The following is a 138776-nucleotide window of genomic DNA, read 5'->3' as shown; positions in this document are numbered from 1 at the left end:
TGCATTAAATGGATTCTCCCCTTTGTGAGTCTGCTGGTGTAATTTAAGGTCTCCTTTTTGACTGAAGCTCTTTCCACACTCCATACATTTATATGGTTTCTCCCCTGTGTGAGTCTGGTGATGTCTATTGAGGTGTCCACTCTGACTGAAGCTCTTTCCACACTCCATACATTTATATGGTTTCTCCCCTGTGTGAGTCTGGTGATGTTTATTGAGGTGTCCACTCCGACTGAAGCTCTTTCCACACTCCATACATTGAAATGGTTTTTCACCCGTGTGAGTCTGTTGATGTGAACTTAAGTGTCCACTCCGACAGAAGCTTTTTCCACACTCCATACACTGAAATGGTTTCTCCCCTGTGTGAATCCGTTGATGTTTTCTAAGGTCTCCACTCTGACTGAAGTTCTTTCCGCACTCTATACATTTATATGGTTTCTCCCCTGTGTGAGATCGTTGATGTTTTCTAAGGTCTCCACTATCACTGAAGCTCTTTCCGCACTCTATACATTTATATGGTTTCTCCCCTGTGTGAGTCCGTTGATGCATATTGCAGTGCCCACTCTGAATGAAGCTCTTTCCACACTCCATACATTTATATGGTTTTTCACCAGTGTGACTTCGCTGGTGTAATTTAAGTTCTGCATTCCGCCTGAAGCTCTTCCCACACTCCATGCATTTAAAAGGTTTTTCACCCGTGTGAATCAGTAGGTGTGAACTTAACTGTCCACTCCGACAGAAGCTTTTTCCACACTCCATACATTGAAATGGTTTCTCCCCTGTGTGAATACGTTGATGCTTTCTAAAGTCTCCACACCAACTAAAGCTCTTTCCGCACTCTATACATTTATATGGTTTCTCCCCTGTGTGAATCCGTTGATGTTTTCTAAGGTCTCTACTATCACTAAAGCTCTTTCCGCACTCTATACATTTATATGGTTTCTCCCCTGTGTGAGTCCGTAGATGTGAACTTAAGTGTCCACTCTGACGGAAGCTTTTCCCGCACTCCATGCATTTAAATGGTTTTTCCCCTGTGTGAGTCCGCTGATGTATATTGAGGAATCCTCTCTGACTGAAGTTCTTCCACACTCCCTGCATTGTAATCCTTTCTTGTAAATGTAAATCCGCTGATGTGTTCTAAGTTTTCCACTATCAGCGAAACTTTTCCGAAACACCATGCTTTTAAATGGTTTCTCCTCTCAGAGTCATTGATGTGAGCTATGTGTCCTCATTCAATGAAGCATATCCCACATTTCACACATTTTAATTTCTATTCCTAATGAAACGAAAGGTGCCCCATTCCTTGGAATTCTGAATGTCTTCTCCATCACCTTCTTCAGACTGGGAGGAAAGGAAATCCTGTTTGGGTTTCAAGGAAGAGAACAAAGGGAAAGAGAACACATCAAGCGCCATTAGCCCCTTCTCTTATATCAACATCTCCTACATTCCCCCGCCTCCTACCCATGTTCCCAATTTTTTGGAAATGAAAAAGCAATGTCATCAAATGATAGTAATGCATCACCACCTTTCATAATCCTCAATCATTGCTAATAAAGCAGCATGATCTTGGAATACAGCCTTTTCAAATCAATTGTTTCCTCACAGAAAGGCAGCTGCTCTCTGTCCGTGAACAGGCCCTCTCTTTCTCTGGTCCATCGTTCCTTTGGACATTCCCCATCCTCTGCATCATAATCCTGCATCCACCTCTAGATCTTTATGAATCACCTGCACAGTCCCATTGGCCACAAGAGGTCCATGTGGACCATTTTGGAAGGCCCAGGTCTACATCTTCTCCAGGGACTGTGGTCTGGGTCAGTCAGATAACTAGTGACAAGGCTTGGTGCTTGGGGTCAGCTGAATGGGTGCTCAGGGAAGCTCCTGTTCTTGGAGATGGACCTCCATCTACATGCCTCACATTGCATGGAGAGAGCAGGAGAAGCAGAAGAAAAGCAGCTGGCACATTGGAATCCCAGACCCCCACTGTTCCTTATAATAATGATGGGCTGCCTGATCTCGAGCCCATCCTAAAGTGACACTGAAAAAGCTGCATATTAAAGGCAAATGGATAAGTGTACTAGTGAAAACTTCAACCTTGAATATGTAGTGTTGAATTATTGATGGCCTGAAGTTGTGTTATTTCTAGAGACAGGAATTCATTCTGGTTCTGTCTCAAATATAGCTATTATATGATGTCATGAGGTGTCATGGGAGCGGTAGTACCTTTGGTGGTCCCCACCCTGCACTCAGCTCTCACCTGTGCCTTCCAGAAGCTGTCAGGATGAATCAGGGGCCACAATCCCAGGAATGGCTTCAACCGGCTGGCAAAACCAGGTGAGGATAGCTGATGGGTCTCAAATCCTTGGGGGGCTGGGCAATTCTGCTGCACCTGAAGTCAAGCCCTGGTGGATGGAAAGGATGAGAAGAACAGTGAATCCCACAGTCTAGAAGGCAGATTCTTCCCGTGAGGAAGAGGAAAGTGAAGGGCAGATGGGATCGTCAACCGGGGAAGGAAGCCCATCTAGAAGGAAAACTCTGGTCCTAAACCTTCACTGCCTCGTGAGTTGTCTTCAGAAGAAGAAAAGGCTATGGAGGGAAACCCACACAAATCCAGAGTGGAGTCTCTAAGACGGTTGGATGGTGTCATGCACACCTTCTTCATTCATCTCCTGCAGCCAAGCTGGTGCCAAACATACTGCTCTGCTTTCCTTGGGACCATATCAGCCCAGGACCCCCAAACCCACTGCCCAGGCTGGCAGTGCTACAAACACAGCAGTTTCAAGTGGGGAGATGGGCTCAGAGCTGTGTATCAAAGTCTCTCCGATGTGGAACAAGGGAAACAGAAACAAAATTTACATCATAAAGGTAAAGGTAAAGAGACCACTGACTATTAGGTCCAGTCGTGGCCGACTCTGGGGTTGCGTCGCTCATCTCGCTTTATTGGCCGAGGGAACCAGCGGCATACAGCTTCCGAGTCATGTGGCCAGCATGACTGAGCCGCTTCTGGCGAACCAGAGCAGCGCATGGAAACGCCGTTTACCTTCCTGCCAGAGTGGTACCTATTTATCTACCTGCACTTTGACGTGCTTTCGAACTGCTAGGTGCGCAGGAGCAGGGACCGAGCAATGGGAGCTCACCGCATCACGGGGATTCGCACCGCTGACCTTCTGATTGGCAAGTCCTACGCTCTGTGGTTTAACCCAAAGCACCACCCGGATCCCATATTTACATCATACGGCACTGTAAAAGTATTCAAAATATTTGTTTTTCGAAGAAAAGACCACAATGTATCATGTGGCCCCTTCAAAGCTAATGAAAGTCTTGTGGCTGGAGCTTTTGGGGGTGCAGGACCAGGAAATCTCCTGCCGCCATGATCCTTCCAATGGGGATTCAGGCCTCATCGTGGGACTGAAATTGCCCTGGTTGTGCTGGTTGATGATCTCCAACGGGCCAGAGGCTGAGGGGGAAGCTCTTTCCTGGTTCTGCTGGTTCTCTCAGCGGCTTTGGAGACCTTTGGCCATGGTGTCCTTCTGGACCCTCTAGGGGAGCTGTGGGCCCTGTTATGCAGTGGTTCCCCTCCTTCCTCCTGGGCCATGTCCAGAGAGTGGTGTTGGGGGATGAGTGTTCAGACCCCTGGATGCTTACTTGTGGGGTGCCTCAGGACTCCATTCTCTCCCCCATGCTTTTTACTATCTATATGCAGCCACTGGGAGAGATCATCAGGGGGTTTGGGCTGGGTGTTCACCAGTATGTGGATGATGCCCAGCTCTTCCTCTCTTTTAAATTGGAACTAGTGAAGATGGTGAATGCCCTGTGTGTCTGTTTGGAGGTGGTTGGAGGATGGATGGCGGCTAAGACATTGAGGTTGAATCCTGACAAGTCAGAAATACTGTCCCTGGGGGAGGGTTGGGGCACTCCTGGTCCTGATGGGGTAACTGTGCCCCTGAAGGACCAGGTGTGCAGCCTGGGGGTCACCGCCTTCTGGGATCCATTTGTGAACACAATGTGTGAGTCAACTCTTTTTATACTTTTATAGAAGACTGTTTCGTGTCTTATCTTTTTATGAGGGACTAAAGTGGAAATTACCAAGGAATCTTATTTTAGAGGCTTTAGCGAGCCTGAGCAAATGCATCCGCTGTAAGTTTAAAAGGGAGAATGTTACTCTGCTAAATTGTACAACTTGTTAACACAAGTTGGAAAGGATATAATCAAACAAAATATCCTCTCCTGCATTCCTGAACATTCCCAGTGTCATGGTTGCATTTCTCAGGCATAGAAAAGTACGGATCTAAGTACAGCGATAATTCCTAACCTATCGGTTCAAGAAGGTTCTGGTAGTTTTACTCTGTATGATTCAAAGCTGGTGTTTTCTCTAGATCATGGGGAGGCAAACTAAGGCCTGGGGGTATAAATGTGATGATGATGATGATGATCTTGTGGGGTTTTTAAAAGTTATTTTGGAATTCGTACTGCTATATCAGCTCACAAAATGTTATGGGTGGAGAAAATCACAGGGTTGTAAAAGGCGAAAGATTCATACGATCTGAAGAGAAACCAGAGACTGAAAAGACTCAGCTTAAGAACTACCGCCCAATATCATTACTCAATGTGGATTACAAATTTTTTGCAGATATTTTGGCAAAAAGACTGAAAAGAGTGTTGATGGAGAAGATTCATAAGGACCAAGCAGGCTTTCTCCCAAAAAGGCATTTATCAGATAATGTGAGGAACATAATAGACATTTTGGAACTATTGGAGGTGAATATAAACACTAAAGCAGTACTGATATTTGTGGACGCGGAGAAAGCCTTTGACAATATCTCTTGGAGTTTTATGAAAAAGAATCTTCATGGGATGGGGGTAGGCCAAGGATTTGAGAATGGTATGGGTGCGATATACTCTGAACAAAAAGCTAAGTTGATTGTAAATAATGTGATAACTGAAGAACTTAAGATAGAAAAAGGGACACGACAGGGGTGCCCAATTTCCCCACTACTTTTTATCTCGGTTCTGGAGGTGTTGCTAAATATGATTAGAGATGACCAGCAGATTAAAGGCGTACAGGTCGGAGCAAAACATTACAAGTTAAGAGCTTTTGCAGATGCTTTGGTACTTACTTTACAAGAGCCAGATATTAGTACAAAAAGAGTGTTGGAGATAATTCAAGAATTTGGTCAGGTGGCCGGATTTAAATTGAATAAACAAAAGACTAAAGTTTTGGGGGGGAAATTGACAGTTATGGAGAGGGAGAAATTCCAGAATGAAACAGGTTTGACAGTGGTTAAGAAGGTGAAATACCTAGGGGTTCATTTGACATCTAAAAATTTGAACTTGTATAAAGATAACTATGAAAAATGTTGGTCAGAAATCAAAAAAGATCTAGAAATATGGTCAAATTTTTAATTGTCAATGTTAGGCCGAATTGCAGTTATCAAGATGAATGTATTGCCTAGAATGTTATTTTTGTTTCAAACCTTGCAGATCCTTGACAAGATGGACTGTTTCAAGAGGTGGCAGAAAAACATTTCGAAATTTGTCTGGCAGGGCAAAAAGCCCAGAATAAAATTCAAAATACTGACAGATGCAAAAGAAAGAGGGGGATTTGCCCTGCCGGACTTAAAATTGTACTACGAAGCAGCAGCGTTTTGCTGGCTGAAAGAGTGGATGCTCCTCGAGAATACAGATATCTTGGATTTAGAAGGTTTCAATAATACATTTGGTTGGCATGCATATTTATGGTATGATAAAATCAAAGTGCATAGGGCTTTCAAAAATCATATTGTTAGAAAAGCATTATATAATGTCTGGATAAGATATAAAGACTTGTTGGAAAACAAAACCCCTAGATGGTTGTCACCCTTGGAGGCTAAGGCATTGAAAAAGCTCAATATGGAGGCCGAATGGCCAAAGTATTGGGAAATTTTGGAACAAGATGGAGACAAATTGAAGTTACAGAGTCATGAGAAATTGAAACCTAAAGTACGAGATTGGCTCCATTATTACCAAATAATGGAGGTGTACAAACAAGACAGGAAAATTGGCTTCCAGGTGGAGAAATCAAAATTAGAAACTGAATTGTTAGAACCCAATACTAAGAACTTGTCAAGAATGTATAATTTGCTGCTGAAATGGAATACACAAGATGAAACAGTTAAATCAGCAATGATTAAGTGGGCACAGGACATTGGTCATAACATTATGTTTGCTGACTGGGAATGGTTGTGGAACACCGGGATAAAATTTACGGCATGCAATGCCTTAAAGGAAAATATTATGAAAATGATCTATAGGTGGTACACGACCCCAGTCAAGCTAGCAAAGATCTATCACTTGCCTGATAACAAGTGCTGGAAATGTAAAGAATCTGAAGGTACTTTCTACCACCTTTGGTGGACGTGCTCAAAGATTAAGGCCTTCTGGGAGATGATATATAATGAAATGAAAAAAGTACTTAAATGTACCTTTCCTAAGAAACCAGAGGCCTTTCTCTTGGGCATTGTCGGCCAATTGGTGCTAAAGAAACATAGAACTTTCTTTATGTATGCAACGACAGCAGCAAGAAAACTTATTGCAAAGTATTGGAAGACACAAGATCTACCCACCCTGGAAGAATGGCAGATGAAAGTGATGGACTACATGACACTGGCTGAGATGACTGGCAGAATCCGTGATCAGAGGAAAGAGACGGTGGAAGAGGATTGGAAGAAATTTAAAGTTTATCTTAAGAACTATTATAAAATTGATGAATGCTAAAATGTCGAGGTGTTGAGAAAGAAAAAGGGATCACAGTGACATAAGATTAAGCTGAAGAAAAGACTAAGAGGACACATATTTGATAAAATTATTGGGAAGTTGCTGAAATAACTTTGGAAATTGGGATGCAGAAAGGGGAGGTATGGGGGAGTCCGAGAAATGAGGGTTATGAAAAAAAGGCTATGAAATTATACATGTTTGTTTGTCTTTTTATATGTTTGTACTGTTTAAAAAATGTTGTAAAACCAATAAAAAAATTTATATATAAAAAAAAGAGAAAATCACAGGGTTGTTGTAAAATATAATCCCACCCACGACTTCTCATTTATATACAGTCTGTAAATTTGGGGAGGTCACACACCTCACCTGTGCTAATACTGGCAGTCTTTGGCCTCCACACGCACACCCGGTGTGTAGAGCCTCCAGCCACAGGCACTGTCTATCATGAAAATGGGTCCTTTGACTGGGAAGATGACACGCAGCGTAAATTAATAATGCAGAGTTTTGAAGAATAAAAGCTTTACTGAATTAAAATAAGCTTCTTCATAAACAACATGGTTCCGACTTCCGGAGGCGGCGCGAAACAGCAATGGCGGTCCTCTTCGGTCTCTGAAGAGGGGCTCCGCGGAAAAGGGTCGTGCGCTGCGGCACAGTGACAACCCATCAAGAAAAACCACAGGCAGAGTGAGCCCGTGGCCGTGGGACTCGGCGGGCACCAGGAGCGACCCCAGAAGCGGGGAAGGAGCCTCGTAAGGGGCTCCGGAACGTGGAAGGGGAAGTGGTGCTGTGAGTTCATCGCTCTTTCTGCGGAAGCGAAGCCGCGCGGCTGCTGCTGATGAGCGCTGTCCTTTCTTCCTGGAACATTCGGCTACAGAATTGTATACTCGTGAGTAAGGATTTACAAATGCTTATTTGAGTCAAAATTTCTTTAAAAAAATTTGGCTGAAAATGGGAGGTGAAAAAAGGAAGTCCGCCTTCCGACTTTGCTAAGATCAAAGCAAAAAACCTTTGCAAGCTGAGAGCGCTGTGAGAAGGACTTTAAAAGGAAGCTGTCAGAATCGTGCAAGTTGGATCTTGTCTATTTAAAAGAGAGAAAAGGATTAAGAGGTCGGTGAATGATTTGATTTGAACGGAAACCTTCCCTCTCCTTTACTAAGTGGATTACAAAATAACCAAATGCCGGGACTGCCAGGACACTAGGAACTGTGAAATTGCAGAAACTGTAACTAAAAGTGGATGTGCTACTTTGGGCGCGATTAGACACAAATAAGAAGGAAACTGTTACTGCATCATTATTGAAACTTTGTTCTACTTTGGGAAAGCTCTTTAAGCATAAAGGGACATTGAAGGTACCTTTTTAAACTCTTTTTATCTGTGGGCTTCTGTATAATGGTGGGAAAAGTGTATATCTCCATTGAATTACAGGGAAGCTCCCTCTAGTGGATTTAAGACTAACAATCTCTGGGAACTGCTTATTTTTTGGACTATCTTCTTGGTGGTTGTTTATTTTTTTGGATTATTTTTCCCATGGGACTTACAATTTGACCTTGACGCATAGACAGCTGTGGAATGAGTGGCACAAGGAAAAGGGCAGCTAAAACAAAAGCAGAAGAGCTACTGCTACAAACAACATTGCCTGTGCAGCCTGTACAGTCACGTAGATCATCTGTTCCTACTGTTTTAACATTGAAAGAAGGACAAGGTGCGCAGCCAGCTCAAGAGCCAGTTTTAAAAGATATGGCTTCAGGAGGGATTGACCCAGTTTCTAAACAAATTTTGGATCAGCTGGCAGCTTTAAATACAAAGTTTGATCAAGTTACAACCACTATTAATAAGCTGACTGACCAAGTTTCTCAAAATACACAAGTAATTGGGAACCTCCAAACAACAAACTTAGAAAATCGGAAACTGGCTGAACAAGCAAATCAAAAAGCAGAAGAAGCCAATAAGAAGGTGGAGGAAGTAAGAAGGGAAGTAAGGCCACTCTGCAGGCAAGTAAGTGAACAGCAGGCCTATCTGTCTATGGTGGAATTGAAAAATCGGGAAAATAATCTGAGACTACGATCAATACCAGAACTTGAACAAGACAATTTGATTGGTTTTTTGACAACAGAATTATCAAGGTTCTGGGCCATAGAAGAAGATAAGGACTTTAAAATTGTCACCGCTTTCAGACTGGGAAGAGTGGTGAGGAAGGACAGAGCTAGAGATTGCCTGATCATTTTGAGATCTAGGCAAGAAAGTGACAAAATACTAGGCCTACACTTTAAAAAAGCATTGGTGATTCAAGGTAAAAAAGCAGAAATCTACAGAGATATTCCAAAACAACTTTTGGATTTAAGAACTACATATAAGGACCTAGCAGGATTACTGAGAAACAACACAATTCCTTATAGGTGGGAATTCCCCCAAGGACTATCCTTTACTATCAAAGGGAAGAAAATCAAAATCAAAACAGTAGAAGACCAAGAAAAATTTTTGAACGACTATGGCGAGGACCTTCGGAAGGGAGTAGCAGGAGCCGGGCCAGTATCTTTGCCTGAACCAACGACCTGTTCTACCTCCGGGTCTGGACGAGAAGGAAGATTCACCCCAAGAGGATTCTTAGATTGATCCAGGATGTCTCTGCAGCTTCTCAGTTGGAACATAAATGGCGGAAATTCTCCGGAAAAAAGAAGGAGGATCTTTCACATATTGAAAAAAGAAAAATTGGACATTATTTGTTTGCAGGAAACCCATGTGACTAGGCTCCATAGGAAAGTATTAATCAACAAAAGACTAGGCCAAGAATTTATTTCATCAGATAAAGTCAAGAAAAGAGGCGTTGTGATTTATGCAAAGGAGAACCTGTCACCGAAACTTCTATTTAAAGATGAGCATGGAAGAATTTTGGCAATTGAGATACAAGCACAAGGAGAAAAGTTTTTGATAGTAGGAATTTATGCACCAAATGAAGGGAAGTCAGAATTTTACAAGAAGCTGCATGAGATATTGCTGGACTATTTGGACTATTCTAACATCATTTTGATGGGAGATATGAATGGGGTGGTCTCTACCTATATGGATAAGTCACAGAACCAGAACCTGACCAAAGATGGAAGACTACCAAAGACTTTTTTTGAATTGACTGACAGTATGGATTTGATTGACATTTGGAGGACAAAGAACCCCCTAGGTAAAGAAGGAACATTTTTTTCTGAGGCTCATTTGTCATGGACAAGAATAGACCAAATTTGGACATCTAGAGGACTGGCACCTAAGACTTTAAAAGTGGAAATCTGCCCAAAAACCTGCTCCGACCATAACGCTTTGAAAGTGGAATTGAGACTTACTCCAACCGGCTCCTTCAGATGGAGAATGAATGACACCCTGCTAAGAGATCAAGAGATTGTGAAAAAGGCCCAAAAAACTTTAAATGATTATTTTGAAATAAATTTGAACACTTCGGTGGAAAAGAGAATAATCTGTGACGCAAGTAAAGCAGTAATGAGAGGGTTTCTGATACAACAGAACACGATCAAGAAAAAACTCTGGAATGGAAAAAAGGATAAGATATTAGAGAAGATAAGAGATGGAGAGAAAAAATTGAGACTAAAACCAAAATCTAAAGAGATTCTGAGAGAAATCAAGTTTTATCAAGCACAATATGCGAAATTAGTAAATCAAGAAGTGGAATGGAAAATTAAACAAATGAAACAGAGATCTTTTGAATCGGCGAATAAATGTGGAAAACTGCTAGCATGGCAGTTAAAAAGGAGACAAAAATTGAACTTTGTTACCAATCTGGAGGTTGAAGGGAAAAATATACAGAAACCGGAAGAAAGAAGAAAGTGTTTCCAGAAATATTTCAAAAAACTTTATACGCAAGGGCCTCAGGATGTGACTGAGATAGATCAATTTTTAAAAGCTAATGGATTACCAAAATTATCTCAAGAAAAGAGAACAATCTTAAATTATCGAATAACACAACAGGAAATTGAGAGTGCCATCCAGAATATGCAACTTGGCAAATCTCCAGGCCCAGATGGACTTACCTCCAAGTACTACAAGACTTTAAAAGACTATTTGATACGACCACTAATGGAGGTTTGTAACCAGATTATGGAGGGGAAGAAGGCACCGGAAACGTGGAAAGAAGCTTTCATCACATTGATTCCTAAGTTGGAAACTGAAAAGACTCAACTAAAGAACTACCGTCCCATCTCACTCCTAAATGTGGATTACAAAATTTTTGCAGACATTTTGGCAAGCAGGCTTAAAAGAGTCTTAAATGAAGTAATTCACAAGGACCAGGCAGGCTTTCTCCCAGGCAGACATTTGTTTGATAACACGAGGAACATTATTGATATTTTGGAACTTCTGCAAACAAATATCAATACAAAAGCAGTTTTAATTTTTATTGACGCGGAGAAGGCCTTTGACAACATTTCTTGGAAGTTTATGAAGAAAAATTTGGAAGGGATGGGAGTGGGACAGGGGTTTGAAAATGGCATAGAAGCAATCTATTCAGAACAAAAAGCTAAACTGATAGTGAACAATGTGGTGACAGAAGAGTTTAAAATTGAAAAAGGAACACGACAGGGGTGTCCCTTATCCCCTCTTTTATTTATTTCAGTCCTGGAGGTGCTTTTGAGTATGATAAGGGAGGACCGGTCGATACAAGGAATACAGGTCGAAGCGAAACAATATAAACTGAAAGCTTTTGCAGATGATTTGGTTTTAACATTACAGGAGCCAGAATCTAGTACAAAAAGAGTTTTAGAATTGATTCATGACTTTGGTCGGGTGGCGGGCTTCAAGTTGAATAAACAAAAAACCAAAGTTTTGGGAAAGAACTTCACACCTTTAGAAACAGATGAGTTCCAGAAGGAAACAGAATTAACTGTGGTTAAAAGAGTGAAATACCTGGGGGTCAATTTGTCTTCCAAAAACTTGAATTTATTTAAGGACAATTATGAAAAATGTTGGTCAGAAATTAAAAAGGATTTAGAAATTTGGTCAAGATTGAAACTCTCCTTGTTGGGTAGAATCGCAACAGTAAAAATGAATGTATTGCCAAAGATGTTGTTTTTGTTTCAAACCCTTCAGATCATGGACAGAGTGGAATGTTTTGGAAAGTGGCAGAAGGATATTTCAAAGTTTGTTTGGCAGGGCAAAAAGCCCCGTATAAAGTTTAAAATACTAACTGATGCAAAAGAAAGAGGGGGGTTTGCCCTGCCAGACTTAAGGTTATATTATGAAGCTGCAGCCTTCTGCTGGATGAAAGATTGGTTACTTTTAGAGAACACTGATGTCCTAGATCTGGAAGGGTTCAATAACTCTTTAGGATGGCATGCATATCTGTGGTACGACAAGGTAAAGACTCTCAAAATGTTCAAAAACCATATTGTCAGAAAAGCAATATTTATGGTCTGGACAAAATACAAAGACTTATTAGAAAGTAAGACCCCGAGGTGGCTATCACCAGTGGAGGCCAAGGCCCAAAAAAAACCCAATATGGAAGCCGGTTGGCTGAAATATGGGGAAATAATAGAAAAAATAGGTGACAATTGGAGGTTACAGAGCTATGAAAAATTAAAGCATAAGGTGCAAGACTGGTTTCATTATGCTCAAATACAAGAGGTTTTCAAGTTGGACAAAAAAACAGGATTCCAGGTGGAAAAATCGAAATTAGAGACAGAACTGTTAGAACCAAAGACTAAGGTACTTTCGAGAATGTATAACTTGCTGCTTAAATGGAACACTCAGGATGAGACAGTCAAATCAGCCATGATAAAATGGGCTCAAGACATTGGGTACAACATTATGTTTGAAGACTGGGAAAGGTTATGGACCACCGGTATGAAATTCACGGCATGTAGTGCCTTGAAAGAAAATATTATGAAAATGATATATAGGTGGTACATGACCCCAGTCAAGCTTGCTAAAATATACCATTTGTCTGATAATAAATGTTGGAAATGTAAGGAGGCTGAAGGGACATTCTTTCACCTCTGGTGGACCTGTCCAAAAGTGAAGGCCTTCTGGGAAATGATCTACAATGAGTTAAAAAAGGTATTTAAGTATACCTTTCCCAAGAAACCAGAGGCCTTCCTTTTGGGCATTGTTGGCCAGAAAGTGTTAAAGAAGGATAGAACATTTTTTATGTATGCAACAACAGCAGCAAGAATATTCATCGCAAAGCACTGGAAGACACAAGATTTGCCCACACTGGAAGAGTGGCATATGCAATTGATGGACTATATGGAACTGGCCGAAATGACTGGCAGAATCCGTGATTTGGGAGAAGAGACAATGGAGGAGGATTGGAAAAAATTTAAGGACTATTTACAAAAATATTATAAGCTATATGAATGTCAATAATTTGCATGAACTGGAAATCAAGCTCCAGCAATAAGATTTTGTATATTGGAAATTAAGATATAACTATGAAAGGACTAAAGTTTAAAATAATATTGTGTTTATTTTAGGGCAAAAGTAAATTGATAATAAGTATTTTGAACCCAAAAGAGAATTATTTGAAAGTATTAATAACACATGAAACAAGCTATTAATTTGCTGTTATTTTTATTGTAAAGAAAGCAGGGTGAGATAGACGTGGGGAAGTCCAGTCGGTTATGGAAAAATGTAATGGAAAGTTGGATTTCTTTTGTTTTTCTTTTCTTCTTTTCTCTTTTGTTATCTGACTTTATACTTATATCTGGAAAAAAGCAATAAAAATCTATAAAAAAAAAACATAAACAACATGGTTCCAAACAGTTTGACTGAGATTGCATGCAGACTCTGCTCACGGCTGAGACAGACAGACTCTTGCTGAAATCTTACAGACAGCACAAAGTGCAACTGGCTACTACGTCACATGTCAGAATGACTCCACAGTTAGCAGTTAAGCCTGAATAAATTGAGGAGGCCCAAATGACTGTGCAGTCCCTGCACTTCCCAGCCTGCTTGGCTGCTTCTGCTCTCATGTGTCTTTGTCACGTGACAAAAGATTCATGCAGTCGCTGTCATCAGATGCTGAAGGATTGTATCTCAGCTTGTCAGTCACTCTGACATTGGCTACAAAGAATAAGAGGAACAGAAATGCTTTTGAGGTGCAACTTCCGTATCAATCCTGAGAGCCATTCCATGGACTCTGCACCCCTGTTTCTGAGGACAGGTGTACATTATCCTCATCCTCAGTGGAAAAGACGCTTAAAGATGGAAGCCTGAGAGAGAGGAAAAGGTTTCTGGCTGCTTCCTGGGTGGGATTGCGGAAACCAAGAGCCGCTTCTGAGAAGGCCTCTCCCCTCCTCTCTTGTCACGGCTAAAAATTGGCCGCTGTTTCTTTAATGCTTAAAAAGCTGTGGTTTGTATATATAGAGTGAGAAATGTTAGTTTGGTGTTGGGTTGGTTGGTTGGTGAAAGCTGGCAGTGTTGATGTGTGTACAGTTGGTCAGTCGCTTTTGCAGAAAGACTTTTGAAAATACAGTGGTACCTCGGGTTAAGTACTTAATTCCTTCCAGAGTTCCATTCGTAACCTGAAACTGTTCTTAACCTGAAGCACCACTTTAGCTAATGGGGCCTCCTGCTGCCGCTGCACAACCACCACAATATTACTGTTCTCATCCTGAAGAAAAGTTCTTAACCTGAGGTATTATTTCTCAGTTATCAGAGTCTGTAACCTGAAGCGTCTGTAACCTGAAGCGTCTGTAACCTGAAGCGTCTGTAACCCGAGGTACCACTGTAAAAGCAGAAATTACTCTGCAAGGATGCTCTTCTCCTGGACTCTTTTATGCTGACAAGGGCCCAAGGACCAGGCTGAGGCGACAAATGGAGGCCAGAACCTTCTCTTTTCTTTTCACAAATACTGACATCTCTTCCTCTGGACTTCCTCTCCTCTCCAGGGGACCAATGGTTGGACTGGGCAGAATCGCTGTGTCTGGACAGGGCAGGGGCTTATGGGGCAGGAAGAGGATGGAGATTGCAGGAAGGAAGGGTGGGGGGCAGGACCCCCACTTTCCAGGGATCCCTCTCTGGTCGCCTTGAAGGGGGGGGGGGTCGATTACTGGGCGGGAGAGAGAGGCCAAGGCTGTTCCACCAGAGATCCCCCGCAGCTGCCACAATGGAGACGCGATATCTCCCCCCCCCCGCCGCCAATGCTGCCCTTCCCTGCCCCAGGGATGCTCCTCTCCCTCCCCCCCCAATTTCCTTGACCCCCTCCCTCTCTCCAGAGTCTCCCCTGCATCCAGAGGCTCCCTTGGCTCTGTTCACCCCACACCCTGCGCCCCCATCTCTCCAGCCGGAGGCGCCCCCCCAAGAGAACATGGGAGGGACAGGGGGGTCTCTATCCAGGCGTCTCTCGCGCCGCTTAACCCTTTCATGGGCCGCTTTTCTCCACGCAGAGCCAGGGGAGACGGGTGAGGGGTCCGCCCTGCGAGGAAAGCCCCCTGGGGGCGCTTGGGGGAGCTGGAGGGGGTCTCTGGGTCCTTCCCCCCCTCTCCGCCCCCCCCCCCGCGACCCCTTTACCTCTTTCTCCTCGCTCCCGATTCTCCTCTCCTGCAACATCCACGGGGGGGGGGTCCCCTGCCTCCTCCCTCCCCTTTCAGAAAGCGCCCCCCTCCCAGCTTTGGGGCAGAGCAGCAATCCGGAGTGGAAGCTCCACTTCCGGGAGAAGCAGAAAGGTTGGGAGGGGGGCTCCCCGCCCCACATTTCTGGAGCAGAAACCGGATTGGAGGAGGAGGAGGAGGAGCAATGTATTGGGGGAGGGATTTGGGATGATGGGGGCGGGGTGAGAGAAGGATGTGCCGGGAGGGGAGGGAAAGTATTGAGCGGGTGGGGGGGCGAGAAGGAGGAGTATAAATCTTCCCCCCCCCGTCTTCCTTCTGGGATCAGGAGAGGGGGGAGGGGCTGATCCCGACAATCCAAGAGCGAAGTCACAAAATGAGTTCTGCATTTAAATCAGATCAGACTCCGAGTTCGTGTTTTGGCAACATGACAAGTCTGTCTGTCCGTCGGGATGCCTGACGATTCCTGCTCGCTGCCTTTTCCTGGCCAGCCGGAGAGATCACTGGAAAGGGAGGATTTCTTGACTCCAGAATCCATCACCGCAGACCCGTTTCATTCAGGCATAGAGATCTGCTCTTTGGACCAGTCTGCTTGGATCATGTGGATCATCAATGGATCATATGAATCATCACTAGATCATCCATGATGCCATACCCGTCTCACGGAGGGGGGGGGGGCTCAGGAAGAATCTCCTGCCACGTGACTGGGGGAGTCTGGGGGCTGACGGGGGGCAGACAGGGCTGCTGTTTTGCTCTCCGTACTATTTCAGCTCAGGTTTTACTGAAATGGGTGGATTCATTGAGGAAACGGGGCTACGTTGCAAAGAGGCAAATGTGTCTACTTTGTTACCACCCAGTGAGTTGTGTTGCAAAGGCCATTTGCAGAAAGGCTCCTATTGTATCACCTGCGGCTACATGCCGGAGTTTGGGTGTTTTGTGGAAATGTGTCTCTATAACTGCACTTCTCCCCTTGAGTTTATAATGGCAAGACATTAAATCCCATGAGATGTGCAAACTGGAAGCACCACTCTGCAGCCCTGCCTGATGCACGCTTACTTAGGAGTAACCCCTACGCGGTTCAAAGGGATTTGCCGTTCCATCTGATGCACGCTTACTCAGAAGTAAGTCCCCATAGTCGCCTTTGGCTGGGCTTGACCAGCCAGGGGTCCTTTACCTTGGGTAACAGGGGCCAGCCCCCTGCTGCAGCCCCAGCCCCTGCTGGCTGGTCACATCTTCCACGCCAAGAAACTGGGCAGAGCCTTTAGGAGCCTCTGCCTGAACCTGCTGCTCTTCTCCCTGGCACCGCCATCTCCACGCAGGTGCCCCCGAGGCAGGTTGGCCTGCAGTTCCCCTCAGTGCCAGCCAGAACGATGCCTGCACTCAGAACACCTGGAGGGCACTGGCTGAAGTCTGGGAGCCCTCAGTGCCAATGCGCAGCTGCTTTGCTTTTCCTCCGCCTGGCGGACATCAACACAGCACCCTACAGGGGGGTGGTCTCTTGCTCAGATGCCCTCCCTGGGGAAGAGTCTTTGGCCACAGGAAAGTGTGCCAGGAGGGGCCATTGAGAGGTCAGTACAGCACAGCCAGTGGGGAGAGTGCCTCCCTTGGGTGGGGTGGGGGGAGCTTGGATGGTCCCCTGCCTGTGATGCTTAGCTGAGATTCCTGCAATGCTGGGGTTTCAACTAGATGACTCAGGAGGGCCCTCCCTACTTTACAGTTAGAAGCCCCAACACTGCCCACTCCACACCACCCAGATGGGACTCTCTTGTCCAACCCCACAAGGCCATTCCTCTGTCTGGACGGGGAGGGGGAGATAAGGTTCGCCAGCACTGCAGCCCCTAACTTTCAAGCTGGGGCAGAGATGCAGATGCTCCGGGGTCTGGGCTGGCCACAGGCACCCATGGGCGTGGATGTTGAGCCTTTCTTTGGGAGGGGGGTGTTACAGAAAAATCTAGGTGCGAGGCTGCTCAGTCCCCCAGCTCGTCGGGCTGAGCCCTGCGGGTCCCTGCGGAATAAAGGGAGGAGTCCAGCCAACCGGAGCAAATAAAGAGAGATTGCAAGGAGCTCCAAAGGGACTTCTCCAAATGGGCTGAATGGGCCGAAAATACAGTTCATTGTCAAGGAGATTAAAGTGATGCATGTTGGGACAAAAAAAACCCTACGCCCATTAATATAATGTACAGGCTCATGGGTCTGAACTGGATTTCTCTGTGTGCTCTGGGCCACCTCATGAGAAGAGAAGACTCCCTGGAAAAGACCCTGATGTTGGGAAAGATGGAGGGCACAAGGAGAAGGGGACGACAGAGAATGAGATGGTTGGATGGTGTTCTTGAGGCTAGCGGCATGTCCATGGGGTCACGAAGAGTCGGATACAACTAAACGACTAAACAACAACAACAAGTGTGCTCTGGGAGACCAGGGGAGAGGGGAGCTGGTCACAGCAGGAGGGGGAGTCTCCCTGGATGCTTCAGCAGCCGGCCTCCTCTGGGTCTCCTGGCCCCCTCCTCTCCCCTCCCTGAGCCTAAACTGCTCTCTGCCCCAGCCTCTTACTGCTCACCAAACCCTGTTTCCTCCTCAGCTTGCAACACCTCCCCTCCCGTTCTGCTCCCTTTCCTCCCTCTTTCTGCTCACTGCCATCCCACCACAAGTCCCCAGGATCTAAGCCTTCTTCCCTTGTAGGTCCCCCAACTGGTGCCTCCCCCACCCCTGCACCCAGCTGTTCCATGACAGCAAAAGCAGAAACAACAGTAAAATCAGTATGATAGCAATACGAACTGTGGGCCTCTGGTAGGAAAACTCCCTAGCAGCATGACTGAATAAAAACTTCTGGGACTATGGAAAAATACTACCTTCCCCAAACCCCAGAATAAGGAGGAGCTCTGGGGTTGCCCCATGGGGTTCAAGAGTGAAGATTGGCCCATCAGGAGACTTCCCTGGTCCCTGCAGCCCCTCCGTTCCCCTCTTGCAATTAGGCTTGGGGGAAAATCACCCATTAACTTACAGTATTATCAGTTTTCTTCAGAATGCTTAGGAGGCAGGGATGAAGTTTGGGTGAAGAATCAGTGCTTGGAGATCATGCGGTGGGGGGATGACAGAGTTTGGTGCAAAAACCGTCTTGCATGCTTGAGTAGAGCAACTCCAGGGCATGAGCCAAGTAGCAGCAGGGTAGGGGCCACATACAGAGCAAGTCCCACACTGAGGTCAGAAACACACAAAGAGAGGCAGCAGGACTTCTTCAGTAATAGTTTACTGAGCTTTCAAAGCATACAGTTCTCACTGGGTCCCCAGAGAGGCACAAAATTTAGCTCCTGAGAGCAAATCCAGTTTCAGCAGTAAAAAAAATACAGCATGCAGGATATCTAAGTCAGGCACACACACCGGCAGAAGGGAGCAAGGGAGGAAAGAGGGTGGAAGGACACAGGGCAATGGAAGTGCGACTTTCGCTTCCTGTCGTCTGGGAGGGAAGTCAGCAACTCAGCATCTGCAGGGACTTCATGAAGAAAAGCTTTCTGCCAGCTGCTTCCAGGCAAATGAGCATCCCAGAAATCCAGATTCACCAACTCCCCCTCACTATCAAAAGGTACCTGACATCTAAAATTATACTCACTAGAGTGAGACGTTACCTTCATTATTTCATTACTATACAGATTTACATATAAACAGCAGAACCTCAAATACATGACATGTTTTTAAGATGGATTTCCTGCTGAGTTCATTGCTGTGAACAAAAGAGTGGACTCTGAAAGGAACATGTCCCACACTCCATACATCTAAATGGGTTCTCCCCTCTGAGTCCTTAGATGTTCCTTAAACACTACATTATAACTAAAGCACTTTCTGCAATCTTTCCCTTTAAACAGCTTCTCCTCTTTGAGGGTTGATGGGTTTGTAGGGTGTCAACTGTTAAAGTTCTTCCTGTCCATGAGTCTGTTGATGTAGGACTTCCACTAGGTCTGAACCTCTGTCTACTTGACATTTATATGGTTTCTCTCATGTGGGAGTTTGTTGATGCAAATCAAGGGTTCCACTCGGACTGAAGCTCCTTCCAAACTCCATACATTTAAATGGTTTCTCCCCTGTGTGAGTCAGATGATGTCTTCTAAGGCTTGCATTGAAACTGAAGCTCTTTGTATTGATGGAAGAGATCATAAAGACCAAGCGGGCTTTCTCCCGGGAAGACACTTGTCTGATAATTTGAGGAACATAATTGATATTTTGGGAAAACTAGAAGTGAATATAAACACTAAAGCAGTTACAAGCCTAGAAGTGGATGGAAAAAATATATCTAAACCCAATGAAATTAGAAATTGCTTTTTGAGTTACTTTAAAAAACTTTATACTCAAGGCCCGCAAAACGAAGAAGATATAGACAAATTCCTTGATAAATATGGATTACAAAAAATCTCTCATCAAAGTAAGATGGATCTGAACCAGAGAATAACAGAACAAGAGATAGAGGCTGCCATTCAGAATATGCAACTGGGCAAATCTCCAGGACCAGATGGACTGACTTCCAGATACTACAAATCGCTGAAGGAATGGTTGATTCAACCACTAAAAGAAGTTTGTAATGAGATCCTTGAGGGAAAAAAGGCACCTGAATCGTGGAAAGAAGCATATATTTCACTCATACCAAAGACAGAGACTGAAAAGACCCAATTGAAGAACTACCGCCCAATATCACTACTTAATGTGGATTACAAAATTTTTGCAGACATTTTGGCAAAAAGATTTTAAAAAGTGTTGATGGAAAAGATTCATAAGAACCAAGCAGGCTTTCTTCCAAAAAGACACCTAGCAGACAACGTAAGGAATATAATAGACATTTTGGAAAAGCTAGAGGTGAATATAAATACTAAAGCAGTACTGATTTTCGTGGACGCGGAGAAAGCCTTTGACAATATTTCTTGGAGCTTTATGATAAAGAATCTTCATGGGATGGGGGTAGGCCAAGGTTTTGAGAATGGTATGGCTGCAATATATTCTGAACAAAAAGCTAAATTGATTGTAAATAATGTAATAACTGAGGAACTTAAAATAGAAAAAGGAACACGACAGGGGTGCCCAATTTCCCCATTACTCTTTATTTCAGTTCTGGAGGTGTTGCTGAATATGATTAGGAATGACCAGCAGGTTAAAGGAGTGCAGGTCGGAGCTAAACAGTATAAGTTAAGAGCATTTGCAGATGACCTAGTATTGACTTTGCAAGAGCCAAACACTAGTACGAAAAGGGTCTTAGAAATAATCCAACTGTTTGGCCAGGTAGCTGGATTTAAGTTGAATAAACAAAAAACCAAAGTTTTAGGAAAAAACTTAACAGAGATGGAAAAAGAGGAATTCCAAGAGGAGACAGGGTTGACGGTGGTCAAGAAGGTTAAATACCTAGGGGTTTATTTGACATCTAAAAATGTGAATTTGTACAAGGACAATTATGAAAAATGTTGGTCAGAGATTAAAAAAGATCTAGAAATATGGTCAAATTTGAAATTGTCAATGTTAGGCCAAATTGCAGTGATTAAAATGAATGTATTGCCTAGAATGTTATTTTTGTTCCAGACCTTGCAGATTCTGGATAAGATGGAATGTTTCAAGAGGTGGCAGAAAGATATCTCGAAATTTGTCTGGCAGGGCAAAAAGCCCAGAATCAAATTTAAAATATTGACAGATGCTAAAGAAAGAGGGGGTTTTGCCCTGCCGGACTTAAAATTGTACTATGAGGCAGCAGCATTTTGCTGGCTGAAAGAATGGATGCTCCTCGAGAACACAGACATTTTAGATCTGGAAGGTTTCAATAACGCTTTTGGTTGGCATGCATATCTATGGTATGACAGAATCAATAGTGCCTTTAAAAATCACATTGTTAGAAAAGCATTGTTCAATGTTTGGATAAGATATAAAGATCTGTTGGAAAACAAAACCCCTAGATGGGTGTCACCAGTGGAGGCCAAGGCAGTGAAGAAACTCAATATGGAGGTCGGATGGCCGAAGTATTGGGAAATTTTGGAACAGGATGGAGATAAGTTCAAATTACAAAGTCATGAGAAATTGAAACATAAAGTACAAAATTGGTTTCAATATCATCAGATAATGGAATTTTTCAAACAGGACAGGAAAATTGGCTTCCAAGTGGAAAAATCAAAACTAGAAACTGAATTGTTAGAACCCAGTACTAAGAATTTATCTAGAATGTATAACTTGTTGCTGAAATGGAATACACAGGACGAAACAGTCAAATCGGCTATGATTAAGTGGGCACAGGATGTTGGTCACAACATTATGTCAGCTGACTGGGAATGGTTATGGAACACCGGTATCAAATTTACGGCATGTAATGCCTTAAAGGAAAACATTATGAAAATGGTCTACAGGTGGTACATGACCCCAGTCAAGCTGGCAAAAATTTATCATTTGCCCGATAACAAATGCTGGAAATGTAATGAGACTGAAGGTACTTTCTACCACCTTTGGTGGACATGCCCGAAAATTAAGGCTTTCTGGGAAATGATCTATAATGAAATGAAAAAGGTACTTAAATGTACTTTTCCTAAAAAACCAGAGGCCTTTCTCCTGGGCATTGTCGGCCAATTGGTGTCAAAGAGGGATAGAACTTTTTTTATGTATGCTACAACAGCAGCAAGAATACTTATCGCGAAGTATTGGAAGACACAAGATCTACCCACTCTGGAAGAATGGCAGATGAAAGTGATGGACTATATGACATTGGCGGAGATGACAGGCAGAATCCACGACCAACGAATAGAGATGGTGGAAGAAGAATGGAGAAAATTTAAAAGTTATCTTAAGGACTATTATAAACTTAATGAATGTTAAAGTGTTGTGGTTCTCAGAAACAAAGGGATACAGTGATATAAGGTCAGAATATGGAGAGGACTAAGATGACAGAGGTTGGAAAGTAACAATTGGGAGTTGCTATAAAATTATGGACATTGGGATGCAGAAAGGGGGGGTATGGGGAAGTCCCAGAAAAGAGGTTTATGAAAATATGATATGAAATTATATATGTATGTTTGTCCTTTTAAGTGTTTGTTTGTTTTCTAAAATTTTGTAAAACCAATAAAAATTTTATAAAAAAAAAATAAACACTAAAGCAGTTCTGATATTTGTGGATGCGAAGAAAGCTTTTGACAATATCTCTTGGAGTTTCATGAAGAAGAACCTACAGGAGATGGGGGTAGGCCAAGGTTTTGAAAATGGTATAGGTGCAATATACTCTGAACAAAAGGCTAAATTAATTGTAAATAATGTGGTGATGGCAGAATTTAAGATAGAAAAAGGGACACGACAGGGGTGCCCAATCTCCCCACTGCTTTTCATATCGGTCCTGGAGGTTCTGCTGAATATGATTAGAAGGGACCGGTTGGTTAAAGGTATACAGGTCGGAGCCAAACAGTACAAACTGAGAGCATTTGCAGATGACTCAGTATTGACGTTACAGGAGCCAGAATCTAGTACTAAAAGGGTTTTAGAATTAATTCAAGAATTTGGTCAAGTGGCAGGATTTAAACTGAACAATCTAAAAACTAAGGTTTTAGAGAAAAATTGAACACCGATTGAAAGAGACAGGTTTCAGAATGAGACAGGCCTGACTGTGGTTAAGAAAATGAAATACTTAGGGATTAATATGACAGCCAAAAATGGGAACTTATTTAAAGATAATTATGAAACATGTTGGACAGAAGTGAAAAAAGATTTAGAAATTTGGTCAAATTTGAAGCTTTCACTGTTGCGTCGTATTGCTGTGATAAAAATGAATGTATTGCCTAGAATGTTGTTTTTGTTATAGACATTGAAAATTGTGGACTAGATGGACTGTTTCAAGAAGTGGCAGAGGGATATATCTAGATTTGTCTGGCAGGGCAAGAAGCCCAGAATAAAATTTAAGATATTAACTGATGCAAAGGAAAGGGGTGGATTTGCCCTGCCGGACTTTAAACTTTACTATGAATCAGCAGCTTTTTGCTGGTTGAAAGAATGGCTACTTCTTGAAAATACAGACATTTTGGATCTAGAAGGCTTTAACAACGTATTTGGATGACATGCATATTTATGGTATGATAAGGTCAATGGACATAAAGCATTCAAAAATCATATTGTCAGGAAAGCATTGTTTAACGTTTGGATAAGATACAAGGATTTATTGGCAAATAAAACCCCAAGGTGGTTGTCACCGATGGAAGCGAAAGCTCTGAAAAGGCTCAATATGGAGGCCAAATGGGCGAAATATTGGGAAATTTTGGAACAAGAAGGAGATAGACTGGAACTGCAGTGTTTTCAGAAATTAAAAAACAAAGTGTGAGACTGGCTTCATTATTATCAGATAATGGAGGCATATAATTTGGATAAGAAAATTGGCTTCTAGGTGGTAAAATCAAAATTAGAAACAGAACTGTTAGAACCCAAAACTAAGATTTTGTCAAAGATGTATAACTTGCTGTTGAAATGGAATACTCAGGATGAAATGGTGAAATCTGCTATGATTAAATGGGCACAAGATGTTGGACATAATATTATGTTTGCTGATTGGGAACAGTTATGGACTACAGGTATGACGTTTACGGCATGTAATGCCCTAAGAGAGAATATTATGAAAATGATATACAGGTGGTACATGACCCCAGTCAAGCTTGCAAAAATTTATCATTTGCCCAATAATAAATGCTGGAACTGTAAAGAAACTGAAGGTACATTCTTTCACCTTTGGTGGACGTGCCCAAGGATTAAGGGCTTCTGGGAAATGATATATAATGAACTGAAAAAGGTATTTAAATATACCTTCTTGAAGAAACCAGAGGCCTTTCTTCTGGGCATGGTCGGCCAATTGGTGTCAAAGAAGGACAGAACTTTTTTATGTATGCTACAACAGCAGCAAGAATACTCATTGCAAAGTATTGGAAGACACAAGAACTACCCACTTTGGAAGAATGGCAGATGAAGGTGATGGACTATATGGAACTGGCAGAAATGACTAGAAGAATCCGAGACCAGGGAGAAGAGTCGGTGGAAGAAGATTGGAAGAAATTTAAAGACTATCTACAGAAATATTGTAAAATTAATGAATGATAAAATGATGTTGGATAGCAATTAAGGGTTCCCAGCTGTAGTGCTTTAAGAGAATATGAAAAAAGGGTTATAAATGGGTTAAAATCTAATGGTAAGGATTTGTTGAACCAATGAATTGAAGCGGAATACAAAAAAGGGAGGTATGAGGAGGTCCGGGAAATAAGCTAAAGGAAAATAAGTAATAGAAAATAGGTGTGTTTTTAACTGTTTTTATTTTGTATTTTTCTTTTTCTTTTTCTTTTTTACTGTAATATTTCAAAAAATCTTAATAAATATTATATATATATATATATATATATATATTATATATATATATATATATATATATATATAAAGAAAAGAAACTGAAGCACTTTCCGCATTCCATGCATTCTTATGGTTTCTCCCCTGTGTGTGTCCGTTGATGTATATTGAGGTGTCCACTCTTACTGAAGCTCTTTCCACATTCTATACATTTAAATGGTTTCACCCTTTATGAGTCCGTTGATGTTTTCTAAGGTTTCCAATCTGAATGAAGCTCTTTCCACACTCCATACATTTATATGGTTTCTCCCCTGTGTGAGTCTGGTGATGTCTATTGAGGTGTTCACTCCGACTGAAGCTCTTTCCACACTCCATACATTTATATGGTTTCTCCCCTGTGTGAGTCTGGTGATGTTTATTGAGGTGTCCACTCCGTCTGAAGCTCTTTCCACACTCCATACATTGAAATGGTTTCTCCCCTGTGTGAGTCTGGTGATGTTTATTGAGGTGTCCACTTCGACTGAAGATCTTTCCACACTCCATACATTGAAATGGTTTCTCCCCTGTGTGAGTCCGTTGATGATTTCTAAGGTCTCCACTCAGCCTGAAGCTCTTTCCACACTCCACGCATTTATATGGTTTTTCACCAGTGTGACTTCGCTGGTGTAATTTAAGTTCTGCATTCTGCCTGAAGCTCTTCCCACACTCCATGCATTTAAAAGGTTTTTCACTCGTGTGAATCCGTAGGTGTGAACTTAACTGTCCACTCTGACTGAAGCTCTTTCCACACTCCATACATTGAAATGGTTTCTCCCCTGTGTGAATCCGTTGATGTTTTCTAAGGTCTCCACTCAGCCTGAAGCTCTTTCTGCATTCTATACATTTATATGGTTTCTCCCCTGTGTGAATCCGTTGATGTTTTCTAAGGCCTCCACTATCACTGAAGCTCTTTCCGCACTCTGTACATTTATATGGTTTCTCCCCTGTGTGAATCCGTTGATGTTTTCTAAGGTCTCCACTATCACTAAAGCTCTTTCCACACTCTATACATTTATATGGTTTCTCCCCTGTGTGAGTCCGTTGATGTATTCTAAGGCTTCCACTACCACTAAAGCTCTTTTCACACTCCATACATTTAAATGGTTTTTCCCCTGTGTGAGTCCGTTGATGTTTTCTAAGGTTTCCACTATCACTAAAGCTCTTTCCGCACTCCCTACATTTAAAAGGTTTCTCCCCTGTATGCGTCCGTTGATGCATATTGCGGTTTCCAATCTGACTGAAGCTCTTTCCACACTCCATACATTTATATGGTTTTTCACCAGTGTGACTTCGCTGGTGTAATTTAAGTTTTCCATTCTGTCTGAAGCTCTTCCCACACTCCATGCATTTAAAAAGTTTTTCACCCGTGTGAATCCGTAGATGTGAACTTAAGTGTCCACTCTGACGGAAGCTTTTCCCGCACTCCATGCATTTAAATGGTTTTTCCCCTGTGTGAGTCCACTGATGTATATTGAGGAATCCTCTCTGACTGAAGTTCTTCCACACTCCCTGCACTGTAATCCTTTCTTGTCCATGTAAATCCGCTGATGTGTTCTAAGTTTTCCACTATCAGTGAAACTTTTCCCACACTCCATACCTTTAAATGGTTTCTCCTCTCGGAGTCATTGATGTGAGCTATGTGTCCTCATTCAATGAAGCATATCCCACATTTCACACATTTTAATTTCTATTCCTCATGAAACGAAAGGTGCCCCATTCCTTGGAATTCTGAATGTCTTCTCCATCACCTTCTTCAGAGTGGGAGGAAAGGAAATCCTGTTTGGGTTTCAAGGAAGAGAACAAAGGGAAAGAGAGCACATCAAGCGCCATTAGCCCCTTCTCTTATATCAACATCTCCTACATTCCCCCGCCTCCTACCCATGTTCCCAATTTTTTGGAAATGAAAAAGCAATGTCATCAAATGATAGTAATGCATCACCACCTTTCATAATCCTCATCATTGTTAATAAAGCAGCATGATCTTGGAATACAGCCTTTTCAAATCAATTGTTTCCTCACAGTAAAGGCAGCTGCTCTCTGTCCGGGAACAGGCCCTCTCTTTCTCTGGTCCATCGTTCCTTTGCATATTTCCCATCCTCTGCATCATAATCCTGCATCCACCTCTAGATCTTTATGAATCACCTGCACAGTCTCATTGGCCACAAGAGGTCCATGTGGACCATTTTGGGAGGCCCAGGCCTACATCATCTACAGGGACTGTGGTCTGGGTCAGTCAGAGAACTAGTGACAAGGCTTGGTGCTTTGGGTCAGCTGAATGGGTGCTCAGGGAAGCTCCTGTTCTTGGAGATGGACCTCCATCTACATGCCTCACATTGCATGGAGAGAGCAGGAGAAGCAGAAGAAAAGCAGCTGGCACATCGGGATCCCAGACCCCCACTGCTCCTTATAATAATGATGGGCTGCCTGATCTCGAGCCCATCCTAAAGTGACACTGAAAAAGCTGCATATTAAAGGCAAATGGATAACTGTACTAGTGAAAACTTCAACCTTGAATATGTAGTGTTGAATTATCAATCAATTTCCTTTATTCGACCGATAGTCAGAAATAAAACATTACACAATAATTATAAACTATAACATCATAGGGGTACATAAATAAGGTAGGGCCACAGTACTAGACCTCTCACAGATAACCCACACCAGGGCTTTCAGTTAAACATTTCCGACGCTTGAGTGCCAGGAACAGAAATTTAGCCACTGACAAAGTTGTTTTCCCAGAAGACTTATTTAGCAGATATGCTGTCTGCTTTCCTCTTTGTCGGGAACTGAGCTGGGGTAAGTATGGAGTTATAAGATACTGTCTTAAATCGTTGTAGATGGGACAGCTCAGTGGATTCTACCTCACCCAATGCACAGTGGCATAATCTCTGGTCATATGGGACTCCTCCATATCTTCCCTTCAGAACCGCCGAGTCAAGAACATTCAGCCTAGCCGCAGTAAATAGTCTGCGGTATTCCACGTAGTGGATATCCGCCAGGTAGCGAGCTGGAGCAGCCCGATACAACTGCTCCCCCAGAAACAACCCATGTTTCACACGAGCTATGTCCTCCTGTCTGGCAATATCCCTTAATCTTTGAGCGATCACCGCCTTTGCGTGGCTATACGTCATGGACTCTATATAAAGGGAGGACAACCCGCACTTCTGCACTTCCTCCACTATCTCCCCTTCCCATTGAGATTTAAAGTTATCCCTCAGAATCAAGGGGGCCAAACACACCAGTCTGAAACAGAGCTTGAGCCATAGCCATAACTTCGCTTTCAGGGCCACATACCTAAAGGCTTGACAACCGGTTTCCAGTCTCATGATCGCACCTGCCACAGAGGGGGGGATCCTGAGTATGGCCCTGAGGAATTGGGTTTGGATAGATTCCAATTTTTCAAAATCCCTATGCGAGCCCAAGGCAATGCCCACCAGCAGAAGAGGGAGGACTTTCATTTTAAAGAGTTGTAAGGCAACTTTGACAGTTTGTGCCTGTCTTGGAGTACAGGGTTCTAATCACCAGGGCTGCTTTGGATGCGTTCGAGGCTATGTATTCTCTGTGCCCCAGGAAGGACCTATTTGATCTTACAACCTGACCCAGGTATTTGAAGCAACCGACCTGCTCTAAAGGAATACCATTAATTGACCATAAATTAGGTTTCAGTCGAGCAGCAAAGACCATTATTTTGGTCTTGGCATAGTTTAGTTGGAGCTCGTGTTGGGTCTCATATTCATGAAGAGCTCGAAGCATCCTCCTTAATCCGATGGGGGAGGTAGCTAATAGGGTGGCATCGTCCGCATACAGTAGGACATTCAAGGCTCGTCCTGCCAGTTTTGGTGGATGGAAATCAGCATTTGCCATATGCACCACTAGTGAATTAATATAGAAATTAAACAGAGCAGGGGCAAGCAAACAGCCCTGTCTTACCCCCCCTAGTGGTGGCAACCAGATTGGAGACTAGCCCCTTACTATCTATCCTAATCCTCAAGAGGGTATTTGTATGCAAATTAATAATCAGCAGGAGAAGGCGGTGGTCGATAGATGTCGCTGCCAATTTTGTCCATAGCTGGTTCCTGGGAATTAGATCAAAGGCCTGCTTAAAGTCTATAAAGGCGACGTGGAGGGCTTTTAGGCCATTGCCAGCGTAGTTGGTGGCCAAGTGATTTAGGATTAAGATTTGGTCTGTTGTTGATCTTCCGGGGAGGAAACCCGCCTGTTCCTCTGCAATGATATTGTTGCTTTCCATCCAGGTCGTTAATTTGTTAACTTGAATAGATCTTCCCGATAACATTTAAGAGGCTAATTGGTCTAAAATTGGCCGGGTCTGTGCGCGGCCCTTTCTTGTGAATTAACACAATCAGTGCAGAGTTCCAGCTTGGAGGAAATTGTGCTGTTTTGTTTATATAAGTAAAAAGAGCTGCTGGGGTGGACACCATCAATCCTTGTTGGCTTTAATAACATCTATGGAAATAAGATCGTCTCCGGGTGCCTTGCCCGCCTCAAATTGGCCTATAAGTGTTTCCACTTCAGAGCAGGTAACGGGATCCCACTCTGGCAAGGGGGCCAAATCTAACCTTCCTCCGCTGGCTGCGTGAGCTGCATATAAATCGGAGAAGAAGCTTTCCCAGGTGTCAGCTGAAATTTGGGGTTCTATCCTTGACAACGGTCTACCCAGGTATTGAGAAATTTGGTGCCAAAAGGAGGAGGGATTTCTATTTTCTGCAGCTTTTAGAAGGTTCTTCCAATCATTTCTTTCTGCCGCAAGCTTCTTTTCCTTTAATAGTGCTTTATACCTTCTCTTGAGGTTCATAAGGTGACTGCTAGGTACGGGGTCATTTGATGCCCTATATGCCAAGAATTCATTATATAGGTTGTTCTTGAAGTGCCTACATTCCTCATCAAACCACTTTTTATGGGAGAAATGGTTACTATTCATTACCGGGGTCTTAGCCACGAAGGTTTTAGCGGTTCTACTAAATTGTCATATAATGGCAGTGGCTCAACTGCCTGGTTAAGGGAGTCCCTTGTCTCTTGCAGTTGGTCAGACCAAAGGAGTTCATTTATCCGTTGAGCCATATTGTCGGTCCATTTTAAGGCAGTGGGCCTCATCTGAAGCTGGTTATTTGTAATAGGTACACAGGAATAGGTAGCCAATTCTCCATCCAGGGTCAGAGAGAGTTCTAATGGAAAATGGTCACTTTCCAGCCTCGTTACCACCCTAAAGTTGGAAATTTTGGGAATTAGGTCTACTGATGTCCAAATAAAGTCTATGGTATGGTAGAGGCTCGGGAGCCTGACCAGAAAGTAAATTTGGCAGGGTAATCAGAACTGAGAGCTCCATTTAGAAGGTGAAAATTAAGAGCCATCAAAGTTTGTCTACATTTAAAACCTGTGTATGTAGCAACACTGTCTTTAAAGTTCCTGGGTAAAAGGTCTGAGGTTAAAATGGGTAGTGAGGGATATTTATTATATTTAGCAAATAATGATTTATCAAAATAAAAAAATTCCTTCCAGTAGCACCTTAAAGACCAACTAAATTAGTTCTTGGTATGAGCTTTCGTGTGCATGCACACTTCTTAAGGTATCTGAAGAAGTGTGCATGCTCACGAAAGCTCATACCAAGAACTAACTTAGTTGGTCTTTAAGGTGCTACTGGAAGGAATTTTTTTATTTTGACTATGGCAGACCAACACGGCTACCTATCTTTAAATGATTTATCAGAGTGAGACAATCGGCCGTTGAAATCTCCTGCAACTAGGAAGGTGGCTTCAGGGTATTTCCCTAGGAGAGTTTCAAGAGTCAGTTGAATTCCCCTCCATCTTTGGTCCACCAGGTTTTTCTTATAGATTGGGTGCAAATAAACATTAATCACCACGAACACTTCCTCTGCTGTTTGTAGCTTTACACCCAGCATGGATGACGACTGGATGTCGATTTGTTCCACCTGCAGATTTAAGGCCAAAGAAACTAGGGTAGCCAACCCACCTTGTGGTCTGCCAGGTGATAGTAAATTCTGTTGTGCATTCAGGTAGAAGCCCTTATACCCTGATAGGGAGAAGCCCTCACAAGCCCAGGTCTCTTGCAGCAAAAGAATATGACTGCCTTTTATGTAGGCGACAAAGGATGGATCCATCAGCTTAGGTTTAATGCCAGCTACATTCCAGGATAAGAAAGTGAGTAATCTCCTGGTCACCCCTTCGAGTCATGCTGGGCCTTGCGGAACCAGCACGGCAGAATCCACCTGGGAATGCACGCGGCGAGGGGGGACAATAGGCTGGAAGAAGGAAGTAATTGTAGCTTGTTTACCAGGCAATTTCCGAGCACTACTTACCGCAGCAGCAGCCATGGATTGAGGCTTAATTATTGGTAGCTGCAGGGATGGATTCTGGTACACGGGAGTATCACTTAACGACAGGTCCATAGACTCTACATTTAAAGTATGCTCTAAGATTGAGGGGGGTGGGCCTTTTGGATCTGCGGTTGCTGTAGGGAACATGCAGTGTAAGGCAGGTGGAAGGCATCCTTTTCGGTTTGCCTCCAAAAGAGCATCCAGTCTTGCCACAGCTTCCGAGTTTGACCAGAGGGTTGTCGAATCTTCCACTGTATCCTGCCCGGGCTTGACATCCCGAGGCCGTGTACAGCCAGGTTGCAAATCAAAGGTCGTTAAAACAGGTACCACTTGGGCTTGTGTAGACTGATCTACAATTGGTGAGGAATTCATCTTATTTACATGAGCATGATCTTCTGAGTTACGGAGACAGAGTAGCAACTCGTCCAATCTGTCCGTTATCTCTGTTCGCTCCAGTTTTGGCAATTGGGAGAAGGATAGAAGTAACTCACGCTCCGTAGAATTCTCCAGATGTATAGCCTTTGTCAGTGGAGGCAGGGGGGCGTCAATCCAGCTGATTAGATCTGCGGCCAGGGGAGTTGGGGTCGTGGCAATTGGCGGACCCTCAGACTTATCTGCTTTCTTTTTGAACAAGCAGTTTGGTAAGAGGGGGCAGGTCTTGGTATTGGTAAAGACTCTTGTAGCAAGGATTCCATAGTTAATTAGAAGGCTTCTTGAGGACATAATAAGTGCAGGGAGCTTTTTGGTTTTAAAGGAGAGCAGCACTCTCTGCCTCTGAGGTCTGCTGCTAATATGATCAGTATACTTCAAGTCAACAGAGCTAGGGGTTACCCTCAGAAGCTCCGCTAGATATCTCCTTATATCACTCTTATAATGCCAGTTTATCACCTTGCCTCTAAAGGGGCAAACCGTTAGGCAGATTTTGGTAGCTTGCAGCAGCAGTTTGTGAGGAGGTGCAAAGTGTTGTTCCTTCTTATTTTGCTCACTTTGCTCACTTTTCTGATTATAATAATGATGGGCTGCCTGATCTCGAGCCCATCCTAAAGTGACACTGAAAAAGCTGCATATTAAAGGCAAATGGATAACTGTACTAGTGAAAACTTCAACCTTGAATATGTAGTGTTGAATTATTGATGGCCTGAAGTTGTGTTATTTCTAGAGACAGGAATTCATTCTGGTTCTGTCTCAAATATAGCTATTATATGATGTCATGAGGTGTCATGGGAGCGGTAGTACCTTTGGTGGTCCCCACCCTGCACTCAGCTCTCACCTGTGCCTTCCAGAAGCTGTCAGGATGAATCAGGGGCCACAATCCCAGGAATGGCTTCAACCGGCTGGCAAAACCAGGTGAGGATAGCTGATGGGTCTCAAATCCTTGGGGGGCTGGGCAATTCTGCTGCACCTGAAGTCAAGCCCTGGTGGATAGAGAGGATGAGAAGAACAGTGAATCCCACAGTCCAGAAGGCAGATTCTGCCCATCCTGCAGAGGAAAGTGAAGGGCAGAAGGGATCATCAACCGGGGAAGGAAGCCCATCGAGAAGGAAAACTCTGGTCCTAAACCTTCACTGCCTCGTGAGTTATGTTCAGGAGAAGAAAAGGCTATGGAGGGAAACCCACACAAATCCAGAGTGGAGTCTCTAAGACTCCTGCAGTCTTCATTCAACTCCTGCAGCCAAGCTGGTGCCAAACATACTGCTCTGCTTTCCTTGGGACCATATCAGCCGGGCTGAGAAGGGGGTCTGGTTGTCTAGGCAGCCCAGGACCCCCAAACACACTGCCCAGGCTGGCAGTGCTACAAACACAGCAGTTTCAAGGGGGGAGATGGGCTCAGAGCTGTGTATCAAAGTCTCTCCGATGTGGAACAAGGGAAACAGAAACAAAATTTACATTATAAAGGTAAAGGTAAAGAGACCCCTGACCATTAGGTCCAGTCGTGGCCGACTGTGGGGTTGCGGTGCTCATCTCGCTTTATTGGCCGAGGGAGCCAGCGGCATACAGCTTCCGAGTCATGTGGCCAGTATGACTGAGCCGCTTCTGGCGAACCAGAGCAGCGCATGGAAACGCCATTTACCTTCCTGCCGGAGTGGTACCTATTGATCTACCTGCACTTTGACGTGCTTTCAAACTGCTAGGTTGGCAGGAGCAGGGACCGAGCAATGGGAGCTCACCGCATCACGGGGATTCGAACCGCTGACCTTCTGATTGGCAAGTCCTACGCTCTGTGGTTTAACCCACAGCGCCACCCGGATCCTGTATTTACATCATACGGCACTGTAAAAGTATTCAAAATATTTGTTTTTCGAAGAAAAGACCACAATGTATCATGTGGCCCCTTGAAAGCTAATGAAAGTCTGTAGTTACACATTCCTCTTTTCGTATTGCCATTACACTTCCCTTCTCCCACTATTTCCATTTAACAATACTTCTCCGTTTTTACAGTGCCTCTTGAAATCCCACTAGCGTTGTGTTCACACCACATATGTTTTTCAGATAATCTACAAACTTTCCCCACTCTTTGATGAACTTTTGGTCTTTGGTATATCTGATTTTCCCAGTTACCGTATTTTTCACCCCATAAGACGCACTTTTTCCCCTCCAAAAATGAAGGGGAAATCGGGGTGCGTCTTATGGGGCGAATGCCTGCAAGCCTCGCGCGCCCGGCAGGAGGTCCCACCGGGTGCGTGAGGCTTGGGGCGGCAGCCTGTCGCCCGAAGCACGGGGAGCCCTCGGGAGGGCTCCCCCCTGCTTCGGGCAAGTGTCTGCAAGCCTCGCGCACCCGGCAGGAGGTCGAACCGGGTGCGCGAGGCTTGGGACGGCAGCGGACTGCTTGCGCGCACCTAGAAGCTTGGGGCCAGCTGAGCTCAGCCCGCCCCAAGCTTCTAGGTGCACGCAAGCAGTCCGCTGCCGCCCCAAGCCTCGCGCACCCGGTGGGACCTCCTGCCGGGTGCGCGAGGCTTGGGGCGGCAGCGGACTGCTTGCGCGCACCTAGAAGCTTGGGGCGCGCTGAGCTCAGCACGCCCCAAGCTCCTGGTATAGCGCAGCGATCCGCTAGCCCTGGGAGAGCCCCGCGGCTCTCCCAAGGCTAGCGGACTGCTTGCGCGCACGCAGAAGCTTGGGGCGCGCTGAGCTCAGCACGCCCCAAGCTCCTGGTGTAGCGCAGTGATCCGTTAGCCCTGGGAGAGCCCCGCGGCTCTCCCAGGGCTAGCGGACTGCTTGCCGGCACGCAGAAGCTTGGGGCGCGCTGAGCTCCGCACGCCCCAAGCTCCTGGTGTAGCGCAGCGATCCGCTAGCCCTGGGAGAGCCCCGCGGCTCTCCCAGGGCTAGCGGACTGCTTGCTGGCACGCAGAAGCTTGGGGCGCGCTGAGCTCAGCACGCCCCAAGCTCCTGGTGTAGCGCAGCGATCCGCTAGCCCTGGGAGAGCCCCGCGGCTCTCCCAGGGCTAGCGGACTGCTTGCCGGTACGCAGAAGCTTGGGGCGCGCTGACCTCAGCTTGCCCCAAGCTTCTGGATTAGCGCAGGGGTCCGCTAGCCCTGGGAGAGGCGCCCGGCTCTCCCACGCTAGCGGAGACCTTGCCGGCACGCAGAAGCTTGGGGCGCGCTGAGCTCCGCACGCCCCATGCTCCTGGTGTAGCGCAACGCACCTGGGGGGGAAATAAATTTTTTTCCCTTTATTTCCCCCCCCCCCAAAAAAATCTAGGTGCGTCTTATGGGGCGAAAAATACGATAATTTATCCAATTCCGCATAGTCTGTCATTTTCAATCTCATTTCTCTTCCTTTCTTTTAAATTGGAACTAGTGAAGATGGTGAATGCCCTGTGTGTCTGTTTGGAGGTGGTTGGAGGATGGATGGCGGCTAACACATTGAGGTTGAATCCTGACAAGTCAGAAATACTGTCCCTGGGGGAGGGTGGGGGCACTCCTGGTCCTGATGGGGTAACTGTGCCCCTGAAGGACCAGGTGTGCAGCCTGGGGGTCACCGCCTTCTGGGATCCATTTGTGAACAGAATGCGTGAGTAAACTCTTTTTATACTTTTATAGAAGATTGTGTCGCGTCTGTCTTTTTATGAGGGACTAAAGTGGAAATTACCAAGGAATCTTATTTTAGAGGCTTTAGCAAGCCTGAGCAAATGCATCCGCTGTAAGTTTAAAAGGGAGAATGTTACTCTGCTAAATTGTACAGACATAGAAAAGTACGGATCTAAGTACAGCAATAATTCCTAACCTATCGGTTCAAGAAAGTTCTGGTAGTTTTACTCTGCATGATTCAAAGCTGGTGTTTTCTCTAGATCATGGGGAGACAAACTAAGGCCTGGGGGTATAAATGTGATGATGATGATGATGATGATCTTGTGGGGTTTTTAAAAGTTATTTTGGAATTCGTACTGCTATATCAGCTCACAAAATGTTATAGCTGGAGAAAATCACAGGGTTGCTGTAATCCCACCCACGACTTCTCATTCATATACAATCTGTAAATTTGGGGAGGTCACACACCTCACCTGTGCTAATACTGGCAGTCTTTGGCCTCCACAGGCACACCCGGTGTGTAGAGCCTCCAGCCACAGGCACTGTCTATCCTGAAAAGGGGTCCTTTGACTGGGAAGATGACACGCAGCGTAAATTAATAATGCAGAGTTTTAAAGAATAAAAGCTTTACTGAATTAAAAGAAGCTTCTTCATAAACAACATGGTTCCAAACAGTTTGACTGAGATTGCATACAGACTCTGCTCACGGCTGAGACAGACAGACTCTTGCTGAAATCTTACAGAGAGCACAAAGTGCAACTGGCTACTACGTCACATGTCAGAATGACTCCACAGTTAGCAGTTAAGCCTGAATAAATTGAGGAGGCCCAAATGACTGTGCAGTCCCTGCACTTCCCAGCCTGCTTGGCTGCTTCTGCTCTCATGTGTCTTTGTCACGTGACAAAAGATTCATGCAGTCGCTGTCATCGGATTGTATCTCAGCTTGTCAGTCACTCTGACATTGCCTACAAAGAATAAGAGGAACAGAAATGCTTTTGAGGTGCAACTTCCGTATCAATCCTGAGAGCCATTCCATGGACTCTGCACCCCTGTTTCTGAGGACAGGTGTACATTATCCTCATCCTCAGCGGAAAAGTAGTAGATAGGTAGCCGTGTTGGTCTGCCATAGTCAAAATAAAAAAATTCCTTCCAGTAGCACCTTAAAGACCAACTCAGCGGAAAAGACGCTTAAAGATGGAAGCCTGAGAGAGAGGAAAAGGCTTCTGGCTGCTTCCTGGGTGGGATTGCGGAAACCAAGAGCCGCTTCTGAGAAGGCCTCCCCCCTCCTCTCTTGTCATGGCTAAAAATTCATTCCGGAGTTCCATTCATAACCTGAAACTGTTCTTAACCTGAAGCACCACTTTAGCTAATGGGGCCTCCTGCTGCCGCTGTGCCGCCAGAGCACGATTTCTGTTTTCATCCTGAAGCAAAGTTCTTAACATGAGGTACAATTTCTCAGTTATCGGAGTCTGTAACCTGAAGCGTCTGTAACCTGAAGCGTCTGTAACCCGAGGTACCACTGTAAAAGCAGAAAGTACTCTGCAAGGATGCTCTTCTCGTGGACTCTTTCATGCTGACAAGGGCCCAAGGAGCAGGCTGAGGCGACCAAGGGAGGCCAGAACCTTCTCTTTTCTTTTCACAAATACTGACATCTCTTCCTCTGGACTTCCTCTCCTCTCCAGGGGACCAAGGAATGGACTGGGCAGAATCGCTGTGTCTGGACAGGGCAGGGGCTTATGGGGCAGGAAGAGGATGGAGATTGCAGGAAGGAAGGGGGGGGACAGGACCCCCCACTTTCCAGGGATCCCTCTCTGGTCGCCTTGAGGGGGGGGGTCGATTACTGGGCGGGAGAGAGAGGCCAAGGCTGTTCCACCAGAGATCCCCCGCAGCTGCCACAATGGAGACGCGATATCTCCCCCCCGCCGCCGCCAATGCTGCCCTTCCCTGCCCCAGGGATGCTCCTCTCCCTCCCCCCATTGACCCCCTCCCTCTCTCCAGAGTCTCCCCTGCATCCAGAGGCTCCCTTGGCTCTGCTCACCCCACACACTGCGCCCCCATCTCTCCAGCCGGAGGCGCCCCCCCCCCAAGAGAACATGGGAGGGACAGGGGGTCTCTATCCAGGCGTCTCTCGCGCCCCTTAACCCTTTCATGGGCCGCTTTTGTCTGCGAAGAGCCAGGGGAGACGGTTGAGGGGTTCGCCCTGCGAGGAAAGCCCCCTGGGGGGCGCTTGGGGGAGCTGGCGGGGGTCTCTGGGTTCTTACCCCCTCCCTCTCCGCCCCCCCCGTGACCCCTTTACCTCTTTCTCCTCGCTCCCGATTCTCCTTTCCTGCAACATCCACGGGGGGGGGTCCCCTGCCTCCTCCCTCCCCTTTCAGAAAGCGCCCCCCTCCCAGCTTTGGGGCAGAGCAGCAATCTGGAGTGGAAGCTCCACTTCCGGGAGAAGCAGAAAGGTTGGGAGGGGGGCTGCCCGCCCCACATTTCTGGAGCAGAAACCGGATTGGAGGAGGAGGAGGAGGAGGAGCAATGTATTGGGGGTGTGATTTGGGATTGTGTGGGCGGGATGAGAGAAGGATGTGCCGGGAGGGGAGGAAAAGTATTGAGCGGATGGGGGGGGGAGAAGGAGGAGTAGAACACCCCCCCCCGGTCTTCCTTCTGGGGATCAGGGGAGGGGGGAGGGGCTGATCCCGACAATCCAACAGCGAGGTCACAAAATGAGTTCTGCATTTAAATCAGATCAGACTCCGAGTTCGTGTTTTGACAACATGACAGGTCTGTCCATCGGGATGCCTGAGGATTCCTGCTCGCTGCCTTTTCCCGGCCAGCCTGAGAGATCATTGGAAAGGGCGGATTTCTTGACTCCAGAATCCATCATCGCAGACCCCTTTCATTCAAGCATAGAGACCTGCTCTTTGGACCAGTCTGCTTGGATCATGTGGATCATCAATGGATCATATGAATCATCCATGATGCCATACCCGTCTCACGGGGGGGGGGGCCTCAGGATGAATCTCCTGCCACGTGACTGAGGGAGTCTGGGGGCTGCCGGGGGGCAGACAGGGCTGCTGTTTTGCTCTCCTTACTATTTCAGCTCAGGTTTTACTGAAATGGGTGGATTCATTGAGGAAACGGGGCTACGTTGCAAAGAGGCCAATGTGTCTACTTTCTTACCACCCAGTGAGTTGTGCTGCAAAGGCCATTTGCAGAAAGGCTCCTATTGTATCACCTGCGGCTACATGCCGGAGTTTGGGTGTTTTGTGGAAATGTGTCTGTGTAAATGCACTTATCCCCTTGAGTTTATAATGGCAAGACATTAAATCCCATGAGATGTGCAAACTGGAAGCACCACTCTACAGCCCTGCTTGATGCACACTTACTTAGGAGTAACCCCTACGCCGTTCCATCTGATGCACGCTTACTCAGAAGTAAGTCCCCATAGTCGCCTTTGGCTGGACTTGACCAGGGGTCCTTTACCTTGGGTAACAGGGGCCAGCCCCCTGCTGCAGGCAGAGATGCAGATGCTCCAGGGTCTGGGCTGGCCACAGGCACCCATGGGCGTGGATGTTGAGCCTTTCTTTGGGAGGGGGGGTGTTACAGAAAAATCTAGGTGCGAGGCTGCTCAGTCCCCCAGCTCATCGGGCTGAGCCCTGCGGGTCCCAGCCGAATAAAGGAAGGAGTCCAGCCAACCGGAGCAAAGAAAGAGAGATTGCAAGGAGAGAGATTGCAAGGAGCTCCAAAGGGACTTCTCCAAACGGGCTGAATGGGCCGAAAATACAGTTCATTGTCAAGGAGATTAAAGTGATGCATGTTGGGACAAAAAAAACCCTACGCCCATTAATATAATGTACAGGCTCATGGGTCTGAACTGGATTTCTCTGTGTGCTCTGGGAGACCAGGGGAGAGGGGAGCTGGTCACAGCAGGAGGGGGAGTCTCCCTGGATGCTTCAGCAGCCGGCCTCCTCTGGGTCTCCTGGCCCCCTCCTCTCCCCTCTCTGAGCCTAAACTGCTCTCTGCCCCAGCCTCTTCCTGCTCACCAAACCCTGTTTCCTCCTCAGCTTGCAACACCTCCCCTCCCGTTCTGCTCCCTTTCCTCCCTCTTTCTGCTCACTGCCATCCCACCACAAGTCCCCAGGATCTCAGCCTTCTTCCCTTGTAGGTCCCCCAACTGGTGCCTCCCCCCCCCCGGCATCCAGCTGTTCCATGACAGCAAAAGCAGAAACAACAGTAAAATCAGTATGATAACAATATGAACTGTGGGCCTCTGGTAGGAAAAGTCCCTAGCAGCATGACTGAATAAAAACTTCTGGGACTATGGAAAAATACTACCTTCCCCAAACCCCAGAATAAGGAGGAGCTCTAGGGTTGCCCCATGGGGTTCAAGAGTGAAGATGGGCCCATCAGGAGACTTCCCTGGTCCCTGCAGCCCCTCCTTTCCCCTTTTGCAATTAGGCTTGGGGGGAAATCACCCATTAACTTACAGTATTATCAGTTTTCTTCAGAATGCTTAGGAGGCAGGGATGAAGTTTGGGTGAAGAATCAGTGCTTGGAGATCATGCGGTGGGGGGGGGGATGACAGAGTTTGGTGCAAAAACCGTCTTGAATACTTGAGTAGAGCAACTCCAGGGCATGAGCCAAGTAGCAGCAGGGTAGGGGCCACGTGCAGAGCAAGTCCCACACTGAGGTCAAAAACACTCAGAGAGGCAGCAGGACTTCTTCAGTAATAGTTTACTGAGCTTTCAAAGCATACAGTTCTCACTGGGTCCCCAGTGAGGCACAAAACTTTGCTCCTGAGAGCAAATCCATTTTCAGCAGTAAAAAAAATACAGCACACAGGATATCTAAGTCAGGCACACACACCGGCAGAAGGGAGCAAGGGAGGAAAGAGGCTGGAAGGACACAGGGCAAAGGATGTGTGTCTTTCGCTTCCTGTCATCTGGGAGGGAAGTCAGCAACTCGGAATCTGCAGGGGCTTCACGAAGCAAAGCTTTCTGCCGGCTGCTTCCAGGCAAATGAGCATCCCAGAAACACACTCGGTGATCTGTGGGGTGTTGCCATATCAATTGTTTTTGAAAAGTTATCACAATGTGGTCTAGAAACCGGTATAGGATGAGATTAATAGATCACCCAGCCCTAATCCTCACTCACCACTCATCCTCCTCACTCACTATTGTGAGACGTTACCTTCATTATTTCATTACTATACAATTTTACATATAAACACCAGAACTTCAAATACATGAGATGCTTTTAAAATGGATTTTCTGCTGAGTTGAGTTCATTGCTGTGAAGAAAAGAGTGGACTCGAAAGGAACACGTTCCTCACTCCATACATCTAAATGGGTTCTCCCCTCTGAGTCCTTAGATGTTCCTTAAACACTCCATTATATCTAAAGCACTTTCTGCAATCTTTCCCTTTAAACAGCTTCTCCTCTTTGAGGGTTGATGGGTTTGTAGGGTGTCAACTGTTAAAGTTCTTCCTTTCCATGAGTCTGTTGATGTAGGACTTCCACTAGGACTGAACCTCTGTCTACTTGACATTTATATGGTTTCTCTCATGTGGGAATTTGTTGATGCAAATCAAGGGTTCCACTCGGACTGAAGCTCCTTCCAAACTCCATACATTTAAATGGTTTCTCCCCTGTGTGAGTCAGATGATGTCTTCTAAGGCTTGCATTGAAACTGAAGCTCTTTGTATTGATGGAAGAGATTCATAAAGACCAAGCGGGCTTTCTCCCGGGAAGACACTTGTCTGATAATTTGAGGAACATAATTGATATTTTGGAAAAACTAAAAGTGAATATAAACACTAAAGCAGTTCTGATATTTGTGGATGCGGAGAAAGCTTTTGACAATATCTCTTGGAGTTTCATTTAGAAGAACCTACAGGGTATGGGGGTAGGTCAAGGTTTTGAAAATGGTATAGGTGCAATATACTCAGAACAAAAGGCTGAATTAATTGTAAATAATGTGGTGACGGAAGAATTTAAGATACAAAAAGGGACACGACAGGGGTGCCCAATCTCCCCACTGCTTTTCATATCGGTCCTGGAGGTTCTGCTGAATATGATTAGAAGGGACCGGTTGGTTAAAGGTATACAGGTCGGAGCCAAACAGTATAAAACTGAGAGCATTTGCAGATGACTTAGTATTGACGTTACAGGAGCCAGAATCTAGTACTAAAAGGTGGTGGATTTGCCCTGCCAGACTTTAAACTTTACTATGAATCAGCAGCTTTTTGCTGGTTGAAAGAATGGCTACTTCTTGAAAATACAGACATTTTGGATCTAGAAGGCTTTAACAACGTATTTGGATGGCATGCATATTTATGGTATGATAAGGTCAAAGCACATAAAGCATTCAAAAATCATATTGTCAGGAGAGCATTGTTTAATGTTTGGATAAGATACAAGGATGAAACGGTGAAATCTGCTATGATTAAATGGGCACAAGATGTTGGACATAATATTATGTTTGCTGACTGGGAACAGTTTTTGGACCACAGGTATGACGTTTACGGAATGTAATGCCCTAAGAGAGAATATTATGAAAATGATATACAGGTGGTACATGACCCCGGTCAAGCTTGCAAAAATTTATCATTTGCCCAAAAATAAATGCTGGAAATGTAAAGAAACTGAAGGTACATTCTTTCACCTTTGGTGGACGTGCCCAAGGATTAAGGGCTTCTGGGAAATGATATATAATGAACTGAAAAAGGTATTTAAATATACCTTCTTGAAGAAACCAGAAGCCTTTCTCCTGGGCATGGTCGGCCAACTGGTGTCAAAGAAGGACAGAACTTTTTTTATGTATGCTACAACAGCAGCAAGAATACTCATTGCAAAGTACTGGAAGACACAAGAACTACCCACTTTGGAAGAATGGCAGATGAAGGTGCTGGACTATATGGAACTGGCAGAAATGACTAGCAGAATCCGAGACCAGAGAGAAGAGTCGGTGGAAGAAGATTGGAAGAAATTTAAAGACTATCTACAGAAATATTGTAAAATTAATGAATGATAGAATGATGTTGGATAGCAATTAAGGGTTCCCAGCTGTAGTGCTTTAAGAGAATATAAATGGGTTAAAATCTAATGGTAAGGATTTGCTGAACCAATGAATTGAAGCGGAATACAAAAAAGGGAGGTATGAGGAGGTCTGGGAAATAGGCTAAAGGAAAATAAGTAATAGAAAATAGGTGTGTTTTTAACTGTTTTTATTTTGTATTTTTCTTTTTTACTGTAATATTTCAAAAATCTTAATAAATATTATATATATATATATATATAAAAGAAAAGAAACTGAAGCTCTTTCCGCATTCCATGCATTCTTATGGTTTCTCCCCTGTGTGTGTCCGTTGATGTATATTGAGGTTTCCACACTAACTGAAGCTCTTTCCACATTCCATACATTTAAATGTTTTCTCCCCTATGTGAATCCGTTGATGTGTCTTAAGGTTTCCATTTCGACTGAAGCTCTTTCCGCACTCAATGCATTTAAATGGTTTCACCCTTTATGAGTCCGTTGATGTTTTCTAAGGTTTCCAATCTGAATGAAGCTCTTTCCACAGTCCACACATTAATATGGTTTCTCCCCTGTGTAAATCTGTCGATGTGTTTTAAGGTCTCCATTTTGACTGAAGCTCTTTCCGCACTCAATGCATTTAAATGGTTTTCCCCCTGTGTGAGTTTGTTGATGTCTTCTAAGGCTTGCATTGAAACGGAAGCTCTTTCCACATTCCATGCATTAAATGGATTCTCCCCTTTGTGAGTCTGCTGGTGTAATTCAAGGTCTCCTTTTTGACTGAAGCTCTTCCCGCATGCCATACATTCATATGGTTTTCCCCTGCCTGTGTGAGTCTGTTGATGTGATCTAAGGCCTGCATCGAAACTGAAGCTCTTTCCACACTCCATACATTTATATGGTTTCTCCCCTGTGTGGATCCGTTGATGTCTTCTAAGGTATCCACTATCACTAAAGCTCTTTTCACACTCCATACATTTAAATGGTTTCTCCCCTGTGTGAATCCGTTGATGTTTTCTAAGGTTTCCACTATCACTAAAGCTCTTTCCGCACTCCCTACATTTAAAAGGTTTCTCCCCTGTATGAGTCCGTTGATGCATATTGCGGTTTCCAATCTTACTGAAGCTCTTTCCACACTCCATACATTTATATGGTTTCTCCCCTGTGTGAGTCTGGTGATGTCTATTGAGGTGTCCACTCCGACTGAAGCTCTTTCCACACTCCATACATTTATATGGTTTCTCCCCTGTGTGAGTCTGGTGATGTCTATTGAGGTGTCCACTCCGACTGAAGCTCTTTCCACACTCCATACATTTAAATGGTTTCTCCCCTGTGTGAGTCTGGTGATGTTTATTGAGGTGTCCACTCTGACTGAAGCTCTTTCCACACTCCATACATTGAAATGGTTTTTCACCCGTGTGAGTCCGTTGATGTGAACTTAATTGTCCACTCCGACAGAAGCTTTTTCCACACTCCATACATTGAAATGGTTTCTCCCCTGTGTGAATCCGTTGATGTTTTCTAAGGTCTCCACTCTGACTGAAGCTCTTTCCACACTCTATACATTTATATGGTTTCTCCCCTGTGTGAGACCGTTGATGTTTTCTAAGGTCTCCACTATCACTGAAGCTCTTTCCGCACTCTATACATTTATATGGTTTCTCCCCTGTGTGAGTCCGTTGATGCATATTGCACTGCCCACTCTGAATGAAGCTCTTTCCACACTCCATACATTTATATGGTTTTTCACCAGTGTGACTTCGCTGGTGTAATTTAAGTTCTGCATTCCGCCTGAAGCTCTTCCCACACTCCATGCATTTAAAAGGTTTTTCACCCGTGTGAATCAGTAGGTGTGAACTTAACTGTCCACTCCGACAGAAGCTTTTTCCACACTCCATACATTGAAATGGTTTCTCCCCTGTGTGAATCCGTTGATGATTTCTAAAGTCTCCACACCAACTAAAGCTCTTTCCGCACTCTATACATTTATATGGTTTCTCCCCTGTGTGAATCCGTTGATGTTTTCTAAGGTCTCTACTATCACTAAAGCTCTTTCCGCACTCTATACATTTATATGGTTTCTCCCCTGTGTGAGTCCGTAGATGTGAACTTAAGTGTCCACTCTGACGGAAGCTTTTCCCGCACTCCATGCATTTAAATTGTTTTTCCCCTGTGTGAGTCTGCTGATGTATATTGAGGAATCCTCTCTGACTGAAGTTCTTCCACACTCCCTGCATTGTAATACTTTCTTGTAAATGTAAATCCGCTGATGTGTTCTAAGTTTTCCACTATCAGCGAAACTTTTCCGAAACACCATACTTTAAAATGGTTTCTCCTCTCAGAGTCATTGATGTGAGCTATGTGTCCTCATTCAATGAAGCATATCCCACATTTCACACATTTTAATTCCTATTCCTAATGAAACGAAAGGTGCCCCATTCCTTGGAATTCTGAATGTCTTCTCCATCACCTTCTTCAGAGTGGGAGGAAAGGAAATCCTGTTTGGGTTTCAAGGAAGAGAACAAAGGGAAAGAGAGCACATCAAGCTCCATTAGCCCCTTCTCTTATTTCAACATCTCCTACATTCTCCACTGTCCTCCCCATGTTCCCAATTTTTTGGAAATGAAAAAGCAATGTCATCAAATGATAGTAATGCATCACCACCTTTCATAATCCTCAATCATTGTTAATAAAGCAGCATGATCTTGGAATACAGCCTTTTCAAATCAATTGTTTCCTCACAGGAAAGGCAGCTGCTCTCTGTCCGGGAACAGGCCCTCTCTTTCTCTGGTCCATCGTTCCTTTGGACATTCCCCATCCTCTGCATCATAATCCTGCATCCACCTCTAGATCTTTATGAATCACCTGCACAGTCTCATTGGCCACAAGAGGTCCATGTGGACCATTTTGGGAGGCCCAGGTCTACATCTTCTCCAGGGACTGTGGTCTGGGTCAGTCAGAGAACTAGTGACAAGGCTTGGTGCTTGGGGTCAGCTGAATGGGTGCTCAGGGAAGCTCCTGTTCTTGGAGATGGACCTCCATCTACATGCCTCACATTGCATGGAGAGAGCAGGAGAAGCAGAAGAAAAGCAGCTGGCACATTGGAATCCCAGACCCCCACTGTTCCTTATAATAATGATGGGCTGCCTGATCTCTTGCCCATCCTAAAGTGACACTGAAAAAGCTGCATATTAAAGGCAAATGGATAAGTGTACTAGTGAAAACTTCAACCTTGAATATGTAGTGTTGAATTATTGATGGCCTGAAGTTGTGTTATTTCTAGAGACATGAATTCATTCCGGTTCTATCTCAAATATAGCTATTATATGATGTCATGAGGTGTCATGGGAGCGGTAGTACCTTTGGTGGTCCCCACCCTGCACTCAGCTCTCACCTGTGCCTTCCAGAAGCTGTCAGGATGAATCAGGGGCCACAATCCCAGAAATGGCTTCAACCGGCTGGCAAAACCAGGTGAGGATAGCTGATGGGTCTCAAATCCTTGGGGGGCTGGGCAATTCTGCTGCACCTGAAGTCAAGCCCTGGTGGATGGAGAGGAGGAGAAGAACAGTGAATCCCACAGTCTAGAAGGCAGATTCTGCCCATCCTGCAGAGGAAAGTGAAGGGCCGATGGGATCGTCAACCGGGGAAGGAAGCCCATCGAGAAGGAAAACTCTGCTCCTAAACCTTCACTGCCTCATGAGTTATGTTCAGGAGAAGAAAAGGCTATGGAGGGAGACCCACACAAATCCAGAGTGGAGTCTCTAAGACGGTTGGATGGTGTCCTGCACACCTTCAACTCCTGCAGCCAAGCTGGTGCCAAACATACTGCTCTGCTTTCCTTGGGACCATATCAGCCGGGCTGAGAAGGGGGTCTGGTTGTCTAAAGGTAAAGGTAAAGAGACCACTGACCATTAGGTCCAGTCGTGGCCGACTTTGGGGTTGCGGCACTCATCTCGCTTTATTGGGCGAGGGAGCCAGCGGCATACAGCTTCCCGGTCATGTGGCCAGCATGACTGAGCCGCTTCTGGTGAACCAGAGCAGCGCATGGAAACGCTGTTTACCGTCCCGCCAGAGTGGTACCTATTTATCTACCTGCACTTTGACGTGCTTTCGAACTGCTAGGTTGGCAGGAGCAGGGACCGAGCAATGGGAGCTCACCGCATCACGGGGATTCGAACCGCTGACCTTCTGATTGGCAAGTCCTACACTCTGTGGTTTAACCACTGCGCCACCCGGATCCCATATTTACATCATACGGCACTGTAAAAGTATTCAAAATATTTGTTTTTCGAAGAAAAGACCACAATGTATCATGTGGCCTCTTCAAAGCTAATGAAAGTCTTGTGGCTGGAGCTTTTGGGGGTGCAGGACCAGGAAATCTCCTGCCGCCATGATCCTTCCAATGGGGATTCAGGCCTCATCATGGGACTGAAATTGCCCTGGTTGTGCTGGTTGATGATCTCCAACGGGCCAGAGGCTGAGGGGGAAGCTCTTTCCTGGTTCTGCTGGTTCTCTCAGCGGCTTTGGAGACCTTTGGCCATGGCATCCTTCTGGACCCTCTAGGGGAGCTGGGGACCCTGCTATGCAGTGGTTCCCCTCCTTCCTCCTGGGCCATGTCCAGAGAGTGGTGTTGGGGGATGAGTGTTCAGACCCCTAGATGCTTACTTGTGGGGTGCCTCAGGACTCCATTCTCTTCCCCATGCTTTTTACTATCTATATGCAGCCACTGGGAGAGATCATCAGGGGGTTTGGGCTGGGTGTTCACCAGTATGTGGATGATGCCCAGCTCTTCCTTTCTTTTAAATTGGAACTAGTGAGGATGGTGAATGCCCTGTGTGTCTGTTTGGAGGTGGTTGGAGGATGGATGGCGGCTAACACATTGAGGTTGAATCCTGACAAGTCAGAAATACTGTCCCTGGGGGAGGGTGGGAGCCTTCCTGGTCCTGATGGGGTAACTGTGCCCCTGAAGGACCAGGTGTGCAGCCTGTGGGTCACCGCCTTCTGGGATCCATTTGTGAACAGAATGCGTGAGTAAACTCTTTTTATACTTTTATAGAAGACTGTGTCGTGTCTTATCTTTTTATGAGGGACTAAAGTGGAAATTACCCAGGAATCTTATTTTAGAGGCTTTAGTGAGCCTGAGCAAAGGCATCCGCTGTAAGTTTAAAAGGGAGAATGTTACTCTGCTAAATTGTACAGGCATAGAAAAGTACGGATCTAAGTACAGCGATAATTCCTAACCTATCGGTTCAAGAAGGTTCTGGTAGTTTTACTCTGTATGATTCAAAGCTGGTGTTTTCTCTAGATCATGGGGAGGCAAACTAAGGCCTGGGGGTATAAATGCGATGATGATGATGATGATGATCTTGTGGGGTTTTTTAAAGTTATTTTGGAATTCGTACTGCTATATCAGCTCACAAAATGTTATGGGTGGAGAAAATCACAGGGTTGCCGTAAACTATAATCCCACCCACAAACTCTCATTCACATACAGTCTGTAAATTTGGAGAGGTCACACACCTCACCTGTGCTAATACTGCCAGTCTTTGGCCTCCACAGGCACACCCGGTGTGTAGAGCCTCCAGCCACAGGCACTGTCTATCGTGAAAATGGGTCCTTTGACTGGGAAGATGACACGCAGCGTAAATTAATAATGCAGAGTTTTATAGAATAAAAGCTTTACTGAATTAAAAGAAGCTTCTTCATAAACAACATGGTTCCAAACAGTTTGACTGAGATTGCATACAGACTCTGCTCATGGCTGAGACAGACAGACTCTTGCCGAAATCTTACAGAGAGCACAAATTGCAACTGGCTACTACGTCACATGTCAGAATGACTCCACAGTTAGCAGTTAAGCCTGAATAAATTGAGGAGGCCCAAATGACTGTGCAGTCCCTGCACTTCCCAGCCTGCTTGGCTGCTTCTGCTCTCATGTGTCTTTGTCACGTGACAAAAGATTCATGCAGTCGCTGTCATCAGATGCTGAAGGATTGTATCTCAGCTTGTCAGTCACTCTGACATTGCCTACAAAGAATAAGAGGAACAGAAATGCTTTTGAGGTGCAACTTCTCTATCAATCCTGAGAGCCATTCCATGGACTCTGCACCCCTGTTTCTGATGACAGGTGTACATTATCCTCATCCTCAGCGGAAAAGACGCTTAAAGATGGAAGCCTGAGAGAGAGGAAAAGGTTTCTGGCTGCTTCCTGGGTGGGATTACGGAAACCAAGAGCCGCTTCTGAGAAGGCCTCCCCCCTCCTCTCTTGTCACGGCTAAAAATTGGCCGCTGTTTCTTTAATGCTTAAAAAGCTGTGGTTTGTATATATAGAGTGAGAAATGTTAGTTTGGTGTTGGGTTGGTTGGTTGGTGAAAGCTGGCAGTGTTGATGTGTGTACAGTTGGTCAGTCGCTTTTGCAGAAAGACTTTTGAAAATACAGTGGTACCTCGGGTTAAGTACTTAATTCCTTCCAGAGTTCCATTCGTAACCTGAAACTGTTCTTAACCTGAAGCACCACTTTAGCTAATGGGGCCTCCTGCTGCCGCTGCACAACCACCACAATATTACTGTTCTCATCCTGAAGAAAAGTTCTTAACCTGAGGTATTATTTCTCAGTTATCGGAGTCTGTAACCTGAAGCGTCTGTAACCTGAAGCGTCTGTAACCCGAGGTACCACTGTAAAAGCAGAAAGTACTCTGCAAGGATGCTCTTCTCGTGGACTCTTTCATGCTGACAAGGGCCCAAGGACCAGGCTGAGGCGACCAAGGGAGGCCAGAACCTTCTCTTTTCTTTTCACAAATACTGACATCTCTTCCTCTGGACTTCCTCTCCTCTCCAGGGGACCAATGGTTGGACTGGGCAGAATCGCTGTGTCTGGACAGGGCAGGGGCTTATGGGGCAGGAAGGGGATGGAGATTGCGGGAAGGAAGGGTGGGGGGACAGGACCCCCACTTTCCAGGGATCCCTCTCTGGTCGCCTTGAAGGGGGGGGTCGATTACTGGGCGGCAGAGAGAGGCTAAGGCTGTTCCAACAGAGATCCCCCCCAGCTGCCACAATGGAGACGCGATATCTCCCCCCCCCCCGCCGCCAATGCTGCCCTTCCCTGCCCCAGGGATGCTCCTCTCCCTCCCCCCCCAATTTCCTTGACCCCCTCCCTCTCTCCAGAGTCTCCCCTGCATCCAGAGGCTCCCTTGGCTCTGTTCACCCCACACCCTGCGCCCCCATCTCTCGAGCCGGAGGCGCCCCCCCTAAGAGAACATGGGAGGGACAGGGGGGTCTCTATCCAGGCGTCTCTCGCGCCGCTTAACCCTTTCATGGGCCGTTTTTCTCCACGCAGAGCCAGGGGAGACGGGTGAGGGGTCCGCCCTGCGAGGAAAGCCCCCTGGGGGCGCTTGGGGGAGCTGGCGGGGGTCTCTGGGTCCTTTCCCCCCTCTCCGCCCCCCCCCGCGACCCCTTTACCTCTTTCTCCTCGCTCCCGATTCTCCTCTCCTGCAACATCCACGGGGGGGGGTCCCCTGCCTCCTCCCTCCCCTTTCAGAAAGCGCCCCCCTCCCAGCTTTGGGGCAGAGCAGCAATCCGGAGTGGAAGCTCCACTTCCGGGAGAAGCAGAAAGGTTGGGAGGGGGGCTGCCCGCCCCACATTTCTGGAGCAGAAACCGGATTGGAGGAGGAGGAGGAGGAGCAATGTATTGGGGGAGGGATTTGGGATGATGGGGGCGGGGTGAGAGAAGGATGTGCCGGGAGGGGAGGGAAAGTATTGAGCGGGTGGGGGGGCGAGAAGGAGGAGTATAAATCTTCCCCCCCCCCCGTCTTCCTTCTGGGATCAGGAGAGGGGGGAGGGGCTGATCCCGACAATCCAACAGCGAGGTCACAAAATGAGTTCTGCATTTAAATCAGATCAGACTCCGAGTTCGTGTTTTGACAACATGACAGGTCTGTCCGTCGGGATGCCTGAGGATTCCTGCTCGCTGCCTTTTCCTGGCCAGCCTGAGAGATCACTGGAAAGGGAGGATTTCTTGACTCCAGAATCCATCATCGCAGACCCCTTTCATTCAGGCCTAGAGATCTGCTCTTTCGCCCAGTCTGCTTGGATCATGTGGATCATCAATGGATCATATGAATCATCCATGATGTCATACCCATCTCACGGAGGGGGGGGGGCTCAGGATGAATCTCCTGCCACGTGACTGGGGGAGTCTGGGGGCTGACGGGGGTCAGACAGGGCTGCTGTTTTGCTCTCCGTACTATTTCAGCTCAGGTTTTACTGAAATGGGTGGATTCATTGAGGAAACGGGGCTACGTTGCAAAGAGGCAAATGTGTCTACTTTGTTACCACCCAGTGAGTTGTGCTGCAAAGGCCATTTGCAGAAAGGCTCCTATTGTATCACCTGCGGCTACATGCCGGAGTTTGGGTGTTTTGCGGAAATGTGTCTCTATAAATGCACTTATCCCCTTGCGTTTATAATGGCAAGACATTAAATCCCATGAGATGTGCGAACTGGCTGCTTTTGGAAGCACCACTCTGCAGCCCTGCCTGATGCACGCTTACTTAGGAGTAACCCCTACGCGGTTCAAAGGGATTTGCCGTTCCTTCTGATGCACGCTTACTCAGAAGTAAGTCCCCATAGTCGCCTTTGGCTGGACTTGACCAGCCAGGGGTCCTTTACCTTGGGTAACAGGGGCCAGCCCCCTGCTGCAGCCCCAGCCCCTGCTGGTTGGTCACATCTTCCACGCCAAGAAACTGGGCAGAGCCTTTAGGAGCCTCTGCCTGAACCTGCTGCTCTTCTCCCTGGCACCGCCATCTCCACGCAGGTGCCCCCGAGGCAGGTTGGCCTGCAGTTCCCCTCAGTGCCAGCCAGCACGATGCCTGCACTCAGGAAACCTGGAGGGCACTGGCTGAAGTCTGGGAGCCCTCGGTGCCAATGCGCAGCTGCTTTGCTTTTACTTCGCCTGGCGGACATCAACACAGCACCCTACAGGGGGGTGGTCTCTTCTTCAGATGCCCTCCCTGGGGAAGAGTCTTTGGCCACAGGAAAGTGTGCCAGGAGGGGCCATTGAGAGGGCAGTACAGCACAGCCGGTGGGGAGAGTGCCTTCCTTGGGTGGGGTGGGGGGAGCTTAGATGGCCCCCTGCCTGTGATGCTTAGCTGAGATTACTACTATGCTGGGGGTTCAACTAGATGACTCAGGAGGGCCCTCCCTACTTTACAGTTCGAAGCCCCCGCACTGCCCCCTCCACACCACCCAGATGGGACTCTCTTGTCCAACCCCACAAGGCCATTCCTCTGTCTGGACGGGGAGGGGGAGATAAGCTTCGCCAGCACTGCAGCCCCTAACTTTCAAGCTGGGGCAGAGATGCAGATGCTCCAGGGTCTGGGCTGGCCACAGGCACCCATGGGCGTGGATGTTGAGCCTTTCTTTGGGAGGGGGGGTGTTACAGAAAAATCTAGGTGCGAGGCTGCTCAGTCCCCCAGCTCGTCGGGCTGAGCCCTTCGGGTCCCTGCGGAATAAAGGGAGGAGTCCAGCCAACCGGAGCAAATAAAGAGAGATTGCAAGGAGCTCCAAAGGGACTTCTCCAAACGGGCTGAATGGGCCGAAAATACAGTTCATTGTCAAGGAGATTAAAGTGATGCATGTTGGGACAAAAAAAACCCTACGCCCATTAATATAATGTACAGGCTCATGGGTCTGAACTGGATTTCTCTGTGTGCTCTGGGAGACCAGGGGAGAGGGGAGCTGGTCACAGCAGGAGGGGGAGTCTCCCTGGATGCTTCAGCAGCCGGCCTCCTCTGGGTCTCCTGGCCCTCTCCTCTCCTCCCTCTGAGTCTGAACTGCTCTCTGCCCCAGCCTCTTCCTGCTCACCAAACCCTGTTTCCTCCTCAGCTTGCAACACCTCCCCTCCCGTTCTGCTCCCTTTCCTCCCTCTTTCTGCTCACTGCCATCCCCCCACAAGTCCCCAGGATCTCAGCCTTCTTCCCTTGTAGGTCCCCCAACTGGTGCCTCCCCCCCCCCACCCAGCTGTTCCATGACAGCAAAAGCAGAAACAATAGTAAAATCAGTATGATAGCAGTATGAACTGTGGGCCTCTGGTAGGAAAACTCCCTAGCAGCATGACTGAATAAAAACTTCTGGGACTATGGAAAAATACTACCTTCCCCAAACCCCAGAAAAAGCTGGAGCTCTGGGGTTGCCCCATGGGGTTCAAGAGTGAAGATGGGCCCATCAGGAGACTTCCCGGGTCCCTGCAGCCCCTCCGTTCCCCTCTTGCAATTAGGCTTGGGGGGAAATCACCCATTAACTTACAGTATTATCAGTTTTCTTCAGAATGCTGAGGAGGCAGTGATGAATTTCTGGTGAAGAATCAGTGCTTGGAGATCATGCGGTGGGGGGATGACAGAGTTTGGTGCAAAAACCATCTTGCATGCTTGAGTAGAGTAACTCCCAGGCATGGGCCAAGTAGCAGCAGGGTAGGGGCCACATGTAGAGCAAGTCCCACACTGAGGTCAGAAACACACAGAGAGGCAGCAGGACTTCTTCAGTAATAGTTTACTGAGCTTTCAAAGCATACAGTTCTTACTGGGTCCCCAGTGAGGCACAAAACTTGGCTGCTGCGAGCAAATCCAGTTTCAGCAATAGAAAAATACACCACACAAGATATCTAAGTCAGGCACACAATCCGGCAGAAGGGAGCAAGGGAGGAAAGAGGCTGGAAGGACACATGGCAATGGAGGTGTGTCTTTCGCTTCCTGTCGTCTGGGAGGGAAGTCAGCAACTCGGCATCTGCAGGGGCTTCACGAAGAAAAGCTTTCTGCCAGCTGCTTCCAGGCAAATGACATCCCAGAAATCCAGATTCACCAACTCCCCCTCACTATCAAAAGGTACCTTACATCTAAAATTATACTCACTAGAGTGAGACGTTACCTTCATTATTTCATTACTATACAGATTTACATATAAACAGCAGAACCTCAAATACATGACATGCTTTTAAGATGGATTTCCTGCTCAGTTCTGTGGAGTTTGGATGAAAAGGTATGAACCTTTTAAGAGATCTCTTGCAGACAGTTGTCTTTACATTAGAGATTCAGGCTTGAAACAATAAGTGGTTCAGGTGTTTGTTGATGATATCTTGATCATGGCACAGACAAGTAAACAGGTGGAGAAGTTTGCTAGGGAGCTTGGAAAACGGGTCAAGATCAAGCAGCTTGGAGATGTCAAATCGTATTTAGGCTTAGAGATCACAAGAGCAAGTGATGGACGCTTTTTGCTTCGCCAGAAAGGTAAGATTGACCAGTTGCTTGAGAAGTTCAGGATGTCTGATTGTGCAGGTGCCAAAACTCCCATGGAGGCTGGATACGTGAAGGAGTGTCAGCAAGTAGAACGCGTTGTGTTCGAAAATACTGAACTCTTTCAGTCAGCTCTGGGTAGTCTACTGTATCTGTCACAGTGGAGCGGACCAGACATAGTTTTTGCTGTCAATCTGCTTAGTAGAGAGGCTTCAAGTCCTAGTGTGCAGGCCAGGAATGGTATTAAGCGGGTGCTACGTTACTTGCAAGATACCAAAGATTTTTGCCTCAAGATGTCAGCTGAGGGCGGTGTCAAGCTGACCGCATGGGTGGATTCGGATTGGGCTAACCTTGAGGACCGCAAATCAGTGTCAGGCCTAGTGGTGAAGTTTGGGGACTCAGTAGTTGGGTGGAGGTCCCGGAAGCAAAGTCTCATAGCGCTTTCATCTACTGAAGCTGAGTTCAGTGCGCTATCAGAGGTTTGCAGAGAGCTGGAGTTCTATGTGTGTTTGGTCGAGGAAATCTGTGGAGAGAATTGTCTGCCCGTTGTGGTGCATGAAGACAATCAACCATGCCTCAAATTGGCCGAGACGGGGCAATTCAAGGCGAGGACCAAACATTTGGACATACGTTTCCGGAATGTATGTCAGAGTGTTCATGAGGGGCTAGTTGCTGTGAAATACTGTCCCTCAACCAAGAACCTCGCTGATGGTTTCACAAAACCATTAACCTTCCAGAAGCACGAGGAGTTCTGTGAGGGTCTGTGTATGGGGAAAGCATTGTTGGCTATTGTCCCCAGATGCAGGACAAGAGGGGGTGTGGAGTTTGGAACTGACAGGGTTAAAACTCCATGGTGTCCTGTATCTGGGAGGAGCTTGACGCAGAGAAGTGCGTCACAGTCTGTATCTCTGTTCAGACTTGCTTTCGATTCTGCCTAAGACGCAGCTCAACTCAGAGACTGCGTGTGTGCTTTTGAGCACAGATGATGCCGGAAAGCTCCGATGGAATGTGACTGATTTATGGCTTGTAAATAAACACTTCTAGAGATAAGAACTGAACTGTCTTTGGACTTGATTTATCCCTCATCTCACACGGATGCAGGACCGCTGCTACTCTGCTCTCCTGCCCAGGTCAGCCTCAAGCCCCAAAGCAGAGCTGCACAGGGGAAGCGCTGACTGGACGCAGGAATTGATTCTCCCAAAAGTGCATTGCTGTGAACAAAAGAGTGGACTCTGAAAGGAACATGTCCCACACTCCATACATCTAAATGGGTTCTCCCCTCTGAGTCCTTAGATGTTCCTTAAACACTCCATTATAACTAAAGCACTTTATGCAATATTTCCCTTTAAACAGCTTCTCCTCTTTGAGGGTTGATGGGTTTGTAGGGTGTCAACTGTTAAAGTTCTCCCTGTCCATGAGTCTGTTGATATAGACTTCCACTAGGACTGAACCTCTGTCTACTTGACATTTATATGGTTTCTCTCATGTGGGAGTTTGTTGATGTAAATCAAGGGTTCCACTCGGACTGAAGCTCCTTCCAAACTCCATACATTTAAATGGTTTCTTCCCTGTGTGTCCGTTGATGTTTTCTAAGATTTCCCCTTTGACTGAAGCTTTTTCCGCACTTCATGCATTTAAATGGTTTCTCCCCTGTGTGAGTCCGCTGATGTCTTCTAAGGCTTGCATTGAAACTGAAGCTCTTTGTATTGATGGAAGAGATTCATAAAGACCAAGCGGGCTTTCTCCCGGGAAGACACTTGTCTGATAATTTGAGGAACATAATTGATATTTTGGAAAAACTAAAAGTGAATATAAACACTAAAGCAGTTCTGATATTTGTGGATGCGGAGAAAGCTTTTGACAATATCTCTTGGAGTTTCATGAAGAAGAACCTACAGGGGATGGGGGTAGGCCAAGGTTTTGAAAATGGTATAGGTGCAATATACTCTGAACAAAAGGTTAAATTAATTGTAAATAATGTGGTGATGGCAGAATTTAAGATAGAAAAAGGGACACGACAGGGGTGCCCAATCTCCCCACTGCTTTTCATATCGGCCCTGGAGGTTCTGCTGAATATGATTAGAAGGGACCGGTTGGTTAAAGGTATACAGGTCGGAGCCAAACAGTACAAACTGAGAGCATTTGCAGATGACTCAGTATTGACGTTACAGGAGCCAGAATCTAGTACTAAAAGGGTTTTAGAATTAATTCAAGAATTTGGTCAAGTGGCAGGATTTAAACTGAACAATCTAAAAACTAAGGTTTTAGAGAAAAATTGAACACCGATTGAAAGAGACAGGTTTCAGAATGAGACAGGCCTGACTGTGGTTAAGAAAATGAAATACTTAGGGATTAATATGACAGCCAAAAATGGGAACTTATTTAAAGATAATTATGAAACATGTTGGACAGAAGTGAAAAAAGATTTAGAAATTTGGTCAAATTTGAAGCTTTCACTGTTGCGTCGTATTGCTGTGATAAAAATGAATGTATTGCCTAGAATGTTGTTTTTGTTATAGACATTGAAAATTGTGGACTAGATGGACTGTTTCAAGAAGTGGCAGAGGGATATATCTAGATTTGTCTGGCAGGGCAAGAAGCCCAGAATAAAATTTAAGATATTAACTGATGCAAAGGAAAGGGGTGGATTTGCCCTGCCAGACTTTAAACTTTACTATGAATCAGCAGCTTTTTGCTGGTTGAAAGAATGGCTACTTCTTGAAAATACAGACATTTTGGATCTAGAAGGCTTTAACAACGTATTTGGATGACATGCATATTTATGGTATGATAAGGTCAATGGACATAAAGCATTCAAAAATCATATTGTCAGGAAAGCATTGTTTAACGTTTGGATAAGATACAAGGATTTATTGGCAAATAAAACCCCAAGGTGGTTGTCACCGATGGAAGCGAAAGCTCTGAAAAGGCTCAATATGGAGGCCAAATGGGCGAAATATTGGGAAATTTTGGAACAAGAAGGAGATAGACTGGAACTGCAGTGTTTTCAGAAATTAAAAAACAAAGTGTGAGACTGGCTTCATTATTATCAGATAATGGAGACATATAATTTGGATAAGAAAATTGGCTTCCAGGTGGTAAAATCAAAATTAGAAACAGAACTGTTAGAACCCAAAACTAAGATTTTGTCAAAGATGTATAACTTGCTGTTGAAATGGAATACTCAGGATGAAATGGTGAAATCTGCTATGATTAAATGGGCACAAGATGTTGGACATAATATTATGTTTGCTGATTGGGAACAGTTATGGACTACAGGTATGACGTTTACGGCATGTAATGCCCTAAGAGAGAATATTATGAAAATGATATACAGGTGGTACATGACCCCAGTCAAGCTTGCAAAAATTTATCATTTGCCCAATAATAAATGCTGGAACTGTAAAGAAACTGAAGGTACATTCTTTCACCTTTGGTGGACGTGCCCAAGGATTAAGGGCTTCTGGGAAATGATATATAATGAACTGAAAAAGGTATTTAAATATACCTTCTTGAAGAAACCAGAGGCGTTTCTTCTGGGCATGGTCAGCCAATTGGTGTCAAAGAAGGACAGAACTTTTTTATGTATGCTACAACAGCAGCAAGAATACTCATTGCAAAGTATTGGAAGACACAAGAACTACCCACTTTGGAAGAATGGCAGAGGAAGGTGATGGACTATATGGAACTGGCAGAAATGACTAGCAGAATCCGAGACCAGGGAGAAGAGTCGGTGGAAGAAGATTGGAAGAAATTTAAAGACTATCTACAGAAATATTGTAAAATTAATGAATGATAAAATGATGTTGGATAGCAATTAAGGGTTCCCAGCTGTAGTGCTTTAAGAGAATATGAAAAAAGGGTTATAAATGGGTTAAAATCTAATGGTAAGGATTTGCTGAACCAATGAATTGAAGCGGAATACAAAAAAGGGAGGTATGAGGAGGTCCGGGAAATAAGCTAAAGGAAAATAAGTAATAGAAAATAGGTGTGTTTTTAACTGTTTTTATTTTGTATTTTTCTTTTTCTTTTTCTTTTTTACTGTAATATTTCAAAAAATCTTAATAAATATTATATATATATATATATGTGTGTGTGTGTGTGTGTGTGTGTGTGTGTGTGTATAAAGAAAAGAAACTGAAGCACTTTCCGCATTCCATGCATTCTTATGGTTTCTCCCCTGTGTGTGTCCGTTGATGTATATTGAGGTGTCCACTCTTACTGAAGCTCTTTCCACATTCTATACATTTAAATGTTTTCTCCCCTGTGTGAATCCGTTGATGTGTTTTAAGGTTTCCATTTCGACTGAAGTTCTTTCCGCACTCAATGCATTTAAATGGTTTCACCCTTTATGAGTCCGTTGATGTTTTCTAAGGTTTCCAATCTGAATGAAGCTCTTTCCACACTCCATACATTTATATGGTTTCTCCCCTGTGTGAGTCTGGTGATGTCTATTGAGGTGTTCACTCCGACTGAAGCTCTTTCCACACTCCATACATTTATATGGTTTCTCCCCTGTGTGAGTCTGGTGATGTTTATTGAGGTGTCCACTCCGTCTGAAGCTCTTTCCACACTCCATACATTGAAATGGTTTCTCCCCTGTGTGAGTCTGGTGATGTTTATTGAGGTGTCCACTTCGACTGAAGATCTTTCCACACTCCATACATTGAAATGGTTTCTCCCCTGTGTGAGTCCGTTGATGATTTCTAAAGTCTCCACTCAGCCTGAAGCTCTTTCCACACTCCACACATTTATATGGTTTTTCACCAGTGTGACTTCGCTGGTGTAATTTAAGTTCTGCATTCTGCCTGAAGCTCTTCCCACACTCCATGCATTTAAAAGGTTTTTCACTCGTGTGAATCCGTAGGTGTGAACTTAACTGTCCACTCTGACTGAAGCTCTTTCCACACTCCATACATTGAAATGGTTTCTCCCCTGTGTGAATCCGTTGATGTTTTCTAAGGTCTCCACTCAGCCTGAAGCTCTTTCTGCATTCTATACATTTATATGGTTTCTCCCCTGTGTGAATCCGTTGATGTTTTCTAAGGCCTCCACTATCACTGAAGCTCTTTCCGCACTCTGTACATTTATATGGTTTCTCCCCTGTGTGAATCCGTTGATGTTTTCTAAGGTCTCCACTATCAGTAAAGCTCTTTCCACACTCTATACATTTATATGGTTTCTCCCCTGTGTGAGTCCGTTGATGTATTCTAAGGCTTCCACTACCACTAAAGCTCTTTTCACACTCCATACATTTAAATGGTTTTTCCCCTGTGTGAGTCCGTTGATGTTTTCTAAGGTTTCCACTATCACTAAAGCTCTTTCCGCACTCCCTACATTTAAAAGGTTTCTCCCCTGTATGCGTCCGTTGATGCATATTGCGGTTTCCAATCTGACTGAAGCTCTTTCCACACTCCATACATTTATATGGTTTTTCACCAGTGTGACTTCGCTGGTGTAATTTAAGTTTTCCATTCTGTCTGAAGCTCTTCCCACACTCCATGCATTTAAAAAGTTTTTCACCCGTGTGAATCCGTAGATGTGAACTTAAGTGTCCACTCTGACGGAAGCTTTTCCCACACTCCATGCATTTAAATGGTTTTTCCCCTGTGTGAGTCCACTGATGTATATTGAGGAATCCTCTCTGACTGAAGTTCTTCCACACTCCCTGCACTGTAATCCTTTCTTGTCCATGTAAATCCGCTGATGTGTTCTAAGTTTTCCACTATCAGTGAAACTTTTCCCACACTCCATACCTTTAAATGGTTTCTCCTCTCGGAGTCATTGATGTGAGCTATGTGTCCTCATTCAATGAAGCATATCCCACATTTCACACATTTTAATTTCTATTCCTCATGAAACGAAAGGTGCCCCATTCCTTGGAATTCTGAATGTCTTCTCCATCACCTTCTTCAGAGTGGGAGGAAAGGAAATCCTGTTTGGGTTTCAAGGAAGAGAACAAAGGGAAAGAGAGCACATCAAGCGCCATTAGCCCCTTCTCTTATATCAACATCTCCTACATTCCCCCGCCTCCTACCCATGTTCCCAATTTTTTGGAAATGAAAAAGCAATGTCATCAAATGATAGTAATGCATCACCACCTTTCATAATCCTCATCATTGTTAATAAAGCAGCATGATCTTGGAATACAGCCTTTTCAAATCAATTGTTTCCTCACAGGAAAGGCAGCTGCTCTCTGTCCGGGAACAGGCCCTCTCTTTCTCTGGTCCATCGTTCCTTTGCATATTTCCCATCCTCTGCATCATAATCCTGCATCCACCTCTAGATCTTTATGAATCACCTGCACAGTCTCATTGGCCACAAGAGGTCCATGTGGACCATTTTGGGAGGCCCAGGCCTACATCATCTACAGGGACTGTGGTCTGGGTCAGTCAGAGAACTAGTGACAAGGCTTGGTGCTTTGGGTCAGCTGAATGGGTGCTCAGGGAAGCTCCTGTTCTTGGAGATGGACCTCCATCTACATGCCTCACATTGCATGGAGAGAGCAGGAGAAGCAGAAGAAAAGCAGCTGGCACATCGGGATCCCAGACCCCCACTGCTCCTTATAATAATGATGGGCTGCCTGATCTCGAGCCCATCCTAAAGTGACACTGAAAAAGCTGCATATTAAAGGCAAATGGATAACTGTACTAGTGAAAACTTCAACCTTGAATATGTAGTGTTGAATTATCAATCAATTTCCTTTATTCGACCGATAGTCAGAAATAAAACATTACACAATAATTATAAACTATAACATCATAGGGGTACATAAATAAGGTAGGGCCACAGTACTAGACCTCTCACAGATAACCCACACCAGGGCTTTCAGTTAAACATTTCCGACGCTTGAGTGCCAGGAACAGAAATTTAGCCACTGACAAAGTTGTTTTCCCAGAAGACTTATTTAGCAGATATGCTGTCTGCTTTCCTCTTTGTCGGGAACTGAGCTGGGGTAAGTATGGAGTTATAAGATACTGTCTTAAATCGTTGTAGATGGGACAGCTCAGTGGATTCTACCTCACCCAATGCACAGTGGCATAATCTCTGGTCATATGGGACTCCTCCATATCTTCCCTTCAGAACCGCCGAGTCAAGAACATTCAGCCTAGCCGCAGTAAATAGTCTGCGGTATTCCACGTATTGGATATCCGCCAGGTAGCGAGCTGGAGCAGCCCAATACAACTGCTCCCCCAGAAACAACCCATGTTTCACACGAGCTATGTCCTCCTGTCTGGCAATATCCCTTAATCTTTGAGCGATCACCGCCTTTGCGTGGCTATACGTCATGGACTCTATATAAAGGGAGGACAACCCGCACTTCTGCACTTCCTCCACTATCTCCCCTTCCCATTGAGATTTAAAGTTATCCCTCAGAATCAAGGGGGCCAAACACATCAGTCTGAAACAGAGCTTGAGCCATAGCCATAACTTCGCTTTCAGGGCCACATACCTAAAGGCTTGACAACCGGTTTCCAGTCTCATGATCGCACCTGCCACAGAGGGGGGGATCCTGAGTATGGCCCTGAGGAATTGGGTTTGGATAGATTCCAATTTTTCAAAATCCCTATGCGAGCCCAAGGCAATGCCCACCAGCAGAAGAGGGAGGACTTTCATTTTAAAGAGTCGTAAGGCAACTTTGACAGTTTGTGCCTGTCTTGGAGTACAGGGTTCTAATCACCAGGGCTGCTTTGGATGCGTTCGAGGCTATGTATTCTCTGTGCCCCAGGAAGGACCTATTTGATCTTACAACCTGACCCAGGTATTTGAAGCAACCGACCTGCTCTAAAGGAATACCATTAATTGACCATAAATTAGGTTTCAGTCGAGCAGCAAAGACCATTATTTTGGTCTTGGCATAGTTTAGTTGGAGCTCGTGTTGGGTCTCATATTCATGAAGAGCTCGAAGCATCCTCCTTAATCCGATGGAGGAGGTAGCTAATAGGGCGGCATCGTCCGCATACAGTAGGACATTCAAGGCTCGTCCTGCCAGTTTTGGTGGATGGAAATCAGCATTTGCCATATGCACCACTAGCGAATTAATATAGAAATTAAACAGAGCAGGGGCAAGCAAACAGCCCTGTCTTACCCCCCCTAGTGGTGGCAACCAGATTGGAGACTAGCCCCTTACTATCTATCCTAATCCTCAAGAGGGTATTTGTATGCAAATTAATAATCAGCAGGAGAAGGCGGCGGTCAATAGATGTCGCTGCCAATTTTGTCCATAGCTGGTTCCTGGGAATTAGATCAAAGGCCTGCTTAAAGTCTATAAAGGCGACGTGGAGGGCTTTTAGGCCATTGCCAGCGTAGTTGGTGGCCAAGTGATTTAGGATTAAGATTTGGTCTGTTGTTGATCTTCCGGGGAGGAAACCCGCCTGTTCCTCTGCAATGATATTGTTGCTTTCCATCCAGGTCGTTAATTTGTTAACTTGAATAGATCTTCCCGATAACATTTAACAGGCTAATTGGTCTAAAATTGGCCGGGTCTGTGTGCAGCCCTTTCTTGTGAATTAACACAATCAGTGCAGAGTTCCAGCTTGGAGGAAATTGTGCTGTTTTGTTTATATAAGTAAAAAGAGCTGCTAGGGGTGGACACCACCAATCCTTGTTGGCTTTAATAACATCTATGGAAATAAGATCGTCTCCGGGTGCCTTGCCCGCCTCAAATTGGCCTATAAGTGTTTCCACTTCAGAGCAGGTAACGGGATCCCACTCTGGCAAGGGGGCCAAATCTAACCTTGCTCCGCTGGCTGCGTGAGCTGCATATAAATCGGAGAAGAAGCTTTCCCAGGTGTCAGCTGAAATTTGGGTTTCTATCCTTGACAACGGTCTACCCAGGTATTGAGAAATTTTGTCCTCCTGACGGGACGACTTTGTAGCCTGATGGAGGCTTGTTCCTTTTTGATGGAACTTTTTTTTCTGTATGTTTGTACTTGTGGTACTTGTTGTATATTGTAATCTGTGTATTTTTTCTTAATAAAAATTTAAATAAAAAATAAAAAAAGAGAAATTTGGTGCCAAAAGGAGGAGGGATTTCTATTTTCTGCAGCTTTTAGAAGGTTCTTCCAATCATTTCTTTCTGCCGCAAGCTTCTTTTCCTTTAATAGTGCTTTATACCTTCTCTTGAGGTTCATAAGGTGACTGCTAGGTACGGGGTCATTTGATGCCCTATATGCCAAGAATTCATTATATAGGTTGTTCTTGAAGTGCCTACATTCCTCATCAAACCACTTTTTATGGGAGAAATGGTTACTATTCATTACCGGGGTCTTAGCCACGAAGGTTTTAGCGGTTCTACTAAATTGTCATATAATGGCAGTGGCTCAACTGCCTGGTTAAGGGAGTCCCTTGTCTCTTGCAGTTGGTCAGACCAAAGGAGTTCATTTATCCGTTGAGCCATATTGTCGGTCCATTTTAAGGCAGTGGGCCTCATCTGAAGCTGGTTATTTGTAATAGGCACACAGGAATAGGTAGCCAATTCTCCATCCAGGGTCAGAGAGAGTTCTAATGGAAAATGGTCACTTTCCAGCCTTGTTACCACCCTAAAGTTGGAAATTTTGGGAATTAGGTCTACTGATGTCCAAATAAAGTCTATGGTATGGTAGAGGCTCGGGAGCCTGACCAGAAAGTAAATTCGGCAGGGTAATCAGAACTGAGAGCTCCGTTTAAAAGGTGAAAATTAAGAGCCATCAAAGTTTGTCTACATTTAAAACCTGCGTATGTAGCAACACTGTCTTTAAAGTTCCTGGGTAAAAGGTCTGAGGTTAAAATGGGTAGTGAGGGATATTTATTATATTTAGCAAATAATGATTTATCAAAATAAAAAAATTCCTTCCAGTAGCACCTTAAAGACCAACTAAATTAGTTCTTGGTATGAGCTTTCGTGTGCATGCACACTTCTTAAGGTATCTGAAGAAGTGTGCATGCTCACGAAAGCTCATACCAAGAACTAACTTAGTTGGTCTTTAAGGTGCTACTGGAAGGAATTTTTTTATTTTGACTATGGCAGACCAACACGGCTACCTATCTTTAAATGATTTATCAGAGTGAGACAATCGGCCGTTGAAATCTCCTGCAACTAGGAAGGTGGCTTCAGGGTATTTCCCTAGGAGAGTTTCAAGAGTCAGTTGAATTCCCCTCCATCTTTGGTCCACCAGGTTTTTCTTATAGATTGGGTGCAAATAAACATTAATCACCACGAACACTTCCTCTGCTGTTTGTAGCTTTACACCCAGCATGGATGACGACTGGATGTCGATTTGTTCCACCTGCAGATTTAAGGCCAAAGAAACTAAGATAGCCAACCCACCTTGTGGTCTGCCAGGTGATAGTAAATTCTGTTGTGCATTCAGGTAGAAGCCCTTATACCCTGATAGGGAGAAGCCCTCACAAGCCCAGGTCTCTTGCAGCAAAAGAATATGACTGCCTTTTATGTAGGCGACAAAGGATGGATCCATCAGCTTAGGTTTAATGCCAGCTACATTCCAGGATAAGAAAGTGAGTAATCTCCTGGTCACCCCTTCGAGTCATGCTGGGCCTTGCGGAACCAGCACGGCAGAATCCACCTGGGAATACATGCGGCGAGGGGGGGCAATAGGCTGGAAGAAGGAAGTGATTGTAGCTTGTTTACCAGGCAATTTCCGAGCACTACTTACCGCAGCAGCAGCCATGGATTGAGGCTTAATTATTGGTAGCTGCAGGGATGGATTCTGGTACACGGGAGTATCACTTAACGACAGGTCCATAGACTCTACATTTAAAGTATGCTCTAAGATTGAGGGGGGTGGGCCTTTTGGATCTGCGGTTGCTGTAGGGAACATGCAGTGTAAGGCAGGTGGAAGGCATCCTTTTCGGTTTGCCTCCAAAAGAGCATCCAGTCTTGCCACAGCTTCCGAGTTTGACCAGAGGGTTGTCGAATCTTCCACTGTATCCTGCCCGGGCTTGACATCCCGAGGCCGTGTACAGCCAGGTTGCAAATCAAAGGTCGTTAAAACAGGTACCACTTGGGCTTGTGTAGACTGATCTACAATTGGTGAGGAATTCATCTTATTTACATGAGCATGATCTTCTGAGTTACGGAGACAGAGTAGCAACTCGTCCAATCTGTCCGTTATCTCTGTTCGCTCCAGTTTTGGCAATTGGGAGAAGGATAGAAGTAACTCACGCTCCGTAGAATTCTCCAGATGTATAGCCTTTGTCAGTGGAGGCAGGGGGGCGTCAATCCAGCTGATTAGATCTGCGGCCAGGGGAGTTGGGGTCGTGGCAATTGGCGGACCCTCAGACTTATCTGCTTTCTTTTTGAACAAGCAGTTTGGTAAGAGGGGGCAGGTCTTGGTATTGGTAAAGACTCTTGTAGCAAGGATTCCATAGTTAATTAGAAGGCTTCTTGAGGACATAATAAGTGCAGGGAGCTTTTTGGTTTTAAAGGAGAGCAGCACTCTCTGCCTCTGAGGTCTGCTGCTAATATGATCAGTATACTTCAAGTCAACAGAGCTAGGGGTTACCCTCAGAAGCTCCGCTAGATATCTCCTTATATCACTCTTATAATGCCAGTTTATCACCTTGCCTCTAAAGGGGCAAACCGTTAGGCAGATTTTGGTAGCTTGCAGCAGCAGTTTGTGAGGAGGTGCAAAGTGTTGTTCCTTCTTATTTTGCTCACTTTGCTCACTTTTCTGATTATAATAATGATGGGCTGCCTGATCTCGAGCCCATCCTAAAGTGACACTGAAAAAGCTGCATATTAAAGGCAAATGGATAACTGTACTAGTGAAAACTTCAACCTTGAATATGTAGTGTTGAATTATTGATGGCCTGAAGTTGTGTTATTTCTAGAGACAGGAATTCATTCTGGTTCTGTCTCAAATATAGCTATTATATGATGTCATGAGGTGTCATGGGAGCGGTAGTACCTTTGGTGGTCCCCACCCTGCACTCAGCTCTCACCTGTGCCTTCCAGAAGCTGTCAGGATGAATCAGGGGCCACAATCCCAGGAATGGCTTCAACCGGCTGGCAAAACCAGGTGAGGATAGCTGATGGGTCTCAAATCCTTGGGGGGCTGGGCAATTCTGCTGCACCTGAAGTCAAGCACTGGTGGATAGAGAGGATGAGAAGAACAGTGAATCCCCGCGGCTCTCCCAGGGCTAGCGGACTGCTTGCCGGCACGCAGAAGCTTGGGGCACGCTGAGCTCCGCACGCCCCAAGCTCCTGGTGTAGCGCAGCGATCCGCTAGCCCTGGGAGAGCCCCGCGGCTCTCCCAGGGCTAGCGGACTGCTTGCCGGCACGCAGAAGCTTGGGGCGCGCTGAGCTCAGCACGCCCCAAGCTCCTGGTGTAGCGCAGCGATCCGCTAGCCCTGGGAGAGCCCCGCGGCTCTCCCAGGGCTAGCGGACTGCTTGCCGGTACGCAGAAGCTTGGGGCGCGCTGACCTCAGCTTGCCCCAAGCTTCTGGATTAGCGCAGGGGTCCGCTAGCCCTGGGAGAGGCGCCCGGCTCTCCCACGCTAGCGGAGACCTTGCCGGCACGCAGAAGCTTGGGGCGCGCTGAGCTCCGCACGCCCCATGCTCCTGGTGTAGCGCAACGCACCTGGGGGGGAAATAAATTTTTTTCCCTTTATTTCCCCCCCCCCAAAAAAATCTAGGTGCGTCTTATGGGCCGGTGCGTCTTATGGGGCGAAAAATACGATAATTTATCCAATTCCGCATAGTCTGTCATTTTCAATCTCATTTCTCTTCCTTTCTTTTAAATTGGAACTAGTGAAGATGGTGAATGCCCTGTGTGTCTGTTTGGAGGTGGTTGGAGGATGGATGGCGGCTAACACATTGAGGTTGAATCCTGACAAGTCAGAAATACTGTCCCTGGGGGAGGGTGGGAGCCTTCCTGGTCCTGATGGGGTAACTGTGCCCCTGAAGGACCAGGTGTGCAGCCTGGGGGTCACCGCCTTCTGGGATCCATTTGTGAACAGAATGCGTGAGTAAACTCTTTTTATACTTTTATAGAAGATTGTGTCGCGTCTGTCTTTTTATGAGGGACTAAAGTGGAAATTACCAAGGAATCTTATTTTAGAGGCTTTAGCAAGCCTGAGCAAATGCATCCGCTGTAAGTTTAAAAGGGAGAATGTTACTCTGCTAAATTGTACAGACATAGAAAAGTACGGATCTAAGTACAGCAATAATTCCTAACCTATCGGTTCAAGAAGGTTCTGGTAGTTTTACGCTGCATGATTCAAAGCTGGTGTTTTCTCTAGATCATGGGGAGGCAAACTAAGGCCTGGGGGTATAAATGTGATGATGATGATGATGATGATCTTGTGGGGTTTTTAAAAGTTATTTTGGAATTCGTACTGCTATATCAGCTCACAAAATGTTATAGCTGGAGAAAATCACAGGGTTGCTGTAATCCCACCCACGACTTCTCATTCATATACAATCTGTAAATTTGGGGAGGTCACACACCTCACCTGTGCTAATACTGGCAGTCTTTGGCCTCCACAGGCACACCCGGTGTGTAGAGCCTCCAGCCACAGGCACTGTCTATCCTGAAAAGGGGTCCTTTGACTGGGAAGATGACACGCAGCGTAAATTAATAATGCAGAGTTTTAAAGAATAAAAGCTTTACTGAATTAAAAGAAGCTTCTTCATAAACCACATGGTTCCAAACAGTTTGACTGAGATTGCATACAGACTCTGCTCACGGCTGAGACAGACAGACTCTTGCTGAAATCTTACAGAGAGCACAAAGTGCAACTGGCTACTACGTCACATGTCAGAATGACTCCACAGTTAGCAGTTAAGCCTGAATAAATTGAGGAGGCCCAAATGACTGTGCAGTCCCTGCACTTCCCAGCCTGCTTGGCTGCTTCTGCTCTCATGTGTCTTTGTCACGTGACAAAAGATTCATGCAGTCGCTGTCATCAGATGCTGAAGGATTGTATCTCAGCTTGTCAGTCACTCTGACATTGCCTACAAAGAATAAGAGGAACAGAAATGCTTTTGAGGTGCAACTTCCGTATCAATCCTGAGAGCCATTCCATGGACTCTGCACCCCTGTTTCTGAGGACAGGTGTACATTATCCTCATCCTCAGCGGAAAAGTAGTAGATAGGTAGCCGTGTTGGTCTGCCATAGTCAAAATAAAAAAATTCCTTCCAGTAGCACCTTAAAGACCAACTCAGCGGAAAAGACGCTTAAAGATGGAAGCCTGAGAGAGAGGAAAAGGCTTCTGGCTGCTTCCTGGGTGGGATTGCGGAAACCAAGAGCCGCTTCTGAGAAGGCCTCCCCCCTCCTCTCTTGTCATGGCTAAAAATTCATTCCGGAGTTCCATTCATAACCTGAAACTGTTCTTAACCTGAAGCACCACTTTAGCTAATGGGGCCTCCTGCTGCCGCTGTGCCACCAGAGCACGATTTCTGTTTTCATCCTGAAGCAAAGTTCTTAACATGAGGTACAATTTCTCAGTTATCGGAGTCTGTAACCTGAAGCGTCTGTAACCTGAAGCGTCTGTAACCCGAGGTACCACTGTAAAAGCAGAAAGTACTCTGCAAGGATGCTCTTCTCGTGGACTCTTTTATGCTGACAAGGGCCCAAGGACCAGGGTGAGGCGACCAAGGGAGGCCAGAACCTTCTCTTTTCTTTTTACAAATACTGACATCTCTTCCTCTGGACTTCCTCTCCTCTCCAGGGGACCAAGGAATGGACTGGGCAGAATCGCTGTGTCTGGACAGGGCAGGGGCTTATGGGGCAGGAAGAGGATGGAGATTGCAGGAAGGAAGGGGGGGACAGGACCCCCCACTTTCCAGGGATCCCTCTCTGGTCGCCTTGAGGGGGGGGTCGATTACTGGGCGGGAGAGAGAGGCCAAGGCTGTTCCACCAGAGATCCCCCGCAGCTGCCACAATGGAGACGCGATATCTCCCCCCCGCCGCCGCCAATGCTGCCCTTCCCTGCCCCAGGGATGCTCCTCTCCCTCCCCCCATTGACCCCCTCCCTCTCTCCAGAGTCTCCCCTGCATCCAGAGGCTCCCTTGGCTCTGCTCACCCCACACACTGCGCCCCCATCTCTCCAGCCGGAGGCGCCCCCCCCCAAGAGAACATGGGAGGGACAGGGGGTCTCTATCCAGGCGTCTCTCGCGCCCCTTAACCCTTTCATGGGCCGCTTTTGTCTGCGAAGAGCCAGGGGAGACGGTTGAGGGGTTCGCCCTGCGAGGAAAGCCCCCTGGGGGGCGCTTGGGGGAGCTGGCGGGGGTCTCTGGGTCCTTACCCCCTCCCTCTCCGCCCCCCCCCGTGACCCCTTTACCTCTTTCTCCTCGCTCCCGATTCTCCTTTCCTGCAACATCCACGGGGGGGGGGGTCCCCTGCCTCCTCCCTCCCCTTTCAGAAAGCGCCCCCCTCCCAGCTTTGGGGCAGAGCAGCAATCTGGAGTGGAAGCTCCACTTCCGGGAGAAGCAGAAAGGTTGGGAGGGGGGCTGCCCGCCCCACATTTCTGGAGCAGAAACCGGATTGGAGGAGGAGAGGAGGAGGAGCAATGTATTGGGGGTGTGATTTGGGATTGTGTGGGCGGGATGAGAGAAGGATGTGCCGGGAGGGGAGGAAAAGTATTGAGCGGATGGGGGGGGGAGAGAAGGAGGAGTAGAACACCCCCCCGGTCTTCCTTCTGGGGATCAGGAGAGGGGGGAGGGGCTGATCCCGACAATCCAACAGCGAGGTCACAAAATGAGTTCTGCATTTAAATCAGATCAGACTCCGAGTTCGTGTTTTGACAACATGACAGGTCTGTCCATCGGGATGCCTGAGGATTCCTGCTCGCTGCCTTTTCCCGGCCAGCCTGAGAGATCATTGGAAAGGGCGGATTTCTTGACTCCAGAATCCATCATCGCAGACCCCTTTCATTCAGGCCTAGAGATCTGCTCTTTCGCCCAGTCTGCTTGGATCATGTGGATCATCAATGGATCATATGAATCATCCATGATGTCATACCCATCTCACGTGGGGGGGGGGCCTCAGGAAGAATCTCCTGCCACGTGACTGGGGGAGTCTGGGGGCTGACGGGGGGCAGACAGGGCTGCTGTTTTGCTCTCCTTACTATTTCAGCTCAGGTTTTCCTGGCAGAAGTTCTATTTCATCAAGAAATGGGTGGATTCATTGAGGAAACGGGGCTACGTTGCAAGGAGGCAAATGTGTGTACTTTGTTACCACCCAGTGAGTTGTGTTGCAAAGGCCATTTGCAGAAAGGCTCCTGTTGTATCACCTGCGGCTACATGCTGGAGTTTGGGTGTTTTGTGGAAATGTGTCTCTATAAATGCACTTATCCCCGTGCGTTTATAATGGCAAGACATTAAATCCCATGAGATGTGCAAACTGGAAGCACCACTCTACAGCCCTGCCTGATGCATACTTACTTAGGAGTAACCCCTACGCGGTTCAAAGGGATTTGCCGTTCCTTCTGATGCACGCTTACTCAGAAGTAAGTCCCCATAGTCGCCTTTGGCTGGACTTGACCATCCAGGGGTCCTTTACCTTGGGTAACAGGGGCCAGCCCCCTGCTGCAGCCCCAGCCCCTGCTGGCTGGTCACATCTTCCACGCCAAGAAACTGGGCAGAGCCTTTAGGAGCCTCTGCCTGAACCTGCTGCTCTTCTCCCTGGCACCGCCATCTCCACGCAGGTGCCCCCCAGGCAGGTTGGCCTGCAGTTCCCCTCAGTGCCAGCCAGCACGATGCCTGCACTCAGGAAACCTGGAGGGCACTGGCTGAAGTCTGGGAGCCCTCGGTGCCAATGCGCAGCTGCTTTGCTTTTCCTCCGCCTGGCGGACATCAACACAGCACCCTACAGGGGGGTGGTCTCTTGTTCAGATGCCCTCCCTGGGGAAGAGTCGTTGGCCACAGGAAAGTGTGCCAGGAGGGGCCATTGAGAGGGCAGTCTGGCACAGTCGGTGGGGAGAGTGCCTTCCTTGGGTGGGGTGGGGGGAGCTTGGATGGCCCCCTGCCTGTGATGCTTAGCTGAGATTCCTGCTATGCTGGGGGTTCAACTAGATGACTCAGGAGGGCCCTCCCTACTTTACAGTTGGAAGCCCCCGCACTGCCCCCTCCACACCACCCAGATGGGACTCTCTTGTCCAACCCCACAAGGCCATTCCTCTGTCTGGACGGGGAGGGGGAGATAAGCTTCGCCAGCACTGCAGCCCCTAACTTTCAAGCTGGGGCAGAGATGCAGATGCTCCAGGGTTTGGGCTGGCCACAGGCACCCATGGGCGTGGATGTTGAGCCTTTCTTTGGGGGGGGGGGTGTTACAGAAAAATCTAGGTGCCAGGCTGCTCAGTCCCCCAGCTCGTCGGGCTGAGCCCTGCGGGTCCCTGCGGAATAAAGGAAGGAGTCCAGCCAACCGGAGCAAATAGCTGTAGACCAAAGTTTATTGCGCAACAGGTTCAAGGAGGAATTTTGAACCCCGAGGATGGGGTGACAAGGACTTTTAAAACCTTCCTACCATATCCCAGAATACAGTTCATACAGCATCATTGCTACATCACTGCTACATCACTGTCATGTCACAAAAGGGGAGGGTTACACATCATTAGCATAGACAGATGTGTTAGGGAAACACACAAGTATAAGATGAGCATAGACAATTATGTCACAAGTACCCACCACCCAAAAGTACAATAGAAGTTCCTTTTCATGTCTGGAGCCTGAGGTGAGTCAGGTGATGAGATTTGGTTTCCTTTGGCTAACAATGAGCCCAGCAATTGTCACCTCTGGAAACTTCCTGGAGTCCTTTTTCAAGGGGAAAATAGCTTTGGAATGGAGGAAACTGGCAAAGGAGATGATTTTATATTCTTTTTAAAGCTAGGTAACTTCCCTGAGCTGTCAAGTTGAAAGGATACATTCAGGCATAATATTTGTAACATTTAGCAACTTTAAAGATGCGCCCCCGCCCCCGTAATTTCCGTAACAGCGGAGATCACTTGCCTTCGGCTTCTAGGCCAGGGAGGGGGAAGCTCAGCCCCCGGCCAGGAGGGTCCCCCAAATAAAGCATCTCTGGGTGCTTTGCGCGCCATGCGCGTGGCTCCTCCGGGACTCCTGCCCTCGAGAGGGAGAGAAGAGGGAGAGCTGGGTGCCCCCGGCCTGCCAAGGGTTAAACAGAAAGGAGCTGGATTCCTAGAGAGGGCAGGAAAGAAAGCCGGGGAGGGCAGGTCCTCCAGAGCAAAAGCCCCTCCCCGCCTCCCCAGACTTTTCCTGCAAAAAAGGGGGCGCTTCTGTCTCTCCCTGCCAATGCTGCCCCGGCGGCGCCTGCTGGGATCCGGTGAGTCTCCTCTCTCTCTCTCCCAGAGGGTGCATTTGGGGGGGGGTATCCCAGGGCTACAGGGGAGAGTGCATGTGGGGAGCCTGCAAGGGGGGGACCCCCAAGTCAAGGAGCGGAGGGTACTGCCAGGGAGGGGCGAGGTCGCAAGAGGAACTCTGCTCTTCCTTTGCATGGATGCGCAACTGGACCCTTTGGGGAGGGTCTTTGGGTCGAAGGGGGGCGGCGCGGGAAACGCATGGGAATGAACCCCGGTCAGATTGATGGATCAGTCGCGTTTATGAACGGAGGCTGCAGCCGCACGGAAACACTCCGACATGAAACGTGTTGTAAACAAAATCTGCCCTTTTCCCCTTCTGGGGTATCCAAGAGCCCTTATAGAGTCCTTACCTGGGTTCCCTATTGATAGGAGAAAAGAACAGAGGCCAAGCAGAGAATATTGAGAAGCAAAGCAGCTAGTAAGCCTGATCTTTATTGATCTGTTGCAACAGGGTGCTCCCCTTTACACGTAGGAAAGGAGGAGGACCCAGAACAAAGGTGTGCCTGCCCTTATATAGACATTTTAAATTCCCTGCCCTGGAGCTCAAGACCACCCCTCCATACATCATTCATACATCACAGAAGGGGTGTGACCCAATACCACCCTCCACAAACATCATACCTACATCACAGAAAAGGTGGTCTACAACAGAAATTTGAATGTTGTTGTTCTGGCAGTTCCCTCATTGCGAGAAGTGAGGCTACAGGGAACCAGGCAGAGGGTCTTCTCGGTAGTGGCACCCGCCCTGTGGAACGCCCTCCCTTCAGATGTGAAGGAAATAAGCAGCTATCCTATATTTAAAAGACATCTGAAGGCAGCCCTGTTTAGGGAAGTTTTTAATATTTAATGCTGTATTGTTTTTAACACTCGATCAGGAGTCACCCAGAGTGGCTGGGGAAACTCAGCCAGATGGGCGGGGTTTAAATAATAAATTATTATTATTTTTAAATTATTTTTCCTGCCTGCCAGGTTTTCTGATAATGCCTTATCTGATTGTCTTTCCTGGTAGTCTGGCCATTCCTTTGAAATGGTGATTACTAAATTCCTGTAACAAGGAAGGTGTTTTTTCCACCTCCTCCCTCCTTGCAGAGAAACATTTGGCCAGCTGGGGGGGGGGGTCAAAATGGTTTCAGGACTGTCTTCCTGTGCTGCTTCAGACATGTGGTTTATATATTTATGCACGTGTTTGCTTGGTACATTTATGAACATTTATTATATAGCAAAGACCTTAAAATTCTTATAACAAACAAAACCCTGTGCCAGAAAGAAAGAGTGGATGTTGACAGATGGAGGGCTCCCAAAGGAAAGTCCTTCCATCATGCAATGTGCACTGAAGCCTCTGGAACCGGGGTGGCTTTGAAAGAGGACGAGGCCAGTTGGCGGAGGAGCAGAGGGCGACGCAAGGCTTCAGAGTCCCAGTTGCAGGGAGACCTTTGATGACGAATCCCGGAAAAGTCTTTGCTCCCTTGCCTTCTACTGTTTGGCCCCTTTTACCATGAGAACTTGACCAGACAGGACGTAGCTGACCTCTTTAAGGCCAGGCCATGCGTTCAGAAACATTCTGTTCCGTTTTGTAACCCAAGATTTCTGCCTGTGTTTTCTTGCTGCTGCATGGAGATATGCATGAATCTGAACTTGGAAAGTTTGTAAGTAAAAAAACATCTTCACTTACCAAAGTGTGTGGTCTCTTCTATGCCAGAAGGGTAGAAAGGGGAAGCGCTGGTAGCAACGAGATGTTGAAAAATGTCTCATAGCCCATATCCCGGTGCTTCATTTCTTTGCATGTTTTGTAACTTTCCCCCCAGATTTATTTATTTAATTTGTGATATACAAATTTACACTCACACCACAACATGTTATATAAAGGAACACAGGGTTCCCACGAAATCCCCTGGGCTTTCCTCCTCCCCCTTGTGGGCCTTATTGTTAAACTTTTCCTACCGTATCTTTTGCAATAATTCAGAATTTTTGTATCTCTGTTGTATCCGTAGTTCTCGTTACATTACAACTATTATTGAAATCGCACTGTTTACAATGGTTTTTTAAGATAAGTTATAAATTTTCCTCATTCCTTATTAAAGTTTTGGTCTTCTTGATTTCTTATTTTTCGGGTCATTTTTGCCATTTCATCATAGTCCATCAACTTGAGCTGCCATTCTTCTCTGGTAGGGACTTTGTCTTCTTTCCATCTTTGGGCCAAGAACATCCGCGCAGCGGTCGCCACATACATAAACAATCTTTTCTGTTCCCTTGGAATTTTAGCACCTATATTTCCTAAAATAAAAACTTCTGGCTTTTTAAATAAAAGTTATTTTAAACATTTCCCAGAATGCTTTTGTTACCTTCCCTGTCAACCACACATGATAAAAAGGGCCTTCTTTTTCCATACATTTCCAACAGATATTTGTAGCTGTCTTATACATTTCTGCTATCTTACTGGGAGTTAGATACCAAAGGTACATCATTAATATATATTTTTCTTTCAACACACAACATGCTGTAAATTTCAGATCATCTTTCCATAACTTCTCCCATGATGAAATCTACATTGTACCCAAAATCGCTCACTGTATTATTACAGATTTAACTTCTTCAGCTTTTGTATACCATTCTAAAATTAGTTTGTACATTTTAGAAAGTAATTATAAATTATTCTCTAACAATTCTTTTTCAAACCTTGAGATTTCATTACTAAATCCATTCTTTTTATCCATCTTAATTATATCATCTAGTTGGTGATATTGTAACCAATCAGTTAATAAATTTCATATGTCCTCAAAATTTTGCAATTTCAACTGTTTTTCTACTTCCGTTAACAAATTTTTATATGTTGCCCAATCGTTTCTGGTATTTAATTTTTTCAAGGATATTGTTTCTAGTGGGGAAAGCCACCAGGGTGCTTTCTGTTCTAATAAATTTTTATATTTCTCCCATACCATATAGATTGGTTTTCTTACAAGATGATTCAAAAAACCTTTATGTACTTTTGCCTTCTCATACCATAAATATGCCTGCAACTAAACCTGCTATGATGACCCTCCAGGTCTAGAATATCCATATTTGTTAATGTTATCCAGTGTTTTGTAAGTTTTTAAATTGCTGCACCTCTTTCTTACCAGAGGCTGTGCTCACTCTACGTTTGCCTCCACCAAATTCTTTTTAATTAAGCAAATAATATTAAATAAATACTGACAGTCTTCTCATGTCATGTGTATAACACAAAATTAGCACAATAAATTTGCAGGTATATCTACAGCTGATTCATCTCACAGAAATCCCTGCAGTTGCCAGCACATTATGCATAGTCACTTTCCTTCTAGAAGGGCTAGCCCAGGCATAGGCAAACTTGGCCCTCCAGATGTTTTTGGCCTACAACTCCCATGATCCGTAGCTAACAGGACCAGTGGTCAGGGATGATGGGAATTGTAGTCCCAAAACATCTGGAGGGCCGAGTTTGCCTATGCCTGGGCTAGAGGTTTACTTCTTTTTCTTCCTGACAGTCAGTTTTATTGCAGAATAATGTACAAGCTTTGTAGAATTTGCTGACACCTCTAATTTGGACAGACAGAACTTGGCAGAAGATCAAGGGGTTCCTTCATCTCTCTTGGAGGCTTCCTGAGACCACAAATGGATGAGCAAGACTCATCTGGGCCTGAAGCAGGAAGAGGCCATGCCATCAAAACAGGGAACAGTGGGGCATTTTGGGAAAACTCTGTGCAGAAGATCCTGGGTGAGGAGGACACTCTCCACTCAGAGGCTCAGAGCCAGCAGTTCAGGCAGTTCTGCTTCCAGGAGGCCAAAGGACCTCGAGAGGTTTGCAGCCGACTCTACAACCTTTACCACCAATGGCTGAAGCCAGAAAGGCACACAAAAGCTGAGATGCTGGACCTGGTGATCTTGGAGCAGTTCCTGGCTGTCCTTCCACCGGAGATGGAAAGTTGGGTGAGGGAATGCGGAGCGGAGACCAGTTCCCAGGCAGTGGCCCTGGCCGAAGGTTTCCTCCTGAGTCAGGCGGAAGAGAGGAAGCAGGTAAGAGAGACTTTCCTAAGCAGCTCAGAACATGAGGGAGAGTCTCCCTAAATTTTCTACTAATGGCCCACCCCTTTTTGGAAAGCATCCAAGGAATGAGATTGGATACCCCTCAGGTTTTCACCTCAGTCATTGCTAATCTTTCTCCCCATTTTCTGTTCTGAATCCTTGTTGCTATTTCAGAGACAGGTTCTGTTTGCAGAAATGGGTCTGGATTCCTTTAAGACTGAAAGGACTCTGTTGGACACCAGAGAGAAGCCACTGGGTAAGGAGGAATAAGATTTTTCTCTGTTTGGTTCCATTCTGTGGATTTCAAAACAGACACATGGGTTCTTTTCATCTTTTGGGGGAATATTGTCCAAGAGCCCCAAGGAGGGAGATGTATTCTTAACACAACTAAAATATGAAATGGGTGCAAATGTCATAATCCATTCAGCAGGCAAGACTTTTTCAAAGGCCCATTTGTAGTTTGATATGTAGTGTTTAACCTCTGAGAAAAGCATCTACTCCTGGCTTCCCACTTACCTCTGTCTCTTGCAGGCAACGAGATGGTGCCAGCAAGACCTCCTCTTCCATCTATTCCTGGTGGTGAAGGAGGAGCAACGGCTGTGGAACCAGATGGGGTAGGGGAAATGAGTATTGTGGGGAAGGGGCAGACAGGGTCCCTCCAGACCCAAGCAAATCTCTCGTTTTCTTAACAAATCTGCCCTGAACTATTTGTTTTAGAAGGCTTATGTGCTGGGAATAAGGAACAGCCATCTCACCTTCTGAATGTTGCTAATATGATTCACCAGTCGTTTGCAGTTTTATTTCTAGATTTATTATTAAATGCAAACACAGGCTTCTAAGCAGTTTACACACCATACAAAAGTGTGTGGGAATGTTCAGGGCGGCAGGAGAGGATATATTGTTTATTAATATCCTTCCTGCAGAGACGCGGCTGGCGCTGTGGTCTAAACCCTGAGCCTAGGACTTGCCGATCAGAAGGTCGGCGGTTCGAATCCCCATGACGGGGTGAGCTCCCGTTACTCGGTCCCTGTTCCTGTCTACCTAGCAGTTCGAAAACACATCAAAGTGCAAGTAGATATATAGGTACCGCTCCAGCGGGAAGGTAAATGCTGTTTCCGTGCGCTGTTCTGGTTCGCCAGAAGCAGCTTGGTCATGCTGGCCACATGACCCGGAAAAACTGTCTGTGGACAAATGTCGGCTCCCTCGGCCAGTAAAGCAAGATGAGCTCCACAACCCCAGAGTCGTTCATGATGGGACTTAACTGTGAGGGGTCCTTTACCTTTACCTTTTTAAAATATGATTCCTAACTTGCGCTAGCAAGCAGAGTGCATTCCCTCTTTACACAGCAGAAAACTGGTTGCAAACTCATGTGAGTTTCTTAAGACAATAAGCAATTCAATCTGGCTTGTCCAGATTGAAGTGTGTTCTGATATTTTCCTTCCTAATTGAATAAATGCAGCACAGTCTTCTTCATAAGCAATAAAAAGAAAGTTTACTGATGATCAGACAGAGCACAGTGTGATTCCTGAAGGCAGACTTAAGGCTGAAAGTTGCAAGCATATAAAAACAGGATTACCCCATAAGGGAGATGACCTGGGGGACTGCTTGGCTGGCAGCCAACAGTTCAGTCCAGGAAGTTTGCAGGACGAAAGGAAGATGGAAAAGAGAGAGAGAGGCAGCATGCCTTGGCCTTTTCCCAGGTCTGGGAAGGTCACACCCACCCACTAGTCACATGCAAGGAAGGATGCGCCAGGCCAGGAGGAACAGGAAGTTCAACTGACTGGACCAACTTCCCCGGCATGTCCACTCTAGCAAAACAAGGAATGTTGTATTTGACTGCTCCCAGTGGATTACATCCCACAAAGGGGCCAGGATTCAGCTAACCAGCCCCAAGAGTTACGGAATGGGTGGGGCTTTTGCCCCAATCTCCTCCTCCTTCCTGTGCCCCCGTGTTTCTCTTAAAGTTGACTTCAGGGTATCAGGTTCCTCCAAAAGATCACACAGGGAAAGGAGAGCGGCAATGCTGGCAGAGACAGAGTGATTTGAGGAACACATTGTGGAGTTCCCCCATTTACACTAAGGCTAATGTCCATCATTAAAATGCACACTAAAATAATTCCATTAAGATATTTAAAGAAACACCCACAATTAAAATGTGCAGCAAAACGATCCCATTAAAACAACACAGCAGAAAGCAATAGAGCAATTTATAGTAGATCATCTTCATTCTGACTAAGAGGAGGACCTTTCTCTTTCTCTCTTAGGGTTCGGTGTGCTTTGAAGATGTCGCTGTTCATTTCACAGACGAGGAATGGGCGTTGCTGGATCCTGACCAGAGAGCTCTGCATAAGGAAGTCATGGAGGAGAATCACGGGATCGTGGCCTCTCTCAGTAAGGCTCCCTTGTGGATCATAATATCTCTTCGGAAATTCCACACATACCTCTCTGTGATAAGCCTGTTGACATGCAACCAAGGAAACGGGCAATTGGCAGGCCCCCCGCTGGCTACAGCCCACCGGCCATTGTGCCAGGCGATCTCCAATCCTTGATGCAGCATCTGCGACCCGAGCTTCAGAAGCTGGGGCACGCTACTCAGCAGAGTAAACACTACGCAACAGAAGCAGGAGGAGAAGTTGTCTGAGCATATTTACAAGCAGTTTATTCAGCTACATCAGGACAAAAGGAAAACATGTCTGATCTCCTTCGTGTCCAAAGCAAGACAGCAAAAGATATACACAAACAGAAGTTCCCAGCAAGCTGTGCTGGAGTGTAAACAGACATGTGACATACAACAATTCCACACGTCTGTCCTTAAGGTGGAACAGAATATCCCAACAAAGCCTCCCCGATTTTGATGGAAATCAACAGGGCCACTTGCAGCATCTGGGATGCAATGCTAACACCCCACAACTCACCTTGCATGGGGGGCTGTTGATTATTTTGTCTGTTAATATTGTTCCTCCTGTTGTTTCTTTTTAGACATTGATCAGGCTGGTCTGAACTGCTTTTTTCTTCTTTGCTTCTGTCTGTTTTTGATTGACTAAAGAGAGGACAGCTATTGGAGTTGGAGCAGATTCCATGATTGGGCAATATCTATCCCAGGAGAGAGACAGGCTGTTCGAATCTCAGGTTCTCATAGGTATTTCTGTTAATGCCAGCAATCAAAGGCCGTGAACCCTGGAATAAGACTTTCCATCTAACTCCCTGTATCACAAGTGTTAATGAGCATTGCTCCATAATTGGGAACTCCCATTTCTTCCTGAGACTCTAATCCATCTTTTTCTTCATTTCAGGTGATGATAAATGGGAAAATAAGAAGAAGGGAGACCATGACATAATTCACACGGTGGACAAGCCGTATCAACATTTGGAGTATGGAGAGAGCTTCAGCCAGAGCTCCCATTCCACTTCCCATCAAAGAAATCCCATTGGGAACAAACCTTATCAATGCTTGGAATGTGGAAAGAGCTTCAGTCGGAGGGAAAGTCTCACTTCCCATCAGAGACTTCATACAGGAGAAAAACCTTATCACTGCTTGGAATGTGGGAAGAGATTCATTCGGAAGAGAAGTCTCACCTCCCATCAAACCACTCATACAGGAGAGAAACCCTATCAGTGCTTGGAATGTGGGAAGTGCTTTAACATACACACAAACGTCCGCCGACATCAGGTAATTCACAGTGGGGAGAAACCGTATCAGTGCTTGGAATGTGGAAAGAGCTTCAATAAGAGCTCCAATCTCACTTCCCATCAAAGCATTCATACAGGGGAGAAACCCTACCAGTGCTTGGAATGCGGAAAGAGCTTCGGTCGGAACTCCCATCTCACGTCCCATCAAAGAATTCATAGACAGGAGAAACCCTATCAGTGCTTGGAATGTGGGAAGAGCTTCCCTTGGAAGGAAAGTCTCACGTACCACCAAAGAATTCATACAGGGGAGAAACCCTACCAGTGTCTGGAATGTGGGAAGACCTTTACTACAAGTGCAAACATCCGCCGACATCAAAGTATTCACCGTGGGGAGAAACCATTTCAGTGCCAAGAGTGTGGAAAGAGCTTTAGTCGGAAGGAAAGTCTCGCTTCCCATCAAAGCATCCACACAGGGCAGAAACCCTACCAGTGCTTGGAATGCGGAAAGAGCTTCAGTCGGAACTCCCACCTCACTTCCCATCAAAGCATTCATACTGGGGAGAAACCATATCAGTGCCCGGAATGTGGAAACAGGTTCAGCAGGAGAGCCAATCTCGCTACCCATCAAAAAATCCACAGCAGGGAGAATAATAGAATTGTAGAATTGCAGAGTTCGAAGGGACCCTGTGAGTCATCTAGTCCAGCCCCCTGCAATGCAGGAATCTCAGCTAAAGCATCCATGACAGAGGACCAGACAACCTCTGCTTAAGAACCTCCAAGGAAGGAGAGCCCACCACCTCTGTCAAAGAGCACTTGCCTAGTGCAGAATTTCAGTCCATGCGTTGAGTGGTGCTCTGAGCTCCAAGCACAGGAGCAGGTGGGTGGTAGCAGGTCAACGCTTTACTGAACAGGGGCAACCTGGCTTAAGGCAGGTGGTAGCTGACCAGTGAGGCACTGAAATCTATCCCACCAACAAAGGCAACCTGTAGCCAATCAGGTCAAGCTTTTAACCCGTAACTGCTGCCTTCAGTATTGTTTTTGCCACAGGGAAGAGGAGGAGGCCTCTTGTGAGCAGAGCTGAAACATCAGCCTGACATCGTTCGCTCCATTTCCTTTACTAGTATTTCTTCGCCGTCTGCTTGAGGGCTTTGCAGAGCCAGAGCACACGCTTGGCATCTCACAAAGAGCCAAGCAGGACACACATGGGCTCCTTGGTGTGTGTGTGTGTGTGTGTGTGTGTGTGCTTCATCCTGGCCTGCTTAAGAGCTGTGGAAGCACCCTAGAATCATAGAATCGTAGAGCTGGAAGGGACCCCAAGGGTCATCTAGTCCAACCCCCTGCAATGCAGAAATATCAGCTAAAGTCTCCATGCAGGATGGCAACCCAACCTCTGCTTAAAAACCTCCAAGGAAGACCATTTGCCCGATAACAAATGTTGGAAATGTAAAGAAACTGAAGGTACATTCTTTCACCTTTGGTGGACGTGCCCAAGGATTAAGGCTTTCTGGGAGATGATATATAATGAATTGAAAAAGGTATTTAAATATACCTTCTTGAAGAAACCAGAGGCCTTTCTCCTGGGCATTGTCAGCCAATTGGTGCCAAAGAAGGACAGAACTTTTTTATGTACGCTACAGCAGCAGCAAGAATACTTATTGCAAAGTATTGGAAGACACAAGATCTACCCACCCTGGAAGAATGGCAGATGAAGGTGATTGACTACATGGAACTGGCGGAAATGACTGGCAGAATCCAAGACCAGGGAGAAGAGGTGGTGGAAGAAGATTGGAAAAAAATTAAAGACTACTTGCAGAAATACTGAAAAAGTAATGAATGTTAAAGAGATGTTGGATTGAAAACAATGCGGTATTGGTAAAAAGATTAACAAGAGTATGTAAATATGGATTGATAATGGTGGAAAATATATATTTATAATAGGTTAAGATGTTGAGCAAGGACAAATGACAGAGGGTAAGAACTTGCTGAATTAAATATCTGAACTGGAATACAAAAAGGGAGGTGTGAGGAGGTCAGGAAACTAGTAAATGAAGTATAAGATATGAAAATATTGATTTCTTTCTTTTTTTTCTTCTTTTTAACTTTTTTCTATTTTGCATTTTTCACGTGTTTTGTTTTTGTATATTTGTAGCTCTTTTCTTTTATTAGGGTTATTCTTTGTTTTTATTTTTTATGTTTAAACTATGAAACTCTTTATTGTTTGTGAAATTTTAATAAATATTATTTTAAAAAAAACACCACACCTCCAAGGAAGAAGAATCCACCACCTTCCGAGGGAGACTGTTCCTCTGCCAGAAAGTCCCCCCCCCCCGACAGTTTAGCCTTGCCGGCTGAGTTGGGCTCAGGTTTGCAAAGCCAGCCCCCCACCCCTGTGCTCTGCAAGGATCCTTCGACAATGCACAGGGTAGTGATATAAAAGCAAAATGCAAAGTCACACAAAATATATATCACCAAGGGCTACTGCTCCACAATAAGGAATTCCCAACTTCACTCTTAAATATGTGAGTCCTGCCAGCATCTCCCAAAGAAGAGTAACAAGTAGAAGGCCTTTTTCTGTTCTTCCCTGCATATGGGGACAGGGATATTCTACAGATTTTTCATACAAGTGATGGAGGCTGGGATTAGTTCTACAAACCTTTTGAGATGAAAATCGTAACTCTGTCATTTTTCTACCTTTATAGAGCTGCCCGTTTCTCTAAGTTATGGATGCGTTGTATTCTTTGTAGAGGTTACATACTGTATTTTTCGCTCTATAACACGCACCTGACCATGACACACACATCGTTTTTAGAGGAGGAAAACAAGGGGGGGGGAATTCTGAATGAAACAATGGATGTATCATTTTTGTGCCTCATGCTGTGGCCACAAACATGTGATCTGATGGTGAGTTTGGGTGACCCAATGCAAAAATCCTGAGAATTCCTGTGGATCCATGCTTTGTAACCACGTTTTTGTACCATTGCAGCCCCAGGCAACAGTGGGTGCGTGATTTTTTTGGTGCAGGCTGTAGCCATGGACATGTAATGTGATCTGATGGTGAGTTTGGGGTGACCCAATGCAAAGATCCTGATGATCCATGTGGATCCATGCTTTGTAACCACGTTTTAAGTGGGGAGGGAAGGAAAAACACAGAAGGGACAAGAAGCACGAGAGCGGTGTGCAGAGAAGCGGCTGGCTAAGAATGCAGGAGAGGGGTTTAACGGGAGGGAGGAAAGGAAGGCAAAAGTTTTCCCACACACACACACCCAAGCCAGCCCCCCCTCTCTCTCCCCCACCTGCATGTCTTCCGGCTGCCTGCGTGTCCCTAAAATGCTTCCCTGGATGCAGCAGCACCGGAGCGCGGAGAGGAATTAGAAGGAAGGACGCGATCCTTTCCTTTCCCCTCTGCTTGCCTGGAGGGGAGGGGATTTGCCTGCTCTTTGTTCCGTTTGAGCAAACAGCAGCCGAAACAGAAGAGGGTGGGCAGTAAGACCCTGAGGCAGAATGCAGCAAAGCAACAGCTTCCTCTCTCACGGAGCTCCCTCCTCCGCGATTGGATTTTTGCCGGATTTTTGCCCCTGCGCTCAGGAGGGTCGGCTCCAGGGACCACACATTCACTCAATAACACGCACAGACATTTCCCCTTACTTTTTAGGAGAAAAATATCTGCGTGTTATAGAGAGAAAAGTATGGTATATGGGATATATTCTCATCATAATTCAACTGTTCCATATGGAAATAGGTGTTGGCTATAGTCTTGTTTTTATCGTATCAGCTCAATGATTAAGCCCCTTTGTGGGAAGAATCGCTGATTGTACCATAAAAGTGTCTGGGGGTTGACTCGCAAGTTGCAATTGCTTCTATCAAATACACGAGTGATTGCAAAGAAAAGACAACGTCTGAGATTTCTCTGTTTGCTTGTTTAGACTCCTTGTTGTGGAGCAGTTGCCCTTGGTGATATATTCCTGTACGACTTTGCATTTTGCAAGATTCCTAGCAGGTGCTCCAGAAAGTGGCACCAGGATCAGGGCCGTTGCTGTTGCCCAGCCCTGCTCTGGGGAGGAGGAAGCAAGGCAGCGTCTTCCCAGCTGAGTCGGCTTCTTTTCCCGCAGAACATCCGGTCCTGGGTGAAGGACAAGTCTGAGGTGGAGGTGGTCAACCTGGTCCTGAAGCTCCAGGAGAAGCTGGTAAGCGGGATGCTCCCAAGTGAGTTGCGCCCGATGGGTGGAAGGTGCTCGGATCGGGGCTCTCTCCTCGAGGGAGCAGAGCGGAGCCTGGCTGGCTGGCTGGCCCCTCCAGACTTTGGCCAGGCCTGTTTCAGCCTTGGGAATCCCCTAAGGAAATCTCAGAGGACGAGAGTCAGGTCTAAACTCCTACAAATCCCTCCACTGAACTTTTGCATGTGGGCAATGACTGGGATCCGGAAAGAGGAGGAGGAGACTTTCTTGGGTCATTGGGCGATGTGTTGGTCCCCGTCTGTGGGGACAGGCAGGCAGGTGAGCATCCCTGCTGCGAAAGGGAGAGAGGAGCAGCTTCTCTCAAGGTGGGCACTTGGTACGTCAGAAAGAAATGGCGATACAGACGTTGGAAAGGATGTGCTGCCCAGTTCACGGGGCGGCTTCAACCAGTCAGTCACTTTTAATGACCTGATTCTGCCTCTCCCAGTGGACTGGGAGCCAGAGACTGGATCAGGCCACAGGGGCCCCATCTTGGCCAGCATCCTGAAGCTCCAGCAGCAGCTGGTAAGCAGGGTGCTCCCAAGTGAGTTGGGCCTGATAGGTGGAAGGTGCTCGGATCGGGACTCTCTTCTCGAAAGGCAAGCAGCCGCAGGTCTGTGCCCTGCTAGGATCTCACCCTTGAGAACCAAAAGGGTGCTGCAGCCTCTACTGGGGGGCTGAGCAGAGCCTTGTTCTGCTTTAGAAGGAAGGAGGCCTTTGAAGGAGAAAGGCAGTTCTGTCTGCCCCACTTGCCGTCTCTCTTTGCCCCCCGCAGACAAGGGCTGCTAGCCGGGACTTATCCTCCCTCAACTTGCCCCTTGCTGTCTGAAGTCAGGCTTTCTCCGTGGGGCCCACCCAGAGATGGTAGGAGGGGTGAGAGCAGCATCAGGCTGGCACTCTGCCAATGGTGCATCTGTCCTTTTCCCTGCATTTTATCTAAAGAGCATCCAGAAATGTACAAACTGAACCCATTGAGAAGGGATGAGCAGTTTTACAGCATGCTATGACTTAAAAGAAAACTATATGAAAATGATGTGTAGATGGTATTTGACGCCTAGTAGGTTAGCTAAAATGTACAAGACTGAATCAAATACATGCTGGAATGTAAAGAGAAGGAAGGAACCTTTTCCATATCATACCTACAGGACCGCTTCTCCTGGTATGTCCAATGGAGGACATTATGGTCTTCAAATCTTGGAGGTCCCAGGCCACAAGGAGGTTAGGCTGGCCTCAACCAGAGCCAGGGCTTTTTCGGCCATGGCCCCGATCTGGTGGAATGCTCTGTCACAAGAGACTAGGGCCCTGTGGGACTTGACATCTTTCTGCAGGGCCTGCAAGACGGAGCTGTTCCACCAGGCCTTTGGCCAAAGCACAGTCTGACCCCCTCTCTCCTTCTGTAATCCTCATAGGACTCTAGCCCAATGGTTGCCATTAATTTGATTTTGAATTGATTTTGGAATGAATTGATTTTCAAATGTATTTCAATTAATTGATTGTGATTTTATGTAAACTGTGTTATTTTTACTGTTGTTAGCCGCTGTGAGCCTGGCTTCAGCTGGAGAGGGCGAGATATAAATAAATTATTATTATTATTATTATTATTATTATTATTATTATTATTATTATTATTATTATTATTATGTGGTGGCCATGTAAGATAGTAAAAAACAGAAAAAACTCTTTCGGTATGCTCCTACGGCTGCCCGAATGGTGTATGCCCAGAAACGGCAAGAAGAAAGAGTTCCAATGAAGGATAACTGGCAGCTAAAATGGATGGAGTAGCAGAAATGGCGAAACTTACCGGAAGAATAAGTGCTAAAGATGAGAGTTTTCTTAGAACAGAATGGGGGAAATGTGTTGAATACATGAAGATGCAACGTAAACAATTAAAAACATTACCAGGAATGATGTAATAAACATGAGCAGTAATAATTAAAAAGAATTATAAAGGGAAAATTTGTAAATAGGTCTGAACTGGATATGCAGCATGAATAAGATACAAAATAACTAACCACAGAGAAGGGGGGGGAGTAAAAGAAAATGCAGATTGATTTGGGATGAATTTATTTGTTGTTGTTAAAATAATTGTAAAAATGGAAAATTATAGAGGGGGGGACGGGGGAGTAAAATATGCCCTGGGGTCAGTCAAAGCCATTTTCCAGAGTGTGGCCTCTGTTGCACTATACTGGCAGCTACTAGAAGCCCCAGATGAAAGCCGAGGGCAGACTGGGGACCAAACTGCCCCAGAAGGAGCACGGTGTGTCCCCCACCAGAGGTACTGCCCCCAACCCCCAACTAGCTCTCATAAATCCTGTTTTATGAATGGGAAAACCGTAGATATTAAAATAAAATAGTTTATTCATGAATAGAACTCAAGCCAAAGGTCACAGAATCATAGACAGAGTGAACCAAAGTGGTTGTGAGCAACAGAGTCTGAGCACGTCATGGCTGCAGCCACAATCCCCGAGTCCTGACCATGGGCAATACAATGGGCTGACAACGGAAGGAAGGATCCTTATCTGCCCAGGAAGAAATCGCTGAGCAAGAGACCAGGTGAATGGATTGGGGCGAAGGTTATTTGTGACGCCAAAGGGGTGTGCTCACGTTTGTCCAAAGATGAGCAGAGGAGAGGAGACTTGCCAGGCTCAGATATCTTGGAGACAAGGCAAGGACTCACGTTTCTGTAAAACGTCACCTCTTCCTGTGATGCCTTGCAACATTTGGACGGTGCTTTTTGGGAGTGGATCTCTGGGCCAAAGGCAAACTTTTCAAAGGAGTCGCACCCTTTGCTGGGGCTGCTGCTTCTTCTGCCTTTCAGAAGTAGGAACCTCGCTGTGACAACAATCAAGATTGGGCCTCCTAGTCGCCTTGCTTTTCATGTATCTGGTTGCCTTTTCGTGCTTTGCTCTGACCGCCAAGTGGACCCCAGGGGATCGTGAGACCCCAGAGCAAAGGGGGGGGGCGACAACAATCTCCTGAAGCCCCTGTAGCAAGCAGAGCGCACGGCTCCTACGTGTCTCTGGTGTGATCCTGCTGGCTTGCTGGGCTAATCAAGTCCTGAGCAAAATTCCCTTACAAAAAACCCCAGAGGTGGGGGGGGGCTTGTAATGCAGAGCTGAGCTGCTCCCTGCCTGAGTTTTGCAGCGCTCTGTTCTGGGGAGGCCCCGCCTGCCCCTCTCTCTTCAGCCCTCCCGGCATATGGCCAGGGAGTCCTCGAAAAAGGCTTTCTGGCCCAGGTGGCCCAGGAGGGGCATCTGCTCCCCGGTCACCTCCCGGCGGAAGTTCTGCCGCAGCCACCCGTAGACCAGGCTGTGCAAGAAGCCTTGCAGGGAGACGGTCAGGGCCTGCAGAAAGGGAAAAGAAGGGGCGTTACGCTTACGGGCAGGCGCAAAATCCAGCAGCTTCAGCATCTCGGGGGGAGACGGGTGTGCTCTGGCAGAGCAAAGGGAGGCTGGGGAGGGGGGAAACTTCACGGGGGCCCGGAGATCCAGGGAGTTGAGACCCCACTTGCAATCCTGCAATCGCTTAAAGTATCCAAGGCCGCCTCTGGTGGATTGCTCTGCTGGCATTTCTGTGGCTGACCACCGCATGGCTTTGTTTGGTTAGATCAGTGGTTTTCAACCAGTGTGCTGTGGCACCCTGGGGTGCCTTGAATGATGGGCAGGGGTCCCTCAGGCAACCCTGGCCTCTGTCCTTCTGTCCTTCCCTCCCTCCTCAGATGCCCTCTCACATCTCTGCCTGCCAAAGGCTTGCACAGCTCTTTGTTGCAGCAGCCCTGGTGTAATAAGAATTTTAAGGTCTTAGATATATATTAAATGTTCATAAATGTACCAAGCAAACACGTACATAAATGTATAAACCACATGTCTGGAGCAGCACAGGAAGACAGTCCTGAAACCATTTTGACTCCCAAGCTGACCAAATGTTTCTCTGCAAGGAGGGAGGAGGTGGAAAAAACACCTTCCTTGTTACAGGAATTTAGTAATCACCATTTCAAAGGAATGGCCAGACTACCAGGAAAGGCAGTCAGATAAGGCATTATCAGAAAACCTGGCAGACAGGAAAAACAACAACATTCACATTTCCGTAGACGTCTTTTCTGTGATGTAGGTATGATGTTTGTGGGGGGTGGTCTGGGGTTACACCCCTTCTGTGATGTATGTATGATGAATGCAGGGGTGGTCTGGAGCTCCAGGGCAGGGAATTTAAAATGTCTATATAAGGGCTGGCACGCCTTGGTTGGGGGTCCTCCTCAGGGGAGCACCCTGTTGCAACAGATCAATCAAGATCAGGCTTACTAGCTGCTTTGCTTCTCAATATTCTCTGGTTGCCTCTGTTATTTTCTCCAACCGATGGAGAACCCACTTAAGGACTCTTGGATACCCCATAAGGGAAGAAGGGCAGATTTTGTTTACAACACTGACTATAAGCTCCGCAGGCAAATGGCGCCTCTAGGGCTGGCCAGGGATTGCATCCCACGCCCCTGTGGGGCAGTGTGAGGAGGCACCTCTCTCTGGGGCAGGAGGGGACAGCTCAGAGACCAGGGGCGGCAGCTGCGGCTGCCCAGGGGACTCCCAAGGAGAGTGGAGAGGAGAGGAGGCTGAGGGAACACGCCACAAGGGAGGGTGTTTGGAAAAGGAATGGGGCTGCTGGCTCTGCAGGAAAGGGGTGACATAAGTGGGAGCCCCTCCCTTCGCCAGCACTGAAGTCCAGGACCTGATGCAAGACCAGTGCATTTGCTTCAGCCCCTCCAAGGACCCCCCCCCCCGGCACTCACCACAGCCAAGTAGAGAGGGAAGAGGATGGCCGGCTGGAGACTGGAGAAGGAGAGCAGGCACAGGAAGAAAGCTGAGGGGGAAGGAGAGAAGAAGGGGCCACGTCACTTTTCCTAGCCAAGGTCACCAGGCTGGCAGGGGGCACCCTGGCCCCAGGTTGAAGTGATGGACATGAGGCAGGAGTTGATAATGCAGGTGAGCTGTGCACAGGTGAGCTGCAAGCAAGCTGCCGGCCAGCTCTGTGGAGGCTCCTTTTATTGACACAATATGCAAACCCAGGCAGATACATTTGGGGCTGTGACCTTTACACATCTTCCTGCCCCGAGATCGTGGGGTGGTACAAAGTTATTTTGGCACCTGTTTCCACCGCGTCATCTTCCCCTTGCACAGTGTATGACAAAGGAGACAAAAGGTCTCCAAGACAAAGCTTACAGACAGGGCACCGCAGACTGCTGAGACGGCAAAAGGTTAGACAGAGGGAACGGTGTTCAGACAGCGATGGCTTGTCTGTGGGGGAGTGTGCCCTGCACCCCAAGGTCACACGTGCAGGCAGGCTGACGGTTTGGGATCGCGGCCACCTTTTCTCCCTCGGTGACCAAGCGGGTGCTCATTGGGCGAAAGATGGAGCTGGCCTCTGGCAGGGCAGAGTTCCTATAAGCCTTCCCTCTCTCCCTCCACCCCGAGAAGGCCTTTGTCTGCCACTAGGGAACACGTTCTTTCTTCCATCCGCTTAGGGTGGCTCCTGTCGCCCATGACCCCTCCCTCACCAAGGAACCCAGAACTACTCCTTGCCAGTGGAACGGACTCTCTGGGAAGGTGTCAGACCCTCCTGACTTGGTGGCTCACCCATCTGGGACTCTCCAGCTGTGATTCCTGCAGGGCGGGCGGTTGGGCTAGATGACCCTTTGGGGTCCCTACAAGCCTGCAATTCTATAAATGCACAAACACGGGGCATCTGGGGAGGAGGGGGGAGGGAGGAAGCTCCTCCCATTTACACCTTTTCCAGGTATTTCCGCAGTTCGAAATGTTGGGTTCAGCCAACATGCGGCAACTTAGCAAACCTCCAGGATCCCCTCTGCCTGGGTGCTGATCCCTCTGCCCATCTTGGCAGACACACCCCATAATAGCCCTGATTTAAAATTGAACTGGGCGGTCTTTGTCTCTGCGCTGGGGGAAAACCACCTGCCACCTGATGGATCAGAAGAAGAAGAGGAGTTTGGATTTGATATCCCGCTTTATCACTACCCTAAGGAGCCTCAATGGTTGGACAGTGTTCTTGAAGAGACCACCATGAGTCTGACCAAACTGTGGGAGGCAGTGGAAGACAGGAGTGCCTGGTGTGCTCTGGTCCAGGGGGTCACAAAGAGGCGGACACGACTGAACAACTAAACAACAACAAAGGAGCCTCAAAGTGGCTAACATTCTCCTTTCCCTTCCTCCCCCACAACAAACACTCTGTGAGGTGAGTGGGGCTGAGAGACTTCAAAGAAGTGTGACTGGCCCAAGGTCACCCAGCAGCTGCATGTGGAGGAGCGGAGAAGCGAACCTGGTTCACCAGATTACGAGTCCACCGCTCTGAACCACAATACCACGCTGGCTCCCAGAGACTCTCCCCGCCCCCAGCAGCCCAAAGAAAGCTCTCAGGGTCTGTATCTGATTTGGGGATCCACCCCAAGGGTGGGGAGTAGTTGTTAGACAATGTGTCTTGATAGTTCTCGACTCATTCAATAAACATCAGAAACCTGGAGGTAAGTGATGAGGCTTAACTTGGGGGTCTCCACGCTTGCCAAACAAGAAGAGAGCCTGCCTCTTTCCCCTCGAAGATGCCTTGAGGCTGGATTTCCATGTCTTCAGACCCAAGTATTGCAACGTGGAAGGCAAGTGGCCCCAAAGCAGTCTCTCAGCGGTGCTACCTCTCAGGGGAGGCAGAAGCTAGAGGAGGAGACAAGGCTCCTAGGTCTCTCACCTGGCATCCAGCAGACCAGGAAGACCAGCTGGAAGAAGCAGGCGATGCGGGTTCTGATGGCACAGCCGTCACTCTCCGGAGCCGGCAGGGTCAAGGTGGGGCCACCTCTCTGCCTGCGGCGACACCAGCACTTCACCCTGCAGTAGAGGACCTGGCCAGGGGCAGCAGGAGGCAGCCATTAGGGGCAAGGAAAGGGGCAGAACTCAGACCACCCACCCTTCTCTGGGCTCTTTCCCCATTGGCATGCCCATTCACCTGGCCAAGAAGAGCAGGTCATTTGGTCAGCCAGTGAATGGGCCTCAGACCAGGCTCCATTTTTACCCGAGTAAAATACTTTTGACGTATTTGCTGCCTGCATTGAAATGTAAGTAAAGTTAAAAGGCGGTGATTTGTTAGATCTAGAAGGGTTTAATAAGCATTATGGTTGGCATGCATATTTAGCTTATGAAAAAGGGAAAGTACACAGGGGATTTATGAATCATGTCCTAAGGAAATCATTATATAAAACATGGACAAAATATAAGAATCTCCTAGAACCGAAAACACCACGGTGGGCATCACTTCTAGAAGCAATTAAAATAAAAAATAAAAATATGGAGTTAGAATGGGCCACATATAAAGATCTGATTAAGGAGAAACACATTAAATTGGTAATTAAAGATTAGGAAGATGAGGAAATTAAACAACACCTTACAGGTTGGATCCAATACTATCAATTGCATGAAGTGTTCAGGACAGATAAGAAAAAAGGTTTCTAAAACGAACCTTCATTATTAGAAAAACAAAACTAAGGTAATATAAAAAATGTATGATACATTATTGGAGTGGGAGGTCAAAGATGAACAGGCCAAGGAGGTAATGATCAAGTGGGTTTTAGATACTGGGAAAACCATTCTTGGGAAGAACTATGGAGAAAGAACTGGAAATTTACAGCCTGTGAAGTATTGAGGGGAAACCTAATCAAGATGTTTAACAGATGGTACTTAATACCTACCAAAATAGCTAAAATGTATAAGACAAAAACAAATCTGTGCTGGAGGTGTGGTAAAACAGAGGGGACACTTATACATGTTTGGTGGACCTGTGGAAAAATCAAAAGCTTCTAGAACACAGTGTATGACAAGCTTAAAAAAATGTTTAAGTATAATTTTATGAAAAATATAGAAGATTTTCTACTAGGGATAACGGACACAGGTATAGCAAGAGAAGATCAGAAAATATTTCTCTATGCCACAGGAGCGGCAAGGATCCTAATTGCTAAAAACTGGGAAAAAGAAACTGTGCCAACAAAAAAGGAATGGCAAGACAAACTGTTAGAGTATATTGAACTGGCTAGATTAACAGAGGCAATTAGTAGAGCTCACACTAGACAAGAGTTTCAAAAAGCATGGGGAAAATGCAAAGAATACTTCACAAAACAGTGCCCTAAAATACCTGGACTTGTTTTGATTAATGTCTGCAGGAGAGTTTTGTGGATATTTAAGTTATAATTAGAAAAATCTAAATAATTATTCATAAAGGAAACAGTTTATAAGAAGTAAATACGGAGGCCAGATACAGGATAAAGGAAGTCTCTTATTTGGTTGTTTGCTTATTGTATGTTATGTTCACGTTTAATGAGGGTGGATTTGTGTATTGCGGGAGTGGGGGGGTTGTGTTATGTTGTAAATAAAATTCCGATTAAAAATTATTATTTTTTAAAAAAATATGAAATGTAAGTAAACCATTTTTGTTTTTACCAAAATGTGCAGCTTATTCCTAGCAAAAGGGACAAAGAAGGGAAAGGTCAGCAGACCACAAATGGGGGGGGGGGGCTATTGGGTTGTTGTTTTTATCTTCATTGTGTATTTTGTGATTTTATACCTTGATTTTATTCTGTGAACTGCCCTGAGACCCCTGGGTATAGGGTGGTATATAAATTCAATAAAAAATAAAAAATAAAAATTGTTATGTACTGAGTTGACTAGGATCCAAAATCAAACAGTCTGATTGGTCCTAGAACAATAGGATCCAGAATGCAGCAGTCTGATTGGTCCTAGGACAACAGGATCCAGAATGCAGCAGTCTGATTGGTCCGCAGGAGTCACCCAATCCAGCTCCAGGTGGAAGTGAAACCACAACCTGATTGGCCTACAGGAGAATCCCGGAATTAGCCAATCACGTGGGGCCCATTGTGTAAATAATGTATATAAAGCAGACATTCTGGGAGAACTTCCATTCCTCCTCACCACTATGAGCTGAATAAAGAGCATGAAATCCACTCTCAGCTCTGAGTATGTTTCAAAAATAAATAAACAGGCCCTGGTGGATGCCCACACTTACACGGACAGACGGACGGACGGACACACTTACTGTGCAGCAGGCGACAACCAGAGAGACGAAGATGAGAAAGAAGATCTTGACTTCTTTGCCAGAGTCGTTTCTGCCTGTGTACTGGGGGGGAGGGGGGAAGCGCCTCAGTAAGGGGGCCAACACTGGCGGGTGGGGTCCAAGGGTACCCCCCCCCCATGGAAACAGGCCCCGTGGCCCTTCTGCAAGTGTTCTGGAAAGAGCCTCTGAAGCCCATGGGGGCACTTTGCCCACCCCCATTGGGGCTCAGCTGCCCAGGCAGACAGGAGGGTCTCCTGAGAATCCCACTACCCTCTGTTTTGGGGGGCAGCGAGTTCCTGCTCTCCTGTGACAGGAGAGATGCTGCCAGGAGGAATACTGGAAATGGAAGGGGAACAAACCTCCCCAAGTTCAACCAGAGATTCAGGGGAGCTTGGGGTTAGTTTGGATGATCCTTGGGACCCCATGAGACTAGCCCCATGCCAATATCTGGGCACTATCACCACCGGAGAAGGAAGTGAAGGAGGCAGCATTTGGGGCAGCCGTCTGGTCCTCCAGGGGAGCTGGGGGGGGGCAGTTGGTTTCACAGCACCACAACCCTGCTGTTGCTGGGGGCCCCTTGACCCAGAACTAAGGGACCTTGTGCCCCTAAAGGATGGGGGTGGGGTCCAAGAAAGGGCATCCCAGACCAAGAGGGAGAGGAAGCAGCTGATGGAGGAAGCACTTGGGGGGGGGCAGTACCTTGTAGCAGGTGTCATGCGAGTGGCGGATGAGGATCAGGCAGCTGGAAGGAATGAGAGGGTTTGGCTAGCTGGACGCAAGAGACCTCCCTCCTCTGCAAAATCCCACCCCATCCCAAGGGAGAGGAAGGGGGCAGGTTCTACCTGGAGCAGTAGAGGCCGTGGGACCCTCGCGAGCCGTTGCCAGCCTGTAATGCCAACGGGGGGAAGGCCCAGGGCGCCACATCTCTCAGGGACGAGCCTCGAATCACCAGCAGGACTACGAAGACCAGGAACGGGAGCAGCCTTTATTGCGAGAAGACACAGGGTGGGGGGTTGTGGAAGGCGACGGCTCAGAGGCAGTGGGGCTGAGAGGTGGCCTCCAGGGGCCAAGAGGGCCCCCTCCCAAAGGGAAAGGGTGGCAGGACAGTCCCCGCCAGTCAGTTGCACCTACCAGGCCAAGAGACGGGGCAGATTTATTTGGAGTCTCTCGTTGAACCTGCCGCTCTCCTCCTTGGAGGGAAACAGAGAAGGCAGCTGAGAGGAAGGCAGCCTCCTTAGCAAAGGCAAACACCCGCCGGGAATCACCCAAGTCCTCCTTTCTCCTGCTTGTGTCTCCCCCAGGTGCCCCCAGCCTCTTGAGCCTCCCCCAACTGGGCAGGGGCCTCTGCCAGAGCCTTTCCCAGCCAGAGCATCTTGGGCCCCCATGGGCGGAGTCCTGGGAAGCCCCCCTCTATGGAGCCAGGCCCCAGAACAGGGGTCAGCAAACTTACTGCGCCTTGGGCCGGTGTCTCCAGCGCCGATTGCGCAGTGGGCCAGAGGGCGGGGGAGCCTGTGCCCATACGCGTGCCCACATGCTATTTCCAGCGCACTTCCGGGTTGGAGGAGCACCAGATATAGCTTGTGCGCATGTGCACGGACCTCCTCCGACCCGGATGTGCACCAGAAATAACGCTTGCGCATGCGCACAAGCTATTTCCGGTGCACCTCCGACCCGCAAGTGGGCAGCCACACAGTGCAGTGCCAGTAAGAGCGGGCAACGGCAGCGGGCAGCGGGGGTCACCGTGGACCGGATAAACGAGTCCCTCGGGCCTTAGTTTGGGGACCCCTGCCCTAGAAGGAACAGGCCAGGTCCTTGCAGACGCCCCCTCTCCAAGGCTGGCCAGCAGCCCTCTGGCGCAGCCTTGCCCAGGCTGGTGCCCCCCCTCCAGGCATGTTGGACTACAACTCCCATCAGTGCCGGCCAGCAGGGTGCCTGGGGCTCAAAAAACCTGGAGGACCCCAGCGGGAATGCAGGAACTCCCATTGCCAATGGGTAGAAGAAGCCTCACGTTTGGTGAGGAGACCCTCCGCCCTCTTGGCTTTGATTGAGGCATTGCGAGGGGCTGGACTAGATGACTCTTGGGGTCCCTCCTAAGCTCTCAGAGGCCAGGCAGGGGCCCTGCGCCCTTCCTACCTGCAGCAGGGCAGAGGAAGGGGCCTCCCTCCAGCCCCCCAGAGCTCGCTTCACTTCGTAGGCATAGACGACGACCATCAGCAGAGAAACGGCGTAGAACATCTGGGGAAGAGGAAGGCAGGGCAAGGGCAGGTGAGTGCCAAGAGGGGCCTGGCAGGGGACAGAGGGGGCCAGCCTGGCTCTGGCACAAGGCACGGGGCGCCCTGACCTGGGCAGAGCTGGTGGGCTGGTTCCAGAGCCAGGAGGCTGCCCCATCCGTCTGTCTGCAGGAACTGGCAGGACTCACTTGGGTCAAGCTCTCAGCAAGGGAGACCCCAGGAAGGAGTGGCAGAGCCTTGCAAGCCGAAGGTCCTGGGTTCAAATCCCCCTTAGCCTCTCCAGGTGGGGCTTGGAGAGACTCCTCCGCCTGAAAACCTGGAGAGCCCTGGCTGCCAGTCAGGGCAGGTAATTCTGAGTTGGCTCAGAGCAAGGCAGCTGACTGCATTCCATGCCACCCACTGGTGCGAGAGGCAGCTGCCACACGCCCCTGGCAGCTCTGCCACGGAAGCCAGGCAGAGCGACGGCTGCCTTACCAGGCCCAGCATCAGCAGGTAGGGACAGGCTTGGTAGGCCGAGACGAAGAGCCGCGGTGGAAGGAGCTGGATGGCAGCTGCGGAGAGGAGGGCTGAGGCACCCAGGAGATCCGCCAGGGAGAGGAGGAAGAGCGGGCAGAGCTGGGGGGAGAGCAAGGGGTCAGGGCCAGCTCCAGACCAGCAACCGGCAGGACCCCTCTGCCCCCCTGCACCCAGAGCCCACCCTCTGGACCAGGGGTCAGCAAACTTTTTCACCAGGGGGCCGGTCCACTGTCCCTTAGACCTTGTTGGGGGCCGGACTATATTGGGGGGGGGGATGAACAAATTCCTATGCCCCACAAATAACCCAGAGATGCATTTAAAATAAAAGGACACATTCATGTAAAAACACCCCGATTCCCTGACCGTCCATGGGCCAGATTTAGAAGGCGACTGGGCTGGATCCGGCCCCCGGGCCTTATTTGCCTACCCATGCAGATTGAAGGGGACTCAAAGGTCAGGCAGGCCCCCCCCCCCCGGCTTCTCTTGTCCCGTTCCCAGAGCTCAGCCTGCTGCACAATCTAGACATCTGGGGAAAAGCTTGACAACTTTTCTGTCTGGATTTTCACGTTTTGAAATACAGCAACCCTAACCCTACAAAGTCTCCCTCTCCCCCCACTTTAAGTTGGGCTGGATGGGGAGCTCGGGGGGGGGGGCTCCCAGATTGCTCTGAGCCCATCCTCTTGCCGGCTGCTCTCTTTGGCGGCAGCACTCAGGTGAGGATTTTGAAGAGCGCTTGTCAAATGCAAGCGACTCTCCCGTGCACCCAGTGGGCTCCTGCAGAACAATGCCCTGGGTGGCGGAGTATGGGGGGGGGGCTGTGTCGGAAACCCTGGCAGACCTGATCCTGGCAGCATCGCCTTCGGAGGAGGGAGGCAGCCACAATGGAACCGCTGCCCAGCAGGCTGCAAGACAAAGACGGCCCGGAGTCAGCTGGGGTCTCGCTTGGGACAGGGGAACCCCCACCCCACCCAGCTCCCCCTCCATCGCCTGCCCATGGGCAGAGGAGGCAGCCCCCAAGAACTGGGCAAGTCTTTTGTGTGGCCTGTCACGTCCTGGGGAGGGAGGCCGGCTGCTCCCTCTTTCCTCCAAATTTGGAGAGGAGCTCTGCCCTCAACTGCTGGTGTCAGATGCATAGCTGTCAACTTTTCCCTTTTCTTGCAAGGAATCCTATTCGGAATAAGGGAATGTCCCTTAAAAAAAGGAAAACGTTGACAGCTATGGACTCAGATGTGCCTGACACCCTTGGGTGCCTCCAGAGAAGGCGGGTGAGGGGGGGTGCCAAGGCAAGCAGACTCTGCAGGCGCCCCTCCCCCCATGGCGGGCAGACGAGTAGCCAGGACCCACCCAGGCAAAGGGCACAGCCTGTGGGTGCCCTTGCTCACCCCCTACCATCAAAGGCCCCCTGAAAGCTGCCTGGAGTCCCACAGAGTATGGGGCTGGAGATCCCACCAGGAGGAGGGCAACAGGGGGTCAGGCTGCTCCCCTTGTGCTTGGAGGGCAGAGAAGAGGACTGGCTGGAGGGAAGGAGGGAGGGAAAGGTGGTCTTTGGCCACTCACCTGAGAGCCAGGGCAACCAGGTAGACCCACGCCAAGGCCAAGACCTAGAGGTTGCAGGCAAGAGGTCTAGGTTAGGAGGTGCCTGACTCCAGTCAAGGTGTGACTAGACTGCTGAGAGTCCCCCCCCCACCTTTCCAGTCTGCTGTTCCCCGTAATTCACCAGATGTCCATGATGAGGACCCCAAGGTGGGGTGGGGGTCCCACCAGGATGGGGGGCCAAGGAGGTCCCTGCAGAGAAGCAGCTGAGGCCACCTCAGCCCCACAGCAGCCGGTCTCTTGCCTCTGCATGTTTCCACAAACCAAGAGATGCCAAGCCAGAGGAAGACACAAATGGGGAGGGGTGGTCTGCCTCCCCCACCCCACTGCTGCCCCCTCTTGCCCTTGGAAACTGCTTAGGTCAGGCAAAGAACAGAAATTCAGGAAGTCCCTGAGGCTAGCAGATTTCATTTTTCCCAGCAGGGAGACACCAGAGTGGCTAAACCAGGTATGCCCCCCCATCCCCACTGGACACCTCTGGGCCCACCTGCTAGAGGACCCACCTTGCCCCCAGGCTATGGGGCTGCCTTTCCCAGCCGGCGCCAGGCAGGCTAAGGCACGTCAGGCAGATTCCTCCCAAGCCAAGGGTGGGCGGAGAAGCAGGAGAGTTGCCAGGGGTGGGTGGGGGTTGAAAAGGGGGGTACCTCTTTGTCTGGAAGGGCAGCTCCACTCCTGCCTCGCTCGGCCATGGTGGGGCCTCGGCTGGAGGGGCCACAGAGCGCCGCCAGCCCTCCCTGCGGGCTCCGCTGCCCAGGGAAATTCCCCACCAGCCGCTCAGCTGACTTTGTTTGCACAAGGTGTTTTCCTTGGGCTCAGGAGCAGGAAGAAGCAGCCGCCAGGTATGAGCTGCGCCACTTCATGCCCAAGCAGAGGAGAGGGAGGAGTCGGAGGAGGCTGGCAATTTTCCTGCACTCCAAAAGCAGCAGCAGCAGAGTTAAGGCTGCGCCGGCCGCCCCTCTTCCTGCCAGGGCAGAGCTGCAGTGCCCCCTGGGGCCACCAAAGACCCCCCCCCCACTGTCACCTTCCTGTGGGGAGAAAGAGCAGCAGGCAGCTCCCCCCCGGCTAGCAGCAGCCCTGCCTCGGTTTCCCCTTGAGAGCAATCAGGCACAGAATGCTTCAGATCAAACCTGAAGCAGGGGAGGGTTTCAGGAAGGGCAAAGGTCACCCAGAGATTGAAAGCCTTGCTTGGCACGTCTTGCCAAGCCCCCCAACCGCCTCCCTGCCCTCCTGGGCTGCTACCCCTTCAGGTCTTCCGGGGAGGAGGCCCTGTGCAACAAATTGCCTGCCTACCCACAGAATAAAGACTTTTCTGCGTGCCAGAAGCAGGCTTGCCAGCCTGCCAAGGAAGAGGGGTCCTGCTTAGCCCCCCACCCAGACACCCCTGCTCGCTGTCTCCAAGTGGGGAGCAGGCCAGCAATCCCTGGGCTCCCCCCTCTTCTCCTTTCCTGCTGCAGGCCTGTGGGCACCCCACAACCTTCCCAGGTCCCTGCGCAGAGGAACACCTTGTGGCATCACAGCAGGCCGGCCAATGGCCAGGGTGGTCCTCAGTTTCCCCAAAGGAATGCAGGACGTCAGCCAGGGGCCTAAAGAGGGGCGAAGGACGAGGGTCTCCTGGGCTCCAGCCCAAGCACACAGTTCCCACGAGGCCCCATAGAAAGAGGCCCCTTTAGCCATGCGAATGTGTGTATGCAGGCAGCTCTTGCTTCAGGTATGAGGAGCCTCTGAGGCAGCCGCTACTTGGCAGGAGGGAGGCCTTGCCTTTCTGGAAGCCAGATGACGCTGCTGAGCTTCTGGACACCTGGCAGCAGGGAGTTCCACAGGTGCCCTGAGCGCTGCAGAAAAACCTCGGCCTGCAGTCAGGGAGAGGCATCGTGCAGGATGAGCAGAGGCCCATGAAGGCACTTTGCCCCTCGCAGCAGCTGGGAGGTCACAGGGGACTGCAAAATCACAAGAGTCGGAAAGGACCCCAGGGCTCATGTAGTCCAGCCCCTGCGGTGCAGGAAACACAGCTGCTTTGCAAAAAAAAGTGCCTCAGGGACCAAGTGCATTTCAAAACCACCCTCAAGTGGCTGATGTGTGTTTCCTTCACCTCCCTTGCGAATCCAAGATCTGGCAATCTTTCCTTTCCATTTCTCCCCTGCTTGACAAAGCCAGGCCACCAGCATCGGGCGGCAGAGCGCAGCCCCCCACCCTGGACCCACAGAGCAGCAAGCCTGGCTATGGGGTGGCACCCGCAATGGGGCCTTCCCAATCCCAGGGCTGGGCGTTCAGCCAGAGTACGGCCACTGGAGCTTGTCCCCCGCAAGATGCTCACAGATGCATAGAACTTTAGAAAGGGACCCGTGCGGTCATCCAGCCCAACCCCCTGCAGTGCAGGAATGGCAGCTTCCACTGCCTAAACCCTGGAGAGTTCAGTGTGAGATTCAGACCCCGGGACATCGCCCAACTCTCTGCCCCTCTGGCCCAGGACTTCAGGCAGGGAGCTCTTCCCAGCCCGACACACGCACCCCAGCCCTCTCCAGCTAGGGATGCCGAGCGCCAGGCAAATCCGCAGGGTGCTCTGCCCCCCACCCTCCTGCAAAGGGGGCCAGCCTGGTCAGCAGAGCTACATGCCCCCCCCCCATGATGTGGAGTGGCTGGCCCCCTCTCCCTGAGTTCACCCAGCTCCCAAGTCGAAGAAGCCCTTTCACCCTGGAGAGGGGCCCTCTTCCTCTGCCCCCCCCGCCCCAGCTCCACCCCTGGGTGCCCCACGTGCCGCATCCTGCTCCAAAAGACCAAGAGCCATTTGCCCACAGCACAGTCTCTGGTTGCTGGTCCTTTTTATTTGCAGATCACAAACCAAGTGGAAGCTTGAGAGGCAGGAAGAAGAAAACCCCAAATGTAGCCTGCACGAATTCCCCCATTTGGCAAAAGAAGACACCCCCCCCCAAGAAAACCCCACTTGATTCAAAATTCCCCTGTCTCCCAGATCGTGGTCCCTTTCAAGAAATGGCCCTAGGGCGGATCCTGGCAGCAGAAAGGCGCTCAAAGCCCACAGCTGCAGGAAGAGGAACTGCCAGACCCGCAACCTCCTTGGCACAGGGGCAACCTCTGGGCAGAGCAGCCGGCCCCACGGCAGCCCAGGGGGCTCACCTCTTCCCCGAAGGCCACCAGCTGCCTGCGCCCCCCGCCTGGCTGAGCACGGCCTGCTTCTCCTCGGGGCTGAAGTGCAAGATAGTCAAGATGGCCGTCAGCGTCTGCTGCCGCCCCAGCAAGTCCGTCAGCGTCAGGAAGCGGTAGAAAATGTTCTTGAGGTACTCCAGGTTGGCACCCTCCCTGCCCTGGTCCCGGGCGCTCTTCTGCAGGCGGCCCTGCAGGCCCGAGACCTCCTCCCGGTGGCGCTCGGCCTCCTCCAGGAGCCTCTCCTGCAGCTGCCGCACGGCCGCCTCCAGGCTGCGCTTCTGCTTCTTCAGGGCCGAGGCCTCCACCTCCTTCCTGGCCAGCTGCTCCGTGTACAGCAGGAAGGCCGGCTCCTTGGGCGCCGCCAGGTGCAGCGCCTGCGTCAGGGTCTCCAGGGAGACGTCGCCCTCGTCCCCCTTCGGGTCCCCGCTCTGGGGCCCTCCCGCTTGGGCCGGGCCCTGCTTGGGCCCCTGGAGCCCGTAGTAGGGCAGCACCAGGGCCCTCAGCTGCTCCAGCTCCTGGTCCTTCTCGGCCAGGACGGCCAGCGCCCGGTCGCGCTGCTTGTGCATCTCCTCCTCCAGGCGCAGGACCTTCTCCTGGAAGCCCAGCTGGCTCCTCTCCAGCTCCTGCCTGTGCTGCTGCTGCAGGCGGGCCGCCTCCTGGCGCCAGGCCTCCGCCTCCTGGCGACGCTGCCGGGCGCCCTCCTCGCAGGAGAGCCGCAGGGAGACGTGCTTCTCCTTCAGTTCGGCCAGCTGCTCCTGCGCCGCCTCCAGCTCCTTGGCCAAGCTCCCGTCCTTGGCCGACTTGTTCTTGAGGACAACCTGGGCTCTCTGCTTGTACCTCTCAAACTCCTCCTTCAGCTGCTTCAGCTCCTGCTGGTAGTAGGCCGCGGTGGCCTTCTCGCCGTCCCCCGTCTCCGTGCCGCCCTTGGGGGGCTCCAGCCTGCAGAAGGCTTCAATCTCCTGGGCGGAGGCCGGGCTGTGCTTGGTGGCTTCCTGCAGCATCTCCTTCAGCTTCTCCATGCGGTCCTTCAGGACGTTGACGTCCAGGCTGCTCTCCTCGAAGGCCGCGAGGTCCAGCGGGGAGCGGCCGGAGGCAGCCATGGCCAGGGTCTTGTTCTCCAGGTCCAGCTGGGCGATGCGGTCCTTCAGCTTCTGGATGGCCAGCTGGTCCTTCTGCTTGGCTTTCTCGTAGGTGCCCAGGAGCTCAGAGACCTCCGAGATCTGGGCCTCCAAGCTGGCCACCCGCTGCTCCTCCAGCTGGATCCGTTCCTCCGCTTGAGCCGTCTGTGTGGGGAGGAGAAACAGAAGGACATGAGAGGAGGCTCCTGGATGAGGCCAGAGGGAACCCACCCAGCCGGGTTTTACTTTAAAACCTGCCACGTCTCCAAACCTTTTGATTTCTTCTCACGCTTTCGGAACACTCTCCAAAGGTTGCTCCAATGTCAACACCACACCATCAGCAAACACCCTTAGTTTATAGACTCTGCGTCTCACTTCAATATCTTTAAGTTCCTTATTTCTCCTTATAGTCTGAAGCGCTATTTCTAACGTCATAATAAACAACAATGGAGATAAGGGACAACCTTGTCTTGTTTTTCTATTTGGCATTTGTCCGAAAAAAATATTTTTTATTAAACTATCTGTGGATTGATTAGTATAAAAAGGTAAAGGGACCCCTGACCATTAGGTCCAGTCGTGGCCGACTCTGGGGTTGCGGCGCTCACCTTGCTGTATAGGCCAAGAGAGCTGGCGTACAGTTTTTCCGGGTCATGTGGCCAGCATGACTAAGCCGCTTCTGGCACAACCAGAGCAGCGCACGGAAACGCCGTTTACCTTCCCACCAGAGCGGTACCTATTTATCTACTTGCACTTTGACGTGCTTTGGAACTGCTATGTTGGCAGGAGCAGGGACCGAGCAACGGGAGCTCACCCCGTTGCGAGGATTTGAACCGCTGACCTTCTGATCAGCAAGCCCTAGGCTCTGTGGTTTAACCCACAGCGCCACCCGCGTCCCACAATTACCTGTTTCCATTTTCTCAACTACCTTAATCAGGAATGACCACGAAACACTATCAAAGGCTTTCTCTGCCTGCGCGAGAGGATCTCCAGCCTGGCCAGGAGGTGGGGAAGAAGCATCGCTTGGCTCTGCCAGGGAGTCATGCCACCAGCCTGGGCCAACCTGCTGCCCTCACAGAGGATGGCAGCTGCTGCCCAAAATATCTGGAGGCCACCAGGCTGGCCAAGGCTGCTCTTCCCCCCCAAAAGCTCCAGGCTGGCATGACGTCCACAGGCCTCGGCAAACACCTCCATGGAGGGGGCAAGTAAGAGTGACCCCCCCCCACCCTGTGGTGAGCTGGAGAAGTCAAGGGACCATGTAGGTAAAGGACGGAGCCTGTTTGGGGCTGCGCGCAGCAGGGAATCACAGACTTGCAGAGCTGGAAGGGACTCCCTGAGTCATCTACCGTATTTTTCGCTCCATAAGACACACTTTTTTCCTTCTAAAAAGAAAGGGGAAATGCCTGTGCGTCTTATGGAGCGAATGCACTGAGTCGGAGCCATGGCTCCTGTCAGTCAAGCAAAGCGAGAGCCGCTTACAGGGCTTCTGTCCCGCTTTGCGCGGCTCTATCTTGGCTTGTTGTACAGCCAGGAGGAGCTGTGGCTCCCATCTGTCACTCTCTGAAAGCAAGCAAAGTGAGAGCCGCTTACATGCTCTATGAGACTCTCGCTTTGCTTGCTTTACACTGAGCTGGGAGGAGGCAGGCGATTCAAAGCCAGCAGGCGCTTTTAAAAGCAGTGCATAGCCAGCAACAGCTGCAGCAGCCTCAGCTAGCAAAGGTCTGCACGCTCCCTAAATGGAGCAATGAGGCTGCAGAGGGACGGCAGGGAACAGGAGGGGTTGGATTGGGAAGGATAAAATTTAAGCAACCAGCAGCAAAAACAAAACCAACCTTGAGCTCTGAGCCACAAGTGCAGTGAAAACCAGGAGGTAAAACAGGAAGGCTGCTGGGGATGGGAGGGCAGGGGATGATGGAGAGGGGAAAATTACGCAAATCCCCCAACATCTCAGCAGATCCGCTGGCGCCTTGAGAGTGCACACTAAACAAACATACAGCTCCTGTCCCTCTCTCTCAGTCTCACTCTAATATACCAGTACTTTATTAAATAGTTTTGTACGACATTTGATTCAGAATATTTTTTCCCTGTTTTCCTCCTCTGAAAACTAGGTGCGTCTTATGGTCGGGTGCTTCTTATGGAGGGAAAAATATGGTAGTCCGAACCCCTGCAGTGCAGGAATCACAGTGGCCCCCCAAGGAAGGCAAACCCACCCCCTTGGGAGAGAGGGCCCCTTCCACTCCCCGCCCTGTGCTCACCTTCCGCATCTCCTGCAGCAGCTGCGCCTGGAAGTGGCTCCTCAGCCTGGCCGCCTCGGCCTGCAGCTCCTGCACCTGCGGGTCCGGCCGGGCGCTCTCCTCCCGCAGGGCCCTCAGCTCCCGCCTCAGCTCCTCCACCTCGCGGCCCAGCTGCTGGGCCTGGTGCTCGGCCCCCTCCGCCCGGTCTGCCACGCCCGCCTTCCCGGCCAGGGCCTCGCGGGCCTCCTCCAGCCCCAGCTCCGCCTCCTGGCGCAGGGCGCGCTCGCTCTGGAGCAGGCGCTGCAGCTCCCGCAGCATGACGGCGTGGTCGCCCTGCTCCTGCGCCCGGTCGTGCTGCTGCGCGATGAGGCGGGCCTTGACCTCGGCCAGCTGCTCCTGCGCCTCTTTGACCTCGGCCTCCAGCCGGCTCCTCTCCTCCTCGGCTCTGCGGCTGGCGCTCTCCATTTCCTGCTTGGCCTTCTTCTTGTCGGCCTGGTAGGAAGCCTCCATCCGAGACTTCTCCTGCGTGACGGTGGCCAGGGCGCTGGTCAGCGTGGCCAGCTGAGTCTTCAGCTGCAGGACTCTCCTGTCCGACTCACCGGCGCCCCCCACAATCAGCTCCCCGCTGCCAGAGCTCACGCCGCTGCTTTCGGAGCTGCTGGTCTCCTCCAGCTTCGAGGGAGAGGCTGCGGTCACCACTGCCACCGTCCCTTCTTCCATGCCCACCAGGTCCCCCCTCACGCTGGCCAGACTGGCAGCTGTCCCATGACTGTCCTCGCTGTGGACCGAGCTCTGGTCCTCACTCAGGTCAGGGCTCGAGGAGCCGGCCACTCCCAGGGGCTGGGCCACCCCGCTGCCCAGGGCGGCGTCCACCTCGTGGGAGACAGACAGGACCTTCAAGCTGGCCTCCAGCGCCTCCTTCTCCTTGAGAAGACTCTTGTATGCCCGCACCACATCCTTCAGGCGCCCCTGGTACTGCAGCAGCTGCTTCTTCTGCACCTCGATGGTCTCCTGCAGGTCCTTCTTGCTGGGGCCGCCCCCAAAGTTCATGCCAAACTTCTCCATGGTGCCGGGGGGCTGGGCTGGCTCTGGGAGCTGCAAGGGAACATCAGGGCGTGAGAAGAGCCATGCAGTTGGGTCAGGCCAACCACCCATCCAGGATCCTGTCCCCACAGAGGCCCACCAGATGCCCCGAGGGGAGGCTAGCAGGCAGGGTTCATAACAAGAGCAAAAGAGCCTCCCTGCACCAAGTCAGACCTTCAGTACCCTTTGGAACTCCCTGCCTATTGAGGTCAAGCAGACAAGGCTGCCCAAAGGTGCTTAGAAAGTTGACGTGAATTTTAATCTGTTTCAGTATTTTAACTTTTTATACCACAGAGATGTATAAAAAGTGGGTGGCGCTGCGGGTTAAACCACAGAGCCTGGGACTTGCTGATCAGAAGGTCGGCGGTTCGAATCCCTGCAACAGGGTGAGCTCCCGTTGCTCAGTCCCTGCTCCTGCCAACCTAGCAGTTCAAAAGCACGTCAAAGTGCAAGTAGATAAATAGGTACCGCTCTGGCGGGAAGGTAAATGGCGTTTCCATGCACTGCTCTGGTTCGCCAGAAGCGGCTTCGTCCTGCTGGTCACATGACCCGGAAGCTGTACGCCGGCTCTCTCGGCCAATAAAGTGAGATGAGCGCCGGAGGTCCGTTCTTAACCTGAAACTGTTCTTAACCTGAAGGACCACTTTAGCTAATGGGGCCTCCCGCTGCTGCCTGCCAGAGCACGATTTCTGTTCTCATCCTGAAGCAAAGTTCTTAACCCGAGGTGCTATTTCTGGGTTAGCGGAGTCTGCAACCTGAAGCGTCTGTAACCCGAGGTACCACTGTATTCGACATAAAAAACGGGGACCGTTTGTTGTGGGCAAAGGACAGCTGGAGATAGCAAGGGTCTCATCCAGCCTCGATCCGGCCCTGCTCCTATTGCCAGCCCCCCCCCCTTTGCAGGGTCAGGTGCCAATGGGGATGGGGGTCGGGGCGGGTGGGGGGCGCTTGGGAAAGGACCCTGTTGGCTGTCCCAGGTGTGGCGGGGGGCCAGGAGAGGGGGGCGGCCTGCCAGGAGGTGGGGGGTCTCCCTCTCCCCCCCCCCAGCCTCTCCCGCACGGGCTGGCAGCAGCAGGAGGCGCCACTGCGGGCCGGCCGGGGGGTGCGTCCGAGGGGGCGGGGCCGGGGAGGGGGCGGGGCTCACCTCTCTTCCCGCCGCGCGGCCCCGGCCCGAAGCCCCTCGCCCAGCAGCTGGCGCCCCCCCCCCGCACTGCGCCTGCGCCGCCCGCTCCGACTTCCGCCGACGCCGCCCGTCCGCGCATGCCCGGGAGGCGGCGCTGCGCCTGCGCCGAGGGAGCCACGCCTCTACTATAGACTCGGTCGCGTTTGGGTAGACTCGCGCCGGGATGGGCAGCTTCCGGGTTCCCTGGGCGCGGCTGCGCATGGAGAGCCGGGGAGGGGCTCGTTTGGATGGCCTCGAGGGACCCCGGGAGGAGAGGAGGGGCTCGTGTCGGGGGCACCGGGCAGGTTTGAGTTTCCTTGTTTCTTAAATTTCTCAACTCCCAAAGGATCCTAATATAATAATAATAATAGTTATAATATTGTTGTTTCGTTGTTGTTGCTGTTAATCAATATTAATATTAATATATAATTATATAAATAATATATTATAATAATATAGCAATGATGTATTTTAATATTACCATGTTAATAATATATTTTAATATTAATATACTAATAATAAGTATTAATATCAACATTAATAATATTGATATTAATATCATTAATATTAATATTAATTAATATTTATATCAATATCAATATCAATATCAATAATATAATTTTATGCCCCAGCAACTCTGGGCGGCCAGCAAAGCGTCCCCCTGCGGTGCGCCTGCCCCTGGATGCTCCCGGGATGCGCATCTCTAGACACGTGTTCCCCTCCTCCTTCCTCCTCCGAAGACGCAGCAGCGCCGCCTCGTGTCTCCGGTCGTTCCAAGGGCCAAATTCCTGGCCGGACAGCGCCCCCTGCAGGCGCGCCTTGGGCAGAGGCGCCCCTGTCGAAGAGCTCAGCTGAGCTGGGCAGATGGAAAGGAGCCGCTGAGCTGCCCATCTCTCCTCCGGGAATGAATGAATGAATCCTTATTTGCAGCAGCCATCAGCAATAAAACAACAAGATACCAAGAACAGAAATAAAAATTATATAAAATTCCTTTTAGGGTTTGGAATCAGTAGTCAAATAGTGGGTCTTCTCCTGATTGCCCCACCTTTGCTGTCCCCTGCTCATCCTGATCTGCCATGAGAAAGGACCCTGGGGCAGAGGCTTTAGTCATTTAGTTGTGTTCGCCTCTTTGTGTCCCCCTGGACCAGAGCACGCCAGGTACTCCTGTCTTCCACTGCCTCCCTCATGCTGGTAGCTTCGAGAACACTGTCCCACCATCTCGTCCTCTGCCGTCCCCTTCTCCTTGTGCCCTCCATCTTCCCCAATATCAGGGTCTTTTCCAGGGAGTCTTCTCTTCTCATGAGGTGGCCAAAGTCTTGGAGCCTCAGCTTCAGGATCCGTCCTCCCAATGAGCACTCAGGGCTGATTTCCTTCAGAATGGAGAGGTTTGATCTTGCAGTCCATGGGACTCTCCAGAGTCTCCTCCAGCACCAGTATTCTAAAGCATCAATTCTTTGGCGATGAGCGTTCATAGAATCATAGAATCATAGAGTTGGAAGAGACCACAAGGGCCATTGAGTCCAACCCTCTGCCAAGCAGGAAACACCATCAGAGCACTCCTGACATATGGTTGTCAAGCCTCTGCTTAAAGACCTCCAAAGTAGGAGACTCCACCACACTCCTGGGCAGCAAATTCCACTGTCAAACAGCTCTTACTGTCAGGAAGTTCTTCCTAATGTTTAGGTGGAATCTTCTTTCTTGTAGTTTGGATCCATTGCTCCGTGTCCGCTTCTCTGGAGCAGCAGAAAACAACCTTTCTCCCTCCTCTATGTGACATCCTTTTATATATTTGAACATGGCTATCATATCACCCCTTAACCTCCTCTTCTCCAGGCTAAACATGCCCAGCTCCCTTAGCCGTTCCTCATAAGGCATCGTTTCCAGGCCTTTGACCATTTTGGTTGCCCTCCTCTGGACACGTTCCAGTTTGTCAGTGTCCTTCTTGAATTGTGGTGCCCAGAACTGGACACAGTACTCCAGGTGAGGTCTGACCAGAGCAGAATACAGTGGCACTATTACTTCCCTTGATCTAGATGCTATGCTCCTATTGATGCAGCCCAGAATTGCATTGGCTTTTTTAGCTGCCGCGTCACACTGTTGGCTCATGTCAAGCGTTCTTAGTTAGGTGTTTATTATATACAGTGGACTATTTACAGGAACAGGACACGGATCTTTAGCTAGCTCTCTCTGACACGACTCACAACTCCTACACTGACACAGAACAACTGAACACTGAACTCTGAACTAACACATTCCAGTTAGTAGGCCATTAATTATCACTCCCTTGAGAGAGCTTGACCAGTCAGGGAGCTGTCCCCATTGCTCTGTTATCACCAGGCAGACTTACTCCTTCAGATTGTCTTCTGGCTGTCTGCCAAACCTTAATTGACTCTGTGTGAGTAGCTGCACTTACACAGTTTCCCAACAACTATGACTTCCCTTGACCTGGACACTATCTGTGGATGCAACTTAGAATAGCATTAGCCTTTTTTGCTGCTGCATCACACTGTTGGCTCGTGTTCAGCCTGTGGTCCACCAAGACCCCTCCATCCTTTCTGAGGTCACAAAGGCCAGACTTGCCATGGAGCTTCTCCCCTTGGAATCCTGAGCCAGCGTCTCCCACAGGGAGAAGAACCTCTTCCTCTCTCCCCACCCCCTCCCCAGCGCCCTCAAAGCCTCTCCCATGGCCCAGCCGGCCAGTCGGTGGGCAGCGCAAGGTCCAAAGCAGGGGCCGGCCTGTTGCTGATGCCCTCGGTAGCTCCGCCCCTCCTGTGCAGCCATGCAGATTGGGTTGGTCAACTGGACAGGCGGGTATCTCACTGGGGAATGCTATGGCGATGGCGTCAGCGTCTTGGGAAACTCACTGGGGAAGAAACAGGTATCCCCCCGGAAGCCTCAAATGATGCTTAATTTTCTCTATTTGAGTTCTGTTCCAGAATGAGTGCTATCAGCCAGTGTCAGATTTGGGGCTGTTTTCCACTGAATTGCAATGGTCAGGCATGTCCAAAGTCCGTTTTGGGGGGCTAATCCGGTTGGTTTAATCTGGCCCCTGTGGCAATTTATTTCCTGGGGGTAAAATCCTTTATAAAGTTCAACAACTTCAATTCAGAAAAAAAGGTCAACAACTTTGGCCGGCCCCCGACACATGTTCACTTCATCACATCTGGCCCTCTTTGAAAAAAGTTTGGACAGACACCCCTGCTAATGGCCATCTATGCTGCCAAGGTCATATATGACCGGTTCTTCTGACTATCTATCTTATCTGTGTTAATACCATCAAAAAACAGTGCTTAGTTTCCTTTTTAGTTGCTGTTTTATACGATATGATGATTATCATTGTCCCATACAGAACAATGAAATTGAAAAAATCTACATCAGATATTCAAAAACCCACAAGCCAGCTATCCCAGCCTGGTTAGCCCCTAAAAACTCTGATATCCCATAACTGAATACAATATACTCACATAAAGACTACCTTAGTAAAGGTAAAGGGACCCCTGACCATTAGGTCCAGTCGTGACCGACTCTGGGGTTGCGGCGCTCATCTCGCTTTATTGGCCGAGGGAGCCGATGTACAGCTTCCGGGTCATGTGGCCAGCAGGACTAAGCTGCTTCTGGAGAACCAGAGCAGTGCACGGAAATGCTGTTTACCTTCCTGCCGGAGTGGTACCTATTTATCTACCTGCACTTTTGATGTGCTTTCAAACTGCTAAGTGGGCAGGAAAGACTGCCTTACACTGTGTTTAAAAACCAAAATCGCATTTGGATAGAAACTGTTTCTCAGGCTCTAGTCCTGGTCTTTATAACCTTGTATCTTCTTCCAGAAGGCAGAAGCTGAAAGAGATAATTTCCGGGGTGCGCACTATCCTGCGCTATCTCTGCAGCTTTCTTATGGCACCTGGAAGCGTAGATTTGATCCAAGTTGGGAAGAGGGCACCCAATTATCCTCTCCGCAGTCTTTCCAAACCTGGACAGCATTGTTTTTTTCCTGACCGTGCAGCTCCCAAACCACACACACAGACCACAATTATAATAATAATTTAATAATAATTTATTATTTATACACTGCCCATCTGGCTCAGTTTCCCCAGCCACTCTGGCCAGCTCCCAACAGAATTGAAAGCACAACAGAACATCAAACATTAAAAGCTTCCCTAAACAGGGCTGCCTTCAGATGCTTTCTAAATTTTGTTAATGTTGTTAATATTGTTCTATGGATGATGAGTGCTGTAACATTTCTGACTTCTGTTGTAATGATGCTGTTTAGCTTATATCTTTAGTTGCTTTGTTAATAGCGTTCCATCGATTGTTTTGCTGATGGTTTGTTAATTGTTCTGTATGATTTGTGTTATATTTGTGATTTATTGCTTGTAAGCCACTTTGCGATTTGTGCGAATGGCGCAGAAATATGATAAATCAGACCAAAAGTTTATCGAGGACTGGGGGAAATTTACAGAATATCTGAAAAATATATGTGATGTACAGACAACGCTTGTTGGTTTTGAAGAGACTCTGTGAAATAGTAAGAAATACTGCAAAAAAGAGAGTAAGAGGAAAAGGAGTGGGGAAAGGCAATATCATGTTTAGAAATGCGTCAGTAAATAGATTTTTTTTCGAAAGATTGACAGAGAAACTGAGGGAAGTCAAAAATTGAAGCATGAGTGTAAAACAATTTGTTGATTGTATAAAACTTGTTTGGAAAATGAATAAAAATTTTTAAAAAATATATATATATATGATAAATCAGCCCAGAGAAATACCCAGGGACATTTCTTTGGGATCTGTTATGTACTGAGTTGAATAGGATCCAAAAGGCAACAGTCTGATTGGTCCTGGAACAATAGGATCCAGAATGCAGCAGTCTGATTGGTCCTAGAACAATAGGATCCAGAATGCAGCAGTCTGATTGGTCCTGGAACAATAGGATCCAGAATGCAGCAGTCTGATTGGTCCTGGAACAATAGGATCCAGAATGCAGCAGTCTGATTGGTCCTAGAACAATAGGATCCAGAATGCAGCAGTCTGATTGGTCCTGGAACAATAGGATCCAGAATGCAGCAGTCTGATTGGTCCTGGAACAATAGGATCCAGAATGCAGCAGTCTGATTGGTCCTAGAACAATAGGATCCAGAATGCAGCAGTCTGATTGGTCCTGGAACAATAGGATCCAGAATGCAGCAGTCTGATTGGTCCTGGAACAATAGGATCCAGAATGCAGCAGTCTGATTGGTCCTGGAACAATAGGATCCAGAATGCAGCAGTCTGATTGGTCCTAGAACAATAGGATCCAGAATGCAGCAGTCTGATTGGTCCTGGAACAATAGGATCCAGAATGCAGCAGTCTGATTGGTCCTGGAACAATAGGATCCAGAATGCAGCAGTCTGATTGGTCCTGGAACAATAGGATCCAGAATGCAGCAGTCTGATTGGTCCTGGAACAATAGGATCCAGAATGCAGCAGTCTGATTGGTCCTAGAACAATAGGATCCAGAATGCAGCAGTCTGATTGGTCCTGGAACAATAGGATCCAGAATGCAGCAGTCTGATTGGTCCTGGAACAATAGGATCCAGAATGCAGCAGTCTGATTGGTCCTGGAACAATAGGATCCAGAATGCAGCAGTCTGATTGGTCCTAGAACAATAGGATCCAGAATGCAGCAGTCTGATTGGTCCTGGAACAATAGGATCCAGAATGCAGCAGTCTGATTGGTCCTGGAACAATAGGATCCAGAATGCAGCAGTCTGATTGGTCCTGGAACAATAGGATCCAGAATGCAGCAGTCTGATTGGTCCTAGAACAATAGGATCCAGAATGCAGCAGTCTGATTGGTCCTGGAACAATAGGATCCAGAATGCAGCAGTCTGATTGGTCCTGGAACAATAGGATCCAGAATGCAGCAGTCTGATTGGTCCTAGAACAATAGGATCCAGAATGCAGCAGTCTGATTGGTCCTAGAACAATAGGGTCCAGAATGCAGCAGTCTGATTGGTCCTAGAACAATAGGATTCAGAATGCAGCAGTCTGATTGGTCCTGGAACAATAGGATCCAGAATGCAGCAGTCTGATTGGTCCTAGAACAATAGGGTCCAGAATGCAGCAGTCTGATTGGTCCTGGAACAATAGGATCCAGAATGCAGCAGTCTGATTGGTCCTGGAACAATAGGGTCCAGAATGCAGCAGTCTGATTGGTCCTGGAACAATAGGGTCCAGAATGCAGCAGTCTGATTGGTCCTGGAACAATAGGATTCAGAATGCAGCAGTCTGATTGGTCCTGGAACAATAGGGTCCAGAATGCAGCAGTCTGATTGGTCCTGGAACAATAGGGTCCAGAATGCAGCAGTCTGATTGGTCCTAGAACAATAGGGTCCAGAATGCAGCAGTCTGATTGGTCCACAGGAGCCACCCAATCCAGCTCCAGCTGGAAGTGAATCCGCAACCTGATTGGCCTACAGGTGAATCCCGGAATTAGCCAATCACATGGGGCCCATTGTGTAAATAATGTATATAAAGCAGACATTCTGGGGGAACTTCCATTCCTCCTCACCACTATGAGCTGAACAAAGAGCATGAAATCCACTCTCGACTCCGGGTATATTTCAGGATCCCTGCTGACCTGCCCCTCTCGCCCCCTGCAGACCTGGGACCTGGAGGTGACCACGAAGCCTGGAAAGCTGACGGTGGCCGTGCTGAGGGGCCACCAAGGGCGCTGCCTCCTGGTGGACGCGGATGGCACCGTCCGGTGCAGTCACCCGGCCTCGGGGCGGCAGAGCCAGTTTGTGCTGGAGGTGCACTCCAGCGGGGCCTGGAGCCTCCAGCACCTGGAGAGCAAGAAGTTCCTGGAGTCGGACGGGGAGGACGTCTTCTGCGTCTGCAGAGAGCTGACGCGGCGCCACATGTGGATGCCCCAGCTGGCCATGCACGCGCACGTGGTCCTCTTCAACCCCAGCAGCCGGCTGTACGCGCGGACCGACCCCGAGCTGAACCGCGTCTGGGTGGACACGCCGGTGCCTTACTGCGAGGAGTGCGGCTTCGTCCTGCGGCTGCGCTGCGGCGTCTGCCACCTGGAGACGTCCAACCACAAGTTCGTCTCCCGGCTAGAGAAGCTGGCCAAGAAGCCCTCGGCCGAGACGGCCTTCCACCTGAACCTGAGGCCCGGCTGCCTGGCCTTCCTGACCGACAGGGAGGGCCACATCCTGTACCCGCAGGGCAGCCGGGGGCTCCTGTGCCTCGGAGACTGCCCCGAAGACAACGAGGAGTGGTTCGTCATCAAGAGGTGCCCACAGTGGGTCAGCCTGAGAACCAGGGCCAAGAAGTACATGGGCGTCCTCTGCGGCAAGTAAACCCCGGGGGGAGCAGCAGGGGCCAGGCCGGGGGCCCAGGGCCTCTTTGACTCATGTCAGGGGTGATTCAGCTCAGATTTGGGAGGGTGTGCTTGATGACCCCTGGAGGTCCCTGCCACAGTTCTCTGCTTCCATCTAGGTCAGTATTGTCAACCCTGGCTGGCAGCCACAGCTCTCCAGGGTTTAGGCAGGGTCTATTCCTGTCCTTCCTGGCCGTGGGGACTGAACCTGGAAGCTTCTGCAGAATATTAAAAACATGATAAAACATCAAATGTTAAAAACTTCCCTAAACAGGGCTGCCTTCAGATGTCTTCTAAAAGTCAGGTAGTTGTTTATTTCCTTGACATCTGATGGGAGGCTGTTCCACAGGACTCTAGGGAAACAAGGAATGTTGTACTTGATTGCTCCAGTGGATTACATCCCACAAAATCCTGGAGAGACAATGCTGCCAGCCAGTGTCCTGAGCTAGATGAAGCCGACTCAGTGCAAGGCAGCAGCTCCCTGTGCTGCCCCTGCTGAGCTGCTCTTCTCTCCCCTCAGACTCGGAGGTCTACGCAGGCTCCAAAAAGGCGACCCCCATGTCCACGTTCCTCTTTCATGTCAGTCCTGATGCCCAAACCGTGCAGCTGAAAGACATCAACCACAAGTACCTGGCACAGGTAAGTTAGGGGCTCCTCCACCCCCAAAGGCTGGGTCCAGGGTCCCTGTGAGGGCCAGGAGGTGGAGTTCCCAGCCCCATAGCCAAATGGTGGAGGGGCCACATTGCTATTGTCCCAAAGAGCATTACCACCTGCTATATCGGGGGACAGGGACTTTCATTCCCATGGGGCAGAGTGGCTGGTTTTGTCTCCTCACCCCCGCTGACCTGGTCTTCTCTCCCCAGAGGGAGTTCCAGAGTGTGATGGCCGATGGCTGTAGCAAAGAACCTGAGACCCATTTCAGCATCCTGTGGCATTATGGGAAAATCTTCCTGAGGGCGCTCAACGGCCGCTACCTGGGCACCCTCCCTGTTGGCCTGGTGGTCGCCAGAGCCATGCAGCCAGGTGAGGAGAAGGGGGAGAGGATGAGCCACTCCCTGGAACAAGGAGGGTCTCCGGCTGGGGGAGGTGGGGCGGGAAGGAAGCATCTCCCCAGGAATCCCAAGGAAACCCCCTGACCTTATGCGATGTCTCACCTGCCCCTGCTGGAGGGCGAGGAGTCTGGCCTGGCGACCCAACTGACGTAACCCCTGTAGAAATGCGAACAGATGCTAGGAGAGAATATATTTATTAGATATTATCCTTCCTCATGTTTGTGTCATCCCTTTGCAGCTTAAAGGGGAAGCGTTTAAACCAGGGGTCAGCGACCTTTTTCAGGCGTGGGCTGGTCCACCGTCCCTCAGAGCATGTGGCGGGCTGGACTATATTTTGAAAAAGAAAAATGAGTGAATTGCTATGCCCCACAAATAACCCAGAAATGCATTTTAAATAAGAGCACACATTCTATTCATGTAAAAACATGCTGATTCCCGGACTGTCCACGGGCCAAACTGAGAAGGCGATTGGGCCGCATCTGGCCCCCAAGCCTTAGGTTGCCTACCCCTGGTTTAAACAATGATTAGAAGCTATTTGCCAATATACTGCCTGACCGAATGAAAGGAGTTTTGGTAGAAGTTCATCCTGATCAGGATGGTTTCCTACCAGGATGCCAGATGAAGGATAATATAAGAAATATAACAGATGTTGTCAGAGCTGCTTCAAGATCCTAGCTCACAGAGGATCACGCGAGCCAGCGGTCATTAAGTAAAAGTCTTTATTGAATTACAGTTTCCATTCTCACGCTGCTGTCTGCAACTCTACGTCTACTAGCTAGATCGGCGAGGCTCCGTCTGAGTCTCCACCCCGTGCGCACCAACTTAATATCCTAGCCTTGCTCCACCTTTTCCTCCTGACTGTCCTCCTCTGGGTCCCTCTACCCCCCGGGGCTTCTTCCTTCCGGGATTCTTCTGACGCTGACCCGGACCCTTCTGCCTCCTTGCGCCGGGCTTTAGGACCCGGTTCCCTTTCGGGGCTGCTCACTGCGCCGCCTTCCTCTGCATTTGAACTTGGCGCGCGCGCCCAACCTTCCACTTTCCTCTTAACCGTTTCCTCGCTCCCCGATGGAGGTGTGGCCACTCCTGACTCCTGCCCTCCCTCCTGTGGTGAGCTGCCAGCGCTTCCCTCCTGGCTCCTTTCCTCTTCCCTGCTTCCTGGCGGTGACGCTGGTCCCGATCTCCAGCTGCTCCCCCCTGAGTCTCCTCTGGCTCTATCTTCCTGGGGTGCCTCCCTAGACTCCCCCCTTGCCCTGGCCACTGGTGCTCCTTTCTGTGAATCCTCTGATTCACTGGACAGACTGGGAGATCTCGGGTCGTCGTCATCACTCATCCTTTCCTCTGTCTCCTCCCCTTCGCTCTCTGTTTCCTCCCTTGCCCGTGCCTCTGCACCTAAACCCCTGACAGATGTGATAGAATATCTGGAGGTCAGAAATGAGAAATAAGCTGCTTTAACATTTATAGATACTGAAAAGGCCTTTGATAATATTTCATGGGCCTTTATGAAGAAGATAATAGAAAAGATGAATTTTGGGATGCAAAATTCCCCCTTAAAACAATCACCACACTAACAGTCTTGAAAATATCACTTACTCACTCAGAATACTTGTTGGAGAGTATACAGCAGAGTAATGAGATTAACAGAGACAGGCGGACTTGAAATGGCGATTTTTTTCTTTTTGTAACCCTTTAAAATTCAATAAATATTATTTTAAAAATAATGAAATGGCGATTCAGTTGTAAAGACATACTTTACAAGGTGCCTTAAAACGGTGCCTGAGCATTGGAGCTCCGACTTAACAAATGTTGCCCTTTTTCTGGCATGTCATGAAGAGATGGGGAAAGGGTCTGCCCAGGCAGGTAAGAGAATATATTGCTATGCCACTCCTCTGCCTGCCAGGGCACAGTGCGGGGAGCATCTCTCGCAGAGTTCTTTCTAGCAAACACGCAGGAAAGCTCTGTGAGCTTCAACTCCTATCTTGCCAAACTTGAATTGTTGGTTTGGACTACACTTTAAATACCCCACGCATCCCGCCCCTTCTGGCTCTTTTGGAAAAGGGGTTCTCCTCCACCCCTAGACCTCAAAGGAAAGAGAGCAGCTCCCGTCCTCGCCAGCTGCCAAGAAAAGTCTGGACCAAAGGTCTGCCAATGCCTCAGGGACCCCGTCTCCTTGCCAGCTCCCAGCTGACCTCCTGCCCCGCTGCATTGCAGGGCCCCACGAGGAGTTTGGCCTGCGCCTGGCCAACCGCTCCTTCCTGCTGCTGCGCGGCTGCTACGGCTACGTGGGGAGCTCCTCCTGCCACGAGGCCCTGCAGTGCAACCTCCTGGAGCCCGACTGCATCGAGCTGCTGCCCTGTAAGGAGGGCATCTACCACTTCCAGAGTAGGTGAAGGGGGGGCGAAGGAGGGGGGGACATGCCAGGGGGTCAGGCCCATTGCCCGTCTGGTCCAGCATCCTGTTGCTCCAGAGAGGGACTCACAAGCAGGATTTGAACACAAAGGCAGCTCTCCCCTCCTGCTGTTTCCAGAAACCCCTACAGTCATACCTCGGGTTGAATATGCTTCATGTTGAGCGCGTTCAAGTTGCGCTCCACGACAACCCAGAAGTAACGGAGCGCGTTACTTCCGGGTTTTGCTGCTCGCGCATGCGCAGATGCTCAAAATGATGTCATGCGCAGAAGCGACAAAAAGCGACACGCACATGCGCAGACGTGCCGTCGCTAGTTACATTTGCTTCTGGATGCAAACGGGGCTCCGGAACGGATCCCGTTTGTATCCAGAGGTACCAGTGTACAGTGGTACATCGGGTTAAGTACTTAATTCATTCCGGAGGTACGTTCTTAACCTGAAACTGTTCTTAACCTGAAGCACCACTTTAGTTCATGGGGCCTCCTGCTGCTGCCGTGCCACTGGAGCACAATTTCTGTTCTCATCATGAGGCAAAGTTCTTAACCTGAAGCACTATTTCTGGGTTAGCGGAGTCTGTAACCTGAAGCATATGTAACCTGAAGCGTATTTAACCTGAGGTTCCACTGTATTACGAAGCACTGACTCCTGGCTACTAGCCATTGAGGGACACGGGTGGCGCTGTGGTCCAAACCACTGAGTCTCTTGGGCTTGCCAATCAGAAGGTCGGTGGTTCGAATCCCCGCGATGGGGTGAGCTCCCATTGCTCAGTCCCTGCTCCTGCCAACCTAGCAGTTCGAAAGCACACCGGTGCAAGTAGATTAATAGGTACTGCTGTGGCAGGAAGGTAAATGGCATTTCCGTGTGCTCTGGTTTCTGTCACGGTGTCCTGTTGCGCCAGAAGCGGTTTAGTCCTGCTGGCCACATGACCCGGAAAGCTGTCTGTGGACAAACGCCGGCTCCCTCGGCCTGAAAGCGAGATGAGCTCCACAATCCCATAGTCGCCCTTGACTGGACTTAACCATCCAGGGGTCCTTTACCTTCACTAGCCATTGATAGCCCTCTCCCCTGTGAGTTCCTCTAATTCTGTTCTCGAGCCATCCCAGTTGGTGGCCATAGTGGCCTCCTGTGGCAGGGAGTTCCACAGTCTGCATTGCGCAAAAAAAGCCATTTCTTTCACCTGTCCCGAACCTCCCAACGCCCGTCTTTGTTGGACGCCCACCACTTTTCCGCCGCCGTTTCGCTTCCCAGGCCGCGGCAAGAGCTTTTGGTGCCTGACTTCGGAAGGGACCTTCAGCCCCTGGGGGAAGTTTGCCTTGAATTTCTGCGTCGAGATCCGAGGGAACAACCTCCTGGCGGTGCTGGGACCCAACGGATACTTCCTGCGTGCGGACCGGGAGGGCTGCCTGGTGGCCGACAGCGAGGAGGTGACCTGCGAGTGCCTCTGGGAGTTCTAGGCCTCGGGCAGGTGAGAAGAAGGGGGGCAGTCGCCTTGCCAGGGTTGGAGGTGGAAGAGGCAGGGGCCCGCAGAGATGGGAGGGCAGAGAGCTGTGGGCCCCTCCCCACACCCGAGAGACTCAGCCACCAGCATAGACCCCAGACCCCACTGTGGCACCTCAGGGGGGTGAAGTTTTTGGCTCCCAGATCCCCTTCCGCCTCCCTCTTGCAGGACTCCCCTGGAGGTCTCTCTGCCACCCAAAGCCTCCAGGACCACCCACTGTGTGTCAACAGAGACAGAGGTGGAGCCAGGGGTGGGGCAGTGATGTCACCCCCCCCCTCAGGGATGACACCTGGGGCGGTCCGCACCCTCCCTTCCTCCGCCAGTGAACAGAGATCCGAGATCTGAACTGGTTCCTGATTTGCTACTGGGCCATGTTCAAGGTGTTGCTACAGTGGTACCTCAGGTTACAGACGCTTCAGGTTACAGACTCCGCTAACCCAGAAATAGTACCTCAGGTTAAGAACTTTGCTTCAGAATGAGAACACAAATTGCCCGGCAGCAGCAGGAGGCCCCATTAGCTAAAGTGGTGCTTCAGGTTAAGAACAGTTTCAGGTTAAGAACGGACCTCCGGAACAAATTAAGTACGTAACCAGAGGTACCACTGTATTAGTATTGTTAACAAAAGTCAGGTGTCTGCTCCGCTCTCTGCCAAGCAGTGGCAAAGCCCTTGGGGTCCCAGGCACCCACCTGGGGTCTGTGTTCCTCTGGAGGAACAGAAGATGCAGCGCAGACTGTCGTGGCTTTAAGATACATGGTTTATTCACCTATTTACACCTTCAGTCTGCAAGGAGGGAGTCCAGATCTTACAGCTTGTTCCCCAAAGCAGAGCAGCGTTTATGGATATCAGCTCCTCCTCCTTCTTCCTCTTCTTCTTTTTTTTTTTATAAAATTTTTATTTGGTTTTCTGGTTTTATAGAGACAAAACATACACAAAGAAAAGACTAAAGACAAAAACATGTATAAAATCGGCAAATCCCCGTTTCATAAACTTGTTCCCTGACTTCCCCCCACCTCCCCTGGTGCATCCCAGTTTCAAGATTATATCAGCAAATTGGTATTTCTCCTCTCAACATTCTTATTCATCTTATTACCTTTTTTTATAATAAAAATTAATTTTCCTAAGTTGGACTTAAGTTCTCTTCCATCGATTTTCATTTTATCTTAATTGAGAGTCATATTAACCAAACCTAGAAGTCTTAAGAGTTTTTAAGAGTCTCTTCTTCCCTCCCTCCCATCCCCAGTTTTTGTCCCTTCCCAATAAAAGTCCAGATTCGAGATTCTCAGCCTGGGTTCCTCACGTCCGAGGCTTTCAAATCCCTTTCAGTCCCTCTCCGCCTGTCCTGTTGGTAGTCCTTTATGTCAGTCGTCAGGTCTGGGAAAAGCTCTTTCACCATCAAAGTGTATCCTCTTCCCACAAGGAGGTTCAAAAGTAACTGCTGGAGAATTTCCACAAAGCCTATCTCTTCACAGTCAAAGTCCAAACGGAGGCCCCAATCGTATTTCTTTATTTTAGTTTTCTGTACTCCATTTTGTCCCGGGACCTCCTCCTTCTTCTTCTGTGTCTTTCGCAGAGTTGTAGTAGATATATTCCCAGCATTTCCTTGCTTGTGTTCCGCAGATGTCAGCTTTTGGTTGTTGCTTCCCAGGATTACTTCTTCTTTTTCTTGTTGTTTAGTCTCTTCCAGCTCTGTAGGTATTGTTTCCCATTCAGCTGTGGATTCTTTCTCATTGAGGTCCTCAATACTAAGAGCAGAGTTGCCTGTTCCCAAGGTCATAGTCTCAAGTTGTTTGTTCATGGCCAAGCTCTGTTCTTGTAAGATTCCCACCAATTGAAACATCCTTTCGATTTCCACCAGTAACTTTCCTTCCACAGCCATTGTATCCATTGTAGTTTCACAGAATTCCCCCTAGGGGGAATCTGGTTACTTATTAGCCTTTTCACCAACAATCCTTTAACTGATTATTATTTCTTTGTTTCCAACAGTTTTAGCTCAATTATAGCTCGTCTTAGTCCAGAGGGATCTTAGATGACAAATTTTCCACTTTAAATCGGCCGTTTGACAGCTTTGACAGCTGTCAAACTCCGCAGCTCTTACACAGGCACCAAGGCAGGACGTTCCCGGGCCCGGGAGGGGGGGTTGTTTAAAGCAAAAAGAAGGTTCCCAAAACTCCACTCTCCAGCCCAAAATTTCCCTTAGTTAAATCTCGGAAGTTAATGTCCTTTTTAACTCACCCCACCAGGGGTAGGCTCTCCAGCTTAGCTCTTGCGCCATTGCTTAGATCGTCTGCAAGGGGGGGGGTGCGGACTTCCTTTTAGACACCCCCCGCTCGTCTCCAATTCAAGGTAGAATTTTTATAAAGTCCCAATCCGTCTTACTCACGGGCGATTCTTTCAGTCCAAATTTTCAAGGAAGGAAGTCAGCGCTCTCTGGTTATGGCTCGCGGCTTCGCTCCACCGAGGTAGCGATCGACTCTCAGTGCCACGCCACCCCCGTATCCTCCTTCCTTCTTCCTCTTCTTCTTCTTCTTCTTAGAATCATAGAATCATAGAATGATAGAGTTGGAAGAGACCACAAGGGCCATCGAGTCCAACCCCCTGCCAAGCAGGAAACACCATCAGAGCACTCCTGACATATGGTTGTCAAGCCTCTGCTTAAAGACCTCCAAAGGAGGAGACTCCACCACACTCCTTGGCAGCAAATTCCACTGTCAAACAGCTCTTACTGTCAGGAAGTTCTTCCTAATGTTTAGGTGGAATCTTCTTTCTTGTAGTTTGGATCCATTGCTCCGTGTCCGCTTCTCTGGAGCAGCAGAAAACAACCTTTCTCCCTCCTCTATGTGACATCCTTTTATATATTTGAACATGGCTATCATATCACCCCTTAACCTCCTCTTCTCCAGGCTAAACATGCCCAGCTCCCTTAGCCGTTCCTCATAAGGCATCGTTTCCAGGCCTTTGACCATTTTGGTTGCCCTCCTCTGGACACATTCCAGTTTGTCAGTGTCCTTCTTGAACTGTGGTGCCCAGAACTGGACACAGTACTCCAGCTGAGGTCTGACCAGAGCAGAATACAGTGGCACTATTACTTCCCTTGATCTAGATGCTATACTCCTATTGATGAGGCCCAGAATTGCATTGGCTTTTTTGGCTGCCGCGTCACACTGTTGGCTCATGTCAAGTTTGTGGTCAACCAAGACTCCTAGATCCTTTTCACATGTACTGCTCTCAAGCTCTCTTCTTCTTCTTCCCAGCAACCCCTTCTGCCTGACCCCCTTTTGCTGTCACCTTCAGCACTCAGTTACCCTGACAGCCTTTCAGACCCCTATCTCTGTCCACACCTCAGGGCATTCTTAATGTCCCTCACCTGCTCTTTCGTGTTCCTTGATGGCCAAAGCTCAGCCACAGGAATCACCCTGTAGCTTGTGCTTTGATCCTAGCATTTATTCATTTCTAAGGGTTTTTTTTAGGGGGGGCTCCCCATCTTAAATCTAGAATAGTATTACAGTCACACCTCATGTTACGTCCGCTTCATGTTACGTTTTTTCAGGTTGCATCCCGCAGTGACACGGAGGTACCAGAGAGGGTTACTTCCGGGTTTCGCCACTCGCGCATGCACACAAGCGGCAAAACACACCGCGCACATGCACAGATATGGCGCTTCAGGAACGGATCCTGTTTGCAACTGGAGCTACCACTGTATACACATTGTATTATCAGTATCATTAGTATTAGTATTTTGCTATGCTATACAGTGGAACCTCTGTTTTCAAACGTAATCTGTTCTGGAAGGCTGTTCAGCTTCCAAAACATTTGAAAACTGAGGCGCAAAGGGAGAGTGTCAATTTCAATGGTGAAAACTGAAAAAACACGCAGCGGAAGCAGTTAGACTTCTGAGGCACATTTGTAAAGGGAGCAATTACTTACTTTCAGGTTTTCAGCATTCGAAAACTGAAATGGTTGGCTTCAGAGACGCTTGAAAACTGAGATTCCACTGTACAATAAAGCCCAGAAAAACTTGGGACCAGTTTCTCTGCAAGGTGGCCTGGCCCCACTTGACCCCCCATTGATTGGGGGGAAGAAGAAGAAGAGGAATAAGAAGAAGTTTATTTATACCCTGCCCATTTGGCTGGGTTTCCCCAGCCACTCTGGGCAGCTCCCAACCAAAAATTAAAAACACAATACAGCATTAAACATTAAAAACTTCCCTAAGCCGGGCTGCCTTCAGATGGAACTGGACACATAATACCCATTTCTCATTGGTAAGAACTCACATCATTTTGTGTGGCAGCACTTTGGAACTCCCTGCCTAGTGATATCGAGAAGGCACCTTCAACTGCGTTTTTCCTGGCACCTGCTAAACACATTTCTAACCAGGCCTGTGGAATGTGGACGTGTTTCTTCATCTGTTTTTAGTTTATTGCTGGATTCATCCTGCAAGTCTATTGAAGAGTTGCGCTTACTGACAATATTGTTTTATCCTTTTTCGTAAGCCGCTTTGAGGGGTGGGTGTTTGTTTTACATTCAAGCAGTGTTTAAATTTTGTGAAACAAATGAATTGCTGGGGGCTGGGAGCCTCGGGGTCCCATCCCAATCTGAGTCTATGGTTTTATGAACTAAACCAGGCAGGGTTCTAGACCCCAGTGACTCGGGGAAGGCTAACCAGGAGGTCATTGTTCACAGGTGTCTGCAGGAGAGGAGGACACGGAAACCCAGCAGAGTCCTTGTTGGGCCGCCCAAGATGTCCGAATGCCTTGGCCTTCTCTCCACGGCCTCATCCGGACGCATCAGCAAAAGGCTTGGAAGGAGCAGCAGCAGCAGTGGAAAAGGAGGGGGGCTCTTCCCTCCCACCCATAAAGGGGGTCTCACCTGCTGCCATTCTCCCCCATTGAGGTGAAGGGGCAGATGCCCCCAGAGGAGGATTGGGGGCTGGGGTGTGGCTCCTTCCCCTTGCAGGACCATTCAGGTGTCTTCTGAAAAGGAGCAAAAAGCTAAAGGACCCTGGCTTCTGTCTCTTTCAATGGGGGGGGGGTCCAGAGGGTCAGGCAGCGGGGAAGAAGGGTGGGCAGGCGGGTGCCCGCAGGATTTATTTGGACCAAGGACAGATCCCTGAGCCCAGATGCAACACCGCCCAGCAGAGGTACCCCAGGGCATGTGCAGAGCGAATGTCCCACTTCATGAAGTAGTTACAACTACCAGCCCCTCCACCACCGACTTGGGGTGGGGACACTGGTGGAGGAACAGTGGGGCGCACCATCAGGGAGGGGGTACCATTGCGGCCGCACCCTGAACACATGCTGCATACCCCCCCACCATGCTGGGCGTCACGCCCCCACAGGCAACATGCCATGCTCCTGGGACGCGCGTCAGCCATGCCCCCACCTGCTATCCGCCCCCAGTGCCGGACCATGCTGGGGGGTGGGGGAGAAGGGCACCCAGCCCAGCCTCTTCTCCTCCCCTCGCCCAGTGGCCCTTTCCCAAAAACTCCATGGGAAGGAGGCAGCTGAGCTATGGAACTCCCTCCCACTGGAGACAGGCATGGGCACCAACTTGGGTGGCTATAAAAGGGGATTGGGGAAATCCACGGAGGAGCAAAGGGGTATGGATTGCTACCAGCCAGGATGGCTCTGCCCTGCCTCCCCAGTCAGAGGCAGCCATGGTTCTGAATCCCAGTTCCTGGTGTTGTAAACAAAAATTGCCCTTTTCCCCTTATGGGGTATCCAAGAGCCCATATAGAGTCCTTACGTAGGTTTCCTGTTGGTAAGAAAACACAGCAGAGGCCAAGCAGAGAATATTGAGAAGCAAAGCAGCTCGTAAGCCTGATCTTTATTGATCTGTTGCAACAGGATCCTCACTCACCACACGCAGGAGGGAGGAGGAACCCAGAACAATGGAGCACAAGGCCTTATGTAGACATTTTAAATCCCCTGCTCTGGAGCTCAAGACCACCCCTCCATACATCATACATACATCACAGAAGGGGTGTAACCCAAGACCACCACCCCAGATACATCATGCCTACATCACAGAAAAGGTGGTCTACAGCAGAAATCTAAGTGACTTGTGTATCTCATCTGCCAGGTTACCTTTTTAATGGTCACTTGATTGGATTGCCTGGGGAGCCTGGCCAGTCTTTTGTAATTATAAATACTTAGTTCCTGAGCCAGGTCACAGCCTCACACCCTATTCATACACAGACAGACATACCCTTAAGGCAGGATTTGTGAAGGAAAAGACAGTGGGGAGGCTTTTCCATTTTCCTTTGACCTTGCAGAGAAAACATTTGGGAATCAAAAATGGTTCCAGGTCGGTCCTCCTGTGCTGATCCATGTATGTGCTTGGTTGGTACATTTATTATATATCCAAGACCTTAAAATTCTTATCACACTGGAAACTGCAGGAGAGGAGACTTGCTCTTGCACTCGGATCCTGACCGCTGGTTTCCCAGAGGCATCTTGCTGGCCACTGTGGGAACAGGAGGCTGCACTAGACGGGTGGTTGGAATGTGAGATTTTGTTTTATAAAATTGATTTCTTCCCTCCCCTTCTGTAATTTGCCTCCTTTTGGAGCGATTATTGGCCAGCAGGGAACTCCCAAGAGCCTCCTAGGGAGCTGAGGGTCCTTGCTTGGGCCTGGGAGGGGTCTTTCTCGCCCTGCCCCCTTGCCTTGCCAGGGATGCCTTGCCACGTCTTGGGCATGGAGCTCCTGAGGTTCTTGGAGAGAGAAAGGTGGCGCCTCTTGTAATAAATGGTAGACCAATGAACACGGCAGGAATATATGGCAGAAATCACACAGGATTAGAAAACCCTCCCTCTGTCCCATAGCTCAAATCCAAGAGGTCCCCATGTAACATCCTGCCCTCCTTGGGAGTCTCCAGATACTGGATGAGTGCAAGAGAGGCTGAGGGGAAAGAAGGAAGAAGGGATTGCAAGGCCAAGGTCCTCTGAGCACCCACAGAAAGGAGGGTGGGGCTGAGGAGGGCACCCAGTTTGGGGCTACAGACAAGGGACAGCCCAGTAGGCAGCCACCCCAAAACCTCCTGCAGCTTCCACCCCCCCAGGCAAGACTAGCAAGGAAAGAGAGGTGGTCCAAGGAAGAGAGGGGCAAATGCTTCCTGCCCAGGAGGGTCTCTCACCTGCCCCATAGCTGCTACAGCAGCACTTGTGGGGTGGGAGGGCCAGGAATTACAGCCATGCCCTTGGCAGGGGGCTCCCCACAGCCAGCCATCACCTCCCCCTTCTCTTCATGTTGCCGCCTTTGTTGTTGTTTAGTTGTGTCCGCCTCTTTGTGACCCCCTGGACCAGAGCACGCCAGGCCCTCCTGTCTTCCACTGCCTGCCACAGTTTGGTCAAACTCATGCTGGCAGCTTCGAGAACACTGTCCCACCATCTGGTCCTCTGTCGTCCCCTTCTCCTTGCGCCCTCCATCTTTCCCAACATCAGGGTCTTTTCCAGGGAGTCTTCTCTTCTCATGAGGTGGCCAAAGTCTTGGAGCCTCAGCTTCAGGATCTGTCCTTCCAGTGAGCACTCAGGGCTGATTTCCTTAAGAATGGAGAGGTTTGATCTTCTTGCAGTCCATGGGACTCTCAAGAGTCTCCTCCAGCACCAGAATTCAAAAGCATCCGTTCTTCAGCGATCAGCCTTCTTTATGGTCCAGCTCTCACTTCCATACATCACTACTGGGGTCAAACCATAGCTTTAACTATACGGACCTTTCTTGGCAAGGTGATGTCTCTGCTTTTTAAGATGCTGTCTAGGTTTGTCATTGCTTTTCTCCCAAGAAGCAGGCGTCTTTTAATTTCGTGACTGCTGTCACCATCTGCAGTGCTATTCTCCAAATCACGCCCCCTCAGTACATGCACACGTTTTTCCAAAGGATTTTGCTGTTGGCCCAGCAGCAGCCCAGCAAGAAGGTTCTGGATGGATTAGACGAATTCATGGAAGAGAGGGCTATCAATGACTTGCTAGCCAGGAGGCCTCTTGGGCTCGGATCCTGCTTGCCGGTTTCCCATCATTGGCCACTAGGAGAAGAACAGGCTGCCGGACTTGGTAGACCCTCCTTGGGCCTGATCCAGCCGATTCTTCTCCAGGTCTTCTGTGCTAGCAGAATGTCTCAGCCCAGTCTACACAAGGTCTTTTTGGAGGAAGTCAACACAGCACGGAGAATCCCGACCCTGGAGTCCTCAGGGAGGCCCAAAGAGCAGCAGGTGTGGGCACGCCCCACGGCATCTCTTCTAGAGCAGATATTCCCAGTGGTCTCTCTGGGCCTGGGCAGCCCCCCAGAATCAGGCTCCCTGGTCCTTGGGGAGGAGGCACTGGCAGCGGCCCAGAGCTGGCAGGGCAGAAGGGGCTTCCAGGGCCCCGGACAGCTGAGGATGGGGGGAGCCCCACCAAAGGAGGCAAGTCTGGGCTCCAGGGTGGGGCAGGAGCAGCCCCTGCAGACCCCAGCCCTGCAGAGAAAGAGCCAGGGGTCAGGCGAGGGTTAAGGGGCCTTGTGAAGAGCGGGCCCCTCTTGCTTCTGATGCCCCAAAGGAAGGGGCGCTTGAAGGGCAACTGACCCCCTGGCTGGTGATGCCCTCCTCCTACCCCATGGGGGGGGATGGGTAGGAGCCAAAGCAGCTGGAGACCTCTCTTACCACAGAAGGGCTCCGTCCAGGCACAGGGTGGGGGGCCAGGTGGATGCAGGTGGGGCGGGAAGGTTTTGCAGCCGCCGGCCTTGAAGCGAGGGGCAAGGCTGGGAGGGGAAGGCTGTGGAGGCAAGAGGAATCATGGAAGGTACCCCCAAGGGTCATCTAGACCACCCCCTGCACCACTCCCTGGCCCATCCTGCTGTCCCCTATCTTAAAGTTGTAGAGTTGGAAGGTACCTCTGAAGGTCCTCTAGTCCAACCCCCTGCAATGCAGAAATCACAACTAAAGAATCTGTCAGGCTTCGGGGAATCGGCAGTAGATAAGAAGATGAAAGAAAGGGACTTCTTACCAGTTAGAAACTGTCAGAACCAAAGCAAGAGAACAAATAGCTCATCTCCTAGAAATGGCGGTGCTCCCAGTTAAGGATCACACCCGCTTCTGTCACTATTAATCTACGTCACTCCTACGTCTTGTAATCTGAGCTTGTGCTTTCTGTGCTTTCTGTTCTGAGACTTTCTGAGCTCTTCTCAACCTTGGACTGAGCGGACGAATGCTTTCCAGAGACAGTGAATCTGTTAACCCTCTCCCTCCCAGTGCTTCTTCTCCTAGCTGTTCCCCATCCGGTATTTCCCAGCTTCTGCCTTCTGAACTATGCCCCTCTTCAAACCACTGTTCCAAATCTATACTGTCCTCCTGCTCCTGGGAAGTTTCAGGATCCGGATCCGGAGCAGGGGGAGGCTCCCACCATTCCTCCTCAGTGCAGCCCTCCTCAGCAGGGTCCCTGACAGAACCCCTGGCAGAGGCCACCCAACCTCCGCTTGAAAACCTCCAAGGAAGGAGAGTCCGATCTTGGGACTTCTGGGCGCCCACCTACCTGGTGGCAGAGGGCAGTGGCTGTTGGTGCATCAGAGTTGGCTGCAGCAAAGCCTTGGGGGGCTGGTGCCACAGGAGGGGGGCAGCACTCCCATGGGGGTCCTAGGAAGGAGAGAGAGAGGGGGAGAGCTGTCTGCCGCCTGCCTTGTGGCTCCCAAGGAGGGTTTGTTCCGCTTGCTCTCCCCACGGCTGCCAGGGGAAACTGGGAGAGCAGCTGCCTGCTGCCCTAGGGGTCCTGCCCCACAGCTCCTTGTCCCTCCCAAAAGGCCCTAAGAGGAGAAGGGTGCAGGGAAGACCCAGGAGCCACGGACTCATGGGGGGGTGTCTTGTGAGAAGTCAGTACACAGACTTCTCTGTGAAGCCCCCCCCCCCTTAGGGCAGGACAAGAACACCTGGAATTGGGGAGGGGGTCAGGCCAGAACCTGGGTGTCCCGTGTCCAGCGTAGCCTTGGCCTCTCGCTGTTGCCTCGCCCTCCGATTTGAGAACCAAACCTAGTGGGAATGAAGACAAAGTCACAGGCAGTCTGGGTTGGGGCCACACCCTGCCCCAGAACTCCCGGGAATCCCATGAGGCTGAATGTCAGAAGGTGCAGCACAGGGTTCACCTATGGAACTCACTGCCACAGGAGCCAGGGGGAGTTGCTCTTCTGCTCGGATCCTGCTTGCAAGGTTTCCCATAATTGGCGTCTGTTTGGCCCTGAGAGAACAGGAGGCTGGGCCAGAGAGGACATTGGCCTGATCCTGCAGCCTCTTTGCACTGTTATAGGAATGCTAAGGTCTCACATATTAAAAATCATATGTTCATAAATTTTCAAGGCGAACACATAAATAAGAATATAAACCATGTGTCTGAAATAGTACAGGAGAGCCACCCTGAAGCCACGTTGACTCTTCCAGGGACCTCAAATATTCTCTGCAGTGAGGAAGGAAATGGGGAAGCCTCCCCATTGTCCCTTTGCTCAAATCCTGTCTTAAGGGCATATTTGTGACCTGTGACCTGGGTTCAGGAACTAAATATTCAGCATCTCAAAAGGAATGGCCAGGCTGCCCAGGTAAAGCAATCAGTGACCATTGTCAGGTATCCTGACAAACAGGATTTCTGGGGTAGACTGCCCGCTGTGATGTGTTTCTGTTGGAGACCACCTCCTTCTGTGATGTATGTATGATGTTTTGGGGGGTGGTCTTGAGCTACAGGGGAGGCAATTTCAAAAGTCTATATAAGGCCTTGCACACCAATGTTCTGGGTTCCTCCTCCCTCCTGCGTGTGGTGAGTGAGGACCCTGTTGCAACAGATCAGTAAAGCAGTGTTTCCCAACCGGTGTTCCGCGGCACACTACTGTGCCGTGAGACATCGGCTGGTGTGCCGTGGGAGGGAGGCGGGCGAGAGGCGGCGGCGGCGAGGATCCGGCGGGGGTGGGGGGAGCGGGGGCCGTCGCGCGCAACCGAACTCACTTGGCGCGCTGCCGGCTTGTCCTCCTTCAACCCGGGTCGAGCCAGGCCTGCTCACGTCCCCGGATCCCCTAGCAGCAGCAGCAGCAGCAGCAGCAGCCATAACAACAACAATGATCTCAAGCCCCGCCGCCGCCCCCTCCTCCGCCCGCTATCGCAGCCGCCGCCGCCTCAGCTGCCGCCGCCCCTCAGTCCCTCGCTCTGCTGCCTCCTCCCACCCCGGCAAGGGGGAGGGAAAAAACTTTCACTTTTGTGCGTCCCTCCCGGCGTGACGCTGCGCGCTGACGTCACGGGGGCGGGGCTTTAATGGTGGTGTGCCGCGAGATTTTTTTCCGGTAAACAGGTGTGCCGTTGCCCAAAAACGTTTGGGAAACACTGCAGTAAAGATCAGGCTTACTAGCTGCTTTGCTTCTCAATATTCTCTGGTTTGTCTCTGTTATTTTCTCCTACCGATAGAGAACCCACAAAAGGACTCTATATGGGTTCTTAGGTACCCCATAAGGGAAAAGGAGCAGTTGTGGGTCCCCCCCCCATAACAGCATGCTCTTATGTTTTCAGCATTTGGGTGAGGATCCTGTGGCTCTGAGGGTGCTTTGCACAGTGGCGTTTGGGGGAGCAAAGGCTTTGTCCCGGGTGAGGGAGCAGGCAGCAGGAGGAGCTTCACTTACTCTGATGGTGTCGGCTGGGAGCCCAGTAGCAGAAGCCAGCTCCTCCCGCGCAGCCGTCTCTGGATACGGCCCTCTCTGGAATGCTGGAAGGGAGTTTGGGAATTACATCCAGCTGCCCCCCTTGGCCCAGATCCCAAATCACCACACTGTGATTGACAGGACCCCTCAGATGGAGATACAGTGGTACCTCGGGTTAAGAGCTTAATTCGTTCTGGAGGTCCGTTCTTAACCTGAAACTGTTCTTAACCTGAAGCACCACTTTAGCTAATGGGGTCTCCTGCTGCCGCCGCACCACCGGAGCACAATTTCTTTTCTCACCCTGAAGCAAAGTTCCTAACCTGAGGTACTATTTCTGGGTTAGCGGAGTCTGAAACCGAAGCGTATGTAACCTGAAGCGTATGTAACCCGAGGTACCACTGTACTGCTGTGATAATGACCCTAGACCAGGGGTGTCCAAACTTTTTACAAAGAGGGCCAGATTTGATGAAGTGAACATGCATGAGGGCCGACCAAAGTTGTTGACCCTTTTTTAGGATTAGTCAGCACAAAATTACTCACCATGCGCGAGATAGCGGTGGATGAGTCCTAGAGCCGCACGCAGGGCGCATGCGCGAGTTGCCCAACAAAGAGCTGGGCGCATTGAGGGATGATCGTGGGGTCCGAAGGGAGCACACTCCCCACCCGCAGGCAACCTCAGCCTGCCTGCATGCGTGACCTTGGGATGCAGGGCACACCCCCTCACAGACAAAGCCACAGCTGTCTGAACATCGTTCCCTCTGTCTAACCTTTTGCGGTCTCAGTAGTCTGCGGTGTCCTGTCTGTGACCTTTGTCTCTGAGACCTTTTGTCTCCTTCGCCACACACTGTGCAAGGGGAAAATGACGCGGTGGAAACAGGCGCCAAAATAACTTTGTACCACCCCATGATCTTGGGACCGGAAGATGTGTAAAGGTCACAGCCCAAAATGTATCTGCCTGGGTTTGCATATTTGTGTCAATAAAAGGAGGCTCCACAGAGCTGGCCGGCAGCTTGCTTGCAGCTCACCTGCATTATCAACTCCTGCCTCATGTCCATCACTTCAGCGGATGTGCAAGCGGGTGAGCAAGCAGCAGCACCTGTGGGGCTAGATTAAAGCTACGGGAGGGCCAGATTTGGCCCGTGGGCTGGACTTGGGACATGCCTGCCCTAGACTCTCTGCCTTCCCTCGGAAGCACCCAAGAGGAGGCAGGCTGCCTTGCAAAGCCCCTCCAGGTCCCAAGCGGAAACCTTAACCCTTCAGAGTCCTTGCCCTTGTGGGGGCCCTGATCCTGCACAGCCCCAGGAACTCACCTTGTTCCAAGACCTCCAGCTGCTGCTTGGAGAAGACAGTGCGGCTCCTGTTCCTGCCTGGCTTGCCTGCTGCGGGGGGCCTCGCCACCTCCTGCAGCCCCTCGGGGGGAGCCGGGGCCTCTGTCCTGCCCTCTGAACCCTGGGGACTCCTCTCCCAAGGCAAGGTGGGACCTGCAGAAGAGAGGGAGTGCAAACCAAGTGTGGGTGTCTGTGCAGCGAGATTCCTGGAAGCAGGACCCACAGCAAGTCACAGAATCCTACAATCGTAGAGTGGTAGAGTTGGAAGGGATGCATTTTAAATAAAAGGACGCATTCTACTCATGTAAAAACACGCTGATTCCCAGACCGTCCATGGGCCAGATTGAGAAGGCGATTGGGCCACATCTGGCCCTGGGCCTTAGGTTGCCAACCCATGTCCTGGAGCCTGTTCACAACATCTCTCACCTGACTGCAGAGGCTTGAGGAAGGCAGCCTGCTCTGCGAAGGGCATCCCCACCGGCAGACTTCTTAGGATTCGGTTGATGGAGGACACCTGGAGAGGGAGGGAGGAAAGAGACGGTGGCTGGAAGGGGCCCCAAGAGTCAGGCTCCAATCACATTCAGGAGGATCACACTGCAGAGCCAGAGGTGGTGTGGTGGTTAGAATGTCAGACTAGGACCTGGGAGAGACCAGAGATCGAATCCTCCGCTCGGTCATGAAGCTCAATAGGTGTGGCCTTGAGGGACCGGTCCCTGCCTCTCAGCCTAGCCTACCTCACAGGGCTGTTAATTGATTAATTGAGGTGGGGGGGGGAGAGAACTGTCCATGCCACCTTGAGCTCCCTGGAGGGAAAGCTGGGATAGAAATGCAAGAAATAAAACTAGAAATAATTAAATTGCACTCGGTGCAGTCATAACGTTGGGGGAGTTGCGAAGTCTGACAAGATTTCCAGTTGGCAAAGGCTCCGCTCAGAGCCGATGGCACCAGACTCTTTCCTTGGAGGCCTTGGCTGTGGAGGGGGTCCCCATCTGCATCTTTCTTCTCTGGTGCAATAGCCCCCCTTTCCTGCTGCCTCTGGACAGGAAGAGTGGGTTGGGGGGCTCCCCTGCCTTCAGCCCCACAGCTCCTTGCAAGAAGGGGTCTGCCCCTCAGTGCTGGGCGCTGCTGGGCTCAGAGGCCCTACGGAGCTCAAGAGATGCTCTCTTGCTTCATGGCTTAAGGCCTGTCCCTGGCAAGGAGCAGAAGGCTGCCTGCGCTCCTGGAAGGTGGGGAGAATATTAGGGTCCCCTGACTCCTTTGCCCCTGGGGAGGGGCCACTGTTGTGCTGCCCTTTCACAGGCCTTCGCTTGCACCGATAATGGGATTCATTTCTTAGGAGGTGGGGAATCCAGAGGAGGGACCCAACCAGGGCATCTAGTCCACCCCATCAGCGCTCTGCCCTCTAACATTGTCCCACCCAGTGGCACATGGAATTATTGTGTGTGGGGGGGGGGAGGTGTGCATCACATGATTCACCTTGGCACATGTTTCCTGCTGCATAAAGAAAAGACAGTCATGCATGCCTTGATTGCATTGAAATTCACTTGGTAAGAGATTTATAAACGAAACAGCACATCCATGGCAGGCTCCCAGCCCCAGCTTCTCAGTGCCCACAGGTAACCAACCCCCCTGAGAACTGCCCCGCCGCCAGCTCACGGAAACTCACACTGGGCATCCTGTTGGCAGCGCAGGCCCCTTCCTCCTGCAGCTTCCCTCTAATCTCCCAGGCAAAGAGGGACGGCTGTTCCCACTTCAGCTGGGCAATCCGGGCCACAACCTCCGGCGTGGATGTCCGAGGGCGGCTCCCTCCCACGCCCTTTGGCTGGACGGCCCCCGTCTGGTAGTAGTGGGTGAGGATCTTGCTGACACAACCGTTGGAAACCTGTGGTGTAAAAATACAAGAGTGGGGAGTGAGGAGCAATGAAAGGTCGCATGGAGAGAGAGAGAGAGATTTGGGGGGCTTATGGGGGTTGGCTGCACCCCCTCCAGCTGCTTCAGATTGTCCCCAGCCCCTCAATCCCACCCCTCCTACTTATCAACCGTCCCCTTTGTTGTTGGTTTTGATGCCCCAGTCCCTTGGGGTCTGATTAGCATGGGTTAAGGTAAAGGTAAAGGGACCCCTGACCATTAGGTCCAGTCGTGGCCAACTCTGGGGTTGCGGCGCTCATCTTCCTTTATTGGCCAAGGGACCTGGCATACAGCTTCGGGTCATGTGGCTGGCATGACTGAGCCGCTTCTGGCGAACCAGAGCAGCGCACGGAAACACCGTTTACCTTCCTGCCAGAGCGGTACCTACCGGTATTTATCTCCTTGCACTTTGATGTGCTTTCGAACTGCTAGGTTGGCAGAAGTTAGCATGGGTTAGAATCTAGCTAAGGAGGTTGCTGAAGTGGTCTGACAAGTTTATTTGCAAGACAATGACCTCTCCTGGCCTCTTAAGTGCCTCATCAGCATCCCAAAACAATGAGTTCAGCAAGAGCTACAATTAAGTGAGGGAGCCCTACAGGTCAATGGGCGGGCCTTTCCTCCACCCCCTCACCTAGTTGGGGGCACAGATGGCTGCATGTCCCTGTTGGTTCTGCAGGATGTCTTGGCAGCTTTCGATACCATCAACCGTGGCATCTTTCTGGGCTGCCTTGCTGGGATGGGCATCACCTAGTTACTAGGTAGAGCAGCGGTTCTCAACCTGTGAGTCCCCAGATGTTGTTGGACTACAACTCCAGCTCAGGGATGATGGGAGTTGTAGTCCAACAACATCTGGGGACCCACAGGTTGAGAACCGCTGAGGTAGAGGAACAAGAGCCAGAGCAGTGCGAGAGAGAGCTGAGTTGGGAGCAGGCTGGAGGCTGGAGACACAGAGACGTGTTTGCTCTGCGCTGGATCGAAAGCTGAATAATGGCGAAGCAAGATCTGCTGGGGGTGTTCATGCCGTGGGCCCTTCCATCCTACGTTCAGGGTGTAGATCTGTGTAAATAAAACCAGATATCCTAAAGATAAAAGCCTTCATTCCAAGATAAAAAAATTCCTTCTAGTAGCACCTTAGAGACTTGACTTCTGTTTCGGTATATCTGAAGAAGTGTGCATGCACACGAAAGCTCACACCTATGACAAACTTAGTTGGTCTCTAAGGTGCTACTGGAAGGAATTTTTTTATTTTGTTTTGACTACAGCAGACCAACATGGCTACCTACCTCTAACTTCATTCCAAGGAAACAGAAGCTGGTTGCAAGTGCTTGGAAACCCTGGAGCCTCTCGCTGCTCAGATATTGAGGGTGGTGTGTAACAAAGAAAATATCAAATAATCTGGATGAAGGCTATGTCTTGGCCTTTGCTGCCCTTCTGCCGGGAGAGCTAAAGGCCCCACTCCCACTGGCTTCCCACCCTCCATCTAATTTTTACCTTCAAGTGTCGGGAGATGTCTGAAGCACGCAGCCCACACGAAGCCAGCTCAACAATTCTCTTCCTCTTGAAGTTGGGCAGGGGGCAGCCGTTCACGAAGGGCCCCCCCAGCTGGTTCACACCACTGGTCCCTGCAAACAGCCCAGAGAGATGGCTTACACCCCTGGCTGTCCCCCAGAGAGCAGGCAAGGAAGGGGGGGGTCTTCTGGGGCTGCCTGGAGTCTGGTGCTCAGCTGCATGTGGTCTTAGTCATGGTGTTTTTATATGGAAGAACGGGAATGTAGGAAAGCATTTGACAATAAGGTTAGCACATTTAATTTTAAGAACATGCGGAGAGCCAGCAGGATCAGGGCATTGGCCCATTGCCTCTGTGAAACCAGCAGGCAGGATCCGAATGCAAGAGCAACTCTCCCCTCCTCTGGTTTCCAGCAACTGGGATTGAGAAGCATTGCAGCCTCCAGCTGTGGAAGGCAGAGCACAGGCATCTTGGCCAGTGGCAACCCCAGGAATTTGTCCAATCCTTTTTGAAAGCCATCCAAGTTGGTGGCCATCACTGCCTCCAGTGGGAGGGAGTTCCATGGGTTAGTTCTGTGCTGCATGAAGAAGGACTTTGTTTCCTCTCTCCCGAACCTTCAAACATTCAACTTCATTGGATGCCCAGGAGTTTTAGCGCTATGAGGGAGGGAGAAAAACTTTTCTCCCTCCTCTTTGTTTGAAGATGTTAAGGTTATGTCACCTGCAAATCTGACGGGGATTCCCTCCGTCCTGTCACCTAAGTCAGGGGTGGGGAGCAGGAGCCAGCCAGTGCTGGGTTAGGGTTAGGATCCTTAACTCCCCCACCCTTTGCAGGTCAGCTCTGAATCAGTTTGGAGGATGGTGTTATTATGACTTGCTAGATCCAGAAACACTCTGCGGGCAGTGGAGAGAAGGCTCGATTTAGATATTTCAATTCACAACCTGACAGGTCAGGCGCTCAGCTCACTGGGCAGAAATGCCAAGGCTCCCACTTCTCTATGGCACACCAGGCGCCTAAACAGAGATCCCCAGCTGGTCAGGGAGGCTCCCTTTACCTTGGTGTTGCATTGCAGGACAACCCTGGGAAGGATAGCTTCAGGGATTCTACAAGAGAAAAGCATTTATTTAGTTACTGCCATTTTATTCCATTTCCCCCAGAAGTCTCTCAAAGTGGCACCCAGCTTGGGCTGGGATGGCTTTCTTTTACTTCCGTTCTTGCTTGAGAAGCAATTGGTGGTTTTTGTTCCTTTTGCCAAGAGGAGGGTTCCTGAGGACACAGACTCACTTTCCCAGGTAGGTGGGGTGTGGGTGTGTCTCCTTCCCTGCTTCTTTGAAGCTGCCTCCTTCATGGATCTTATTCCGGGAGGAGCCTTTGGAATGCCCTGAAACTGGGGGGGGGGGAGCAGTTGCTAAGAAAGCATTCTGCATTGGGGGGAGCATCTCCTTGGGGACCTATTTCTCACTGCTCTCTTTCTTCCAAGAGGGAGGCTTCGATGTGATCTGAGAGGTGGCATAATAGCCACATTCAGACGAGGGAAGCGCTCTCCCACGGAAGGTGGAGCAAGCTGGTTTTCTGCTGCTCTGGAGGGCACGACCCAGAACTGATGGATTCACATGACAAAGGAAGGCGATTCTGACTAAACATTAGGAACAAATTCCTGGTGATGAGAGCCATTCCACAGTGGAACTGACTCCCTCGGAAGGCGGTGGACTCTCTTGCCTTGGAAGTTTTTCAACAAGGGCGGGATGGCCACCCGTTAGGGACGCTATAGCTATGATTCCTGTATTGCAAAGGGCAGGACTAGATGTCCTTTGGGGGTACCTTCCAATCCCACAAGTCCAATTCTACAACTTCTGCTCAGAGACGCACTTCCCTTGGGACAGCGAAAGTGGAGAGGGCCTTCCTATCTGGAGTGCTGGTGGGGAGCTCTTGTTGAACCCCAAAAGCGAGATGCCGGCGGGGAGGCAGCTGATTCTTCGCTCCGCACCCACCTCCACCCGCTGCAGCCTCCTGGCCGCGTCCCGTCGGGGCTGGGGCAGTGGCGGCCGGCGGCCGCGGCGTTTCAGCACCATCGCGGCGCGGACAGCGGCCCCAGGTCCGCCCGCGGCGGCTCCCTTCGCTTCTCCTCTCCGGCGCCAGAAGCTGCTTCGGACCGGGCGGGAGCGGCCGCAGGAGTCGGGGCAGCGCCACCCCCCGCGGGAGGCGCCCCTTCTCCCGCTTGCCTCCCCGGGGCCCGGGGCCACCCGCCAGCTTCCAGCCACAGCCGGCAGCATCCCCTTCGCTTTTACCTGGGCTGCGGCTCCGACGCTCGCCGGGAGCTGCTCCTTCCTTTGAGGCGGCGCGACTTCCCCATGAACCCCAGGCTGGGACGCGCCGCTGCGGATTTGCCCCTCGACGGCTGGCACTCTGGCTGCTCCTCGGCCAGCGGGGCCAGGCCGACCTCCTTCGCCAGCCGGTCTCTTTCCCCGGCTGCAGGATGCAAAAAGAGGCCAGCTCGGCCTCGCCAGGGGAGGGGAAGGGGCGCCCTGCCCCCAGCGACGCCTCCCGAGCTGGCCCAGATGGCCCGGGACTTGCCTGGCGGAGCTGAGCCCTGCCAAGCTGCCCAGGACAATATTTGATGAGCAAATAGTGGGGGCAGGCGGTTCTCCCCCGGCCTGGGCACCCAGCAATTGACCCTCATTAGCCCCCCCTCTCCATGCCGCCGCCTCCCCTCCCTCCCTCCCGGGCTCTCCACCGAGCAGGCTGCCTCGGAGGCGACCATCTGGTCCCCATTACACATTAACCACGGCGCCCTCCCGCTTCGCCAGCCCCGACGGAAGGGAGGGAGGCACAGGGCTGGCCGGGTTCCCTGTGGGCCCTGCACCCCGCAGGGGGGAGGCTCGGCTCGGGGGGAGCCTGGGGGCGACCACGCTGTAGCCCGGATCCCCCCTTGCCCCTGTCACCAAAAGGGAGCCGGAGCGGACGCGCCAAGGAGCAGGGCGGCGTGCGTAATGGCACCGACGGTGGTCGGCGAGAACCCTGCAAGCTGGCGTCGTCCTCGACATCGAAAGGGCCCGGGGACAAGGGCTAGAAAGCTCCCCCCTACCCGCCCCCCTCCAACTCGGAGAGCCAAGCCAGCAACTGGGCCGAGTCGGCTCCTGCTCCGCGGTTCTGCAAGGCGGGGGCCTGCCAGGACTCTCCGGGGCGCACGGCGGCAGGAGGCGCCTCATAGCCGGAACAGGCGCTTCTTCCACAGCCCCGACTTGGGAGAGCCTTCTGGAGTGGCGCAGGTGTGGGGGGCTCGGGAAAAAGGTGTAAGCGTGACCCCCTTCCCAGAGCCTGGATGGAAGGAGCTGCTGGAGGCCGAGCGGAGGATCTAGCCCTGGCCCGACGGGCATCCCGGGAAGTGGCGCCGGAAGAGGCGACGCTGTGCCTGGCGCCTTCGGTGCAGAACTTCACCAAGGGCGGCGGAGAGGAGCGAGGGCGAGAGGTTAGGGACACAGGAAGCTGTCTTGCACCGAGTCAGACCATTGGGGCCATGTAGCTCCGTACTGTGTGCACTGACTGGCAGCGGGTCTCTCCTAGCTTAAACTTGAGGTACCTTTGGGGATTGAAGCTCGGGGTCCCTTGTCTGCAGAGCGGGTGCTTTGCAGCTGAGATGCGGCCCATCCCCAGCCGCGGAATCTCGACTGGAACGCGTGGAAATGGGAGTCCGGAGACGGGCCTGGAGAGAGAGACCGGCTGCCCAACCACCCCAGCCAAACCCGCGGGCACCCGCGGCTCCAGCTCGCCTGGATGGCCGCGCGCCTTCCTTTCTCACCAAACCCAAGCGCATTTCACTGCTTTCTTTCACAATGCAAAATGCACAGCTTATCCCTTAGCTAGAATACAGAATTAGAGAGTTTGTCATACAGGCGACGTTTAAAACTACAAATGTTTTGCGCAAGCCAGCCCCCTTTTGACTCTCCAGGCCACCCCGCTCCCTCTTGTGGGTTTTGTCCAAAACTTAATTCCTAGGCAGACCAGATTTTATATGCGGTGATGTGGCACCTACAACAGATCTAGGGATTCCTCTGCCTCGCACTGTAGTGACCTCCCCTCCTGCAAGGCAGATCAAGACGCGCTTCCCAGGCTCCAATCCGAACTGGGTCCCAAGTTGCCCAAGCAACTTGTGAACCACGCGGCTGCAACGGCCAGGGCGCAATCTCAGGCCGGCTGCGGTTCTCTCAGGGGCTCCGGCTGAATGCATTTAAAGCACGTGACTTCCCCAGAAGAACCCTGGGAACTGTAGTTCTTTAAGGGTGCCGGGGATTAGAGCTGTGTGAGGGTAAACTGCAGTTCCTAGGATTCTTTGCGT

The 138776-nt window shown here is 49.2% G+C and overlaps 9 protein-coding genes and 1 long non-coding RNA gene across 18 annotated transcripts in view; 3 read left to right on the top strand and 7 right to left on the bottom strand.

The window, feature by feature from the left end:
• The window catches only part of LOC308596850 (uncharacterized protein), a gene marked incomplete at its 3' end in the record, with an annotated part of 16189 nt that extends 725 nt beyond the window's left edge, over positions 1 to 15464 (bottom strand). The window contains exons 1-3 of the mRNA XM_081212157.1: positions 15256 to 15464; positions 2252 to 2396; positions 273 to 1356 (exon numbers count right to left, since the gene is read on the bottom strand). Of these exons, the coding sequence (XP_081068283.1) occupies positions 273 to 1095 (823 nt within the window). The 5' untranslated portion in view covers positions 1096 to 1356; positions 2252 to 2396; positions 15256 to 15464. The remainder of the gene's footprint in view (positions 1 to 272; positions 1357 to 2251; positions 2397 to 15255) is intronic.
• An 8931-nt stretch (positions 15465 to 24395) lies between these two features.
• LOC308596879 (uncharacterized protein) lies at positions 24396 to 35959 on the bottom strand (the record flags this gene model as incomplete). Its single annotated transcript, XM_081212183.1, has 4 exons — positions 35502 to 35959; positions 32279 to 32423; positions 25576 to 26432; positions 24396 to 24417 (listed from the first exon to the last, which is right to left on the bottom strand). Exons 3-4 carry the CDS (start codon positions 26082 to 26084, stop codon positions 24396 to 24398), a joined length of 531 nt encoding a protein of 176 aa, XP_081068309.1. The 5' UTR covers positions 26085 to 26432; positions 32279 to 32423; positions 35502 to 35959.
• A 6153-nt stretch (positions 35960 to 42112) lies between these two features.
• Positions 42113 to 49697, bottom strand: LOC308595637 (uncharacterized protein). Of its 2 annotated transcripts, XM_081210166.1 has the most exons (3): positions 49512 to 49697; positions 45448 to 45592; positions 42113 to 44551 (listed from the first exon to the last, which is right to left on the bottom strand). In XM_081210166.1, the coding sequence occupies exon 3, from the start codon at positions 44288 to 44290 to the stop codon at positions 42527 to 42529; it is 1764 nt and encodes a 587-aa protein (XP_081066292.1). In that variant the 5' UTR covers positions 44291 to 44551; positions 45448 to 45592; positions 49512 to 49697; the 3' UTR covers positions 42113 to 42526. The 2 variants fall into 2 exon arrangements, with proteins under 2 accessions (XP_081066292.1, XP_081066291.1); XM_081210165.1 differs by lacking the exon at positions 49512 to 49697 and having other exon boundaries at positions 45448 to 45661.
• A 7769-nt stretch (positions 49698 to 57466) lies between these two features.
• LOC308595717 (uncharacterized protein) lies at positions 57467 to 68780 on the bottom strand. The gene is made up of 3 exons (XM_081210367.1): positions 68622 to 68780; positions 65280 to 65424; positions 57467 to 59271 (listed from the first exon to the last, which is right to left on the bottom strand). The coding sequence occupies exon 3, from the start codon at positions 58921 to 58923 to the stop codon at positions 57679 to 57681; it is 1245 nt and encodes a 414-aa protein (XP_081066493.1). The 5' UTR covers positions 58924 to 59271; positions 65280 to 65424; positions 68622 to 68780; the 3' UTR covers positions 57467 to 57678.
• Positions 68781 to 70692: 1912 nt separating this feature from the next.
• Positions 70693 to 80727, top strand: LOC308595592 (uncharacterized protein). 5 transcript variants are annotated; one of them, XM_081210014.1, is made up of 7 exons: positions 70693 to 71620; positions 73275 to 73303; positions 75222 to 75686; positions 75870 to 75951; positions 76227 to 76309; positions 77960 to 78086; positions 78989 to 80727. In XM_081210014.1, the coding sequence occupies exons 1-7, from the start codon at positions 71374 to 71376 to the stop codon at positions 80092 to 80094; spliced, it is 2139 nt and encodes a 712-aa protein (XP_081066140.1). In that variant the 5' UTR covers positions 70693 to 71373; the 3' UTR covers positions 80095 to 80727. The 5 variants fall into 5 exon arrangements, with proteins under 5 accessions (XP_081066140.1, XP_081066142.1, XP_081066141.1 ...); XM_081210016.1 differs by lacking the exon at positions 73275 to 73303 and having other exon boundaries at positions 70694 to 71620; positions 75268 to 75686; XM_081210015.1 differs by lacking the exon at positions 73275 to 73303 and having other exon boundaries at positions 70694 to 71620; positions 75226 to 75686.
• LOC308595743 (uncharacterized protein) lies at positions 78163 to 97820 on the bottom strand. 4 transcript variants are annotated; one of them, XM_081210422.1, is made up of 12 exons: positions 97635 to 97820; positions 96955 to 96998; positions 96236 to 96299; positions 95356 to 95496; positions 94784 to 94885; positions 93782 to 93840; positions 93493 to 93633; positions 93350 to 93392; positions 92633 to 92713; positions 90281 to 90431; positions 88317 to 88387; positions 78163 to 78302 (listed from the first exon to the last, which is right to left on the bottom strand). In XM_081210422.1, the coding sequence occupies exons 1-12, from the start codon at positions 97677 to 97679 to the stop codon at positions 78288 to 78290; spliced, it is 957 nt and encodes a 318-aa protein (XP_081066548.1). In that variant the 5' UTR covers positions 97680 to 97820; the 3' UTR covers positions 78163 to 78287. The 4 variants fall into 4 exon arrangements, 3 of the variants coding, with proteins under 3 accessions (XP_081066548.1, XP_081066546.1, XP_081066547.1); XM_081210420.1 differs by lacking the exon at positions 78163 to 78302 and adding an exon at positions 85880 to 86883; XR_014012109.1 differs by lacking the exon at positions 78163 to 78302 and adding an exon at positions 90536 to 90632.
• On the top strand, positions 97708 to 99916 carry LOC308595943. Its single transcript, XR_014012242.1, has 2 exons — positions 97708 to 97829; positions 99821 to 99916. It is a non-coding gene; the product is annotated as an uncharacterized lncRNA (long non-coding RNA).
• GCC1 (GRIP and coiled-coil domain containing 1) lies at positions 99793 to 105782 on the bottom strand. The gene is made up of 3 exons (XM_081209956.1): positions 105729 to 105782; positions 103523 to 104596; positions 99793 to 101435 (listed from the first exon to the last, which is right to left on the bottom strand). The coding sequence occupies exons 2-3, from the start codon at positions 104564 to 104566 to the stop codon at positions 100119 to 100121; spliced, it is 2361 nt and encodes a 786-aa protein (XP_081066082.1). The 5' UTR covers positions 104567 to 104596; positions 105729 to 105782; the 3' UTR covers positions 99793 to 100118.
• Positions 105783 to 108334: 2552 nt separating this feature from the next.
• On the top strand, positions 108335 to 122882 carry FSCN3 (fascin actin-bundling protein 3). The gene is made up of 7 exons (XM_081211088.1): positions 108335 to 108624; positions 112383 to 113079; positions 113628 to 113746; positions 113971 to 114130; positions 116368 to 116538; positions 117813 to 118029; positions 122744 to 122882. Exons 1-6 carry the CDS (start codon positions 108526 to 108528, stop codon positions 118016 to 118018), a joined length of 1452 nt encoding a protein of 483 aa, XP_081067214.1. The 5' UTR covers positions 108335 to 108525; the 3' UTR covers positions 118019 to 118029; positions 122744 to 122882.
• Positions 122883 to 126344: 3462 nt separating this feature from the next.
• Positions 126345 to 136784, bottom strand: PAX4 (paired box 4; the record flags this gene model as incomplete). Its single annotated transcript, XM_081212182.1, has 10 exons — positions 136729 to 136784; positions 135495 to 135543; positions 134407 to 134555; positions 132692 to 132907; positions 131407 to 131539; positions 131008 to 131178; positions 129680 to 129762; positions 127985 to 128054; positions 127564 to 127664; positions 126345 to 126509 (listed from the first exon to the last, which is right to left on the bottom strand). Exons 2-10 carry the CDS (start codon positions 135505 to 135507, stop codon positions 126345 to 126347), a joined length of 1101 nt encoding a protein of 366 aa, XP_081068308.1. The 5' UTR covers positions 135508 to 135543; positions 136729 to 136784.
• Between the last annotated feature and the right edge of the window lie 1992 nt (positions 136785 to 138776).

Source organism: Podarcis bocagei (genome assembly GCF_964188305.1).
Source record: "Podarcis bocagei genome assembly, chromosome: 10".
NCBI lineage: Eukaryota > Metazoa > Chordata > Lepidosauria > Squamata > Lacertidae > Podarcis > Podarcis bocagei.
Note: the sequence above shows the minus strand (reverse complement) of the source record. Positions and strands in the feature narration are given on the sequence as shown.

Excerpts from the sequence above, each read along its gene's own strand:
- FSCN3 (XM_081211088.1), top strand. The coding sequence starts at position 108,526 with ATGCAGATTGGGTTGGTCAACTGGACAGGCGGGTATCTCACTGGGGAA. Across the intron at positions 108,625-112,382 it reads ACTCACTGGGGAAGAAACAG|ACCTGGGACCTGGAGGTGAC; the intron begins GTATCCCCCCGG and ends CGCCCCCTGCAG. Across the intron at positions 113,747-113,970 it reads ACCACAAGTACCTGGCACAG|AGGGAGTTCCAGAGTGTGAT; the intron begins GTAAGTTAGGGG and ends TTCTCTCCCCAG.
- GCC1 (XM_081209956.1), bottom strand. The coding sequence starts at position 104,566 with ATGGAGAAGTTTGGCATGAACTTTGGGGGCGGCCCCAGCAAGAAGGAC. Across the intron at positions 101,436-103,522 it reads TGCTGCAGGAGATGCGGAAG|ACGGCTCAAGCGGAGGAACG; the intron begins GTGAGCACAGGG and ends CTCCCCACACAG.
- LOC308595717 (XM_081210367.1), bottom strand. The coding sequence starts at position 58,923 with ATGGAGTGTGGGAAAAGCTTCCGTCAGAGTGGACACTTAAGTTCACAT.
- LOC308595637 (XM_081210166.1), bottom strand. The coding sequence starts at position 44,290 with ATGCAGGGAGTGTGGAAGAACTTCAGTCAGAGAGGATTCCTCAATATA.
- LOC308595592 (XM_081210014.1), top strand. The coding sequence starts at position 71,374 with ATGCGCGTGGCTCCTCCGGGACTCCTGCCCTCGAGAGGGAGAGAAGAG. Across the intron at positions 75,687-75,869 it reads AGGCGGAAGAGAGGAAGCAG|AGACAGGTTCTGTTTGCAGA; the intron begins GTAAGAGAGACT and ends TTGCTATTTCAG. Across the intron at positions 78,087-78,988 it reads CGGGATCGTGGCCTCTCTCA|GTGATGATAAATGGGAAAAT; the intron begins GTAAGGCTCCCT and ends TCTTCATTTCAG.
- LOC308595743 (XM_081210420.1), bottom strand. The coding sequence starts at position 97,679 with ATGGCCGAGCGAGGCAGGAGTGGAGCTGCCCTTCCAGACAAAGAG. Across the intron at positions 93,634-93,781 it reads CTGCCCCGTCTCTTGGCCTG|GCTGCTCCCGTTCCTGGTCT; the intron begins GTAGGTGCAACT and ends CTCGCAATAAAG. Across the intron at positions 93,393-93,492 it reads CACGGCCTCTACTGCTCCAG|CTGCCTGATCCTCATCCGCC; the intron begins GTAGAACCTGCC and ends CATTCCTTCCAG.